The sequence below is a fragment of the Caenorhabditis remanei genome, chromosome III (assembly GCF_010183535.1).
Source record: "Caenorhabditis remanei strain PX506 chromosome III, whole genome shotgun sequence".
In the NCBI taxonomy this organism is placed as follows: Eukaryota; Metazoa; Nematoda; class Chromadorea; order Rhabditida; family Rhabditidae; genus Caenorhabditis; species Caenorhabditis remanei.
In genome coordinates, this window is record NC_071330.1 from 13,500,077 (window position 1) to 13,634,765 (window position 134,689).

At 38.3% G+C, this 134,689-nt stretch overlaps 17 protein-coding genes and 1 pseudogene across 18 annotated transcripts; 10 read left to right on the plus strand and 8 right to left on the minus strand.

Annotated features, from left to right (window-relative positions):
• Positions 1-2,933: 2,933 nt before the first annotated feature.
• Positions 2,934-3,320, minus strand: GCK72_011194 (uncharacterized protein; the record flags this gene model as incomplete). Its single annotated transcript, XM_003092690.2, has 1 exon — positions 2,934-3,320. The coding sequence occupies one exon, from the start codon at positions 3,318-3,320 to the stop codon at positions 2,934-2,936; it is 387 nt and encodes a 128-aa protein (XP_003092738.2).
• A 1,122-nt stretch (positions 3,321-4,442) lies between these two features.
• On the minus strand, positions 4,443-15,075 carry GCK72_011195 (uncharacterized protein; the record flags this gene model as incomplete). Its single annotated transcript, XM_053728280.1, has 12 exons — positions 4,443-4,589; positions 5,512-5,763; positions 6,642-6,863; positions 7,275-7,816; positions 8,199-8,363; positions 8,734-8,953; positions 9,004-9,074; positions 9,194-9,581; positions 12,036-12,296; positions 13,106-13,522; positions 14,631-14,924; positions 15,061-15,075. The coding sequence occupies 12 exons, from the start codon at positions 15,073-15,075 to the stop codon at positions 4,443-4,445; spliced, it is 2,994 nt and encodes a 997-aa protein (XP_053587857.1).
• Positions 15,076-22,314: 7,239 nt separating this feature from the next.
• GCK72_011196 (uncharacterized protein) lies at positions 22,315-23,036 on the plus strand (the record flags this gene model as incomplete). The annotated part of the gene is made up of 3 exons (XM_053728281.1): positions 22,315-22,446; positions 22,490-22,626; positions 22,703-23,036. 3 exons carry the CDS (start codon positions 22,315-22,317, stop codon positions 23,034-23,036), a joined length of 603 nt encoding a protein of 200 aa, XP_053587858.1.
• Positions 23,037-43,862: 20,826 nt separating this feature from the next.
• Positions 43,863-58,154, plus strand: GCK72_011197 (annotated as a pseudogene). The gene is made up of 10 exons: positions 43,863-43,881; positions 46,581-46,885; positions 48,310-48,378; positions 50,800-51,305; positions 52,262-52,323; positions 52,381-52,460; positions 53,926-54,581; positions 55,165-55,261; positions 55,752-56,558; positions 57,903-58,154. Coding segments are annotated over exons 1-10 (2,853 nt in total).
• A 1,553-nt stretch (positions 58,155-59,707) lies between these two features.
• On the minus strand, positions 59,708-61,734 carry GCK72_011198 (uncharacterized protein; the record flags this gene model as incomplete). Its single annotated transcript, XM_053728282.1, has 5 exons — positions 59,708-59,807; positions 60,208-60,299; positions 60,674-60,900; positions 60,948-61,008; positions 61,636-61,734. The coding sequence occupies 5 exons, from the start codon at positions 61,732-61,734 to the stop codon at positions 59,708-59,710; spliced, it is 579 nt and encodes a 192-aa protein (XP_053587859.1).
• Positions 60,197-62,696, plus strand: GCK72_011199 (uncharacterized protein; the record flags this gene model as incomplete). Its single annotated transcript, XM_053728283.1, has 3 exons — positions 60,197-60,332; positions 61,527-61,615; positions 62,319-62,696. 3 exons carry the CDS (start codon positions 60,197-60,199, stop codon positions 62,694-62,696), a joined length of 603 nt encoding a protein of 200 aa, XP_053587860.1.
• A 5,153-nt stretch (positions 62,697-67,849) lies between these two features.
• Positions 67,850-70,351, minus strand: GCK72_011200 (uncharacterized protein; the record flags this gene model as incomplete). Its single annotated transcript, XM_053728284.1, has 3 exons — positions 67,850-68,227; positions 68,931-69,019; positions 70,216-70,351. 3 exons carry the CDS (start codon positions 70,349-70,351, stop codon positions 67,850-67,852), a joined length of 603 nt encoding a protein of 200 aa, XP_053587861.1.
• Positions 69,555-70,256, plus strand: GCK72_011201 (uncharacterized protein; the record flags this gene model as incomplete). Its single annotated transcript, XM_053728285.1, has 3 exons — positions 69,555-69,600; positions 69,644-69,870; positions 70,197-70,256. The coding sequence occupies 3 exons, from the start codon at positions 69,555-69,557 to the stop codon at positions 70,254-70,256; spliced, it is 333 nt and encodes a 110-aa protein (XP_053587862.1).
• Positions 70,352-71,261: 910 nt separating the features above from the next.
• On the minus strand, positions 71,262-71,585 carry GCK72_011202 (uncharacterized protein; the record flags this gene model as incomplete). Its single annotated transcript, XM_003094050.2, has 1 exon — positions 71,262-71,585. The coding sequence occupies one exon, from the start codon at positions 71,583-71,585 to the stop codon at positions 71,262-71,264; it is 324 nt and encodes a 107-aa protein (XP_003094098.2).
• Positions 71,586-73,187: 1,602 nt separating this feature from the next.
• On the plus strand, positions 73,188-77,106 carry GCK72_011203 (uncharacterized protein; the record flags this gene model as incomplete). Its single annotated transcript, XM_003094047.2, has 7 exons — positions 73,188-73,199; positions 73,248-73,444; positions 73,855-73,897; positions 75,645-75,936; positions 76,635-76,729; positions 76,777-76,929; positions 76,978-77,106. The coding sequence occupies 7 exons, from the start codon at positions 73,188-73,190 to the stop codon at positions 77,104-77,106; spliced, it is 921 nt and encodes a 306-aa protein (XP_003094095.2).
• Positions 77,107-78,487: 1,381 nt separating this feature from the next.
• GCK72_011204 (uncharacterized protein) lies at positions 78,488-78,883 on the minus strand (the record flags this gene model as incomplete). The annotated part of the gene is made up of 3 exons (XM_003094064.2): positions 78,488-78,598; positions 78,648-78,790; positions 78,838-78,883. The coding sequence occupies 3 exons, from the start codon at positions 78,881-78,883 to the stop codon at positions 78,488-78,490; spliced, it is 300 nt and encodes a 99-aa protein (XP_003094112.2).
• A 1,681-nt stretch (positions 78,884-80,564) lies between these two features.
• Positions 80,565-81,286, plus strand: GCK72_011205 (uncharacterized protein; the record flags this gene model as incomplete). Its single annotated transcript, XM_053728286.1, has 2 exons — positions 80,565-80,638; positions 81,031-81,286. The coding sequence occupies 2 exons, from the start codon at positions 80,565-80,567 to the stop codon at positions 81,284-81,286; spliced, it is 330 nt and encodes a 109-aa protein (XP_053587863.1).
• Positions 81,287-81,493: 207 nt separating this feature from the next.
• Positions 81,494-81,772, plus strand: GCK72_011206 (uncharacterized protein; the record flags this gene model as incomplete). Its single annotated transcript, XM_003094065.2, has 1 exon — positions 81,494-81,772. The coding sequence occupies one exon, from the start codon at positions 81,494-81,496 to the stop codon at positions 81,770-81,772; it is 279 nt and encodes a 92-aa protein (XP_003094113.2).
• A 6,761-nt stretch (positions 81,773-88,533) lies between these two features.
• GCK72_011207 (uncharacterized protein) lies at positions 88,534-89,849 on the plus strand (the record flags this gene model as incomplete). Its single annotated transcript, XM_053728287.1, has 3 exons — positions 88,534-88,610; positions 88,660-89,527; positions 89,610-89,849. The coding sequence occupies 3 exons, from the start codon at positions 88,534-88,536 to the stop codon at positions 89,847-89,849; spliced, it is 1,185 nt and encodes a 394-aa protein (XP_053587864.1).
• Positions 89,850-98,301: 8,452 nt separating this feature from the next.
• GCK72_011208 (uncharacterized protein) lies at positions 98,302-101,070 on the plus strand (the record flags this gene model as incomplete). The annotated part of the gene is made up of 3 exons (XM_053728288.1): positions 98,302-98,432; positions 100,020-100,106; positions 100,959-101,070. 3 exons carry the CDS (start codon positions 98,302-98,304, stop codon positions 101,068-101,070), a joined length of 330 nt encoding a protein of 109 aa, XP_053587865.1.
• Positions 101,071-102,352: 1,282 nt separating this feature from the next.
• GCK72_011209 (uncharacterized protein) lies at positions 102,353-108,448 on the minus strand (the record flags this gene model as incomplete). The annotated part of the gene is made up of 8 exons (XM_053728289.1): positions 102,353-102,438; positions 102,702-102,791; positions 103,889-104,353; positions 105,186-105,494; positions 105,924-106,001; positions 106,243-106,435; positions 107,953-108,119; positions 108,205-108,448. 8 exons carry the CDS (start codon positions 108,446-108,448, stop codon positions 102,353-102,355), a joined length of 1,632 nt encoding a protein of 543 aa, XP_053587866.1.
• A 10,855-nt stretch (positions 108,449-119,303) lies between these two features.
• Positions 119,304-120,908, minus strand: GCK72_011210 (uncharacterized protein; the record flags this gene model as incomplete). Its single annotated transcript, XM_053728290.1, has 3 exons — positions 119,304-119,474; positions 119,530-119,709; positions 120,750-120,908. The coding sequence occupies 3 exons, from the start codon at positions 120,906-120,908 to the stop codon at positions 119,304-119,306; spliced, it is 510 nt and encodes a 169-aa protein (XP_053587867.1).
• An 11,602-nt stretch (positions 120,909-132,510) lies between these two features.
• Positions 132,511-133,837, plus strand: GCK72_011211 (uncharacterized protein; the record flags this gene model as incomplete). The annotated part of the gene is made up of 3 exons (XM_053728291.1): positions 132,511-132,655; positions 133,621-133,704; positions 133,755-133,837. 3 exons carry the CDS (start codon positions 132,511-132,513, stop codon positions 133,835-133,837), a joined length of 312 nt encoding a protein of 103 aa, XP_053587868.1.
• Positions 133,838-134,689: the final 852 nt, after the last annotated feature.

Here is a 134,689-nt window from a genome sequence, read left to right on the forward strand (position 1 = left end):
CTGTCGGCTGTAAACATGAGCAGAGGTATGGAGCAGAGTTGCATGGAAGTGAAATTTTCTTATCCGGAAGTCGGAAGTTGGAAGTCGGAAGTGAAAAAACGCCCGCAAGTCGGAAGTCGGAAGTCGGAATTAGATTTTATCGCAAATATTCAAAAACTCCAAGAGAAAAGATTATAAAATTGGCAGAAATCAGTGGGAAATTAGGTTTTGGATGAAGAAAAGCCAATTTTCTCTCCTTTTCGACCATTTCTTCAAGTATTTCTGCGAAATATACTTTTCAGAAATTCCACAGTTACGGAATGACGGAAGTCGGAAGTAAAATTCCTTATCCGGAAGTCGGAAGTCGGAAGTGATTTTTCTTATCCGGAAGTCGGAAGTCGGAAGTCGGAAGTCGGAATGATAAAAATTCCCGGAGTCGGAAGTCGGAAGTCGGAATTCCATGCAACTCTGGTATGGAGACAGGCGGCACGTTTCATGTTGTTGCGCAACCCCTACGGGTCTCGTTAGAGAGTGAAAAAGAAAAGTACCAATTACAAAAATAGAGTGGAAAGAGCTTCAAGAAGATGAACTAATATACAAACTACATGAAGATACTGATTTTGATCTAAAATATTCTGATTACTAGCATCCTGAGCGGTATCTTGAGAGAAAACTGACTTGGCCTACTGCTATTCGGTTGATTGACCCTTCCTTTCTTCTTCCGTTTGACATATTCTTTTAGGCAACGAAATTGCTATCTATATGTACAAAATGTCAAACCAATGTCACTCACTGCTACACCAAATCGAAAATCGAGAAAAACGTTGGGCCTAAAACTCTAATCACACTCATTCATGAACAGAAATCTACAGTAGCGAGCATAAATGAGTACAAATTGATACTTGCATGTGTAACTCTACTGGAACGTGTCCGTTTCGCATAAACTTCAAGACATATTTTTTTGTACATGTTTCGACTGATTTGAAGCTATTTTTGATGAGTTATGAAGATTTTTCACGAGGGCACTACTTTTGACTTCTGGAGCTCTGGCACGATACTCAGGAGCTGAAAAACCACTCAGCGGGAAAGTTTGGAAGGACGCCGGAAGGTTTATGGATGAAACGGGATATCGGAGTGTCGTTGCCTCATTTTCAAAAGTTGCTTTTACAACTTTGCCCTTCGAGAATCAACAAGAGCCATACAAAAGACATATTATTTTAATGACTGATAAACATATTCAGTATGTCAGAAAATAAAGATTTCATGTTTTCTTGTGTTTATTTCTTGCTCTGCATCCTACAATATGATGAAGAAAGTTGTAAAAGCAACTTGAATTTTTGAAAATGAGGCAACGACACTCCGATATCCCCTTCCATCCATAAACCTTCCAGCGTCCTTTCAAACTTTCCCGTTGAGAAAATGAGAAAGTAACAAATTTTCAAAACTTTTCGGTTCTGGAAAAAAATTCTGGAAAAAAATGAAGTTGCTACAAATCCGTCGATTTTGACCCAATTCGCATAAAACTGAAATTTTAAAATTCAGCGTTTCGAGACGCTTCGAATGAGTATAAACCTGCCTAGGTTCTGAGCAAATCGGGTCTCGCCACGAAAACTATCGTAGCCCAAAAAAAGACTACGGTAGTTTTCGTGGTGAGACCCGATTTCTTAAAAATATGCCCATGATTATACTTTTCTGAAAGCTCTTTACGTGCTGATTCTGAATATCGCATTTATAGTTTTAGTGTTCAGAATCTGGCGCGCCTAGAACGCATTTTTCATGACTATACTTTTCTGAAAGCTCTCGACAAGGAGAATTCGATGCAACTAGTTTCGTGACCGAGTTTTGGGTTTCTAGGCCATTTTTTGGGTAACAAGTTCCTCATTCATTAAGCAAAAGCGAAAAAAGCAGAATAATTATTAAGAAATCTCAGAAAAGTATAACTACAGTACCGCGGGGTACTGTAGTTTCGACCCAAACAGAGTCATGATTATACTTTTCTGAAAGCTCATGGCAAAACGGTCATGATTATGCAAATAAAATTTCAGGTAGATCAAATTGAAGCGGTGAAAAATGAGGTAGAAGTTCGGAAAGTTGGAATTTTGGAATCTCAGACGCGGGTCTCGTGAAGAACATTGCGACGGAACGGATAGCAGACGGCGGCGTGAAGGTCGACCAAATAGATTGAGATGCTGGTGTTGTAGAACAGATGGATAATCCAGGTGGTCTGAAAAAAGTGGTCTTGGGTTACTGTATGCGCCTTTAAACAACAAAAAATCCAGAAATACCTTATAAACCATGAATGGAGACATCATCTCGGTGGCCATGATAGTGGAGATAATGATGAAAAAAACGTATTCGATAGGCTTACGGTAGGAGATACGGTAGACACGGTATCCCGGAAAAATGAGGAGACGGATGAGGAAGAACGTGCAAAAGTGCGGAATGAGGTAGACGATGTAGCCGTTCTAAAAAAAAATGCAATTTTCGAGAGCTGGGTAAGAAAATCGAGGGAAATTGTGTGATTTTTTGGATTCAGCGTAAAATTTGGGGTCTGGATGACTTTTTTGGGGGATTCTAGTCTGAAAATGAGATTTGAGGGGTACTGTAGTGCGGTGTTTGCGGACAAAACACCAGATTTGACGACAATTGTTTAAATTTAGCTGAAAATAGGCGATTTGGGATAATCAAGCACGGAAAATCTGAATCTCAGCTTATAGTTAGAATTAAGCGAAAAAAAATGTTCAGAAAATTTTGAAAATAATTTAAGATTTTCCAAATTTCTTGACTTTCAACTCTATTTTTCTCCATTTTACCGTAGTCTTTTTATAATTTTATTAACATATTCAGAATCTACGCAAAATTCTGATTCTAACAGTTTTTGTCCGGAGTTTCTAGCGTTAATTTGAAATTTCCGGGTTACTGTACCGCGGGGTTTGCGGACAAAACACCATATCCTACGACACATCTCCAAAATGCTTCAAAATAAGTACACTGGGGTAATCGACCATGCTGAATCCGATTCTGACATTTATACTCGCCTCAAAACAAAAATTCATCCACCAAATCGAAACTTGCTCCAAGATTGCACAAAGTATCAATCCAACGACACCCCAAGCATAGAACATACGGTGTTTCGCCTCCGACATCTGAGATCTCTCCTCAGCGTAGAAATCGTCGTCCCACACCTTTTTAAGGAAAGAGAAAACCAGAAAGAGCCATATAGACATCGCATGAATGAAAAGTGAGAATTGAGAGGTCTTCTGGTGCTCAGGGGTCACAATGAACAAGATGAAAAATCCGGAGATAAGGACGGTAGTGGTCCCGAACACCAAGCTGAGCATGGTGGCTGAAAAATTTCAAAAAAAATTGGAAAAAAAACAATAACTTCTGAAAACGCGTCCCAGGCACGCCCGATTCAAAATTCTGAAACTAAAAATGCGATATTCAGAATCAGCTCGCCGAGACGCTTCGAAAAAGTATAATCATGACCACAATCCAAGCAAATCGGGTCTCACCACGAAATCTACCGTAGTCATGCGCCTTTAAATTTGGTTACTGTAGTTTTCGTGGTGGGACCCAACTTGCTCAGAACCTAGGCATGATTATGCTTTTCTGAAAGCTCTCGACTAGAAGAATTCGATGGGATGGGTGAAAAACCATGAAAACGGTAAAATATGAAAAACGCGTCCAAGGCACGCCCGATTCAAAATTCTGAAACTAAAAATGCGATATTCAGAATCAGCTCGTCGAGACGCTTCGGAAAAGTATAATCATGCCAGGGTTAAATGCAAGTTGGGTCTCACCACGAAAACTACAGTAACCCAACCCAGACTACGGTAGTTTTCGTGGTGAGACCCGATTTGCTTAGAACCGAGGCATGATTATACTTATTAGAAGCGTCTCGACACGCTGAATCTGATGCGATAAGTTTCATGCCCGAGAATTGGGTTTCTAGGCCATGAGAGCTTAAAATGTGAGTTTTAGGTCGAAAATTTTAAAAATTTACGGAAAAAAATGCTTCCCCCTACCGTATACCCTAAAAAGGAAGTAAAATCGGAAGAAAAAACGTCAAATTCGCAACATTGTGCGCCCCCATATTTATATCAGCTCACACGCTACCTAAGCTCCGCCCACTTCTCGACCTGTCACCTATTTTGTGTCTGCGTCTCTCGACTCACCTATACTATTTCCCAATTTCTAATTACCGCCCATCTTACGTCCGAAACATAAAGTAATGATATATTATTCATAAATATTGGTATGTCAATTTTTGTCGTTGCTGAATTTTTAATGATAATGAAAAAATTTTGTCAAGAAAAATGTTGCGTTTTTGTGAATTTTTGGGATAGATAGAGGAAAATTAGTAGAATGGGAGAAAATGAAGAATATAAATATACAGAACTGAAATAAAAATAGAGAGATCAAAAGGGGCGTGGCTTATAGAAAAAATCACAAAAAATAAATTAAGGCGATTCCTGAATGTCTCGTTTCCAGCTCATCACAATTTTCGATGCTTCTCGGAGGCCTGACAGATAGGCGCCGGCCATCGTTTGGGGCTCCGCGGCGATCGTGTGCTCACCGGCGAAATAGATACGGTCGTCGATTGTTTCCTGGAAAAAAATTAAAAATTTCAGATTTTTCAGAAGAAAATTGCTTCACAATCGGTTTTTTTTACTCAAAAAATGGAAAAATTTCAGAATTTTTTGTAAAAATGCTCAAAAATTCAAATCCGGGTTCGGAATTTTGCAATTCTGGTTTTTTTGAATACATGTTTGATTCAAGATTCAAAATTGTTCCTTTGTCTGTCTGTCTCTTTTCCAGCGTGTCCGGATGTCCGAAGTTGAAATTTTAAAATTTTAAGGTAAAAAAAGGAAAATTAATTTCGAAATTCGAGATTTTTGAAGTGAATCGTTCAGTTTTGGCGGCCCAAAAACTACAATTCGCCTCCTCGTGGCCTAGGAATCCAAAATCTCGGTCATGAAATATATCCCATCAGATTCAGAGTGTCGAGACGCTTCGAATGAGTATAATCATGGCTAGGTTCTGAGCAAATCGGGTCTCACCACGAAAACTACAGTAACCCAACAAAGACTACGGTAGTTTTCGTGGTGAGACCCAACTTGCTCAGAATATAGGCATGATTATACTTTTCTGAAGCGTCTTGATATGCTGATTCTGAATATCGAATTTTTATTTGCAGAATTTTGAATCTGGCGCGCTTGGGACGCGTTTTTCAGATTTTACCGTTTTTCATGGTTTTTCACTCATCCCATCGAATTCTCCTAGTCGAAAGACTACGGTAGTTTTCGTGGCGAGACCCAATTTGTTCAGAATTTATGCATGATTATACTCATTCGAAGCGTCTCGACGCGCTGAATCAGATGAGATAAATTTCAAGGCCGGGAATTGGGTTTCTAGGCTACAAAAGCTCAAAATGTGAGTTTTAGGCCGCAAATTATGAGAATTGGCGCGCCTAGGACGCGTTTTCTCAGTTTTTATCGATTTCAACGGGCTTTCCACCTAATTTCTCACCTTCAACTTATTATAAACGCCATCTCCGCTGGATCCAAACGGTACATACGTATAAGACATTCCAATGTACGGATCCGCTCCCCAATGTGATACCATTTGACCAATCGGGTTGATTATAGCCTTCGGGAACATCTTTCGGAGAGTTTCAACGAATTTTTCGGCGACTTCTTCGTCGGAGAGCTCATTGACGAGATTCACGTGCTCGGCGGTCACATAGGACATCAGGACAAAAACTTCATTGCCGGTGGCGTCCTGGAAATTGGAAATTTTGATGAGAAAATATTTCAAAATTGCGATTTTCAGCTAAACATCTCTTAGAATTACTATTTCTCCTGAAAATTCTTGAATTTTCGGCCTTAAACTCACATTTTGAGCTCTCGTGGCCTAGAAACCCAATTCTCGGCCATGAAATTCATCTTATCAAATTCAGCGTGCCAAGGCGCTTCGAATGAGTATAATCATGCCCATATTCTGATCAAGTTGGGTCTCACCACGAAAACTACCGTAGTCTTTGTTCGGTTACTGTAGTTTTCGTGGTGCGACCCGATTTGCTCGGAACCTTGGCATGATTATACTTTTCTGAAAGCTCGCGACAAGCTGATTCTGAAAATCGCAGTTTCATATTCAGAATTCTAAATCTGGCGCGTTTAGGACGCGTTTTCATATGTTTCACCCAAACAGTCATAACATTGAAAGCTCTCAAAAAAACTCGGGTGAAAAACGGTAACTTCTGAGAAACGCGTCCCAGGCGCGCCAGATTCAAAATTCTGGAAATAAAAATACGATATTCAGAATCAACGTGTCAAGACGCTTCAGAAAAGTATAATCATGCCTATGTTTGAAGCAAATCGGGTCTCACCACGAAAACTACCGTACTCTTTGTTGGGTTACTGTAGTTTTCGTGGTGAGACCCGATTTGCTTGGAATGTAGGCATGATTATACTCATTCAAAGCGTCTCGACACTCTGAATCTGATGGGATATATTTCATGGCCGAGAATCAGGTTTCTAGGCCACGAGGAGGCGAATTGTACATTTCGGCCGTCAAAACTGAACAAAACTGGAAAAATGCTCGTTTTCACTTCAAATATCTCGATTTTTTTAAGCGTTTTCTCGCCTAAAATCACTAACTTTTCCTGAAAAATCGTAATAAATATTGAAAAGACTCCGATCGGACTTCGAATCCGGCACCTTGCCGAAATACTGTGCTTTGATTCCATCATCCGCATCTACAGTACTCCAGAATCGACGGTCGAATTTCACGGCCATTTTCTCGATTAGTCCCGCCCCCAAATCGTCGATCGCTTTACGTTTTTCGTCGGGAAGAGGCGGATTGAAGAGTTGCGGGTTTTTCTGGAATAAAATAGGATTCTTGTGCTTAAAAATCGGGAAAAAATGGTTGGAAAACGGGTATTTCTGATCAAAACGAATCTCATTTGTGAGTTTCGCGTCCTAGGCGCGCCAGATTCGATGTTCTGAAAATAAAAATTCGATATTTAGAATCAGCTCGTCGAGACGCTTCAGAAAAGTATAATCATGCCTAGGTTCTGAGCAAGTTGGGTCTCGCCACGAAAACTACAGTAATCAAACAAAGACTACGGTAGTTTTCGTGGTGGGACCCAATTTGAATCAAGCCTAGGCATGATTATACTTTTCTGAACCGTCTCGACGAGCTGAATCTAAATATTGCATTTGTATGTTCAGAATATCGAATCTGGCGCGCCTAGGACGCGTTTTCAGTCATTTTCAGCGTCCCTCGCTCACCTTCAACACAGCCAAGGACGTCGTCACCACAACTTTATCGAAAGTCTCGGTTTCTCCCGTCTCGAACACCAATTTCACTCGTTTCTCCTCACTTTTCCAATCGATTTGTTTGATTGGAGAGTTGAGACGTATATCCAAACCACGCGCCAAATATTCAATGATCGTTTGAGCGCCGTCGAGAATCACCGCGTGTTCGCCGGCGAAATTTCCGAATTTCTCATTGTGATCGTACTCTTTTGCGGAGAGATTCTCGACCGCCGTTCCGCATGAGAATTCGAGATTTCCGAGGTGAAAATCGAGAAGTTTCTCGAATTCTGGAGTGTAGAGATGATCGAGATCGGCGGCTGAGAGCAGGCCGGAGCTCATTTTTGAGAACATTTCTGTAAGAACGAACACAATTTTAGGATCGGAGTTACAGTAGTCTCTAGGATCGGAGATACAGTAGTCTGTAGGATCCAAACTACAGTAGTCTCCAGGATCGGAGTTACAGTAGTCCTTAGAATCAAAGATACAGTAGTCTCTAGGATCGGAGATAAAGTAGTCTTTAGGATCGGAGATTTATGGATCTACCCACGAAGAAAACTTGCCTACCCACGAACGCAAAATAATGCATTTTTATGGCACAAAAATGCAAAAAATGCATTAAATTGCATTCGTGAATAGAATTAAATTGCATTAAATGGTACAAGTGTTCTTCGTGGGTAGATCCATTAAGATCCAAACTACAGTACTCGTAGGATCCTAACTACAGTAGTCTCTAGGATCGGAGATACAGTAGTCTCTAGGATTCAAACTACAGTAGTCTCTAGGATCCTAGCTACAGTTATCTCCAGGATCCAAGCTACCGTAATTTCTAGTATCGGAGTTACAGTAGTCTCTAGGATCGGAGATACAGTAGTCTCCAGTCTCCAGGATCCTAGCTACCGTAATCTCCAGGATCGGAGTTACAGTAGTCTCTAGGATCTAGGATCGAAGATACAGTAGTTTCTAGGATCGGAGTTACAGTAATCCTCAGGATCGGAGTTACAGAAGTCTCCAGGATCCTAGCTTCAGTACTCCTGGGATCGGAGAAACAGTAGTCTCTAGGATCTAGGATCGAAGATACAGTAGTCTCTACGATCTAGGATCCTATCTCTAGGATCGGAGATACAGTAGTCTCTAGGATCGGAGATACAGTAATCTCTAGGATCGGAGATACAGAAGTCTCTAGGATCAGAGTCTCTAGGAACGGAGTTACAGTAGTCAATCTTTAATAGTAATCCTCAGGATCTAGGATCCTAGCTACAGTAATCTCTAAGATCGGAGATACAGTAGCCTCTAGGATTGAAAGTCTCTGGGATCGGAGTTACAGTAGTCTCTAGGATCCAGGATCCTAGCTACAGTATTCTCTAGGATCGGAGTTACAGTACTCTCTAGGATCGGGGATACAGTAGTCTCTAGGATCCAGGATCCAAGCTACCGTAATCTCTAGGATCGGAGATACAGTAGTCTGAAGGATCGGAGTCTCTAGGATCGGAGTTACAGTAGTCTCTAGGATCGGAGATACAGTAGTCTGTAGGATCCAAGCTACCGTAATCTCTAGGATCAGAGTTACAGTAGTCTCTAGGATCAGAGATACAGTAGTCTCCAGTCTCCAGGATCCAAGCTACCATAATTTCTAGGATCGGAGATACAGTAGTCTGTAGGATCGGAGTTACAGTAGTCTTTAGGTCTCCAGGATCTTAGCTACAGTAATCTCTATGATCGGAGATACCGTAATCTCCAGGATCGGAGTCTCTAGGATCGGAGTTACAGTAGTCTCTAGGATTAAACTCAAATTCAGGATCCAAACTACAGTACTCCTAGGATCAAGTTTAACCTTTTTAACCTGATTTTCAACGGATTTCAGCCTAATTTTCACCCATTTTCTCCCTAATTACCCTCCAAAGTGACATCAGGAAAATTGCGATCCGATTGATACTTATTCCTAATCGCATCCAATACATTATTATAATGTAAATCCACTTGATCATCCAATTCCTTGTGTTCCAAAGTGAAACACCGCCCGGTTTCATCGATTAACGGACAGAAAAACGTCGAATTTCTGTATCGAATTCCGATTTGTTCACAGAGTAAAGTGATGGGATTATTGATATTTCCAACAATGATCTGAGCTCCTTTTCCAACTGGCACACCCAGTGTTCTGTCATCATTCATTCGGCCACCGTGACGATCTTTCGCCTCGAATAAAACGGCGTTTACACCGAGATGTTGGAGGTGACGAGCCGTTGAGATACCTGAGATTCCGGCTCCGATTATTGCCACTTTCTGAAAAAATTGAGGATTTTTTGAGGGAGAGATTTGCATATTTGCACCTTTTGAAAAAAATTGTTATTTTCTAGCGGTTTTCCGTCATTTTTCTGTCAAACTTCTCTAATTTTCAGATTTTCTAACCTTGATCAGCGCGTAACTCCCTTCAAAATGAATATTATGAGTTGAAAAATATACCAAAATGTAGATCTCGGTGAGCTCTATGGTTATGACCTACTTCGTGTCAGATGACTGACCGGTATCGTGTCGCTTTTCAGTCGCGTCCCAGGCGCGCCAGATTCGAGATTCTGGTTTCAAACTCACATTTTGAGCATTTGTGGCCTATAAACCCAGTTCTAGGCCAAGAAATTCATCTCATTAGAATCAGAGTGCCAAGGCGCTTCGAATGAGTATAATCATGCCCATATTCTGAGCAAGTTGGGTCTCACCACGAAAACTACCGTAGTCTTTGTTGGGTCACTGTAGTTTTCGTGGTGAGACCCGATTTGCTCGGAACCTTGGCATGATTATACTCATTCGAAGCGTCTCGAAACGCTGAATCTGATGGGATATATTTCATGGCCGAGATTTCGGAATCCTAGGCCACGAGGAGGCGAATTGTAGATATCGGACCGCACAGTGTTTTCAGGGTTCCGAGGCGTTTAAAACCAGGTCAGGTAATTGATTTCTACCATAAGACTGCGTTAGAAAAGAATTTCCAAGTTTTTTCATCCGAAAGAGTTCACTTTTTGAACAAAAAACCATCTGAAATCCCAATTTTTCCTGAAAATTTCTTTCAAACTTTTTGCCCGAAAATTGAGTGTTCAGTGACTGAAGACGATAGAAACTTACAGTTTTTTCATCTGGAACCTGTGCATTAGTTCACAAAGCAATGTATTTATATCAAATTTGTATTTTCGGTCGGGAAAACGCTCAATATCTGACTAAATTATCATTTTGAGCTACAAAATCTTGTAAGATACATGAAAAATCACGATTTTTAGTTCAAAAAACGACATTTCACGATTCCCAACCGGACTTGGAATCTAAAATGTGTGTATTTCCAAATCGTTGAAAAAATTTAACTCTCCCTTCAGAAAAGTGAGCAGGTCTCGGACACCCTTTCCTCGAAGATTTGAAAAGAAGAATTTTCAAAAATCTAAAAATCATAGAATTCTCGGTATGTTATTTTGAACACTGTTCCTAAAAAAACAGTGGCCTACATTCGGAGAAAAGTGGACCAAGCCTAGATAATATCTCTCATTCATCCTTTTTTTTCGCCGAAAATCAACAAAAAAAGTTCGCAGAAACCAGGTCATGTACCCTTCTGTACTACCTTTCTATTTAACGTAGAAGCTCCGCCCCTTTTGGTATAAAAGTCCAATTTTCCAATGGATTCGTATAATTGTAACCTTCGTCAGACAACCTTTCGGAATGGTCGTCAAATATTATTTCTATATGATTTTTTAAGAATTTTATGTTTTTTTCTGTTATTTTTTATTTGGACTGGAGGATTTCCGATTTTGGTCCAAAATTTTTGAAGAGGATTTTGATTTTTGGTGATGACCCAGTATTCATGGTATGTTCTAGAAAATCTCTTGAAAATCTTACATTTTTTTTCCATTTACAGTCGATGATAAAAGTGGAAATCTTGTTTGGAACAGTGTACACACAAAACGGAAAAATTTCGCTAGTATTTTGTATTTATGGAAAATCATTTTTTATTAATAAAAATGTAATATATTGATTCTTTTTTTCACGGGAACAATGCACTGACTATTTTTGCCCTTTTGGGGATTTTTGAGTTGAAAAATCAAAAAAAAAACTGGGGAAAATGGTTGGAAAACGAGTATTTCTGATCAAAACGGATGCCATTTGTGAGTTTTAGGCCAAAAATTGAAGATAAACAGAAAACGCGTGCTAGGCGCGCCAGATTCGATATTCTGAAAATAAAAATGCGATATTTAGAATCCGCTCGTCGAGACGGTTCAGAAAAGTATAATCATGTCTATATTCTGAACAAATTGGGTCCCACCGCGAAAACTACCGTAGTCTTTGTTTGATTACTGTAGTTTTCGTGGTGAGACCCGATTTGCTTAGAACCTATGCATGATTATACTTTTCTGAAGCATCTCGACGAGCTGATTCTGAATATCGCATCCGTATGTTCGGAATATCGAATCTGGCGCGCCTAGGACGCATTTTCTGTTTTTCTTCAATTTTTGGCCCAAAACTCACAAATGACATCCGTTTTGATCAGAAATACTCGTTTTTCAATCATTTCTTCTCTAATTTTTTGATTTTTTAACGATACCGGTCCGTCATCTGGCACGGAGTAGGTCAGAGACATTGAGAACGCTGAGATCTACATTTTGGTATATTTTTCAACTCATAAAACTCATTTTGAAGCGAGCTACGCTCTGATCAAGGTTGACAAGTATATTATATGAATATATACATATCAAAACTCACCGGCACATTCCCGTTTAACGGATCGATTCGAAAATCGAATGCCCCATAATTGACGATTCCTTTAATTGTCAAGAATTCGAGAATCGGTTGAATCAAGTGTTCAATGAAGAATATCCGTGCGTGTCCTCTGACAATAATCTGTGATTCGACCATCTTCTGAGTCACTTCGACGAATGGATGTTTCAGCCACATTGCGATGATTGTGTTACGTACTTGAAGGTAGTAAATGGAGATTGGATCGTCCGCGAATTTTGGGAACGCCTGGAATGGAAATTAGGCATGAATTTGTCCACTTTTGAATCGAAATGACTAATTTTCAACACATTTTGTTCCCGGATTTTTAACACTTTTGGACACACATTTTCATATCGTTCAAACCTGAGAAATCACAATTCTTTAAAAAATATATATCCCATCAGATTCAGCTCGTCGAGACGCTTCGAATGAGTATAATCATGACCACATTCTGAGCAAATCGGGTCTCACCACGAAAGCTACCGTACTTCTGATCCTGGGTTACGGTAGTTTTCGTGGTGAGACCCGAATTGCTCAGAATATAGGCATGATTATACTTTTCTGAACCGTCTCGACGAGCTCATTCTAAATATTGCATCCGTATGTTCAGAAAATCAAATCTGGCGCGCCAAGGACGCTTTTTCAGTCATTTTCAACGTTCCCCGCTGAAAATGACTGAAAAGCTTTCTTAGCTTTGAGCCATATTGAAAACCCAAAAACTGTTAAAAATCCAGTAAAATCTGTTGAAAATTTAGAGTCGTTCGGACTGGAAAAAGCTGAAACTCAAATTTTCAGCCAGAAAATTGAAGTCCCAATTGGAAAGCTCAAAAACGCGTCCAAGGCGCGCCCGATTTTGGATTTTCATCATTTTCCGTCTCAAAACGCGTCCAAAGCGCGCCAGATTTTGGATTTTTATCATTTTCCGTCTTAAAACGCGTCCAAAGCGCCCTAGATTCCGGAGTTTTATCATTTTCCGTCTTAAAAACGCGTCCAAAGCGCGCCGGATGGTTTTCTGCTAAAAATAATCGAATTTCAGCCAAAAAAAAAACGCTCACAAATTTCTCATCAGTTTCCATGAATTCGGGATGTACAATATTCGCAATAACATCTGTAAACGGCACATAAAACATGTTCATAATCTTCTTCGTATCTCGAAACGCCACGCCCCCATCATCAATAAGCTCCGCCCCCTCCTGACACGTGGCGTCCATTCCAGTGGTCCGTGTGACATAGTGATCTACGAGTAGATCATAAGAAATGTTATTTTGAAGAAGTGGAGGTTGTCCGAATTCATTGAAACACCATCCAGAATCACGACGGACTCGACGGACGTCTTCTGATTCCACGGTGGTGTCACAGTCATTTTCGCATTGAAAATTGACGAAATCGTGGGGTTTAAAGGTTTCAGACGACTGGAATTCCGAGTATTTCCCACATGATTGACACTTTTTGTAGTAGGGGAGGAAGCAACTCTGAAATTATGATATGGAATTTTAAAAAACCTTTTTTGAGCTAAAAACTGCCAAATTTTGCTCCAAATCGAGAGACGTAGAGAAGCTAGAGTTCCTCGTTGTCTGCGTCTCACCCGAACTTCTAGCGACAATATCTCAAAAGGGGCGGAGCTATCAAAAAGTTAACAACTAAGAAAATGCGCAAAATTTTATGTTGATCATTTTTGTAGTTGACCACTTTTTTCTAGCTCCGCCCACTTTTGAGTTATAGCGATTTGAAGTTGGGGAGAGACACATAGAAGATAGAGAGTCTCGTTGTCTGCGTCTCCAGATTTGTTTTCGGATGAAAACTTTTGAAAATTTCTCCTAAAATTGTCAAAAATTAGGTAACAAAAATCGGATTTATCGATTTTTCCAGGATTTTTTTTTAATTTTGTACTCAATATTTTTTACTCATTTTTTCAGCATTTGTTCCATGCTAAACCCATCAAAAACACATTTTCTACCTATATTAGCAAAAACGAAAAAGTTTTCACTTATGCGGAATTGCTCATTCCTCACGTTTTAGTCAATTTTCAGCTTTTTACAGTCATTTTGAACTGATTTTGAGTCATTTTCAGCGATTTTCAGCGGTTTCAACCAAAATTTCGCCTTTTTTTCGGCCGATTTCTAGCCGTTTTAGACAGACGTTTAGGGATGTTTTCATTTGGAGCAATTTTCACTCATTTTACGGCTGTTTGAGACCTATTTTTACCGATTTCAGGTGAATTTAGTGAGGAAAAAATGAATTTTGATGAGAAAATCAGCGAAAATCCTGTTATTTTGCTAAAATAGCGAAAACAAAAAGGAAAAAAAGTTTCGTCACCGGCCGGAATCGAACCCGGGACCCGTTGAGTGTAGCGCAACCATGTAACCCACTGCGCCACCGTGGTAAAAACGGCGGCGAGAGGTTAAGGGCGTTGATAAAAGGGGTGAAATCGTCAATGAGGAAAGTGCGCCCTATGGAGAAAAAGTGAAATTTCTGGGATTTTTAAGCGATTTGCAGTTGAAAACATCAATTTTAGGTGACTTTTGAGCAATTTTTCCCATTTTTGAGCTCATTTTCACCCTACTCACTCTAAAAACTCACATTAATATATCGTTTCGCGAATTGTTCATTCCTCACGTATGTCTGTCCATCAATAGCCTTCTGTTTCCAAATCAAAAAGTCAGGTTCGTAGTCCCGCCCACGAAAAGTCGTCGAGAAACACGATGAGCAACAAGCCTCAGTCTTACTGAGTCGATGACCGTAACTCGCCGAAATCTTACAATTTCCCAGTTGAAGAACACAATTTTCTTGGATTTCTGAGTTGGATTTTCGGATTTTTTTCGCTTCTTTTAGCACTTCTGTGGCGATGGCGCAGGCACGTTTTATTCGAGATTTCTGGAAAAATCGATAAGTTTTGAGTCAAAATACACAATTTTTGACGAAAATGTAAGTAAAATCGGTAAAAAATTAGATTTTTTTTCGGATAACCGTCGGAATTTTCGTACTTTTTACGGTGATTTTCACCTAAAACCTTGGAAAATCGCATTCTCTGACATGTAGACGCCCGGAAAAAACTTTTTTCGGCTCAAAATTTTTCACAAAGTATGAATTTTCAATAAAAACTGCAATTTTATTTTTTTTAAATAGTCAAAATACACATTTTTCTGTTCAAAATCGTTAAATTTTTGACGAAAATCTAAGAATAATCGACTCTTTTGCGTTCTCGGTGTATGTCTGAATGTCCGGATGTCCGTCTGTAAATCTCTCCGGGTGTCCGGATGTCCATATGATTTTCAGATGGTTTTTGAGAAAGTTTGAACGATAAAAATGGGATTTTTTCTATAAATTTTGACTTTTTTTCTCCTTTTTTGCCAAAATTTATAGAAAAAAACCCTTTTTTATCATAATTTTTCACAATTATCCGTTCAAATTTTCTCAAAAATTATGTGAAAACCATATGGACATCCGGACATCCGGACAGAGATTTACAGACGGACATCTCGACAATCAGACATACACCGAGAACGCAAAAGAGCCGATTTTTCTTAGATTTTCGTCAAAATTTGGATATTTTTGGCATGAAAAGTAACTAAAAACGTCTTTCCTGCGGTTTATAGTGTTATTTTGACTCAAAAACTGCGATTTTCATGCTAAAAATCGATTAAAACGGTGTTTTTTAACTAAAAATCTTGAAAAATCGCATTCTCTGTCATGTAGACGCCCGGAAAAACCTTTTTTCGGGTCAGAATTTTGCACAAAGTATGAATTTTCAATAAAAACTGCAATTTTATTTTTTTTAAATAGTCAAAATACACATTTTTCTGTTCAAAATCGTTAAATTTTTGACGAAAATCTAACAAAAATCGGTTCTTTTCCGTTCTCGGTGTATATCCGGATGTCCGGATGTCCATATGATTTTCAGATAGTTTTTGAGAAAGTTTGAACGGATAATTGTGAAAAATTATGATAAAAAATGGTTTTTTTTCTATAAATTTTGACCGTTTCTCTTTTTTTGCCAAAATTTATAGAAAAAAACCTTTTTTATCATAATTTTTCACAATTATCCGATCAAATTTTCTGAAAAATTATCTGAAAACCATATGGACATCCGGACAGAGATTTACAGACGGATATCCGGACATCTGGACATTCAGACATTCACCGAGAACGCAAAAGAGTCGATTTTTCTTAGATTTTCGTCAAAAATTTAGGGATTCTGAACAGAAAAATGAGTATTTTGACTATTTTTTGTAAAATTGCAGTTTTTATTGAAATTCATACTTTGTGTAAAATTCTGACTCGAAAAAAGGTTTTTCGGGCGTCTACTTGGCAGAGAATGCGATTTTCCAAGGTTTTCAGTTAAAAATCACCGTTTTAAAAGATTTTTAGCATGAAAATCGCAATTTTTGAGTAAAAACTACACTAAAAACGACTAAAATCGAGCCAAATCGAAATTCCAGACGGAGATTTTAGAATTTGTCGAGGAAGGTGTCGAACATACAGTTTTTCAGATAATTTATCTAATTTTTCCTAATTTTTTCCAATTTTTCCATTGATTTTTCACAATTTCTAGCGAAAATCCACACCTTGACTGGTTTCTCTTCATCTTCTTCACTCTCACTCCCGTCTTCTTCCATTTTAACGTCTTCTTCATCTTTTATTTCTACTTTCTTCTTCGTTTCCATCTCGAATTTCTGCTTTTGTTCTGAAAATTTGAATTTCGGCGATTTTTACCGATTTTCTACGTTTTTTGCAAAGAAATACTGCATTTTTGACATAACAATTGGTTTTTTAACAAGATTTTTGTGAATTTCAGCAGTTTTACAGCGGAAAAACACAGAAATCGTCGAAAAAATGGATGAAAATGGAGATTTTAGCAATTGGCGGCGTGAGTGCAGTGGAGCGCGCTTGCATTGATGGAAGGGAAAAGTGGCGGGAAATTTGAATTTGAGTTTTTTCGATGGTTAGTAGATTTCTAGATTTTTAATTTCAGCTGGTTTAAAACAGTTTTTCGGGATGAAAAAAACACTATAAAATAGAAAAGATAGAATAAGTTTGATTTTTGCATCAAAACCGAAAAACCACTTAAAATTACTGTTTTAGCTATTTCGTGTATTCTGTCTTAAGAAAAAACTGAATAAGAAGAAAATTATATTTTTAATTTATTGATTTGTTCAAATTATTATATCAAAAAGAAAAACCTTACAAAAAATTACCTTGTATCAAAAAAATGGGAGAGTGAGATGTTTTGTACATAGAAAAAAAGCGAGAAATCATAAAAGGTCAAAAAAAGATCAAAATGGTAGATCAAAATATAAATTAAGTAGGAGCAAGGGTAATTATTAATTAAATAATAATTAAAAAATCACAACGAAACAGCAAAGGGTAGATCAATTTCAGATAGGAATTATGTACAACGAGAAACACATTTTATGGGATTTTTATTACTTTAAAAGTTTTTTGTTTGGGTTTTTTGGGATTTTCGGTGGGAAAAAAACAACGAAATTAGGATTTTTAGATAGAAAACATGCGATTTCAATTGAAAATCATCAGAAAACCCGTTATTTTGCTAAAATAGCAAAAGCAAAAAAGGAAAAAAGAGTTTGGTCACCGGCCGGAATCGAACCCGGGACCCGTTGAGTGAGGTGCACCCGTGTAACCCACTGCGCCACCGTGGTAGAAGCGACGGCGAGAGGTTAAGGGCGTTGATAAGATGGGGTGAAAATGGTGTATGAGGAACATGCGGAAAGTGCGCCCCATTGAGAAAAAGTGAAATTTTGGGGAATTTTTTGAATTTTTGAGTTTTTTGTGGATTTAGTGGTTTTTAAGTGTGAAAATTGTGATTAAAAGAGAAAAGTTACCCGAAAATACCAAAAAAGTGATGAAAATTGGTTTTTTGTGAGAAAATGTATGCAGAACCCGTGAGAAAGTAACAAAAATGCGGGGAATTTGTGTTTTTTTCCAAATTTTTAGGGAAAAAGGGGTTTTTTGGTGTGAAAAATCGGGTTTTCGTGGCAAAAATTAGGTAAAAATGAGTGTTTTAGGGGTGAAGTTTGAGAAAATCGGTATACAAAGAGGAAACTGGGAATCTGAGGTTTTTGTGAAATTTTTGAGTTTTTAATGATTTTTATGGAAAAGAGGGGTTTTGGGGTGTTTTTGGTGTGAAAAATCGGGGTTTTGGGGTAAAAATTAGGTAAAAATAAAGGTTTTAGGGGGGAAAAATGAAGAAAAAGGGGAAATTTTCAGAATTTTCTATCTGCGTCGTTTGGATGGTAAAGCTCTGCCAACACTCAGCTCCTCGACGCCTTCATCAATTGGCTCCGCCTCCTCATCGTCCTCCTCCTCATCATCATAGAATTCGTCGTCGTCGTCATCGTCATCAGCAATCTTCTTCTTCTTTCTTATCGTAATCGGCTCATCACCTTCCTCATCAAATTCTTGATACGAGTGACGAGTACTCGTCGACATCTCGCTTTGCTCTCGTTGATCCTCCGAGGAGCTCTCTGTGCCACCTTGCTCTCTCATTTGCTGACGCTCTCTTTGCTCCTGCTCGACGAGTTCCAGATAGGTGTACACGGTGACTTGACGTTCGACACTTGCCGACATACGCATCAGACGAGGGCACTCGTTTTCCGCGTTTTCTTCCTCTTCGGAGTCGACGCCAAAATCTGCGAGAGCCAGGTTGCCGAGTGGACGTTTTCCTGGAAATAGAATATAGATAGAGGGAGACATCTGGACAGACAGACAGACAGACAGACAGACAGACAGACAGACAGACAGACAGACAGACAGACAGACAGACAGACAGACAGACAGACAGACAGACAGACAGACAGACAGACAGACAGACAGACAGACAGACAGACAGACAGACAGACAGACAGACAGACAGACAGACAGACAGACAGACAGACAGACAGACAGACAGACAGACAGACAGACAGACAGACAGACAGACGACAGACAGACAGACAGACAGACAGACAGACAGACAGACAGACAGACAGACAGACAGACAGACAGACAGACAGACAGACAGACAGACAGACAGACAGACAGACAGACAGACAGACAGACTAATGTTAGGGCAGTCTATAGGGTTTGAGGTTTTTCCGCTTCGATTGAATATTTGGTTTTTTTGTCTTTTGGACATCCTGGCAGACCATCCTACAGACTGACAAAAACAAAATCTTCAAAAATCCGTTTGGTACGGACATCTGGACCTCTCAGACACACCGACAGGCATAAATTCTCAAAACTTCTAGAAAAACATCCGGACACCCCGGATATACATGCGGACATCTGGATGAACGAAGAATCCGAAATACTCGAATTCGTGAAGGTTCTGTGAAGGTTTTTGTCTGTCTGTGTGTCCGGGATGTCTGGATGTCCAGATGCTTTTGGACATCCTGACACACCGACAGACAATTTTCCAAACTACTAAAGTTTGGATATCCAAGCATTCAAGAGGACATCGGGACAAACAGACAGACAGGCAGACGTCAAAATTGAGTGATTTTTAAATTTTGAGTCAAAAACTAGACTTTTTCGAAAACAAAATTCAAAAAAAAGTCAAATTTTGATTCAAAGCCGGTCAAAAAAAACGGGCCGTGACAAGTCTCAAACCCCACTAATGCGTGCTAGTGGACATCTGGACACTTCTACACACACAGACACACAGACAGACTCTAAACTTACGTCTTGGTTTTGGCGGTGGCATCGACGAAGCCGGCGACGCCGTCGGTGTCGGTTCGATGCGAACAACCCTCTCAAACGACTCTCTCATTCGTCTCTCAATTTCCAACTCCTCATCTTGTTTCGCCTTTCGGACTCCACTAATTCCAACCTCCAGTTTCTTAATATTCTTCTTGAATCCATTCTCCACACTATCCGGATTGATAACAACGTTATGAGTGCATCCGTTGACTTTGTAGATTCCGATGAGACGATTGCCAACCTCGAACATTTGATTGCGAAGGGAAATTATGATGAATTGAGCGTTTCGAGTTCTCTCCGAGTTTTTAATGTAACTGGCGATCAGGCGAACATTATTGAGATCCAACGCCGCGTCAATCTCATCCATGACATAAAGGGGCGTGGCACGGAAATGGTGCATGGCGAAAACAAAGCATAGAGAAGCGAGTGTCTTCTCCCCTCCCGATAGGTTTTCTATCAATTTCCAACTCTTTTTCGCTGGTCGCACACTAAACTTGACTCCGCCTTCGAACGGATCTGTTGACTTGCCCTCCTCCACGAATTTCAACGAGGCATCTCCACCATTAGTGATCATTTGATAGAGCATTTGAGTTGTTGTACCCAAGAACACTAGGGCTTCGTTGAATTCTGACAGACGTGCGTGTTTTAGGGAATTCAATTTCTTCCTGTGAGCTCTTAGACTCGCATTTGAGGCGTTCGACGCGTTGACCTCGTTGAGCTGGAGGGAATAGAGCATACAGTATTGAGTGATTCCTTTCTCGTCACACGACTGACGGATTCGTTCGGCATGCCGCTCGAGATGTTCCATGTTGTGTTGGATTTCACATACCCTCTTTTCAATGCTAGTCGGATCGCCACTGAATTTCTCGTAGCGCGTTTTGAAATCGAGCAATCGATTGGTGACTTCTGTGGGGAGAATGATATACTGCTCATCGAGACGATCATGCATATCCGGGTCGTTTTCATGAACGTAGTTTGCCACTGGATCCAAAGTTTCCGGTGTCATCCAACTGTCCTCGATGCGTTCTTGCTCATCCACTAGCTTCGCTACATGGTCCTCGAGGTCATCGTACACTTTTTGACTTGCTTGTTGCGTATACTCGGCGATACGGTGATCGCCTGTGACCCTTTTGTAGTTCTCGAGGTACACATTGTATTCCTCTTCGATGGCGACGAGGGTGATTTGGGAGCAGCGAGCTGCGTCCTGCAATTTATCAAAAAATGTGAAAAATCTTTGAAATCACTTTTCTGTAACTTTATCAGTTTTGACCCACGCTCTACAAAATTTACATTTTCAGATTCAACTCGTCGAGAGCTTTCAGAAAAGTATAAACAAGCCCAGGTTCTGAACATTTTGGGTCCCACCACGAAAACTACAGTAACCCTGACTACGGTAGTTTTCGTGGCGGGACCCAAACTGCTCAGAACCTGGGCTTGTTTATACTTTTCTGAAAGCTGAGAATGAGCTGATTTTGAATATAAATTTCAGATCATTTAAGCTAAAAGCCGCTGAGTTACGATAGAAAATGTCGAAAAAAGATGTTCAAATTCGTCAAAAACAGGATTTTCACACATTTCGAACAAAACAATTTTTATGGAAATTTATTGAGGATGTTTTGAGTATTTAGAGCTAAAAATCACAAAAATAGGTTAAAAACTCGAAAAGTTACAGATTTTCGAAAAAAATACTGAAATTTACATTCGACATTTTCTATCGTAACTCAGCGAGTTTTTGTTTAAACGATCTGAAATTTATATTTTCAGATTTAGCTCATCAAGACGGTTCAGAAAAATATAATCATGCCTAGGTTTGAAGCAATTTGGGTCTCGACGCGAAAACTACAGTAACCCGATATCGGGGTACTGTAGTTTTCGTGGCAAGACTCAAGTTGTTTTAAATCTGGGCTTGCTTATACTTTTCTGAAAGCTCTCAACGAGCTGAATCAGAATATAACAACTATGTCTCAAAAAATTGCTATATGTAATTCTGAGAAACTGGTCAAATTCCCTAAAAACAAGAGTTTTTCAAGCAGCCCAGATTTTCATATATTTTGAACAAGATTTTCAAATTCATCTTGTTGAGACGCTTCAAAAAAGTATAAACAAGCCCAGGTTCTGACAGGTTCGGGTCTCCCCACGAAAACTACAGTAACCTGAGATCGGGGATACTGTAGTTTTCGTGGCGAGACCCAACATACTCTAAACCATGGCTTGTTTATACTTTTCTGAAAGCTCTCAACGAGCTAAATTCAAAAATGATAACGATTTCTCATGAAAATGTTCTAGTTTCGAAAAATTGGTCAAGACACGTACCCAAAGTTCTTCAATTCTCTTCATCATCGCAATCAAATCCTCCGGCGGCCGATCCCTCTCAGCTGTCATCAACCTCTTCGACTCGTCAACTCTCAGGCTCACCAACTCGTCAACCTCTTCCAACTCCATCGTCTTCGCCTCCAACTGTACCGGATTATTGTCAGCCATCGACTGCTCTCTGGCCATAGCCTCTTCCAATCCTCGAATTCTAGAAGCTAGTTGATCCCTCTTATCCTTCTCCTTATCGACGAGCTCAATGAACATTCTCTCGATTTTCGCCGTCGATCTATTGACGATCATCTTCGCCTGCTCCATCGCCTTCTTCTGTTGCACCATCTTCTGTTGGAGTGCTGCTAATTCTCGTCTTTTCGCCTCCATGTCCTCTTTGGTAACCTCATGGACACTTGCCAATGCAATACGCTTAGTAAGAGTGTCGACTTCCGATTGGAGTGCTGGCAACTTTTCATTCAACTCTTCAATGGAATCGTCTAGTTGACGGATTTTTGGCTCCAAACGTTTCACAATTGGAGCACTCTTATGGATTGTGGCCTCCAACTGCTGGATTTTGGTTAGACCAGTTTCCAGATCCCTTTTTAAAGAATCACTTTGAGTTCTCAACTTTTGAATATAATTCCTTTTTTCAGCATTACTAGAAGCCGACCCTTCTGTCGTATTCATCTTATTTGTACTCGGTTTTCCACCGCCTGTCAACGAGCCGTCACGGTTCAACAGGGATCCTTCCAAAGTGCAATAACGGTACTTGCCGACGTACTTGTTCGAAAGACGTTGCGCTTCTTCCAGATTTTTCACGACGAGAATGTTGCCGAGCTGGAAGTAGAACGCGCGGCGGATGTCCAGATTGTCACATTGGATTTGGTCGGCGAGACGTTCCGCTGGGCTGGAAATTATAGAAATTATAGAAAGGAAGTTAATTCGACTATGCTGAATCACAAAAATCAGAAAAATTCTATAAGTTGAGAAAATAATTTTCGAGAGAACTGTACTGAAAGCTTTCTACACCTTCAAAGCACAATTTCGTCTTGCGCCCAGCTTCCAGTGCACTGATCTCAAAAATTAACCAAACAACTTTAAAAAAGTTTGTGATTTTCTGAATCAGCAGTGTTGAATTAGTATATTAGCCAATTTTCAGCATTTTTGACATGTGAATTCTCGAGAAATCTGACATTAAAGCATTCTTGCGCCTTTAAAGTCAGATTTCTCGAGAATTAACAAGTCAAAAATGCTGAAACTTGGCTGAAATATTAATGTAACTATGCTGATTCAGAAAATAACAAAATTCCTGCAGATTGATGTAAGAGTTTTTTGAGATAACTGCACTGGAACCTGACTACAGTGTGTCCAAGAGAAAATTAACAACCTGCGCCTTTAAAGTCAAATTTTTCAAGTGATCAGGAGTCAAAACAGCTGAAAATCGGCTGAAATACTGATTCGACTATGCTGATTCAGAAAATCACAAAACGCTTATATGTTGAGAAAATAGTTTTTGAGATAATTGTACTAGAACAGTACTGGAACTGCCTGCACCTTTAAAGCATACTTGCAAACCGGGTAACTCGCTGAAAACTCAATATTATGAGCTGGAAAATATACCAAATTGTGGTTTTCAGCGAATTCTATATCTTTGGCCTACTTTGGGCCGGATGGCTATTAGATTATGTTCCGCGGACCGGAGAAAAGAGCCAAAAAAGCCAAAAATTGCCAAAAAAAGTCATTTAAGCCCTTTAAAGTCAGAATTCTCGAGAATTCATAAATGAAAAATGCTGAAAATTGGCTGAGATATTAATGTAACTATGCTGACTCAAAAAATCAAAAAATTTCCTTAGCTTGACTACTTTTTCTTCAAGATAGAAGGCTTAGAAGTTGAAGACATGAAAAAAAGCTGCCTAGCAGGATTTTAAAGTCAGATTTCTCAAAACTTTACCGATCAAAAAAGCTGAAAATTGGTCGAAATACTGATTCGACTATGCTGAATCAGAAAATAACAAATTTTTTACAAGTTGACGGCTTAATTATTGAGATAATTGCCCTGGAAACAAAACTTACTACTTATGCTTGGGTTCGTTGATGTGCTTATAACATTCCGGTGTCATAAAATCCAGCTGGAAGAACGTCGACCTCAACAATTTGTGATCGTTGCTCAGATTGACTCCGAGTTTCGCGTCCTCAGCGGTTTTTAACGACATGGTAATCAAGACATGCGCCGAAGTTGGTCGAAATCGTTGCGTCGTACTTTTTAGGGATTCGAGCCAAGTCTCCCTGGAATTTTAATTTAATTACTTAATTGTAATTAAAAATAATTAATAAAAGAAAGAAACTCACCAATCGTCCAACGAATCCGGGGAACTTTCCTTCGTCTTTCAACTTTTGAAGAGCTGCTGTCGACGCGTGTTGATAGACACTCGACTTCTTATCCGCGTGATTAAACTCCTCCAATTCAACTTCCATTTGTGCGTACCTTGTCAGTTGTAGATCACGATTTTGTTCGCAAACAACTAGTTGTTGTTGAGCCGCGTCCAACTTCTTCTTGGCTGCATCGTATTCTGGTCGGATTTTGGCGACTTCTCTAGAAAATGGAAGCGATGCGTTTTTGAAATATGGTATTATAAAATTTGAACTCAGCTCGTCGAGAGCTTTCAGAAAAGTATAATCATGCCTAGGTTTAGAGAAAGTTGGGTCTCACCGCGAAAACTACAGTAACCCGGAGTACTGTAGTTTTCGTGGTGGGACCCGCCTTGCACCAAATTAGGCTTGTTTATACTTTTCTGAAAGCTCGCATCACACTGAATTGGAATCTAACAACGATTTATTATAAAAAAGCTATAGTTCTGAAAAACTGGTCAAATTCAGTAATTTTTCGGTCACCTGATGCAGATGAACTATTTTCCATCAAAAATTAGGAATATTCTGAGTGTTTCAAGATAAAAATCACAAAAATCGGTTGAAAACTCGAAAAGTTACAGATTTTCGAAAACTTACGAAAATTACATTTCGACATTTTCTATCGTAACCCAGCGAGTTTTTGTCTAAATGATCTAAAATTTATATTTTCAGATTCAGCTAATCGAGACGCTTCAGAAAAGTATAATCATGCCTAGGTTTGAAGCAATTTGGGTCTCGACGCGAAAACTACCGTAGTCTTTGTTGGGTTACTGTAGTTTTCGTGGTGGGACCCAAACTGCTCAGAACCTGGGCATGATTATACTTTTCTGAAAGCTCTCGATGAGCTGAATCTGAATATCATGTCGAAAACTCATTCTATTCGAAAAAAAAAGAAAACTCACGCCTGCTCCCTCTCCAATTGTGTCACCATGTTGTTTCTCTTCTCAACCAACTCGTCCAACTTCTTCTTCCCCTCACCATCATGCAACCGCATACTCTTCAACTCATCCTCCAGTATGCTAACCTCCGCCGTCGTGTTCATCAGAGCAGTATTGCAATCACTATACTCTTTCTCCGCTTTTTCACATTTCATCTTTTCCGGCTTTGATTTCTCCTCAGCTCTCTCCAAATTTCTCGTCATTTCCGACATGACAAGATCCTTCTGCCCAATGAGTTCATCCAGCTCCGTCCGCATATTACCCAAAAGTTTCCGGGCTTTCTCCGGTATCCCTTTAAGCTCTTCATGCTCCCTTCTGACCTTATCCTGTTGCTCGAAAAGCCGATTCAATTCGACATTACACGCTTTTATCAACGCCTGTCTCTCGACATAACTCTCTTCCAAATGCACAAATGTCTGCTGTAAATCGATTCGCTCTGTCGTCTGATCTTGCACGATTTGTCTCGCCGCATTCACTTCCAAACTTTTTACATCCGCCTCTTTTTTCGTCTCCATCAATTTTTCCTTCTGCACATCCAACTCTGCTTCTCGAGCTTTCAACGCTTCTTCGGCGTCGGCGAGCAGTTCTTTGTGTTGATGTTGCTCGATCTTGTTGATGAAACCTCTCTCTGAATTCAGATGGTTTTTTGTGTTGATATACTCGATCGCGTTGTCTAATGCGGTTACGAATCGACTTCGCAAATCGTCGTGTCGGCGGCATCTGGAAGAATTTTTGATGAGGATTTATTTTATAAAGTTGTAAATTGTCTGGTTGGTTTCTACTCGTCGAGAGCTTTCAGAAAAGTATAAACATGCCTATGTTCTGACATGTTTGGGTCCCGTCGCGAAAACTACAGTAACCCTGACTACGGTAGTTTTCGTGGTGAGACCCAACTTGCACCAAACCATGGCTTGTTTATACTTTTCTGAAAGCTGAGAATGAGCTAAATCTGAAAATGTTAATTTCAAATCATTTAAACAAAAACTCGCTCAGTTACGATAAAAAATGTCGAATGAAGTTTTTTTTTTTTTGTAATTTTTCGAAAATCTGTAACATTCTCTATCGTAACTCAGCAAGTTTTTGTTTTAATTATTTCAAATTAACATATTCAGATTCAGCTCATTCTCAGCTTTCAGAAAAGTATAAACAAGCCATGGTTTGGTGAAAAGTGGGTCTCACCACGAAAACTACCGTAGTCAGGGTTACTGTGGTTTTCGCGGCAAGACCCAAAGTTGTCAGAACATAGGCTTGTTTATAATTTTTTGAACGCTTTCGACGAGCTCTATCCACCTATACAACTCTTATTCACTGAAAACATCTCAGCAAAGAAAAACGAAAAAAAACGTACGCTGCTGTATACTGTGAACTCTTGTATTCGAGCATAGCCACCCGATGAATGAGTTTCTTGATTGGAACCACGTATCGATTTGTGCCAACAATGTCTTCAATATATTCCAGCATTCCCTCTTCATTCTGATTTTTCGACGTCGGCTTCATCTGAGCGATCGCCTCGACTTCTCCCTGCAGAATCAGGAATCGATTGTGTGATGTGTCGATTCCACAACTCCGTAGCAACTCTTGAATTCGTTTTTGTGGCACGACGTCTCCGTTTAAAAAGTATTGCGATTTCTCGTCACGTTGTACTGAACGCGCGATGATGAATGACTTGTTGGGCGCCACAAAGTATTGCTCCTCGTTCTGGAAAATAATTTTGGTTTGTTTTTGGCTTGTTAAAAATACTATATTTGAAATCTGCTCGTTTTCAGCATTCAGAAAAGTATAATCATGGCTATATTCTAAACAAGTTGGGTCCCGGCACGAAAACTACAGTAACCCTGAGATCGGGGGTACTGTAGTTTTCGTGGTGGGACCCGACTTGCACCAAATTAGGCTTGTTTATACTTTTCTAAAAGCTGGCAACAAGCTGAATTCGAATATAACAACGATTTTTCACAAAAACGCTTTAGTTCTGAAAAATTGGTAAAATTCTTGTAAAACAGGATTTTCACACATTTTAAACAAGATTTCCAAATTCAGCGTGACAAGAACTTTTAGAAAAGTATAATCATGGCCATATTTGAAACAAGTTGGGTCCCACCACAAAAACTACCGTAGTGGGGTTACTGTAGCTTTCGCGGCGGGACCCAATTCGCTTAAACCTAGGCATGATTATACTTTTCTGACAGCTGAAAACGAGCTGATTTCAATTATAATGTTTTCAAAACACTAGGGCTCCATCTGAAAAAGTAAACTCACAATATCCTGAACCTGCTGGAAGTGTATCTCCACAAGCGCTGATTTGCATTCATCTGACGAGTGAATGAGTGCCGACAGCTTTTTGGTACGGATTTTTTGGGCCTGGAAATAATGTAATTTTGAGGGATTTTCGAGTTTTTAAGCTCAAAATTAAGGAAAATTCTCGAAGTTTCTGGAAAAACTGAAAAAAAAACTTACCCTAAACCCAAAAACAAACAAGATCGCATCAATGACATTGGACTTTCCACTACCATTTGGGCCCAAAATCATTGTCAAATTCTTGTGAAACGGTCCGATTTGATGGCGTCCTCTGTATGACTTGAAGTTGTCCACATAGATATCCTTAATGATCATTCTTCTATCATCCGCACCGCCCATCAAATCCTCATATTTTGGTGGGACATAGACATTCAACAGATCCTCATTCTCATCAAAATCTTTGGCTTCTGTCTGCAAACGATACGCTTCTTCGGCGTTTTGCAGTGGGACCACGTCATCGTGGATGTTCAATCTCTTCATTAGACGTTTACGATGCTCCGCATCGAGTTTAATAACTGGTCCGGACGTCGGGATCATTTCATCGTCCGCCGGATCCTCGATTGGCACTGCGAGCGGTTTCCCTTGATGCTCTGGATCGTCAACGGCGCGGCGTTTAGATGAAGATTGCGAGACCATGATGGATGTATCAAGCGGTTTACTGTAATAATAATGAATTAGTGAGTTTTTCGAGCCTACATGATTTTCACACAAAACTATTTTCTTAGAAAATCAGAAATGTTCGGAGTATTTCAAGCTAAAAATCACAAAAATCGGTTAAAATCTCGAAAAGTTACAGATTTTCGAAAAATTACGAAAATTACATTCGACATTTTCTATCGTAACTCAGCGAGTTTTTGTTTAAATGATCTAAAATTTATATTTTCAGATTTAGCTCATCAAGACGGTTCAGAAAAGCATAAACAAGCCTATGTTCCGAGTAAGTTGGGTCTCGCCGCGAAAACTACAGTACCTCGATCTTAGGTTACTGTAGTTTTCGTGGTGGGACCCAACTTGCTCAGAATATGGGCATGTTTATACTTTTCTGAAAGCTGAGAGTGAGTTGATTTTGAAAATATAAATTTTAGATCATTTAAGACAAAACTCGTTGATTTACGGTAGAAAATGTAAATGTAGTTTTTGGTAATTTTTCGAAAATTTGTAACTTTTTGCGTTTTTAACCGATTTTTATCATTTTTAGCCTGGTCGGGAAATAATCCCAATTCAACGGGTTTTCAGAGTTAAATTTTGAATTTTTCGAAGAATTTAGGGCCGGAAAAGTGAGTTTTTGGGGGTTTTTAGGTGGAAAATGAACCTGGCGAAGGTAAGAAAATTATTTTGAGGTCAAAATTAATGATTTTCAATATTTGCAGGGTCGAAATTTGCTGAACATCACGTTTTTTGCATCGAAAAATCTATTTTTGGAGTGGAAATTGAGAACTTTCACGAGCCCAGTTTGCATAAAACTGGCGATTTGACCGTTTTTTTCATTTTAAAATTCGGCTTTATGGGCAAAAAGAGATTTCCAGGGGAAATGGGATTTTTGACATGAAAATGATTTAAAAAAGAGCAATTTTCAAGGCAAACGGGGACAAATAGTATGGGAAAGTTAAATGGTTTCGAAACGTCCCAGATCCCTTTATAAAATTATTTTAGAAAAGATCAGGAATGGTAAAGAGAATGATAGGTAATGATAAAGAGTGATGAAGAGAATGATAAAAAGAATGATAGAGAATGGTAAATAGAATGGTAAAAAAAAAGAAAATAGAGAAAGAAATTACTAAATTCGGCTGGAAATTGAATGAAATGAGCCAAAATTTGAGTGAAAGCAGTCTCGAAATTGAGAAAATGAGTTGAAAAAACCGTAAAGAAAAAGTTAAAAATTACAAAAATAGGGAGGAGCATGATAAAGAAAAATAAAAAATGGTAAAAAGAATGGTAATGTCTTCTCGTGGCGACACACTAGCCAAGACACATACATTCAAACGAAGAAGGCGAAGAAGAGACAGCAAGGGGGTGTTTGGGTGCGTGCGTGCGCGTCGCGGCACCGATCTAATAGTGTGGGGGTCAGAGAGACGCAGACGACTAGGGGGCGGAGAGATAGTGTGGGGAATGGAGGGGGAACGGGAAGCGGGGGTGAGAGAGGAAAATGTTGCGAACGAAGCGAATGGTGGTTGGAGGGGCACAAATGTAGTGTTGAAGGATGGGGGGATGAGGGGAGAGAGAAGAGAGAGAGCGAGACGGGTAGAGAGTGGTCAGAAGGGGAATGGGGAGGAGAGATGGATGAAGATGAGGATATAGATGAGGTGACGCTATGGCTGAAGAAGACTGAAAATCGGTCTGGAAATATGAGAACTTTGAAGGAAAGCCTGGGAGAGCTATGGCTGAAAGTGTGGGACATAGAACTAACGAACTGGAGCAGAAGGCTGAAATTGGAAGGTAAGTATGAAATCGGTTAATGATATCAAAAAATATCAAAACGTCAAAGAAGTCATGTACAGTACCGGACAAAAACCTATCAATTTTTGCCGTTTTCAGTTAAAATTGCCCAACTTTGAGGTTGTGTCATGATAATTCTGATTGACCCATCAAATATATGGCTAATAAAATATAAATAAAATAGAGATCAAAAGTACAGCTTCATTTTTGTTGTTGACAACTTTTTTGTACGGACACTCCCTAGAGAGTTATGGTCATTTTAAGACGGCAGTTCAAAAATCGCGCTATTTTGCAATGAAAATGGTCTACGTTGTCCATAAGTAACTCTCTATGAAGGGTCCGTACAAAAAAGTTGTCAACTACAAAAATGAAGCTTTACTTTTGATCTCTATGATTTATTAGTAATGTACTTGATAGGTCAATCAGAATTACCATGACACACCCTCAAAGTTGGGCAATTTCAACTAAAGATGGAAAAAATTGATAGCTTTTTGTCCAGAGCTTTCAAAAAGTGACACTTTTAGTTAGTGTAACTCTTCAGGTCAAATATTGGGCAGAATCTGAAAAAGACGAGGGAAGCTTGAAGGTAATGTGTTGAGTTGAGAAATTGAGATATTGGCTGAAAATCGATGAGCCAGAAGAAAAGGAAAATCGGACGAAATTTGTTCAAAAACACGATGGAAATTAAGCGAAATCTGTAAAAAATAATGAGCCAAGTGGTGCCGGTCTATCTCGGTTCCCATTGGAAATATCAAAAAGTTGTCAACTGATAAAATATAGCTTAATAGTCATAGAAAATTTCTTCAGTTGAACAGATTTTCATATCATTAAAGACAGCCAAGATAGAATGCTCCAAACTCTTGGTAGAAGTCGCTAAGAGCTGACACAGAAAGTTGCAATTGGAAGCTAGGTCCGACAGTAATGATGAAAATGAAAAAGTAGTGAAAATGGAGAAAAAATGAGCAGAATTAGATAAAAAACAAGGAAAGATGACCAAATTTAGGCAAAAACTGAGCAAAAACAAAAAAAAATTAGTCGAAAAATGACAAGTGGCTTGAAATTTAGTGCGAAAAATGGATTAAAAAAAAGGAGAATAACAAAAATCTACTGGAAATTGAATGAAATGATACCGAATTTAAGGAAAAACAGTCTAAAAATAGAGAAAATAGCAAGAATTCAAGTGAAATTAGCTAAATTTTTGTGAAAATTAGTAGAAAAATGAAAAATCTGTTGAAATTTTTGAGAGAAATTTGCTAAAAATAGGGTGAACATAAGCAAGAATTATTGAAACCTAAAGGAAATTCGAAGAAATAACCAAAATTCGGTTGAAATCAGACAAGAAATTGAGGAAATTAGATAAAAAGATTAAGAAAATGGGAAGAATTGGCTGAAAATCAACTAAAAATCGAATGGAAGAACCGAAAAATGAAAAAAATGGCAAATTTCAATTAAATATGTCTAGAAATTGAGATATTTGGCTTAAAATTGAGTTTAATTGACTGAATTTTGGAAGAAAACAAAGAAAATTGCATGAAAATCTGCAGAAAATTGGATATATCGAGTGGAATCGGTCAAAATTAGCAGAAAAATGAGTCAATCAGCATCTTAAATGGGAGACAATAGCAACAAATTAAGAGGAATTAGCTAAAAAATAGTGTAAAATGACTAAAATCGGAAAAGAAACTGGCAGCTTTTTGATAGAAATTGCTGAAATTCGAGCTGGACCCTACACTCAATCCTAATCTCAAGACCTGCCCCATTAACTAATGAGTACGCCTTCTTTTTCTTCTTGTCCAACGTATTTTTGCGGTCATCTTTCCCCATATGAAGGCATGTGTGTGTTTATTTGCATTATGTAGTAGAGTAGCCTTATGAGAAAAAAAAACGAAGAAGAAGAAGGGGGAGAGAAGGAGCATACGTACATAGCAATATGATGACCCAATGACACCCCTAGAGTCTCGTTCTGTGACAGGACGATGGTTGGTTAGATATAAATGGGTGCACAGTGAGGGCTGCCTGTTTTCAGACTGAAGGCAAGAAGGGCATGGTTGGGAAGGTCTAGTCTAGCGTAGCCTAAGATACCTTAGCCTCATTCAGCCAGGCCTAAGTTTGATGGCTCATAACTCGGGCAGCGTGACCCTTTCGCAATTTTTCTTGCAGATTTGGAATCCTCAGCGTCGTGTACTTCCCTTGTACGCTATCCTCGCCTAATTGTACGATAGCCTAACCTGTGTTCACCAAATCAAGTTATAGAGCTCATGCTACAGTACGAAAGTGTCTTGACCTAGCGTGACTAACTGATATTGAAAGTATCTCTGAGCCACTGCTATGGGCGCGGGTCGCCTCATCACGACGCCGTCATAAATGAATCAATGAGAGCCCCCGAGCCCCGAGCCCACGGCGCCCGTTGTGAGGGTGTGTGTGTGTATGAGCAACGTCGTCTTCTTCTTCTTCTTCTTCTTCTTCTTCTTGTCTCGCTCTTCTCCAAGGCAACACTGAACTGACAACAGGAGAAGACGAGTATCGCTTTGTGTGTATGTGCATCGCAACGGCTAGTTGGATAGCCAATCGATTGGAGTGGTGGAGAGAGAGAGGAGGAATGGTGTACTTTGTACCCCATGGGGGTATAAGGGTATAAGGACAACGTGAAGACATGGAGAGAGGCTCGTTGATGATTGGCTAAGATATGAGATGACGTAGATAGATAGACGGATGGTTTGCTAGAGAAGTGTTTGAGGGAGTTGGGTAGGGGGAGCTCAGAGAGACCGGGTAGATGGGCTATGGTGTCAAATAGCTGCTAGAATAGCTGTAAGACACGGTGCTTACAGATTGGAAGCATGTGGGGCGGTCTAGCGATTGTCGGGCAGTTGACTCAAGGGGATTTGAAAGTATAATTGGCCATGGTCTTGTTTCTGAGAGCCTGACCTGACAGTCTCATGGATATACCAACTATACCAACCGGGCTACAGTACCGCTCAAAAGTATATTAAGTTTTGCCTTTTTTAGTTGAAAATGTCCAACTTTGAGAGTGTGTCATAGTGAAACTAACTGTCCCACAAAATAACTTATTTTGGGATCAAACATACCAAGAATAAAACTCCATTTTTGTAGTTGACAATTTTTTTGTACGGACACTCCCTAGCAAGTTGCATATCGTCTAAGTAATTTCTCCTTCAATACGACTCTTTTCAGTGCAAAATAGTGCGATTTTTGAGCTGTCGTCTTCAAATTACCATACCTCTCTAAGGAGTGTCCGTACAAAAAAGTTGTCAACTACAAAAATGAAGCTCTATGTTCGATCTGTATGATCCATTAAAAATCTACTTGATGGGACAATAAGTATTAACATGACACACTCTCAAACTTGGAACTTTTCAACCATAGTTGTCAAGGCCCGGACAAATTGGCGCGAAAGTCAAATTTTTTTTGAAATTTTTTGAAATTTTTTGAATTTTTTCGCGAAAAAGTCAAATTTTCGACTATCATCTAGAATTAGAAGAAATTCTGAAAAATAGTCAAAAATGGCCACATTTTCGATGAAAAATTGAAAAAAATTGGAAAAAAGGTAATTTTTTGAAGCCGGGCCTTGACAACTATGTTTTCAACTGAAAAAAACCAAAACTTAATATACTTTTGAGCGGTACTGTAAATGCAATACCCGTACTGAATAGGCGGATGGTCTGGTAGGGATATGTAGAGGTTACACGAGAGATGAGTTTGCTAGGGGAGCTCAGATGGATCGGATAGTCAGGCTAGCTATGGGCTAGGTCTGCTCAGATGAGAATTCAAAAAAAAGCAGACTGTCTCAAAAACAACCGGCGCCAGACACCCTGGTGCCAGCCGCCTCATCTCCCATAGCTAATAGCACATATACATCGTGCCAGTCACTCCAAACTCCGATATTCAAAAAGACTGTCGAAAATAACAAATAACACATTTTAATAACATGTTATACACCCAATTCCTTCTCATATTCAAAAATAAGAGATTGGAAAACAACTCAATTATGAGATCTCTCTTTGTCCCGCCCAACAATATTTTGCGTTACGCCGCTTCTTGAGCCATCTGCTGTATATCCATAGGGATAGGTATATCGGAAGGTTCAAAAAGAGCAATTAGAGAGACGCTTATTAATTGGAAGAGTGGAAAACAGATAGGTGTAATTATGTAGACGAGATGGGAAGGAAAAGATAGGGTAATTAAAAGATTCAAAATCTGATAGTGAGAATGTGAAACATAGGTGGGACCAGGGCTGCAATTTTATATAAAAGTTTCCAGCCATCTTCAGGCGGTCTTCTAGAGGGCCCACCAGAAGATAAATCACTGGGGAACTGAAGACACTGAATCTGTACTTGAATTTTGTATAAAAGTACAGTGCGCGTCATAAAGATAGGACACCCCCCTAAATTTTGACGTTTTGAAAAATCCTGAATAGTTATCAAAAATCGGTGCGTGCAGTTCGATTTAGCGACCCTAAAAACCCTGGGAGACAACTGATTGTTTAGATTGAGCAACTTTGAGCAGCTCTGTGCTCAAAAGTCACTTTTGAGGCCGCGTCATAAAGATAGGACACCCCCTATTTCAAAGTTGAAAATATTAATTTTCAAGGTTTGATTTGTTATTCCGGATACAGAAATATTGGAAATTTATTGGTGTTTCCATATAATTCAATAGTAATAATTTTTTTTTGAAAACATTCAAAATAGGACTAATTAAAGCACTTTAAACAATTTCCTATTGAAAAATTCCGCATTTTTTAGGCAAAAGGGTCGAAAAGTACTGCTTTTTGGGGGTGTCCTATCTTTGTGACGCGGCCTCAAAAGTGACTTTTGAGCACAGAGCTGCTCAAAGTTGCCCAATCCAAACAATCAGACGTCTCCCTGGGTTTTTAGGGTCGCTGAATCGAACTGCACTCACCGATTCTCGATAACTATTCAAGATTTTTCAAAACGTCAAATTTTAGAGGGTGTCCTATCTTTATGACGCGCACTGTATACTTCGTTGAATCGAGGTGAATTATTTCTAGACGAAGGAGGGAAAGCCAAAGGTAATGATGTCAAATCATAGGAAGTTTGTATCTATACTTGACGTCCTCAAGGCGACTTGGCACAGCTAGAAATTGTCCGAACTGGTCGAATGCTGGTTAGTTGTAAAGATCTCGTCAAGAGCTACATTTCTGTAGTTGACAACTTTTTGATAGCGCTCTTTCCTCTGGAGTTACAGCAAGCAAACTCTAGTGAATGGGACGCCCTTTTTCAACCCACTGTAACTTTCCAGGGAGAGCGCGCACCAGAAAACGGCCAATTACAAAAATGTAGCTCTAGACTTGCTCTATCTAACCATACCAATTTTTTTAGGAATGCGCTATTTTAAAGGGTAGTATCGGGGTTTCAAAGTATGCAATTTTTGAGTTGAAGTTTCAAAGCTCAAGCCTTCCTTCACCATCGTCATACGCCGTGTTTTCCTTACTTTTTTATGGTTTCTTGTCATATACACTCCCAATTGTTCCCATATTTATCTAATTTTAAATAGTTTTGAATTTTTCGCATTCCCCCGTCTCACTTTTGCACACGCTCCCCACTCTTTCTTCTCTTCTCGCTCCCCCGCCGCCAACCTCCACTTTCCTCTATGCCATCCACACCCCTATTTTCTTGTCGGTGAGATGGCCGAGCGGTCCAAGGCGCTGGTTTAAGGCACCAGTCCCTTCGGGGGCGTGGGTTCGAATCCCACTCTCATCAGCTTACTTTTTTTGTTTTTTGTGATTATTAGAATTTAAGTTTTCTGATATTTTAATGATTTCGGATCCTATGAATATTCGTTTTGCGCCTTCTGTGACGTCTTATGATTTCTCCGTTACGTTTTCTGACTTCTTTGTGGTTTTCTGATATTTTTGAGAATTTTAAATTGAATTTTGAATTTCTAACACTCAATTCTCTCAATTTTTGTTAATTCCTGCCTTATTTTCACTTATTTTCTCTTATTTTCATCGAAAAAATCGCGAATAATCCATTTTTCAACTTTTTACTACAGTAATCTTAAAGGCGCACGTCCCAATTTCTTGTCCTGCGTCCCACCACGAATACAGTTTCTCATTTCTTTTTTCACCGCGATTTTTAAATTTTAATTGCCTATTTTTCGGTTTTTCGGCTAATTTTTCACCGATTTTCTTGATTTTTTCACTTATTTTAATCAATTATTTTGCAGAAAAACAAAATTATGAATGAAATACCTTCGATTCTTCATTTGCACCTCGATACTCGACAGATGCGAATGCGTAAGTTCAAAAAAAAATGACAAATGATGGAAAATTTGTGAAACTCTCAAATTTACTGCAAAAATCGGCGTTTTTTCAGTGAAAAATGTGCTAAAAATAGCAAGAATTTGTGAAAAAATCGATTTTGGATGATTTTTTCCTCATTTTTTTGCTTTCTGTGGATGAATTTCTGTGAATTGTGTCAAATAATCAGTTATTAATCTGAAAAATCTGATTTCTCTCCGTGGAATCACTATTTCCATCAAAGTATGCCTTTTTCTGAAAAAACTGAAATTTTCGTTGCAAAAAGTGCAATTTTTTAAGTTTAAGTGCTCAATAAACGTTTTTGTTTCTTTTTTTTTTCATAAAAATGCTAATTTTTTCACCAATTTAGAATTCTACTCCTCATAGTTCATCATACTCAATTTGTATTGTTTTTCATCCTCATCTCCCAGAATTTTTCACCTTTTTTCAATATTTTTAACTAAAAAATGACAATAATTGCCGAAAAACTCACTTTTCAGACACTTCTCGAAATGTTTTTTGTTGAATTTTCTGATTTTTCCGGTATGAAGCTTTAAAAATATATTTTCGCAGAGCCCTGATCTGAGAGCGGCTCAAAACAGTAGGGGAACTGTTTAGATAATCTCTTTGAGCCTATTTTAGCGGTATTTTCTCATATTTATAGTGAAAAATTGACAAAAATTATGGTTTTTCGGGTCAAAATTGCGGAAGAATTGGATTTTTAGTTCAAAAATCACTGATACTGCGATTTTTACCCCCCAAAAGTGTCAATTTTGAATGAAAAATCGGCTAAAAATGCCGTTTTTTGGGTGAAAATCGTGAAAAAAAATCACATTTTTTGCTCGAAACTCAACAAGTCTTTTTCAACTGCAGAATGTCCTTTTTACCGAAAATTCTGCTAAAAAAGCTTGAAACACCTATTTCAGCATTGCTTTGCTCTTTTTTGCGCTTGAAGAGTCGAGTTTTTGCAGTGCTGAAATTATTGCTCATCCCTAATTTTCCAGCATCGATACTTGCAAACCAAAATACTTTTTTCCCTACAGAATGTGCTCAAATTGGCGAAAAAATGTGATTTTTTGATTTTTCATTCCTTATTTTCATTCTGTCTCATGTTTCCGTTCCTAATTCCTCTCGTTGGACGATTTTAGATGCAAAAATAGCAATTTTCGTCATATTTTAGGCCTAAAAATGCGGAAATTTTGGATTTTTGATGTCCCAGATTGCTATGAATCATCTTTCGCAACGATTCTTCTGTCAAAAGTTCAAGTTACATAATCTTTAGACTATTTCGACATTTTTTTTTGTCAATTTTTGACTAAAAACGGCCATTTCCCTCCCAAAATCGCAGTTTTGGATTCCATAAGCCTTCTGGCTTCTGAATTTCAAAAAATTAGTTCAGAAAATGCTCAAAGAACGATTTTCGGACACATATTCAGATTTTGATTGAATGCTGAACTTACAGTGGCTATAGAGTCGGTTTACTGTCGAAAAAGCGTGATTTTTAGAGTTTTTGGAACGTTTTTCCACGAGATTCGTTCATTTTTAGCGATGTTTGCGCATCTAGGACTGATTCTGCTCATTTTGATAGTATTTTTTGCGGTTTTCGGACTATTTCTGATTCCGTCCGTTTTTCTTTTTTGCTTTTGATTGAATTCGAATTTCGAAAGTTTGAGTTGGAACCTAGCCTAGAGGCTCCGGATGCTCATTCCTAACAAATCGATACCGAAAAGCTCAAGTTTGGACGATTTTAGCTACCGAATTGTCGAATTTTAAGTTAAAAACTCCAATTTTCGGTCATTTTCATGCCAAAGACAGTTCCGCGCTCCCAACTAATGTATCGTTCATTCTCATATTTCGTGTCCGTTTTGTTCCCCTCGCTCCCCTCCGCCGTGACGGGAAACATTGACGAAAAGAGAGGGATTCATAACTTGGCTGGTGGCCAACATATACACACACTCCCCCCTTTTTCACTCCAATCGAACACACAGAGGTCGTCATTCTCGTTCTCTCTGCTGCACTCTCTCCATTTGACACACTCTCTCACTCTGCGCCTCACACGCCTCACCACAACGGTCATTCGATTCATCTCTCGTCGTCTCGTCTCGTCATCTCCACACTCTCTCCGTACTCGTGTACTCTCTCTTCGACGCCTCTCCGAGGGGTCCCGTCCAACACGCCGTTCGTTTTCTTCCGGCACCCCCGAGAGCTTACTTGGGAAGTCACTTGGCGAAGTTTTTACTACTTTTTGAATGGAGATTTTGGCTTGAGAATCATCAAAAATCGGAGTTTTTGTCATAAAATTCGGCGGAAGTTGCTCTAAAATCGTCTAAACTAGAGATTTTTGGTATCGATTTGCTTTGAACGGAGCTTCTGCACCGAAAATTGCAGTTTTCGGCCTTAAATTTTGACGGAAGTTGCTCTGGAATCGCCCAAATTTGAGGTTTTTGGTATCGATTTGCTTAGAATGAGCTCCCGAGAGCCTCTAGAGGTTTTTAGCACTGAAAAAGCTGAAAATTTCGCCCTGGACTATCTGAAATGAGGTTAGACGCTTTTGGGAGCTTCCAGGCCCTTTAGAAGTTGAAAATCCATATTTCAGAAGCTAAAATTTTTGGTTTTTGATGTCTCTGATGTCAAAAGTTCTAATCTAGACACTTTTTTGTCGATTTTTCACTAAAAAACGCTCATTTTCCCTCCCGGAATTGCAGTTTTAGAGAATTTTTGGATTCCAGAAGGTTTCTGGCCTCTGAATTTTAGAAAAGAACGATTTTTGGTCTCAAGAGATGTTTAAAATGAGATTTTGAGCTCCAGGAGCACCTGAAACCATAAATTTCGAGTTTTCAGCTCTGAAATTGCTGGAAATCTCGAAATCACTGGTGAAGACTCATTTTCTACCGGTTTCAGTCATTTTCAGTCATTTTCAATGCATTTTTTGCTGAAAATCTGAAAATCCCTCTCCCTGATGTTTCAGATGAGTATTTCGTGAGATGACTCATCCCACAGGATAGATTTTGACAAAAAAACACGTCGTTATGTCAAAATTGTTACTTTTATCCGATGAAATACAACCGATGGGTCTAAATGGCTGGAATTCGACCAGAAAAGAGCCAAAAACTCGATTTACATGACAAAAGTGCATTGAATCGAGTTTTTTGGTTATTTTTTGGCCAATTTTCAGCCATTTATGCATCTACCCACGAAGAAAAAGTGTACCATTTAATGCATTTTTTAACACTTTAATTCTATTCACGAATGCAAATTAATGCATTAATCTGCTGTTTTGTACAGTAATCAGAAGCACTGAGAAAGTTGTCGGCGCAAAATATCGCAAGCTGAAAACTCAATGCGCCTTTAATTTTTTATGTGGATTTACGGGCAACCACACAAAAATTAAAGGCGCATTGAGTTTTCAGCTTGCGATATTTTGCGCCGACAACTTTCTCAGTGCTTCTGATTACTGTACAAAACAGCAGATTAATGCATTAATTTGCATTCGTGAATAGAATTAAAGTGTTAAAAAATGCATTAAATGGTACAATTTTTCTTCGTGGGTAGATGCATTATAACCCTGAAACTTATGTATCATCAGATTGGACTGTATTTCATCAGAAAAAAGTCATAATGACGTGATTTTTACAGTTTTTTCTGTGTATTCTGGAACCTTCTTTCCCCATTTTACAGTCAGATGATGATATTACTTGAACTGGTTTATGAAGTGATTCTCATAGCTTTTGGCGTCCAATAGTCTAGTGAACCCCCGACCATGTGATGACATTGTATCGAAAAGCGCAGAGATTTTCCCATTCTGTTTCCTTATTTGAACAGAGAGAAGTCACGCGTTTTTTGCAACGTTTTGGAAGCGTGCAAGTTTGGAGATCGATAATAGAGGCATCTGGAGTTAGATTATGCTTCTAAAACCGTCCAAACTTGAGGTTTTTAGTTGAAAACGACCAAAAATTGAGTTTTCAGCCTAAAATTTGACGGAAATTGCTACTTTTAGCATCTAAAATCGTCCAAACTTGAGGTTTTTGGTATCGATTTTGTTCAGTATGAGCTCCCGGAGCCTCTAGACGAAGAGTTGAGGTTTTTGGCACTGAAAAGGCTGAAAATCTCACATCGGAGCATCTGAAATGAGGTTAGACGCTTCTGGGAGCTTCCAGACCATTTAGAATTCAAAAATCCATATTTCAGAAGCGGAAATGTTTGGTTTTTGATGTCCCTGATGTCAAAAGTTCTAATCTAGACACTTTTTTGTCGATTTTCACTTAAAAACGCTCACTTTCCCTCCAGGAATTGCATTTTTAGAGCATTTTTGGATTCCAGAAGGTTTCTGACCTCTGAATTTCAGAAAATTAGTATTGAAAATGCTCAAAGAACGATTTTCGGACACATATTTAGATTTTGATTGAATTCTGAACTTCCGGTTCATTTTTTAGCGATTTTTGGGTGTTTTGGACTGATTTTTCTCATTTTGATAGTATTTTTGATGGATTCCGCCCCGTTTTCTGTCACTATCGTCTTGAAAACAGAAAAAACCATCCGGAATCAGATTATGCAAAATTTCGCAAGATTACTGTCAGTTAAGATAGATACTCGTGATTTTTAACAGTTTTTGTCGATTTTTTTTGTGATTTTTCGAGTTTTTTGTCAACTTTCAACCCATTTTCATTTCTCTCAATTCTCCGTCATTACATGCTGAGTATATACTGGATGTAGTCAACCGTAATGACCCGATTAAGTGTGTTTTGTAAAAGTTTCCGGCTTTTTTCTCAACTTTTTTGTGAGATCTCATCGGATTTTTTATGGTTTTAGCAATTTTCAGCGATTCAAATGAGGTCTGATAGTGATTTAAAGGGGTTTTCTTCATGTTTAGCCGTCCGTGTCTCTTTTCGTCTCAAAAATGCGCTAAAGACGCCCCAGATTCTATTTTCCCTGATTCTTGTACCGAAAACTCAATGGAGCGCCAGTTGATTCTCGTTTCATCAATTTTTATTGAAAACGCGCCAGAGGTACCCCAGCTACCGGTTTTCAATGTCTCTCTAAAACGCGCCAAAGGTGTCCCAGACTCCAATTTTATTCTTAAATCACAAATTTTCTCGATTTTTCATCTTAAAAACGCGCTAAAGACACCCCAGTTTTGGTTGATTTATAGAAAACGCGTCAATGAAGCGCCAGCCGGTTTGAGTTTCGTAATTTCTATTATTAACGATAAATCGCGCCAGAGGTACCCCAGTCACCAGTTTTTTTTTCATTATCTCTCCGAATACGCGCCAAAGGTGCCCCAGACTGCAATTTCATTCTTACTGTCGAAAAAATAAAGTTTCGACAAGGATTTCAAAAAAAAATTTCGCGGGCTGGAACAAGCAAGCGCATAAAGTTCTGGGCGGAGCTTAAATCTGCAAGCGGCGCGGTTCTTAATTTGAAAAAAACAACTGAAATTAGAAATGCGGCGATTGCAGTTTAAGCTCCGCCCAGAACTTTATGCGCTTGCGTGTTCCAGCCCGCGAAATTTTTTTTTGAAATCCTTGTCGAAACTTTATTTTTTCGACAGTATTTCTATCACTCTATCATCAAAATCTCAAAATTTCTCTATTTTTCTGCTATTTACACGGAAATTTTGTGAATTTTCATCTTAAAAACGCGCTGAAGACACCCCAGTTTCGGTTTTCATTGATTCATAGAAAACGCGCCAATGGAGCGCCAGCCGGTTCTCGTTTTGCCGATTTCAAGGCTGAGAAACGCGCCAAAGGTGTCCCAGACTCAAAAATCTCATTTTTCTCAATTTTTCTGTAATTTTGTGAATTTTCAGAAGAATCGACAGTCTCAAACCGATCTGAAATTCATTTTCAGCCATTTTTCATCTATTTTTGATCAATTTTGGCCTTAAAATCTCAAAAAAAAAAAACTCTAATCGCTGTCTTCATCCTAATCCCTCCTCCGTCCTCTTCTCCGTGGTTTTTGCAACGTCTCTCTCTTATTTTTTGCAGTTTTTTACACTTTTCGAAGTGACACTTCTCTTCTCTCGTTTCTCTGCGTCTCTCTCGTTCTCTCTCTCAATCCGTCATTCGGATAGAAGAAGCAGAAGAGAAAACTACTTCTCTTCTCTCTCTCTCTGAGATCAAGTTTTTCTCTCTTTTTCTTCTAAATGAATAGAGAAATGCATCTGGCAAGAAGCCAAGTCGATTCGATTGGTCTTCGATTTCGTCTTTTTGAGAGATCAGCTGATCCGTTTCCCGCTTAGAGATGGAAATTAGGTGGTATTAGATGGATTTTCAGTTGGATTTTCAAGTTTTTCAGCTGAAAATACTAAAAATCATGGTTTCAGATGCCAAAACCCGTTGAAAAAATTGTCACATCTACTAAAAATAGGTTTTCCTACAACGGAAACTTCACTATACTGATGCTGGGAACTAATACCGGAAATTAGGCAACGAAAAAGTCTCTTTCCATGGGAAAATGGGCTTTTACATTGCATAATTTCCGGTATTAGTTCCCAGCATCAGTATAGTGAAGTTTCCGTTGTAGGAAAACCTATTTTTAGTAGATGTGACAATTTTCATCAGGTTTTGCCATTTGGAACCGTGATTTTCAGGTTTTATTCGGCAAAAAAGAGCTCCTGGGACTCAATTTTTGAAATTTTTCAGCCACATGTCGGTTTTTTTTGTTGGAAAAAGAGCTTAACGTCTATGAAAGAAGCAATCAAATATATAGAATGACTCGTTGTTTCAGTTTTAAAGTTGATTGGATTAGATTTCAGCTTCCTAGAGTCAATGTCTGCCTTGTTTTCAACTCGGAATTTGATTTCTTAATCGAAAAACCGGATTATTGACGGTAATTAGTCGAAAAATAGTCATTTTCAGTTCAAAAATCCGTATTTAATCATCTGTAATGCTCATTTAGAACCTTTTGGCGTGCCTTGAACGCGTTTATATAGAGAAATCGGCTTGAATTCATGCCAAGACGTCGGAGATTCTTTTGACAACGATGGAAACGGTCTGGCGCACCTCTGACGCATTTTGAAAGTGAAAAATCTGTTTCCAGTGGAAAAACACGCCCCAGAGACTATTCTGAAACTGAAGTTTGCCAATTTTCTCGGTTTCATTCCGTTTCCCCCGAGTTTCAGACCGTTTACCTGCAGTTTTTATGCAGTAAACACGTCAGAGGCGCACCAGACTAAATTTTGGTTGGAAAAGTTCATCTGAAACACGTTTTTGAAAGAAAAATCAAGTCAGGGACGCTCAAGATGCGGTTTTCGATCTGAAAAGTGGAATCTGGCGCGCCTGAGACGCGTTTTTAGTCATGCAACAAATGAGGGGTGAATCTGACGCTTTTTCAAACCGGAACTCTGAATCTGAAGCGCCTTTTCTCGGCGGATAGTAGAATTTGGAGACGTAGGCTGGCGCGCCAGAGACGCGTAAATAATTTTTGTTTGAAATTCTCAGTTCCACCCGGAACCAAAAAATGCCATTCTCTGACCGATGTAATCGGCACGAAACCTCTCTTAATCCCCCCCATATACCTTATAACCACCTGGCCATCATCCACGGTGTCAAATCTCGATAATTGCGTCAGCGCAGCTATTGAGAGATAACCCCACCGAGGAGACAGATGTTCGTTGGCGGCTAATTTGTACTTTCTTCGCCGCCGTCTCGGACGGTTCGATATCTCTGCGTCTCCCTTTCTCTCTCGGTGTCGCCTTACTATCGGTTAGGCGGCCGAATGGCATACATTGCCAACCCGAAAGATAGAGAGAGAAAAAGAGAAAGAGACAATTACTGTTTGAGAAGATGAGAGAGGAAAAGAAATAACTGTTTCTGTCTCTCTGACGTCTTTCCCACACTTTTCTTGCTGCTCGTGTGCACTTTTGTATCTTGATTTTGCTCTTGAGAAGCAGTTTTTGAGGTCAGTTTTGTCGAGTTTTGCAGCAAAAACTGAAAATTGGAGCCTGAGCCCAATTTTTACGGTCTGTACTCAATATTGGAGGACTCAGCCTAATTTTTGAGGTCTGTACTCAATTTTAGAGATCTGAACCCAATTTTGGAGGTTTCAGCTCCATTTTTGAGGGTTGAGCCCAATTTTCAAGGCCTGAGCCCAATTTTAGAGGTCTGAGCCCAATTTTGGAAATCTGAGCCCAACTCCGCCTCGGAGAGCTACTTATGGTGCTCCGGAACCTATCTTTTGAGACGGAATTCGATTTCTTAGCTCCAAAGCTCGAAATTTGGATTCTGAGATCTTGAAAGAGCCCTTTTTTCGAGATTTTTGACCAGAAACTCATTTTTTCGGGTCCAGAGGCAGTATTGTGACTCGAGCTCAGGACTCTTGACTTGGGCTCCAGAATCTTCACTCGAGCTCCAAAATTAGCTTTTTGAACCATTTTTCGGGTTTAGAGGAACAGAATTTTGAGTTGAGCTCACGAGTTTGGAAATATTGAGTTATCAGTTTCATTTTGAGCTCAAAACCAAGATTTTTGCACAGAAATTGAAAAATTCTTCATTAGAGCTATTCTGGCGCCGTTTTCACTCTCAGAAATTCACAATCGTTCTGAGAGGTCGATATCTCCACTGCCAAGACACGAGTTTTGAGCTCAGAAGCTGAAATTAAATGCTGCTGGAAATGCTGAACCAAAAACTGCGACTTTTAATTCGTAAAAGTTTACAAATTCAGGATTTCCAGCAGCACAGCATTCAATTTCAGCTTCTGAGCTCAAAACTCGTGTCTTGGCAGTGGAGATATCGACCTCTCAGAAGGATTGTGAACTTGTCAGGGTGAAAATAGCGCCAGGAGAGCTGTAATGAAAACATTCTTCAATTTCTGAGCAAAAATCTTGGTTTTCAGCTCAAAATGAAGATATTTTAGAGTTAGAAGACCCGAATTCCTTAAAAATGGACTTTGAGCTCAATCAGTAAGCTCATAATCTTAAAATCACGAGTCTGGGCTGATTCTGAATCTTTCAAAGTCAAATTTGAACCGGAAATCACATTGTGACGTAGAGTTGCTACTAAACTTAGAGCCTGAAATTCTATTACCAGGTCCGATTTGGTGCTCCTTTTGAAGCTTTCCAACAGGACGTCACAATGTGATTTTTTGAAAGATTCATATCCAGTCGACCGGAAATTTCACTTTAAAAGATTACGAATTTTGAGCTCATCGATTGAGTTCAAAATGCATTTTAAAGGAATTTAGGCCAGAATTCCCTTCCAAAAAGCGTTCTGACCTGTCCAAGTCACTCATTTTATTATACCCGGAAGTACCCCTCCCTCACCTCCATTCCGTATGATCAATCAGTCACGTGCACTCCTTCTTTGCTCTCTCTTTTTTGTCTTTTTCGTACCTGCCAATCATTTTTCGATTCCAATATCGAGTTGATAGCGGTAGAAACAGGCGATAATGAAAACGAAATTGGCAGAGAGAGGGCATTACCTCGAAAAATGACAGAATCACCTGATCAAAATGGACATTTTGTTCCGAAAATTGCTCCGGGGAGCAGATTTTTCGCTTTCAAAGCGCGTCAAAGGTGCACCAGACTCATTTATTCTTCGATCGCGTTTTCAGAAGATTTCGGCTGGAATTCATGATATATATATATATATAAAACGCGTTCAAGACACGCCAGAGTGTTAATTTCTCTCTCAAAAACGCGCTAAAGACACCCCAGATCCGATTTTCACTAATTCTTGTGCAGAAAACGCGTCAATGGAGCGCCAGCCAGTTCTAGCTTCGTTACTTCTATTATTACCGATAAATCGCGCCCGCCAGAGGTACCCCAGTCATCAGTTTTTTTTTTCATTATCTCTCTGAAAACGCGCCAAAGGTGCCCCAGACTTCAATTTTAGTCTAATTTCTATCACTTTACCATCAAAAAGCTCGAAATTTCTCTATTTTTCTGTAATTTTCACTGAATTTTTGTGAATTTTCATCTCAAAAACGCGCCAAAGGCGCCCCAGACTTCAATTTTAGTCTTATTTCTATCACTTTACCATCAAAAATCTCGAAATTTCTCGATTTTTCTGTAATTTTCACTGAATTTTTGTGAATTTTCATCTCAAAAACACGCTAAAGACACCCCAGACTTCTCCTCCCACAGTTCTTTTATCACTTTACCATCAAAAAGTCTCAACATTTCTCGATTTTTCTGTAATTTTCACTGAAATTTTGTAAATTTTCAATACAATTTTGCAGAAGAATCAACAGTTCTTCAATCAAACACTGTACGCATCTCATCGACTCGAAAGTTGAGTTGTTCGTCCTTATCATCAACTACAACACCGACGAAACAACAGAATCAGAATCAGAATCAGAGATTCGTTGGCGGCGGATCAGCAGCATCAGGAATCCGAACATTATTCACAAATCACGGCGTGTCGTCACCGCATCCGTTGTCATCACCGTTGTCGCCACGAAAAAATATATTCAGAAGCAGCAAGATGTCTGTGACGGAACCTGCAGATTCTGGAAGTGGCCGACAGGCGCAGCAGACTCTGCAGGTAACAAAGAGAATGGAAATTAATGGAGACTAATTTCAGCCTAAAAATGTCCATTTTCTGAGCATTTTTGACCCAAAAATAGCCAATTTTGACTCATTTTAAACGGAGTTTGAGGTTTTTGTAAGATTTGGGCTCAAAAAAAAGAGGAAGTTTGATGATTTATGAAAGGAGATTTGAATGGAAATATGTAAAATCACTTATATTCCGATTTTTTCGCATTTCAAACTCAAAATGTTGCTCAATATGTACCAAAATCAGTTTTCAACTATGGAAAAGCTGAATTTCCGCTATTTTTTAATGGGAAAAAGATTTTTCTTGGTTATTTTCACCGAAATTACGATTCAGTATAGAAAACCCGATTTTTATGAGAAAATTCCCGTTTTCAATCATTTTCAGCCCAGAAAAGGCTAATTTTGGCTTAAATTAGTCTCGAATCTCATTTTTCAAATTCTAGTTTAAAACCGGAATTTCAGACAATTTCAGCTCGAAAATTGTGAATTCTAACGGTTTTCAGCATAGAAATGCATATTTTTCGATTTTCGACTAAAATTACTCATTTCTGGATGAAAATTCGCAAATTTCGACCTTTTTCAGCCAAAAAATTCTATTTTTAGGTCAGAAATGCCCAGAAAAAGGTAATAATCAGATTTGAGACTAATTTAAGCCAAAAACATCATTTTTCAGAGCATTTTTGACCCAAAAATAGCATTTTTGGAGCTGAAAACGATTGAAACTGGAATTTTCTCTTAGAAATTGCTGAAAATCGAAAAAAACCAAGAAATATCTTTTTCCTATTCAAAATAGCGGAAATTCAGCTTTTCCATGGTTGGAAACTGATTTTGGTACATATTTGAGCAACATTTTGAGTTGAAAATGCGAAAAATCGGATTTTTCAGTAATTTCTCTATATAAAACGCGTCCAAGGCACGCCAGAGTGTCATTTATCGTATAGAAAAATCGGATTTTTGGCCTAAAATTTAACTTTTTGATTTGGAAATGCTATTTTCTAGTGAATAATCATTTTTTGCGACTAAAAAAAATTGAATTTCGATGATACAAATCGGATTTTCTCGAAAAAATCGAAAAACGTGTGTTGAAACCGTCTTAAATTTCGTTTTTACGACCATTTTTGTGAAAAATCTGAAATTTATTGGAAATTTCCATGAAAAATCCTCAATTTTCCACGTTTTTTCTTTAAATTTCCCTCCGAAAATCATCATTTTTCGCCGTGAGAAATTCATCCCGTATTGCCCCAATTATTCAAAAAAAAATTCCAACTCTTTCACGTTTTCTTTAAAAAATTACGAAAAAATTACGTAAAAATTGAAAAAAAAACGGAAAAATCGATTATTCTCTAAATTTGCTCTCTGTGAATTCGCAGCAATATCGCACAGATCGAATAAATAATGTTTTTGTCGTTGAAGGTGTGTGATTCAACAATTCAACCATTCACCGAAGGAGTCTCATGGGCACAATTGATGGAAGAGGAGGAGGTGAGTAATTTAGGCGAAAATTGGGTTAAAATTGGAGAAAAATGGTCAAAAAATATGCAAAAAAATGAACGAAATTCATTGAAAATGATCAAAAATTGGTGAAAATTGCTCCAGAAACGCGCCAACGGAACCCCAGCTGAAAAAAACGCGTCTCTGGCGCCCCAGCCTTAGGAAACTACGTCGCCAGAGCTGTGCGGAAGTAAAATTTTCAAAAAAGGAAGAAGGAAGAAGGAAGAAGGAATAACATTTTCAAAAAGGAAGAAGGAAGAAGGAAGAAGGAACGAAATTTTTCAAAAAGGAAGAAGGAAGAAGGAAGAAGGAAGTGAAAAAAGCCCGGAAGAAGGAAGAAGGAAGGAAGAAGGAAGTTGGGTTCCAAACCGGGAAATCGGAAGTTAATTTTGAAAATGACAAATTTGAGGAAACTTTTTTCTAGTCATCTCTGAAAACGAATTTTGGCGTTGTTTTGCATACAAAATTCCATTAAAAATCACCAAAACTCCGCTGATATTCAGTCGAAAATTACAAAATTTTTGTGAACTTTTAACACGGAAGTCGAACAATTTCAACGGAAGAAGGAAGAAGGAAGAAGGAATAAAATTTCAAAAAAGGAAGAAGGAAGAAGGAAGAAGGAAGTGAAAAAATGCCCGGAAGAAGGAAGAAGGAAGAAGGAAGAAGGAATTCCGCACAGCTCTGTACGTCGCGTTTTTTTTGGATCGGGAATTGGTTTTTTTCAAAATTCTGTTCAAATAGATAAAAAAGAGAAATTATAAAAACCAAAAAAAAACTTGGTGACCGGAATTGAACCAAAAACTGGTTGTGCATTGAGCATCTCTGCTACCACCTACACCACACTGCCGGTATTTTTGACACTTCCGAAAGGTAATGCCTTGTCAGTTGTCCAAACTTTGACCTCGTTTTCTAGAATACCAGATCTCGAGGGCAAAAACTGAATATATATTTGGAATCAGCGTTTTCTCAGCTTTCCAATGATATAGGTCACGACCCATAACTCCAGACCGAGTCGAGGGCCTTCCCTAGTTAGGAAACTAGGTCGCCAAATTCTGCTTTCCACCGATAAAACCAAACAAGAAAAAACGTCTCAGGCGCGCCAGCCGCTAATTTTCATTTGAAAAATTGGGAGAAAATTGCATGAAAATGGCCCAAAAATAGGCAAAAAAATGAACGAAATTCATTGAAAATGATCAAAAAATGGTGAAAATTGCTCCAGAAACGCGCCAACGGAACCCCAGACACAAAAAACGCGTCTCGGGCGCGCTTCAGAATCAGATTACCGGTTTGAAAAGTTATTTTTTTCAATGAAAACGCGTCTCCGGCGCGCCAGAGGCCCCCCAGATTTATTGCATGGCTAAAAACGCGTCTCAGGCGCGCCAGATTCCACGTTTCAGATCGAAAACCCATTTTGAGCATCCCAGACGCGATTTTTCTATTAAAAACAAACGCGCCTCAGACGCGCCAGACGCTCATTTTCGTTTGAAACCCGCCGTGGAAATTTGGGAGAAAATTGGAGAAAAATGCATGAAAATGGTCCAAAAATACGCAAAAAATGACCGAAATTCGAGGAAAATGAAGAGAAAACTGGTGAAAATTGGTCTAGAAACGCGTCAACGGAACCCCAGCCGAAAAAAAAGAAGAAAAACGCGTCTCCGATGCACCAGCCGGAGAATTGTACTTTCCACCAATAAAAGGCGCTCCATATTCAGATTTTTTGTTTGAAAAAGCGTCTCAGGCGCGCCAGCCACTCATTTTCGGCGCCAGGGGCACCCCAGATTTGTTGTCTGACTCGAAACGCGTTCCAGGCGCGCCAGGTTCCTCTTTTCAGATCGAAAACCCATTTTGAGAGTCCCAGACTCGATTTTTCTATTAAAAATGTGTTTCAGTTGAGTTTTTTCAACCAAAACATGCGTCAGAGGCGCGCCAGGCTAATTGAATCAAAAAAAGTTAGTCAGGTGCGCCCCTGACACGAGTTTTAGCTGAAAAAACTCATCTGAGACACGTTTTTAATAGAAAAATCGAGTCTGGGACGCTCAAGATGCGGTTTTCGATCTGAAAAGTGGAATTTGGCGCGCGTGAGACGCGTTTTCAAACCGGAAATCTGTATTTGAGCGGCTTTTCTCGGTGGATAGTAGAATTTGGGAACTTAGGCTGGCGCGCCAGAGACGCGTTTTTCTTTTTTCGACTGGGGTTCCGTTGGCGCGCTTCTAGACCAATTTTCACCAATTTTAGATCGTTTTCTTCGAATTTCGGTTGTTTTTTGCAAATTTTTTATGGTTTTCATGAATTTCGGTCATTTTTTTTTCAGATTTTTAGACCATTTTCAAAAAATTTTGGTAATTTTTTGCATATTTTTACCCAATTTTCCCTCAAAATTCCCGAAAATTTCACTCTTTCTTTGTTTTCCAGTTCCAACTCATCGACAATGACGAACACGGCGACGACGACGTCGACGGTGCGAACCCATCGTCTCTCTCGCCGGAACGTCGTCATCAGATTCCCGACTCCGCCCCTTTCCGTGTCCAAGTGACGAATATCTCGTCGCAACACGTCGAAGAGGAGATTATTTACTATTTCGGTGGTGACAAATTGATTAAAACGATACATTTTCGAAAAGAGGGAGAAAAAGCTGAAATTGAATATTTCTCGAAAGAGGGATTGCTTCACGCACAGACACGAGACGAGAAGGAATTCAAGGGACGAATTCTGAAGGTGTTTGTACGTCAGAATAGAGAATCAGTTGGACGGGTGACGTCACGAGTGTCTGGAGACTACGCAAGACAATACGAGAGTGCTGATAGTCATTTCAGTGGAAGTGGACGGAATTATAGTCGACAAAACAATCGAAATCACTATAACAGTCAGAGTAGTCTGAATAGTGATCGACATTCGCAGAGTGGACGGTTTGAGAAGGGGTATGTGTTAGGGAAGCTCAAAATATCCAAAAATAGTGAAAATTAGGTGTTGATTTGTAGAAAATTTGTCAAATTTTGTGAAAATCGCTGAGTTTTGACTCGAAATCCGCGCTCAAATAAGATTTTCGGTTCAAAACGCGTCTCGGGCGCGCCAGATCGAGATTTTTAGTTCAAAACGCGTCCCAGGCGCGCCAGATCGAGATTTTTAGTTCAAAACCGCGTCCCAGGCGCGCCAGATCAAGATTTTTGGTTCAAAACGCGTCTAGGGTGCGCCAGATCAAGATTTTTGGTTCAAAACGCGTCCCAGGCGCGCCAGATCACGATTTTTGGTTCAAAACAACGCGCCGGAGGCACCTCAGATTAGTTTTTCGGCTAAAAAAACGCGTCTGAGGCGCGCCAGACTTTTGTTATCCATCAATGAGAGAGCGGCCAAGATACGTCAGATCCAGATTTTTGATTTAAAACGCGTACTAGGCACGCCAGCCTCAGATCTTGAGTCTCTGCCAAAATCGGTGAAAAAAAGACTCAAAATTGAGGTTTTTTGATGAAATTTCGAGCTAAAAACACTGCATGTTTGATACCCCTTCGTACTATCTATTTTAATGCAGAAACGACTGAAAAATTCCAAATTTTCTCATTTTGGTCTCAAAATTCGTTTCTGACTGTCATTTCAAGGTGTTAGCGTTGAAAAATTGTGGTTTCACCTTTATTTCTCTTTTAAAACCCCGCTTTCTCGACTTTTCCTTTAAAAACTCAATGGTTTTCTGGCGAAAAAACGCGTCTCAGGCGCACCAGACAAACTTTTTCCTAAAAACAAGTTAACGGCGCCGCCCACACGAAAACCTCAGCCGAAAAATGGCGTGTTTGGTGCTCCAAATCACGATTTTCAGCTCAAAAAGCGTCTCAGGCGCGCCAGCCACTTTTTTTAAAACATAAAACTGTTTTTATTTTTCCAGCAACCGAAACAATCACTATGGCACAATGCCGGCTGGCGGATATCATGATCGTCGTGGAGGAGGTAAGTCCCGCCCCCTTTTCAGTCATAATATCTAAACGAATCTGAAAGAATTTGAAGGAAATCGAAATGGTGGGTACAACAACGACTCCTCACGCTACAACAACAACGACAATAATCGCAGTTTCAGAGCGCCCAGAGTGAGTTGTTTTGGTCTAAAATAAGGTTTTTATTAAAAAATTTTGGAATTTTTGTGATACTGAAGCTGAAAATTCCCATTTTCTCTCAAAATTCGAAAGAAAATAGTCAATTTTCATAATTTTTTGGTGAAAAAAAGCGGGAAAAGTGTTCAAAACCACCACATTTTATAATAGGTGGCCTAGAAACACGAATAGTTTGAAAACTGGTTCAAAACGCGTCCAGGGTGCGCCAGATCGAGATTTTTGGTTCAAAACGCGTCTAGGGTGCGCCAGGTCAAGATTTTTGGTTCTAAACGCGTCTCGGGCGCGCCAGATCAAGATTTTTGGTTCAAAAAACGCCTCAGGCGCGCCAGATCAAGATTTTTGGTTCGAAACGCGTCTAGGGTGCGCCAGATCAAGATTTTTGGTTCAAAACGCGTCCAGGGTGCGCCAGATCAAGAATTTTAGTTCAAAACGCGTAAAGGGTGCGCCAGATCGAGATTTTTGGTTCAAAACGCGTCCAGGGTGCGCCAGATCAAGAATTTTAGTTCAAAACGCGTAAAGGGTGCGCCAGATCGAGATTTTTGGTTCAAAACGCGTCCCAGGCGCGCCAGACACTGTTATCTAACCTATTTTTGTCTATTCTACACAGTCTCCCAGACTCCGAGTAAGAACTGCAAGGAAATTTTTGATCTACCCTCATGAAACGAAAAATTTGAGAAATTAGCAGGTCTAAAACGTTATTACTTTAATTTTTAGCGTAAAGCTCAATGTCAGAAGTAAGAAAATTTCAGTTTTAGAATTATTCTGAGAGCATTATCCAACCATTCAATCCAAAAAATTATGGTTTCAGATATTATTTCGAGTCGAAACGGCAATTTTTCATTTTGATTTCGGAAAAATCTACGGGATTTGTTCATTTCTCAAAATTATCCAACGAATGATTGCTCAAAACGCGCTCCGGAGATTTTTACACATTTCTGTAGGACGGTTTTCCAATTTGCTCATTAGTTTTCGAGAAAATAACAAAAAACTGAAAGAAATTCGGAATTTGATCGATTTCTCAAAAACTAATGAGCAAATTGGAAAACCGTCCTACAGAAATGTGTAAAAATCTCCGGAGCGCGTTTTGAGCAATCATTCGTTGGATAATTTTGAGAAATGAACAAATCCCGTAGATTTTTCCGAAATCAAAATGAAAAATTGCCGTTTCGACTCGAAATAATATCTGAAACCATAATTTTTTGGATTGAATGGTTGGATAATGCTCTCAGAATAATTCTAAAACTGAAATTTTCTTACTTCTGACATTGAGCTTTACGCTAAAAATTAAAGTAATAACGTTTTAGACCTGCTAATTTCTCAAATTTTTCGTTTCACGAGGGTAGATCAAAAATTTCCTTGCAGTTCTTACTCGGAGTCTGGGAGACTGTGTTCTAATTAATAATTATCTGCCATCTCATCTCACTTTTCCTCCTTATTTCAGAATCCAAACTACGAGCGTCAACACAGTGGGCCGAATTACAACAGATACAACGACAATGAGAACAATCACGGTGGTGGTCCACTCCAACGATCGGGCAGTTATCAACACAATTCGACGTCGAACGACTGCCGCTACAGTACCGCCCAATATCAGTCGCAACCGCCGGCGTCAATCAGTGCTCGCTCTCGTACCGAATCTCACAACACGTACAACGACAATGGATTCTCACGCACATCTTCTAGAATGTCGGTGGCGACGACGACGAATCAGGAAGACCATCCGACGACGGTGAAAAAGCCGACGACGAATCCGTTCGGAGACGCGAAACCCGTCGACACACAGGCACGTCTTCTGGAGCTCGAGAAGCGACACGCGGAGAAGTCGAAGTCGACGACGACGACGTCGAATTCAGATGAGAATTCTGGTGGAGATCATGAGAATACGGCGCCTCCCACCGCCGCCGCCGCCGCCCCGATTTCCGATAGTCAAATGACGCGTAGCTCGACGTCTAGCCATAAATCGTATCATGGAGCATATCAGGGACACCATCACAAACCGTATTCTGGAGGGGTGAAAGCAGCCGGAGCACCAGCTCCTCAACAAACGACACATCATCAGACGACGTATGAGCAAGGAGCACCGCCCGGATCGGTTGTGTTAGTTTTTTTTTGTTGCTTTGAAATCTTGAGAAAATTTGGTTTAAAATATGCAAAAAAAGCCGAAATTCGATGAAAATGATCAGAAATTGGTGAAAATTGGTCTGGAAACTTTAGAAATTCCGGAAATGTATTCACGCGCCAACGGAACGCCAGCGACTCTATTTTTGAGTGAACGCCGCGACTCAGGCGCGCCAGGTTATACTTATAACGGACTTCGCGACTCGAAACAGCGCCAGATTGGTTTTCTGCCTAAAAACGCGACTCAGGTGACCCAGAGCAAAAATTTTTGGTTCAAAACGCGCCTCAGGCGCGCCAGACTGACTTTTCCCAAAAAAAAAAAGCGAAAAATCAGGTTTCTGGTGCTTTAGATCAAGATTTTTAGTTCAAAACGCGCTTCAGTCGTTGCGCCAGATCGAGATTTTTGGAATTTTAGCGCGTCTGAGGCGCGCCAGACACTCATTTTCAGTAGAAAAACGCGCCAGAGGCACCCCAGATTTGTTTGCTGGCTAAAAAACGCGTCTAAGGCGCGCCAGACAATCGTTCACTACTAAAAGTCCCCTAATTCTCTTCTCATTTTCAGAATCAAGAAGCGTGAATCGATTGACGTCGAAAAGATGAAAGACGCTGACGAGGTGCCACCAGTGGATCCGATACAGTATCCCACGGCCGATAATAAGGTATTTTTTGAAACAAAATCTGAAATTTTTGACATTTTTTGACTGAAAATCTGAAATTTTTGACATTTTTTTATCGGAAAATGTTGATTTGGGATATTTTTTGACTTAAAATCTGAAATTTTGGAGGTTTTTGACCGAAAATCTGAAAATTTGGACATTTTTTTACTGAAAAATGTGGATTCTAGACATTTTTAGTTTAAAAATTCAAAATTTTGGGCATTTTTTGACCGAAAATCTGAAAATTTGGACATTTTTTTATTGGAAAATGTTGATTTAGGACTTTTTTTGAGCTAAAATCAAATGTTTGACGTTTTCTGACAGAAATATATCGAATTTAGACATTTTTTAACTGAAAATCTAAAATTTTGGGCATTTTTTGACCGAAAATCTGAAAATTTGGACATTTTTTAACTGAAAATCTGAAAATCTGGACATTTTTTTGACTGAAAAATGTTGATTTCTCACTTCTCTAACAGTTTCAAAGTTCCAGAAGATGTCAACGGCTTCTGAATCGGCTCAATCCGAGATGAACAAGTCGACGTCATCTGAACTCCCGCCACCACATCCATCGTCATCTGGAACGTCATCACGTGGCGGTGGTGGTCGTGGAAAGCATCGTGCCACGATGAGCACGTATACGGCACGTGGCGGACATCATCATCATCATCATCAACTTCAGAAGTCGGCGACGATGGGACAAATCGAGAAGACGTCGTCATCTGGAGCCGCAGAAGCATCTGGAGACACTGGAGATGTCGTCACGAAGACGAGTCATCATCAGCAGAAGCGTCGCTATCAGGATCGTAAAGAAGCAGCGAATCGGCGATCGTCAATTTCTGGAGAATCTGAATCGGCGAAAACGGAGAAATCGACGACGACGTCGGCTCCATCGTCGCATCGTGGAGCTCTCCGTGGTGGGCGTGGCGGCGGAGCAACGAGGGGCGTGGCTCGAGGAGGAAAAGCGCGGCTCGATTACAATGGGAGTCACAGCTACAATCGGAAAGAAGAAGACGTGACGACGACGACGACGGAGCAGAAGAAGGCTGACGAGAATCAGCAGAAGACGTCGGCGGCGGCGGTGGTGAAAGTGACGTCATCATCAGCGACGAAGACGACGCCCGTCGAAGGCGGCCAAACGGTGAGAGTGCGGGATTGTTGGGGTAACTGGAAGGTGTTGGCACGCGGTGCGAAACCGAGCGTCGTCAAAGACACGCCCACTATTTATACCATTACTAACTCGCGAGGTGTGAAGGCGTTGACTTGTTCGCTGGAATGCTATCAACAGAATCAGCAACAGGTTAGTTTTTTGATCTACGGACGAATCATCGCTGTCGTTTTGTGGTGACTTTATTATTGCATGAGAGATGGAGGAGAAGAGAGCTGAAAGGATGCATGCAGAGGAGATTTTTGGCTGAAAATTGACTGAAAATCCGCCCAGATTCGATCCATTTGCATGTAGAATGAGGGATTTGGGACATCTGGATGTGGATTCACAGACGGACATCTGGACAGACAGGACTTGAAAATTGATGAAAACTGTGTCAAAAAAGACGGGAAATACAGATTTTTGAGCATTTTTTGACTGAATTTTTGAGATTTTCAGAAAATTGGCTTAAAACTGTCAAAAAGTAGTGAAAATTCAATTTCTTGCATGCAGAATGAGAAAAATGGGGACATCTGGATTCGCGGACAGACAGAAAGACAGACGGACCCATGGACATCTGGACAAACCGACACTCTCAGCACTCCAAAACTGGCTGAAATTGTGAAAAACGATAATGTTTAACTGATTTGTCGAGATTTTCAGATGTTTTTTCCCTCTGATTTTCTGAAAATCGACAATTTTCGAAGATTATCGTTATTTTTTGAGCGATTTTTGTGCTGAAATTTGAGCGTTTTTGAAGATTTTTGAGTGAAAAAATCCGATTTTTAGGGGTTTTTGAGCATTTTTGATGAAATTTTCGAGATTTTCAGACACTTTTCCGTCAGAAACCTCAGAATTCTATCTTTAAACTGTCTGAAATTTCTAAAAACGATAATTTTCGAAGATTTTTGTTCATTTTTGAACCATTTTCATTGCCTTGCTGAAAATTTCAGCTCAATTTCACATCTGAATTCGAAAAAAATCTGGAAATTTCCGACATTCGGACAAACAGACACTCCCGACATACCAGAAAGTTAGTTTCAGCCAAAACTGGCGGAAATTAGCTGAAAATGAGGCGAAAACTGTAGAAATGAGGACATCCGGACATTCGGACTCACCCGATGCACAGACAGATATGTTTAGTGGACATCCGGATATATGGATACACAGATATCTACAGTATCCCTTGGAATCAATTTTTGACGAGTCGGACATCTGGACACACTCTGACGAACAGATGGAAAAAATTTGTATTAAATTTCGGATTTTTTGAGGTTTTCTGGACATTTTGTGTGTCCGGATGTCCACTTTTTGAGTTTTTTAACCACTAATCTGTTATAAGCGATGTCTGTCCGGATGTCCGGACGTCCAGATGTCCACCCACCCATCACACTCTATCGCACCCCCGCACACCACCATGTCCATCGTCCCCAAGTGCTATATGTTTATATATATATAATTTTCTGAAATTTTTAATCTAAAATTTCTCTTTTTCAGCTCCAAGAGGCGAAACGTGCCGCGGAAGCGGCGAAACGAGCTGAGGCAGCAGCTGCCGCGGCGGCTCCGCCCCCTTCTGCCACCACGTCATCTGAAGCCGCCAAAGGGGGGGACGACGACTCATCGCAGCAACAGACGCCGTCGACACCGAAAAAGAATAAGAAGGATAAGAAAAAGGAGAAGAAGAAGGAGGCGAAACAGACGCCGTTGGGAGCCAACAAGTTTGCCGCTCTTTTGAATGTTGAGAATTGAGCATTTTAGGCCACGCCCACTTTTTGATTTTTTTGACCCATTTTTTGTGCCTGAAAACTGCTTTTTTACCCCCTTTGACTCCGCCCCCTGTGTCCATATTTCCTTCCTCCTATTATCATTTTTTGTTTCTTTTCTAGTCCCCACCCCCCTCCTTCTCCTCATTTTCAACTGTTCTTCTACCTCTTTGACCCCCGTTTTGGACGATTTTAAACTGGAAAAATTGGATTTTTGCTCGTTTTTGAGATTTTAAGATGTTTTTGCTTTGAAAAAACTGTCTGAAATGTTGAAAATCGACAATTTTGGAAGGTTTTTGAGCTGAAATTGGGGATTTTTGATGGAATTTTTGAGATTTTCAGACACTTTTTCTTCACTAGACTTCACTAGACTTGTTCCTTAAAAACATCAAAATTCCATCTCTAAACTGTCTGAAATTTTGAAAAAAGACAATTTTTGAAGAATTTTGAGCGGAAAAATGGGATTTTTCAGCTGAAATTGGTGTTTTTTGAGATTTTCAGACGCGTTTTGTCTTTAAAAACTCAAAATTCCCTCGTTTTAGCTGAAATTTTGAAAATTTCAGTAATTTTTGAACGGACAAATTCTGAAAAATGCTCAAAAATCTGAATTTTTTGACCGATTTTTCTGATATTTCCAGCCTCTAAAAATGTCTGAAAATCACCCAAAATTCCGCCTCCACTTCTCCAATATAGGAATCGATAATTTCAAGTGCAATTCCTCTATTTTTCTCTAATCCTCTTCTCTCTATTCTCATTTCTCTCTGAAAATTCTGAAAATTCCATTTGTCCCCCATATTCTCAGGTCTCTCTGAAATTTATCGATTTTTCCCCCATTTTTTGTATTCAGAATCCCCTCTTAGGCTCCGCCCACTTTCATGTGGCTCCGCCCCCTATTTACCATTTTGGCCTTATTTATGCTATGCGAGTATTCCCCCCATTCTCCTCATTTTCACTCTTTAAAAATTCATCATTCACAACTTCAAATACATGAAATATCGTCACACATGAACCACGCCCCCTTTTCTATAAGCTCCGCCCCCCCCCCACCCCGTTTTTCTGATATTTCCTCCCAGATAATGTTTTAGCCCCCGTTTCCCCCTAAAAAGTCTTCTATGCAGACTTTTTTGGATTTAATTTTTTCGAATTATTTATTATTATTATTATGATTATGGTATGGTATGAATGTGACGATGCTCTTTTTCGTTGCTCTTTTTCTGATTTTTGGGTGTCTCAGTAGGAAAAAAATGTTCACACTTTTCATTCTCTTCGTGTGGCATCTGGAGTTGCAATAACTATAGTAACCAAGTTTAAAGGCGCATATCGAAAAGTATATCAATTCGAAGATTCGAATTCGTAAGAAACAAGTAAGAAGACAGGGTTACTTTTTAAACAATATTTATTTGAAATTTATAAAAAGAATACAGAAACATTTAAATTACATATTTTCCTCCATTGTTGTTCTCCAGTGTATAATGCTCTTCAGCTCCAATAGCGGCAGTGAGCATTCGTCATATTGATGCTGATCGGCTTTGAGGTCCTTTAAGATGTTTGATCATTCTCCTCATTCATTTCGGAGCAGTACGCGGAAGGATCCATTGCTCCTTGATGACGTTCCGAACATCGGATCGTCGGTACTCTCCTGGAAAGAATGGTTTGGTTTCATACTTGCAAACTGGGCCGAAACGGGCCGCCGCGTAAACTCGCGTCAAAATGAATATTATGAGCTGAAAAATATACCAAAATGTAGATCTCGACGAGTTCTATATCCATGACCTACTACGGGCCGAATGGCTATTTGTTAATGTGCCGCGGGCCGGACTAGAATAGATGTTTGACCATTTTGGCGCTTTTTGGCACTTTTTCCCTGCCCGCGGCACATTAACGGATAGCCAACCGGCCCGTAGTAGGTCACGGACATAGCCCTCGCTGAGATCTACATTCTGGTATATTTTTCAGCTCATAATATTCATTTTGAAGCGAGTTACGGCCCGGTTGACAAGTATGATTGGTTTTAATTCGAAAATTAATATGCTTCTTACCTTCTGGATTTCCAAGAATGGTGCCATCGCTTCATCTGGATCTGATGTTCCTTTCGGCACTGTGGTGTACATAAGTCTCCAAGTTTATTCCTCTGGATATTTCGATAAAGAGTACTTGGAGTATTGTGAGTCGGTTATCTTCTGAAAATGAATATTTTAGAATAACTTTTTGAAAAAGAAAAAATTGTCTCTCATACCCATCGAACTTGTGTAAGTTTCCAAGAACATCAAGCGGAGTCCATTAGCTTTTGGAGGAAGTGGATCCGAGTAGACATCCAACTTGAAATACAAATCTTCTTGTGGTGATCGGTGCGTGTGCCCAGCTTGAGATCCATCTTACAGATTTCCATGAGCGAAACATCTTCTTCTTCTTTTGAAAATCGACTACCTTTCATTGTCTTTCATTTTGAGAAGTCCATTTGCTTGTGGTGATCGGTGCATGTTCCCAGTTTTAGATCCATCTTACAGACATCCATAAGTGAATCGATGATCTGGCGGTGTCCTTCAATCTGGTATGTGTGCTGAAATCTTCTTTGTCATTGGTATCCTGGTAGTACTTGCGTGTCGTCAACCTGTAGATCGGGTATCCGGATATCGGCATCTGTGGATATCGTCGAAGAGCTTCAAAATCCTTTTTCACTTCTTCCTGGCAACTTGTCCCTCCAAACGGATTCCGATACGGCCGCAAACAATCTGAAAAATGAAAACTGTGTCAATTTTTCAGCATTTTTCCAACAAACCTGAATACCGCTGTTTCTGATCTTGCGGCGGTGTTGTTATCCATCCTTTGAAGAACACTTTCTAAATTCCGACAAAAAATACATTTCAGGGTCTTAAAATTGATGAAAACTACCTTGAAACATAACAATAAAATAAATAAATACTAGAACTCCAGAAAAATCATAAAAATTAGGGTAGAACTGCAAACCGGACGCCGCTCACATAAAATACATAGAAATGATGATGTTTCTATTTCATCCCCCGATGTTCACCATGCCACATGGAATATCACAATAGAGCGCATTTGCATTTTATGACACATCATTTTATTATTCCATAGGAACACAGGGAGACTGTTTTTTGATGTGTCATTTTTAATTGTTTGCGGAGAAGGAAAAGTGTTGTTCGGTGATTTGGACGAAAAGTTGTTGGTGTCTTACCACGAAAACTACAGTAACCCAAACAGTTTAAAGGCGCATACCGTGCAATGATGTCATGAGTATACATTTCGAAAAGCTCTCAACTCACTGAACCCAAACATACGAGTTTCAGAACGTTCCTATCGGATTTGCGACAATTGAAATTTTCTTGAATTTCAGACTCCGCCCCCGAAACATGCGACATATCAGACTCACGTATTGTTTGTAGAGGTTCCTCTAGCGGAGACATCTGGATAGACATAAGTACAGTAAGACCCGGAAAACTGACACTTTTAAGATTTCCCTTGACTCCGCCCACTTGGGTTACTGTAGTATTCGTCGCTATGCCATGAAGCTCACATGGAATCACAGTAGAGCGCATTTGCATTCTGATGAGGGATTCTAACTCTCAATGTCTGCGTCTCTAGACGCACTTTCTTCCCCACTACATTTGTTATTTTCTCACCATTTGATCTACACCCGCGGCCGCCAACTCTCTTTTCCCTCCCGGACCAGTATAAAAGGCCGAGCGGAAGTTCATTCCGGGCAGATATTCTTGATCCCACCTTCTTTCATTTTCCTTTCTTTTTACTTACTTTTGTTTCCCCTTTCTAGAAAATGGGCGGAGCTACAATTGCAATATCGCCGCACGGTTTTTTAGATGCCAAAAATGTGCTGATTTCTAAAAGTGTAGGCGACACTGTATATTTGTGTAGAAACTATGCTGAAATTCGTCGATTCCAATTGAAACTCCGCCCATTTTCCCTGAATTTATTTACGCGGGAGGTTCAAGGTGTCACAATGCAACTGCGCTCTACGGAGACATGGTTTACCCGCCAAACGCAGTGTGTCCACCATCTGTCCATTTATCATTGTGTGATGGTCACTTCTATTGCTTCTCTTGTCTCTTCTCTCCTTTCCTATTCACTCCCTTCTAGCTATTGATTTTTCCACAAAAATTTAATTTTCCAGAAACTACCGTACTACTACTACTACTACTACTACTACCTGTCCGTACCAATGTCTTCTTCTTCGTTCACCGCCGCGTCTTCACAAGAATTCGAAATGGACAAATCCAAGAATCTCAAAGAGAAATTGGAGAGAACGAAGCTGGAAAACGTGACACTTCAACGAGAAATGGATATGCTGGAATTTGTGAAAAATGAGATTCTCAATGATTTTATGAAATCTGAGGAGAAGGGGAAGACCATCGACTCGAAGATATCTGAATTGGAAGCAACGAATAGGGGTGCTGAGCAATTGATCAAGGTGAATGGGGATGAGTTGAGGAGACTTCGTGCAGCACTCGAGAAGAAGACCAAGATTAACATTGAGAACGCGTTTGAATGATTATTTATCATTTTTCAATCAATAAATCCATTTCTCTCATTTCTTTGTTTCTAAATTTTCAGGCGCATTTTTCCATTTTTCAGACTCCACCCCCAAAAAACAGAAGTATAGGGAAAACAGGTCAGAATCCGTTCAAAAATACTAAAAAATCGAAGTTTTGGGTGATTTTCAGACATTTTTGAGACTGGAAATATCAGAAAATCGGTCAAAAAACTAAGAAAATGCAGAGAATTTTTCCAGAATTTTTCGGTTAAAAACTAGTGGGACTTTCAAGTTGTTGAATTCAGAAGTGAGACTGAGCTGAAATTTTCAGAAAGTCAGTGAAAATGGTCCAAAATTGACCTAAAATCTTCGAAAACTGTAGTTTTTTTCAGAATTTCAAACAGTTCAGAGATGGAATTTTGATGGTTTTTAAGGGAAAATCGTCTAAAAATCTTGAAAATTCAATCAAAAATGCTCAAAAATCCAATTTTCCGTTCAAAAATCTATGCAAAAATCGTCCAATGGTGAGAGAAGTGCGGGTGGAGACGCAGACATTAAAAGAACCGCGAAATCCCCATCAGAATGCAAATGCGCTCTACTGTGATTCCATGTGAGCTTCATCGCATAGCGACGAAAACTACAGTAACCCAGGTGGGCGGAGTCAAAGGAAATCTCAAAAATGTCAGTTTTTCAGGTCTTACTGTACTTCTGTCTGTCCAGATGTCTGATTTTGAGAAAACGGGCTTCTGAGAGATTCATTTTTCATACATTCTTGAGGCGCATTCCAATTTTGCAGTTTGCTGCTAAAATGTTCTACATTTTTTTGTAAATCCGGCCAAAAATGAGAGGTACACCATAAGCTCCTCACACAGATGAGGTTCTAGGGAATAAAGGTTCGTGGAAAATGGGCGGAGTCTGTTTTGCAACATCGCCGCGCAGTTTTTTCGGGGCGTTAGTTAGCATGAAATGCGTTTTTTGCCGACATCTTAGAGGCTGAAATAAATATACCAAAATTCCTCTGCCTGTAAAAATTTAATTTGGGAAGAAACTGCGCGGCGACTTTGCAAAACAGACTCCGCCCATTTTCCACTGAATCAGCGGGTCCTCAAGGTGTCACAAGTCGAATGCAACTGCGCTCTATTGAGCACTGTTTACCCGCTTGCGTCTCCGCGTCCACCATCTGTCCATCGCTTGATGAGATTCGAGGGAGAATACGAATAGAGTCATATTCCCCCTGAGATAGCCTTCTGGTTGGTTGTCGACAAATATGCATTCTGATTTTTATTGAATTCTTGTTTTATTTCTTTATTGTTTTTTATTATTCTGGTCATTTCCGATGCTGTTAATAAATAAACAGGTGAGAGTTATACAGTGGAAACTGTGAATTATCGATTAACTGCGTTTCGTTAATAATCAATTACATCAAAATAAAAAATGAAAAAATGTTGCACGCCAGAAACATCCAAGAAATCGCGGTGACTGTCTTACTAATTAGTTAGTTCAACCAAATGCAAAGGTCTAGAAGATTAGAGAAATGAAGTTAAATGCACTAAAAACCTTTTTTCAGTGCCCCGAGTGACAATTATCTTGACCACATCTTGGATAGCGACGAAGAGGAGAAGAATGAGCCATACCTGTATGTTTTTTTCTTGGGATTAGAAATATTTAATGATTTTCAAACAAGAAAATGAATAAGTTAAAGCATAGAAAACCAAATCACTTTCAGCCCCCACCATCTCAAGACTTATCGTCTGCTTCCGAGACTCGTGCCGCGCCTGATGTCAATTGTCTTACTTCTGCATTGGAAACAGTCAACCATCAGAAGCTTCGCCAGAACTGAAACCAGTTGATGAATTAACTATGGAGCAAGAAATAACGCGTCTCAGTGATTCGGTAAGTATAGAGTTTTTGGGATTATTTACTTTTGGTTACGTCTATCAGCTTCCGATGAAAATGATGAACGTTCAAGCTCATAGTGATCAAATACTTTAACATCTTGAGAAAATATAATTATTTAATGAAAATTAGCTCAAAACCCCTAAAACATATTAAAACTTGTTAATCTGGCGTGCCTGTGACGCTTCCTCCTCTCCCTTTCCTTCTCGTTGCCCCTTCTTTTTTCTACCCCCTCTACGACCTGTTTTCTCGTCCTCCCATGTGGTCTAGTGGTTAGGATTCGTGGTTTTCACCCACGCGGCCCGGGTTCGATTCCCGGCATGGGAAGTTTTTTTTTTCTTTATTGTATTGAAGTATTATGAGCTTCTAGGTGACTTTTAGAGTAGGGAAATTATCCAGTAGCATTGCACAATTAGTTAGTGTTATGTCTTCTGGTGGCGGGAGAAGGGACTTATAAAACCATTTATTACATGGTGAGAATCAACAACTAAGAGTTCTCTTCATCTTATATAGGCAGATCTTCTTGCCACGTGTGACCTCAGGGTTAGACGTTCACTAGGCTAGGCCATTGCTAGTTCACGCCACAACACCTCCCTTTCTTTAATGAAAGTCCATTTGTCTACTGTCTTGAATACTTCGATTCTTCCACGACAGCCGCTGCCTAGACTCCACAGCTTTTCTTCATCGGGACCCATGTCCTCATCATTGCTTCGATCCTCTGATCTTCGGCCAACGATCTTCAGCACGATGGCATTTCCTTATGCATCTGACAGCTTCCACACGAAATCTACCATTCGAAATCGTTGAACGAGTACCTCGATCCATCTTCACTCGGCGCTGCTGCTGGTTCTTCTACTTCTACTTCTACTGCTACTACGGTTTCTTCCTTCTGGGCGATCCGATGATCCCGAGCTCTTCGCTCTCCTACCCTTCTTACCGCTTCTCTTTTTTAACGATGTTGTCCATCGGGATCTCTTTGCCTCTTCCTTCTCCAAGGCGCACCAGCCAACGGTCCCGTCCGACATGCCAAGCCCCCGGGCGTCGGTTCGTTGTTCAGATCCTGATCGCCAATTGTTATATCGCTAGGTGACGGGAGAAGGGACTTATAAAACCATTTATTACATGGTGAGAATCAACAACTAAGAGTTCTCTTCATCTTATATAGGCAGATCTTCTTGCCACGTGTGACCTCAGGGTTAGACGTTCACTAGGCTAGGCCATTGCTAGTTCACGCCACAACAGTTAGCTAACTATAAGAAAAGTTTAAAACACTTGAAATATCTGAAAAAAATTTTTTGAGGAAGGCGTCCGGCTGGAAATCCGCTCTTCAATGATGACGAGATTCTCCTAATCGACCATTGGAACTTTTTTGATAAAGAATTGGATGGCCCCCCTCGAAACGAAGATAAATCGATGGAAGAACATGTATTGATTTGATGGATTTATTACTTATTAATTATTACTGATTATTATTGATTCACCTGATAACGATATTTAATAAAAATAAAAAATATTCTAAATCAATGAAAATATCGTTCGGTCCTCTTTCCAGATTCCCTGTGCTTTCGGTTACTGTAGTTATCGTCGTGAGACCCTCACTCATTCTTTTCTGAAAGTCCCACTCACTGAAATCTAAAAAAACGACAATTTTTGCTCAGATTTTTGAACGGAAATCGGATTTTTTTTGGTGAAATTGCGATTTTTGAGCATTTTTGACTTAATTTTCGAGATTTTCAGACGATTTTTAGACGATTTTCCCTTAAAAATCATCAAAATTCTATCTCTAAACTGTCTGAAATTCTGAAAAACGACAATTTTCGAAGATTTTCGTTCATTTTTGAACCGTTTTCACTAACTTTCTACAAATTTAAGCTCAGTATCACTTCTGAAATCAAAAATTTTGAAATTCCCACTAATCTTTGAACCGAAAAACTCTGGAAAAACGCTCAAAAATATCCTTTTTCATTGTTTTTTGTTTCAAAAATATCTCCATTTTCTCTAATTTGGACAAGTTTTGGAGATTCTTGAAAATTGTTGATTGAATTTTCAACATTTTCAAACGTTTTTTGTTTTAAAAATCTCAAAACCCCCCACTAATTTTCACTAATTTTTGAATCGAAAAACTTTGGAAAAATAGTGAAAAATCTGCATTTTCGGATATTTCCAGCTCTTTTGTCTCAATAACCTCAAAATTCCATCGTTTTTAGCAGAAATTTAGAAAATTTCAGTAATTTTTGAACCGACAAATTCTGAAAAATGCTCAAAATCTGCATTTTTTGACCGATTTTCTGATATTTCCAGTCTCAAAAATGTCTGAATATCACCCAAAACTTCGATTTTTTAGTATTTTTGAACGGATTCTGACCTGTTTTCCCTATACTTCTGTTTTTTGGGGGTGGAGTCTGAAAAATGGAAAAATGCGCCTGAAAATTTAGAAACAAAGAAATGAGAGAAATTACAAAATTTACAAAAAAATGTAGAACATTTTAGCAGCAAACTGCAAAATTGGAATGCGCCTCAAGAATGTATGAAAAATGAATCTCTCAGAAGCCCGTTTTCTCAAAATCAGACATCTGGACAGACAGAAGTACAGTAAGACCTGAAAAACTGACATTTTTGAGATTTCCTTTGACTCCGCCCACCTGGGTTACTGTAGTTTTCGTCGCTATGCGATGAAGCTCACATGGAATCACAGTAGAGCGCATTTGCATTCTGATGGGGATTTCGCGGTTCTTTTAATGTCTGCGTCTCCACCCGCACTTCTCTCACCATTGGACGATTTTTGCATAGATTTTTGAACGGAAAATTGGATTTTTGAGCATTTTTGATTGAATTTTCAAGATTTTTAGACGATTTTCCCTTAAAAACCATCAAAATTCCATCTCTGAACTGTTTGAAATTCTGAAAAAAACTACAGTTTTCGAAGATTTTAGGTCAATTTTGGACCATTTTCACTGACTTTCTGAAAATTTCAGCTCAGTCTCACTTCTGAATTCAACAACTTGAAAGTCCCACTAGTTTTTAACCGAAAAATTCTGGAAAAATTCTCTGCATTTTCTTAGTTTTTTGACCGATTTTCTGATATTTCCAGTCTCAAAAATGTCTGAAAATCACCCAAAACTTCGATTTTTTAGTATTTTTGAACGGATTCTGACCTGTTTTCCCTATACTTCTGTTTTTTGGGGGTGGAGTCTGAAAAATGGAAAAATGCGCCTGAAAATTTAGAAACAAAGAAATGAGAGAAATGGATTTATTGATTGAAAAATGATAAATAATCATTCAAACGCGTTCTCAATGTTAATCTTGGTCTTCTTCTCGAGTGCTGCACGAAGTCTCCTCAACTCATCTCCATTCACCTTGATCAATTGCTCAGCACCCCTATTCGTTGCTTCCAATTCAGATATCTTCGAGTCGATGGTCTTCCCCTTCTCCTCAGATTTCATAAAATCATTGAGAATCTCATTTTTCACAAATTCCAGCATATCCATTTCTCGTTGAAGTGTCACGTTTTCCAGCTTCGTTCTCTCCAATTTCTCTTTGAGATTCTTGGATTTGTCCATTTCGAATTCTTGTGAAGACGCGGCGGTGAACGAAGAAGAAGACATTGGTACGGACAGGTAGTAGTAGTAGTAGTAGTAGTAGTACGGTAGTTTCTGGAAAATTAAATTTTTGTGGAAAAATCAATAGCTAGAAGGGAGTGAATAGGAAAGGAGAGAAGAGACAAGAGAAGCAATAGAAGTGACCATCACACAATGATAAATGGACAGATGGTGGACACACTGCGTTTGGCGGGTAAACCATGTCTCCGTAGAGCGCAGTTGCATTGTGACACCTTGAACCTCCCGCGTAAATAAATTCAGGGAAAATGGGCGGAGTTTCAATTGGAATCGACGAATTTCAGCATAGTTTCTACACAAATATACAGTGTCGCCTACACTTTTAGAAATCAGCACATTTTTGGCATCTAAAAAACCGTGCGGCGATATTGCAATTGTAGCTCCGCCCATTTTCTAGAAAGGGGAAACAAAAGTAAGTAAAAAGAAAGGAAAATGAAAGAAGGTGGGATCAAGAATATCTGCCCGGAATGAACTTCCGCTCGGCCTTTTATACTGGTCCGGGAGGGAAAAGAGAGTTGGCGGCCGCGGGTGTAGATCAAATGGTGAGAAAATAACAAATGTAGTGGGGAAGAAAGTGCGTCTAGAGACGCAGACATTGAGAGTTAGAATCCCTCATCAGAATGCAAATGCGCTCTACTGTGATTCCATGTGAGCTTCATGGCATAGCGACGAATACTACAGTAACCCAAGTGGGCGGAGTCAAGGGAAATCTTAAAAGTGTCAGTTTTCCGCGTCTTACTGTACTTATGTCTATCCAGATGTCTCCGCTAGAGGAACCTCTACAAACAATACGTGAGTCTGATATGTCGCATGTTTCGGGGGCGGAGTCTGAAATTCAAGAAAATTTCAATTGTCGCAAATCCGATAGGAACGTTCTGAAACTCGTATGTTTGGGTTCAGTGAGTTGAGAGCTTTTCGAAATGTATACTCATGACATCATTGCACGGTATGCGCCTTTAAACTGTTTGGGTTACTGTAGTTTTCGTGGTAAGACACCAACAACTTTTCGTCCAAATCACCGAACAACACTTTTCCTTCTCCGCAAACAATTAAAAATGACACATCAAAAAACAGTCTCCCTGTGTTCCTCTGGAATAATAAAATGATGTGTCATAAAATGCAAATGCGCTCTATTGTGATTCCATGTGGCATGGAGAACATCGGGGGATGAAATAGAAACATCATCATTTCTATGTATTTTATGTGAGCGGCGTCCGGTTTTGGCTGTTCTACCCTAATTTTTATGATTTATCTGGAATTCTAGTATTTATTTATTTTATTGTTATGTTTCAAGGTAGTTTTCATCAATTTTAAGACCCTGAAATGTATTTTTCTTTGGAATTTAGAAAGTGTTCTTCAAAGGATGGATAACAACACCGCCGCAAGATCAGAAACAGCGATTCAGGTTTGTTGGAAAAATGCTGAAAAATTGACACAGTTTTCATTTTTCAGATTGTTTGCGGCCGTATCGGAATCCGTTTGGAGGGACAAGTTGCCAGGAAGAAGTGAAAAAGGATTTTGAAGCTCTTCGACGATATCCACAGATGCCGATATCCGGATACCCGATCTACAGGTTGACGACACGCAAGTACTACCAGGATACCAATGACAAAGAAGATTTCAGCACACATACCAGATTGAAGGACACCGCCAGATCATCGATTCACTTATGGATGTCTGTAAGATGGATCTAAAACTGGGAACATGCACCGATCACCACAAGCAAATGGACTTCTCAAAATGAAAGACAATGGAAGGTCGTCGATTTTCAAAAGAAGAAGAAGATGTTTCACTCATGGAAATCTGTAAGATGGATCTCAAGCTGGGCACACGCACCGATCATCACAAGAAGATTTGTATTTCAAGTTGGATGTCTACTCGGATCCACTTCCTCCAAAAGCTAATGACACTCCACTTGATGTTCTTGGAAACTTACACAAGTTCGATGGGTATGAGAGACAATTTTTTCTTTTTCAAAAAGTTATTCTAAAATATTCATTTTCAGAAGATAACCGGTGACTCACAATACTCCATGTACTCTCTATCGAAATATCCAGAGGAATAAACTTGGAGACTTATGTACACCACAGTGCCCAAAGGAACATCAGATCCAGATGAAGCGGTGCCACCATTCTTGGAAATCCAGAAGGTAAGAAGCATATCAATTTTCGAATTAAAACCAATCATACTTGCAAACCGGGCCGTAACTCGCTAAAAACTCAATCTTATAGGCTGAAAAATATACCAAAATGTAGATCTCAACGAGTTCTATCTTCGTGACCTACTACGGGCCGGATGGCTATTCGTTAATGTGCCGCGGGCAGGGAAAAAGTGCCAAAAAGCGCCAAAATGGTCAAACATCTATTCTAGTCCGGCCCGCGGCACATTAACGAATAGCCATCCGGCCCGTAGTAGGTCACGAAGATAGAACTCGTTGAGATCTACATTTTGGTATATTTTTCAGCTCATAATATTCATTTTGACGCGAGTTTACGCGGCGGCCCGTTTCGGCCCAGTTTGCAAGTATGAAACCAAACCATTCTTTCCAGGAGATTACCGACGATCCCATGTTCGGAACGTCATCAACTGCTCCGAAATGAATGAGGAGAATGGTCAAACATCTTGAAGGACCTCAAAGCCGATCAGCATCAATATGACGGAGTCGATACCATGCTCACTGCCGCTATTGGAGCTGAAGAGCATTATACACTGGAGAACAACAATGGAAGAAAATATGTAATTTAAATGGTTCTGTATTCTTTTTATAAATTTCAAATAAATATTGTTTAAAAAGTAACCGCTTCGCTTCGCTTCGCTTAGTTTCACATCTGAACCCAAAATCTGAAATTGCCACTAATCTTTGAATCGAAAAACTTTGGAAAAATAGAATGTCTGAAAATCACTCAAAACTTCGATTTTCCCCATTTTTAGTATTTTTAAACGGACTCTGACATGTTTTTCCTATACTTCTGTTTTTGGCGCGGAGTCTGAAAAATGGAAAAATGTGGTTGAGAATTTCGAAACAAAGAAATGATCGAAATGGATTTATTGATTGAAAAATGATAAATAATCATTCAAACGCGTTCTCAATGTTGGTCTTCTTCTCGAGTGCTGAACGAAGTCTCCTCAACTCATCTCCATTCACCTTGATCAATTGCTCAGCACCCCTATTCGTTGCTTCCAATTCAGATATCTTCGAGTCGATGGTCTTCCCCTTCTCCTCAGATTTCATAAAATCATTGAGAATCTCATTTTTCACAAATTCCAGCATATCCATTTCTCGTTGAAGTGTCACGTTTTCCAGCTTCGTTCTCTCCAATTTCTCTTTGAGATTCTTGGATTTGTCCATTTCGAATTCTTGTGAAGACGCGGCGGTGAACGAAGAAGAAGACATTGGTACGGACAGGTAGTAGTAGTAGTAGTACGGTAGTTTCTGGAAAATTACTATTTTTTGGAAAATCGATAGCTAGAAGGAGGGGGACGGGGGAGAGAGAAATGGGGACAATAGAGACAATAGAAGTGACCGTCACACAATGATAAATGGTCAGATGGTGGACGCTGCGTTTGGCGGGTAAACAATGTCTCCGTAGAGCGCACTTGCATTTTACGGGGGACACCTTGAGACCCCACGTAAAAAATTCTTGGAAAAATGGGCGGAGTTTCAATTGGAATGGACGAATTTCAGCATAGTTTCTTCACAAATGTGAAATCAGCACATTTTTGGCATCTAAAAAACCGTGCGGCGATATTGCAATTGAAGCTCCGCCTATTTTCTAGAAGGGGAAACAAAAATAAGTAAAAAGAGAGGAAAATGAAACAAGGTGGGATCAATGAGCTTCCGCTCAACCTTATATATAAGGGGGAAGGTCATAGGCGGCCGCGGGTGTAGATCAAAGGGTGGGAGGTCAAATGGTGGTGTTAAGGAAGTGCGTCTAGAGACCCAGACATTAAAAGTGAAATCCCCATCAGAATGCAAATGCGCTCTACTGTGATGCCATGTGAGCTTCATGGCATAGCGACAAATACTACAGTAACCCAAGTGGGCGGAGTCAAGGGAAATCTCAAAATTGTCAGTTTTCGGGTCTTACTGTACTTTTGTCTGTCCAGATGTCTGGGAGTTTATGAGATTTTTTCCTTTTTCATATATTTTGGAGGCTCCTCCCAATTTTGCAGTTTGCCGCAAGTTTTTTCTTAATAAGAAAAAGTTTTTTTTTTTCGAATTTTCTATATTTTTGTAGTAGAATTTTCATAAAAGTCTTAAAAAATGGGCAAAACATCTTAAAAATGGGCAAAACTACTTGAAAATAGTAAACTACCAGAATGTAGTCCTTAAAATTTTGTACAATTTTTGAAGTTTTGGAGAGACGCAGACAACGAGAGCGTCTGGCTGTCTGCGCTCTCACTCCCTACTTTAAAGCAATGTATCTCAAAAGTGGGCGGTGCTAGAAAAAAGTTGTCAATTGAGAAAATGTTCAAAATTTCAAGGGCTAAATTTTTGTAGTTGACAATTTTTTTAAAACTATAAAGAGTAAAGAGTTATGTGTGTTTAAAAGTGAGAGAGTAGTTTTTACTGGAAATAGACTGGAAAATACTGAAAAGAAAAGAGTTTCTAAGGTTAAAAAAATGGAAGAAATCGTGATTTTTATGTTCAAAATTGCTTAAATCAACAAATTCGTGCACAAATAATAACATTTTCAAAAATCCTCAAAAAAAGAACTACTAAAAACAGACTCCGCCTATTTTCCACTGAATTATCAGGGTCTCAAGGTGTCACTAGTCGAATTCAACTGCGCTCTACGGACACCGTTTCCCCGCCTGCGTCTCTGCGTCCACCATCTGTCCACAGCTCGACGAGATTTGGGGAGAATACGAATAGAGTCATATTCCCCTTGAGATAACCTTCTGGTTGGTTGTCGACAACTAAATTCCTTCTGATTTTTATTGAGTTCTTCCTTTATTTGTTTTCTATTATTCTGGTGGTTTCCGGTGCTGTGGAATGAGTAAACAGGTAAGAGTTATATAGTGGAAACTGTGGATTATCGATTAATTGCTTCAGATCATGACAAAGTATTGGAGAGCAATCCATCAACAGTACAAAGGACACATCCCATTCGAAATGGCTCTGAAGACGTTGATGGAGCAAGAGTACGACTTCTGCCGAGCACTGGATTCTATCGAGAAATGTCTCCTTGTCCTGCCACAACGAATGAAGGCAATCACCCGAGGACAAGCGATATTAAGATTATGTTTCATGTAAGATTATCAATCTTCCAGGCCTTCCAGCCTTTTCCTTCAAAAATGTTAAATTTCCAAGGGATTTTCGCTCATTTTTCCAAAAAATGCCATTTTTCTTTCCTGAAAATGCTCTTAAAACCAACTGAAAACTAAAAATTCTGCTTCACCTCGTTCTCTGCTTTCAGAAAAGTACCCACAAGACTAGATTTGAACGAAATCCCACCACGAAAACTACAGTATCCCAGACTACGGTACTTTTCGTGTCGAGACCCAATCTGCACCAAACCTAGTCACGATTATACTTTTCTGAAAGCTCTCGACGCGCTGATTCTGAATATCATCCTGACAATTGATAATTGTCCTCTACAATAAAGTTTCCACCCGAGAATCGAAATGTTAAGCCACGCTATTATAAAGCAATTTTGCAGGTTTAATTACGAATTCGATCCAAGAAGAATGGTGCAACTGTTGGTATGAATGAAGTGAAGGAATTCATTGTTTTGGAGACTTTGGAAGTACGCAGAGTTGGAAGGACCGGAGACAAATTTGCCGGAGTACCTACCAATAATAGATCCCAGCAGTTTTCCTTTAAAAAGACTTTGTACAGTTGAATGTTGAATACCTGAGACCCTTCTTTCGAATTTATATTATTTGTTGCTTCCAAATGAACGTTTTTCTACTAAAAAATGTGTTTGTATTTCATTTTCTTTCAGGTCAACTAGCTCCGTGGCCTAGAAATCCAAAATTTGGTTAAACTAGTCCGCGTATTTTTGGATTCAGTGATTTTTATTTTTATTTTGAATAAAATTCATTTCCAACGTGACCTGTGGAAAAATAATTAGTTTTTATGAGAAGAAAAAAGAAGACAACGGTTATTTCTGACTATTTCGGAAAAACAATTTTGAGAAAACGCCAAAGATCTTTTTTCAAGTGAGTTACTGTAGGCACGGTTTCGCCACAATTACCGTAAAAACTGTAATAGAAGCACCCCTTTATTTGAGGCGCCCCTCTAATAGAGACGCCCCCTTAATAGGTTTCGATTATTTTTTCTGGTTTTCAGTTATTCTTTTTCAAAGTTCGTGAAAAAACACAACTAAAACCCAACTTTTTCGTTCAAAGTTCTGCAAATTTAGGAATTTTTGTGTAATTTTGTCCAAGAAAGTGTTAGTTTGGTTGAAAATTGATCACTTAAAAGTTGAAAAAATAATCGAACGAACAGGTTGAAAAATAGAGGCGCACCCTCTATTAGAAGCGCCCCTGTAATAGAGGCGCATCTGCAAACAAAGGTTGAAAAATAGAGGCGCATGCGCTTCTATTACAGTTTTTACGGTAGATATTAGGTCAATTAACCAAAACTTTTTTGTTGAAAAATCAAGATTTTCTAGTGAAAAATTTAAAAACTCCAGATTTATAGGTTAGTTGACATGTAGAACTTTAAAAAAACAAGCAAATAAAGCTTCCTAAAGTTTCGACCACTACGGGGATCGAACCGCCGACCTTTTGAGCGATAGGAATCGTTACCTTAACCACTCGACCAGAACCAAAATTTCTCGAAAAATCTCGATTTTTGAGTGTGAAAAACTCAAAAATTCTTAATTTCGGGGTTATTTGGCTGGTGTAATGGTATCATTGATTGTCCTACTTGGTACAATTTTAATGGATCGTACAAATCAGAAGTAAAAATTTCATTTTTGTAGTTGATATCTCTTTTGTACGGACACTCCCTAGCAAGTTATGTACCCACCAATTTCAGTGCAAGATTGTGCGATTTTCTACGGTTACGCTTTGGCTTTTGACTTCTGCGTGCCAAATAACCCCGAAATTCAGAATTTTCGAGATTTTCTCACCCAAAAATCGCGATTTTTGAAAAATTCTGGTTCTGACCGAGTGGTTAAGGTAACTTTCCTCCTCGCTCAAAAGGTCGGGGGTTCGATCCCCGTGGTGGTCAAAACTTTTGGAATCTTTTTTTCTTATTTTTTCAAGTTCTACAAGCCAACTAACCTATAAATCTGCAGTTTTTGTGTTTTTTCACCCTAAAATCGTGAATTTTCAAAAAATATTGGTTATGATAACGTTCGACCGACTATAATTTTCTAGGGAGTGTCTGTAGAAAAAAGTTGTAAACTACGAAAATGTAGCTCTATTTTCAATCTGTATGATCCATTGGTTCATATGATATCTTGGGATTTTGTTTACCTTTCAAATACAAGTTTTACAGCTCCCAAAAATGGCATATGTAGAAAGTCACTATCTCGAACTCGAGCCATGCTTCATTGATAACGTCGATGCTGAGCAAGTTGTCGACATTCGACCCGATGACTCACTTCAAAAAGCTGTAATGCCTAAATCGGATTACTGTGGATTTGAAGGAGACGACGAGATTCCACCAGTCTATCGAGCTCAATTACGTGCAGTCCAGAAAACAAAGACTGCTGAAAACGCGGTGGCAAAATCATCGTACATTTATGGAATCGACGAGAAAGAGAAGTCGATGAGCAAAGAGAAAATAAGTAGGTGCAGAAGTGTAGATCAAGAGCCTCATTTTTGTAGTTCGCTTCCATTTTGGCTGAAAATCTGAAAACTCAATATTTTTCTGAAAAACAATTACTGATATCATACTCAGTTCGTCAAGAGCTTTTAGAAAAGTATAAACAAGCCTATATTCTGAAAATTTTTTAAATTCTGGGTTAGCGACGCAGAGTGCCTGACGAAAACTACCGTAACTCGGTCGGATTGCAACGAAACTGCAAGAAAACACTGTGAGCTCATCAAGAGCTTTCAGAAAAGTATAAACAAGACCATTTTCTGAGCAAGTTGGGTCCCACCACGAAAACTACAGTAACCCAATTTAAAGGCCCATACCGTAGCTTTCGTGGTGGGACCCAAATGTCACCGAATATAGGATTGTTTATATTTTTCTGAAAGCTCTCGACTAGCTGAAACTAGTTTTGCCACTTTCAATTTTCTGAGACTTCACCTGAAAAAGTTACACCCCGAAATGGTAATTTTCGTGGTGGGACCCAACTTGCTCAGAACATAGGCGTGTTTATACTTTTCTAAAAGCTCACAGCGTGCTGATTCTAAAAAACTAGATTTCTTGTCATTTGGATCAAAACGCATTGATTTACGGTAATTTTAGTGAAAAGCAGACTTGCAACGGGCCGGAAAATTTAAAATGGTTGCACCAAATTTTTACTTCTAATTTCAGGTTCAAATGACGCTGCTCAATCTGTTGAATACTACGTTCCAGGATTCTCTCCACCACCACAAAACGATGAAGTTCAAAAAAGACTTGATTTCTCTGTAAGCGTGTGTGGGGTTACTGTATTCATATTGTGTGTGTGTTGCAGCTTCCAAAGATTCAAGCGGTTGAAGCAACTGAACATGTATTCGATATCAAGGGAAAACATGAAGAATTTCCGAAAAAGAGCGAAATGGAAAGTCAGATCTCGTATACTTCATCTGATATCACTTCATCAATTGCCTCGTGTCTTACAGCTACGGTATTTTTGAAAAAAAAGTAATTAAAAAAATAAAAGAAAGTCTTTCAGCTTGGACCCACTTATGGAGATCTCAACAACCATTCGCCAGGGCGTTTCGATAAATACAAGGGCCTGAGTGCATTCCAGCCAGTTACCAATTGTATTCAATCTCAATATGTATCGGAGGAACTCAACTAGAAACAAGATCCATTTTTCACAGATATGATGAAAGTAAATGATTTATGACAGGAATTCAAGAAGTTTCTATAAAACGATTTACAAAACCAAAATCTCAAAAATGACAAAAATGTTCAAAAATAGAGAATTTTTAGTAATTTTGCATCAGTTTTTGGGGTTTTATCACATTCTAAACCATAATAAAGCATGCAAAAAAAAGTTTGGCGGTAGGTGGAATCGAACCCTGGTCGTTAGATTCGTAGGAGGTGTCTACCTGAACCACTCGGCCAGGAGTCTTAAAATTGACGAAAATTGTCGAAAATGATAATTTTTCGGGAATTTTTTGTGATATTCCTGTGTTTTAAAATATTTCAAACTTGAATAGATTGTGCAAAAAAATGTTTGGTGCTAGGTGGAATTGAACCCTCGCTGTCAGATTCATAAGGGTTGTCTACTTGAACTACTCGGCCACCACTATAGGTATTTTGGAAATAACCAATTTTGATGGTTTTTTGTGGGTTTTTGAAGGTTTCAAGATGAATTCAAGCAATTTTCACGTTTTTCACTCCGCGCAACTCCGCCTTCCGTTTTCCGCTCGATTCTGATCTGATGCCCAAGACTCTTTGACAGCTGTAATATCATTCATTTGTATCACGCGATTTATCACCAAACAACACTTATCCTCCGCCCGAAGTACACGGACGACTATAAGTACATTCATAGTTGTCGCGGTGGGACCAAGCTGACTCAAGACCAATCTTGCACCTTTAAACTGGATTACTGTAGTTTTCGTGGTGACACTCCGGTTTCTTTTCATCCACATGGCGTCATGGGGTTACTGTAGCTCTCATGAATCTACTTTTTGAAGAAATGTAACCTTTTCTAAACGTTTTCCAAATTCATCCACATCCCGAGTTTGACTGGGCTACTGTAGTTCTCCAACAAAAAGTATAAAACGAAACTGTGGTAGTTTTCGGGATACTGTAGTGACTGGGCTGCTGTAGAAAAGTATGATCATGATTACATTGTACCGTATGCGCCTTTAAATTGGGTTACTGTAGTTTTCGTGGTGAGACTCGAATAACTTCTTTTCATCCACATCGAGTATCACCGAATGACACTTTTTCTCCGCAAACAAATAAAAATCGCACATCAAAAAACAGTGCCCTCTCTCAATTCCCCCTCACTATCTCCCCGTGTTCCTATGGAATAATAAAATGAGGTCTCATAAAATGCAAATGCGCTCTAGTGTGATATTCCATGTGGCATCATTCTTCATAGTTTGCGAAAACTACAGTAACCCAGTTGTTAAATGCGCATATCTGAAAAGTCAAAGTATATCAATTCGAAGATTCGAATTCATGATTTTTCATCAAAATAAGTAGTGTTAATTTCACAATATTTATTTGATAACTATACAGAAAAAAAATTCGGTGGATTGATCCATTTCATACCAGATATAGCGGATCTTTCGATGAGTGAAGAAACGAATGGAGTCCACTTTAACTGATTCCTAAATAAAAAAAATGATATCAATGCTGAAAAAATCTATGAAAAATTACCTGTAATATGGAACATCCAGACAGAATCATCGAGATGTCGATGCACTGGATTTTTGAGCACATCTTCATATTTTCATCTTTCGTCACAACCACTGCTTCGAACTTCGATGCATTGAGACGAGTGAGTGCAGGTCTCGACCAATCTGTAAATTTTCAGTTTTAAAAACAGTTTTCAGTTAGATTGATTTACTTGTCAGCAGCCATGCAAATGGTTCAACAAGTATCCGCCATGTCATCCACCAGAATCGCCACGTTTCCTTCGACTGATCCGACAAGAGTCATTTTCTCAACTTCATTCGCTCGTTTACGCTCCTAAATTCCGACAAAAAATGCATTTCAAGGCTTTAAAATTGATGAAAATTACCTTGAAACATAACAATAAAATAAATAAATATACTAGAACTCCAGAAAAATCATAAAAATTGGGGTAGAACAGGCAATACCGGACGCCGCTCACATAAAATACATAGAAATGATGATGATTCTATTTCATCCACCCGATGTTCTCCATGCCACATGGAATATCACAATAGAGCGCATTTGCATTTTATGACACTTCGTTTTATTATTCCAGAGGAACACAGGGAGATAGTGCGGGGGAATTGAGAGAGAACCGTTTTTTGATGTTTATTTGTTTGCGGAGAAGGAAACGTGTTGTTCGGTGATACTCGATGTGGATGAAAAAGATTCGAGTCTCACCACGAAAACTACAGTAACCCAGTTTAAAGGCGTATACCGTACAATGTAATCATGATTATACTTTTCTACAGTAGCCCAGTCGCTACAGTATCCCAAAAACTACTACAGTTTTGTTTTGTACTTTTTGTTGGAAAACTACAGTAGTCAAGTCAAACTCGGGATGTGGATGAAATACAGTAACTCTATAGATGGTGCCCTGTGGGGAATTTGGAGAATCTAGAAACTACAGTAACCCAGATTGAAGGCGAAACTATAAATGACGTAGTCTGTTTTAGTGTATATGTATACTCTCAAATAATAATGGTAAGGCATTTAAATTATAATTAGTTTATTTAAGTAAAACAATCATCTCCATCAGAATTCAAGCATTCCAGTGAAGGTTTCTCTTGGAGTGTACTGGTAGTTGAGGTTTATCCGCATTGACAGCCACCTCATTATTAAGTACCGGATCCGTATCATTCCGGATATTAACTTTGAGACTACGCAATGGGATGCTTTCTTGGTCCAGAATGGGCATAAAAGCGTTGAGTGTGTCACCTGCATGTTCGAGTGGTGGGGATTGACATAGAATCCGGTTGGAACCTGGTTTTTCAGCCACCACAATGTTGTTGGCTGGATCAGTGCTCTCTGCTACTCGATGTTCTCCATACGATTCCAGAGGAGCAACTCCATACCGTCGTCCTCCTTCAATCCAAGATCGATGAGTCTCCACATGGCAGTCTTTTGGCGCTCGAATTCTTCAATCGCCTGGAGGGTGCCAAAGAATTCGCCGGTGATTTCCGCTTGCAGTACAACGATTTGGTGGATTCTGTCTTGATTGTTCATTCCGTGGCTGTGGATGATCCTTCCAATTTGATCGTTTGCTTTTGCGTCTCTGCGGTTTATAGCGTCTCTGACCACAATCATCTCATTCGCAATCAGTACCATTTCCCAATGAGGATGTTGTTCTCCTGCATAGTTTTCGTCGTGTGCTTTTGATGACCCAGTCAGTTGGAAAATTGCATTTGTTCAAAAAAAAGCAATAGAAGGGTTATTGATCCTGTTGAGTGCAAAAGACCTGACAGCCTGAACATTTATTTGTTAAATTACAGCTTCGATTTTTATCCAACTCTTCCCTTTTACAGCACCAACATCATAGGAAAAATATAAACAAGAATTCAATAAAAATCAGAAGGCATATTTGTAGACAACCAACCAGAAGGCTATATCAAGGGGCATATGACTCTATTCGTATTCTCCCCAAATCTCGTCGAGCTGTGGACAGATGGTGGAAGCAGAGATGCACAGCGCGGGTATACAATGTCCGTAGAGCAAAGTTGCATTCTACGTGTAACACCTTCATTCCCACGGAACCCTACGAAAATAATCCAAGGGATTACTGACGCTTAAGCAACGGCTAAATCCACAATGAGAGGATTTATATGCGCTCCTCTGACGTCGTTTACCCGCCAAACGCAGTGTCCACCATCTGTCCACAGCTCGACGAGATTTGGGGAGAATACGAATAGAGTCATATTCCCGCTGAGATAGCCTTTTGGTTGGTTGTCGACAAATATGCATTCTGATTTTTATTGAATTCTTGTTTATATTGCTATTATTTTGGTGATTCGCGGTGTTAATGGATAAGTAAAAAAGGTAAGAGTTATAAAGTGAGGAACTGTCAATTATCGATTAATTGCTTCAGAACCCAAAGCTGCTGCAACTCTGTCATTTTGGTGTATTTCGTGCGCCAGCACAACCGAGACAATTTCAATCGATTGGTGGATGCAATCTATCACACTCGCAACAGTCAACTACGGATATGGCGTATGTTTTTGGATTTGGATCCCCAGGCTGCAATGCGTGTTCTTCTACACCAAGATGACATCATTGCCACATTCAAAGAACGAGATGTTGTTCAAGTAAGCCAGTGTTACAGTTCATACGATCAAAGAAGATAGAAGAAAAGGCTTATCCTGTACTGCGAAGACTGCTGCCCTCACAACTGACAACAAGGTTGTATACATTTAACCTTGATTGATTGAAGTGGAACACTCGGCTGTAACAACGGATTTTCGTTTCATCACAAACTATATCTGGCAAGATGAGCACGAAATTGGAAAGAAACCAATCAAACAAGAAACGTCACAAAAATCGAAGAAGGAGGTATGCCGACATATGAAGCCAGACAACTGATTTTCACTGCCGGAGATATTTATGCTGGAGTCAAGGATTCGTCATTTCCCATGATGCTCGCGATGTCATTTGGTGCTAGTATAAGATCACTTCAATATCAACAAGAAATCCTGAGATCGATGACGTTAGGTTCCAAAGATGGCTCGAGAACAATCAATGGTATTGGCACTACCGGAGAATATCTGTTCAACAACACCGTTAGCATTGTCACATTCATGAAAGAGGGAGCTGAGAAGATACAGAATAAATAAGAATACATTTCAATAAACCATTTTTGTAATTCCCTTGATTTCATTGTAGTTTAACAGAATAACTTCGCGATCGAGTTGAAATCATCTTGTTCACAGTGCGTCTCAAACCTGGATTACTGTAGGTCTTGCGACACGGGACAAGAGGTATGTAGATCTGCAGAAGATGAGGAGAGTAAATCTGAAGAATCTGCTAAAGATTTTTGATGATAACGAGAAACTTGATAGAACCTTGCAATGGATTCGATTTGAAACTGATATCGATTGGCTTCAAAACGCTGTTATAATTAAATCACGATTGATTACTGTAACTTTTCACCCTAATATCATTTTTAACTGACTCCGAACTGTTCTCTCGCATTACTATTTCAGCTTTTTTTTTTGTCAAAAACGTAGTTTGTCATAGAAATTCAGGCTTTTCTCCGTTTTTTACTTAAAATTTTGATGAATTCGGTATAAAACACTAATGAAGTCAAACAAATTCAAAAGACAGTTGGGTATCGAGGTCGGGCGAATTCGTTGACAAAAAATAGAGGTGCACCCTCTATTTGAATTGCCCCTCTAATAGAGTTGCACTCCGACGGACCCGTTGAACAATAGAGTTGCATGCACCTCAAATACAGTTTTTACGGTATGTCGACTTTTTTGAGATTTTTCGGCCCGGCCTGTTGCAAGTCTGCTATATAGTTGCAATTCCCGAATTCTCATTTTCACTTACATATATAAAACATGTAGTCTGGCGCGCCTTCGTCGCGTTTGGACGGTTAGGAAGGAAAAGAAGCAAAGGCCACTGAAGAGTTGTATCTCTCTTTCTCTCTCGTTCTCTTCTCATTCGCTGTGTAAGCCTGTGCCGGGGCTCAGTCCGATAGCACCATTCATTACATACACACTGAGACCCCCTAGTGGAATCGGCTGTTTGGCCAGTCTTTGAGATATTTATGACAGTGACGAGGACAGCTAGCAGAAGATAGGGAAAGGTCACCAACAGAGACACGCAGACACCACCAACCCCAACTACCCAGATTTCTCCATCAGTATGTATTGAGATAGCCTACTGAATGGCTCGTCGACCAATCTTCTTTCTATTTTTATTGAATTTTAGTATTTATTGCATTTATTTGAAGTTTTTCGATGTTTCGGAGGATTTTGAAGGTAAGAAATGGAATCTTCATAGATCAATAAAATCAATAAAATTCACCTAATTCGCCTTGTGAACACATTTTGAGAGAAACGCAAAGACACTCTGACTTTGAAGAGGTGTATCTCGAAAAGGGGCGGTGTTTGAAAAAAGCTTCTAACCATAGTTGTCAAGGCCCGGGCAAATTGGCGCGAAAGTCAAATTTTCAAATGTTTTCAAATTTTTTGAATTTTTTTGAATTTTTTTGAATTTTTTCGCGAAAAAGTCTAATTTTCGACTATCAGTCAGAATTAGAAGAAATTCTGAAAAATAGTCAAAAATGGTCACATTTCCGATGAAAAATTGAAAAAATTTCGAAAAAAAAATTGGAAAAAAGGGTCATTTTTTGATGCCGGGCCTTGAAAATTTTCTACCGGCCCGGCCCGGGCCTTCGGGCCTTGCCGGGTTTTGACAACTATGCTTCTAACTAATAAAAGTAGACAATTTTAAGGCTACAAAATAACTTCAGAGAAATAATAATAGAAAATAGTTGCAAGATATAAAGAGTTTACTTTCGAAAGCCACATTCTAGCGACACTGCGCCACGGACCCAGGAAACGGAGGAAGAGCCGATTCCAGACGAAATGAAGGCACTCAAGAAAGGTGAGGAATAAAATATTTGGTTTTTGAAATAACCTTTTGAAGGTTTCTCAAAAAAAATTCAGTTAAAAAAACTAAAAATAAATCGTATTATTTAAGAAGAAAAAATAATTTTTCATTTTTCCAAAAATATGATGTTGCACTAACTAAATCAGATATAGACTGTGAAATCCCAGAATATTCAGAATACATAGGATGTTATAATTGTAACCAAGGTGCTACTCAGACTATAAAATGTAAATCTAAGGAAGATACACACGCCAAACTTAGTTGCAATAACACAGATTTTATTGATGTAATAACCTGCAGCAAAGAAGGCGTAATAAATGAGATTCATAGGAAGTTCTCAGTTACTAACCCAGTAGACACTTGTATAGTCAAATGTGGAAGAAAGAATAAAGTCTTTAGAGTAGAAGGTAAACAAATCTTTGTGCATGAGGAAGAACTAATCACTCACATTAACAAAGTTTTAGGTAGTGAAGCGAAGATAACAGATATCCCTTTGTTCCACTACAGACATAGGAAACATAGGAGATATAATCACTAAAGGAATAATAACCATAATTTTAGTCATATTAGGATTCCTAACAACAGCAGGAATAATATACTTTTGCATAATACCCAGGATAACTCGGTGTTGTTTACCCATTTAATCAAACTAAATTATTACAGAATATGAACCATCATCACTGCAATCACTGCGGATGCAACCAGTATACACCTTACCCCGTAGCATACCACACCAATATAACCACCAGTACCCCCCCCCCCCCACACCACCTTATTTTGTACCCAACCCATATCAGATCCCACCACAGCATAATTATCAGAATAATATTATCAGAATAAGTCTCCACAGTACAATAGAGAATCTCCAAACCCCCCCCACAGAATATTAGACATAGAACTCCACCACGTACCCCAACCCCACCCCCACCACCGCGGAATCCATCACTACCCACGCGGAACCCAACCCCATCCCCACCACCGCCACGCTTTAGAGATAGGGGATGTAACATTTGTAGAGGCAATCACATAGCAAGGGACTGTTATGAGTTCGAACCCCAGGAGAGATTAAGAATAGTTCAAAACCAAAATAGATGCGTAATCTGTTTGAATCGAAAGAACCATAGTATACAAGCATGTAGATTTTGGAACGATGGAAATAAGTATTTATGCAAAAGGTGTCCAGAAAACGCAAGCCCGCACAGTAGAAATCTATGCGTACGCCCGGCCCAGAATAGAGTAGTGACCAATGAACGCCGAAGAATAATTGACAATGTACGACGACAAGCAGAAGAGGAGAAACAAGAAGATGAGGATGAAGAAAAATCTGAGGACGAAGAAGAATACGAGGATGAGGAGGAGAAGGAAAAGCTAAAAATAACAAAACATCAGTCATTACCCAATCTAATCTTTTAGAAATATCTTGTATCAGTATAACCCAAACCTCTATTATTTTTTAACCAGTATATGTTTTGTGACCTCTATTAATTTATTTTGACCAGTATATGCTTTATGTTCATTCAAATAAATCAGTATAAGAATAACCAAACGACCATCATTAATACATAACATCAAGAATAACCAAGACATCAAGCATAATCCGATTGATGGGCCATTCACAGAGTGCAGCATGATGTGAAGTATCTCGTTCTCCCGGCTTCAGGCAAAAAGAGCATGGGTGGCCTTCTTTCTTACATCTTCGATTGTGGTGTTTGTTTAGACAAATTCGGCAACGATGCTGGGCATCGATCATGGCTCTTCGTAAAGTTGGAGAAGGATATGTTCCACATTCGTTCGACATGTGTCGACAGTGACAAAACACACATAAGATGGGGCAGTTGAAGTGCCTGTTCACGTCAGGATTTTCCTCACTAATATCGGTCGATTCTGATTTCGTTCTCTGGAACGTCTTCTTTCTTCTTCTCTCGATTCCGAACGTTCTCTTCTCTCTGGTTCTCTCGATCTTGAGTGGTGTTGTCTTTCTCGATCAGGCAAGACATCGGACGTTATATAATATGAAGTTAATTTCAAATACCATAAACCAGACTTGTCAAAAATCGAGTCGGCCCGGTTTTTTTTAAAGTATTTCGAAAATTTAGAGTAAAAGTGCTTAAATCGTCATATTCACATTTTTATTAAATTTTGAATTTTTTGTAGAAAACTGTACTTTTTTTCAAGACAGTCCGGCACGTGACACCTTAAACCAAAACCGCAGGAATATAATAATAGTCAGAATTCAATAAAAATAAGAAGAAAGTTGTTTGACGGCAATTCAGTAAGCTGTCGGAGAGTCAGAATGACGAAAAAAATCGCTTTGATAATATTTCTTCACTAGACACAGACTGTCAGAGAGGTCACTTGACTCGTAACAGAAGCTGACCGCAAGGAGAACGGTGACTCAGAAGTTGGCCGTACCTCGCCCCTTCTCTCTTTTATTCACTTTTTTGTGATGTAGCAATTCTGACTGTAAACATACCGGTATTTACAAAAAAAAATACTCCAGAATTTTTGCCGGATTATTAAAAAACATACAGTTTCAAAAGCTTCAAAATCACCAAATGGAATAATATTTGGTCCAACAACTACAACGCTTCGGAAAAATAGAACTAGCAATATTTTAATCTTGTTTTGTCAAAAAACGAGTCAGTCAACTTTTTCTCCTATTTACCGTAAATACTGTATTATAACGGCACCTGTAATAGAACGACACCTGTATTATAACGGCATCCCATTTATACTCAGAATTCATGAATGTGATTATCCCGGTGTCTTTTTTGGTTCTGATTAGAAGCAGCGTGATTAGTAACTTCTTGATCAGCCGATAGAACTTTCAAAAAAAGTTTTCGCGGTAAATTTTAATAAGTTTCTGAAACCACAAAATTTCTCTGGGAGCCGGTTGAAAAAGATAACGGCATGCCGTTATAATGCAGTATTTACGGTAATACACTGCCCGACATAAATATAGAGCCACTTGTGATTATCGACTATCTCACAAAAATGATGATACTTCAAGAAGTTTTCAAAACGGCAAAAATATACATTTATTAGCTTAAAAATGTTGCATGCAAAACATTTTAACTCTGCCTCTTTGTTTTAGAAAAAATCGAAAAAATGTGAAAAATGGCTTCAATCTATCCGACATAAGTATAGAGCCACTTACAAAAAGTGTCAAAAATGAGAAAATCACAAGCTAAAAACATTGAATTCGGAATCTTCGTCGAAAGTTGAGTTGGTTAGAGATATTTTTCCAACATTTTCAGTTAAAAAAATTTGAGAAAAATGAGAATTTCTGCAAATTTTCAAGCCTCTCCATTTTCCGTTTGTTTTGTGCAAATAAGTTCTATCTAGCATCTGATTTGTGTCTATATTAAGTGTGTAACTCATGAATTAAGGTTTAGTATAGTTTTTGTGAACATTTGAATCTTTTTGAACAACATAGGTTGTTTCAAATCAGAAAAGTAGGGAATTTTTTGAAATTTTGCATGCATTTACATCGAAATTTATGGTATTTTCCATATTAACTATTTTTTTTTGCTTTTCCAACACAGAACTGGTCTTGTTCTCTTGTTTATTACCATTTTTCCTGAATTAACTTTATTGCAAATCAGGAAAAATAGGAGAAACATGAATTTTTAGATCAAAAAAAGTTGAAGCAAAATCATCAGGTTATTCAAAATGTGTTCAATGAGCAATTATGACAATAATTCAGCATATATTAGTGTTATCATCATAAATTTGTTGCATTTTCAAAATTTCTTTGTACGCACGATACTTTTCAACGGAGTTAAAAAATTTACCTTTTACGATACAATTGAAAATTCATGTTTCTCTTATTTTTCCTGATTTACAATAGAGCTAATTAAGAAAAAAATGGTAACAAACAAGACAACAAGACCAGTTCTGTGTATAACAAACAAAAAAAATTAGCTAGAATGAAAAATATCTAAAATTCCTGAGTAAATGCCTGCAAATTTTCAAAAAATTTCCAAATCTTCTGATTTGAGATGACCCAAGTTGTTCAAAAGGATGAAAATATTTACAGAAGCTGTATTAACTCCTAATTCATGAGTATTACATTTAATTCAAACAAAAATCAGATGCTGGATAGAACTTATTTGGACAAAACAAGCGGAAAACGAAGAGGCTTGAAAATTTCCAGATATTCTCATTTTTCTCAAAAATTTTTAACAGAAATTGCTGGAGAAAGGAATCAAATTAGCTAAATTTTGGACGAAGATTCCAAATTTGATATTTTTAGCTCGTGATTTTCTCATTTTTGACACTTTTTGTGAGTGGCTCTATACTTATGTCGGATAGATTGAAGCCATTTTTCACATTTTTTCGATTTTTCCAAAAACAAAGAGGAAGAGTTAAAATGTTTTGCATGCAACATTTTTAAGCTAATAAATGTATATTTTAGCCGTTTCGAAAACTTCTTGAAGTATCATCATTTTTGTGAGATAGTCGATAATCACAAGTGGCTCTATATTTATGTCGGGCAGTGTAGTAAGAAATAAAGAGTCAGGAGAAGTCTGCATGGTCATGCATCTGTAGTTTTCTAATTTCCAAATCAGCGTCCATACTGTAAATTAGGAAGTATTCTTCTGAATAGTGTCTTCCGTTTCTTGCTGTCTTCAACTGGATTCAGTTATTCCTTTTTTATAAATTTTAGTGCATACCTTCAGAAGTTAATTGCCTTGCATTCAATTTTTCGACTCCCATTCATTAAACTTCATTCACAATTTCAATCTAACGTAACCGTAGCTGATTCCTTCAGATTGAGTGATTCATGGTTTCAAAACATCTTGTTTCGAGATGTCTAATTTTGAAACGTCCCAGAGCCATAAATGAGCACGTGGAACTGTTAAGTTTGTCACGAAAACATTTTAACATTTCGTGACCTTTCACGTGTTTTAATTCCAGCATTTTTTGAAATCGAAACACCAGTTTCAATTATTTCCCATAAATACGAAAAACCACAATGACAGATGTTACCTTACTGGATATGCCGGATCTGGTGATGGATAAAATTCTTAAGAAGCTGAAAATCGCGTATATGTAAGATCCCGAAGCGGCTGCCTGAAATTCTTCACATATTTTATTTCAGTATGAGACTCCGAAAAGTGTGTCATGCCCTTCGTGACTACATTGACACCAAACCAGAGTATACCATACGTCAAATTAAAATTGAAGTCCATCCTTCCCAAATTCATACCCGCCTGAAATTCCATTCAAAAACGGAAATCACTTTAATCTATCAAAAACAGGGGAATGATTGTTTGTACCGTGTTTCAAATGGATTGCCCGTCAAATACTATTTGTTGAAGAACAAGTATTTTATGGATGTATTCTTTGGTGATATTGTCGATGCGGTCAAAAATCAGAATGTTCCATTGCACCGTCTTGACATTTATGGTACTTATATTGAATGTCTTTTACCTTTTGATTTCGAGCCCCACGTGATTGAAGTAAAACCAAACGATTCTGAAACCAGTTGGACATGCTCTATTCTGGAATTTATTGGAGGTCTTTGCAAGTCAAATTCCAGTCAAAATCCAGTCAATTCTTCTGATTTTGATTCTGATCCTGATGCGCCATGTCCTCTGAAACCAATTGCCGCTGAATTCTACACCACCTTTACTAGAATTCTGAAGTTGAGAGACCGCCCGATTCAAATTGAAGAACTGATTATTACAATTATCAACAAATCAGACTTTCTAAATATGGTTCCATACATTGATATAAAGAATCTGGGACGACTCGATATCTCAAAAATGAACTATAAGAACCTAATCTACAATAAAGTCAGAATGTATTTCGATGAACTTGCTGAATTGGATGGTTGGGAAGGCATTCGAAGTCTGAATTTGAATAGTTTATACATGACTTTGCCGTTTGAACGGTTCTTTCACATGACGGGTGTCTACTTTCCACGTGAGAATGTTACCATCGAGGAAATCCTGTACTTGAAGGAGGTAAGCCGTTTCTATATCTTTCATATTCCAGAACCGCTCAAAACATTTTCATGAGCGGGGCAACCTCCTACACCAATTCCAGGTCATGCTAACCACTCCACACATTTCATACTTCAATTTTCAATATTGGACCATGGAAGACGCGGATCGTGTATACTCTACACTTGGAGTGTTTTGGGCTGGTATTGAGGAGAAATGTTGGTATTATCGAGTTCCGGATACTGATGAAGTCTTAGGTCTCTCTATCGACATATTTCACATTGTCTCGTTTTCAAGAATGAGTGCTTCAGAAGTTCCTGAAGGGGTTGTTGTGATGAATTGATTGAATAAATGTGTCGAATTGATGAACACTTGTTTTATATCAGTTTTAAAAGTGCTTCGGGATGTTTTGAATCCATAGAATTTCGAAACTAAAAAAATATCGAAAAATTGATGGTTGCAGTGACCAAATAATATACACTGACCAGAATAGTTACAGTGACCAACACCTTATTTCACGTTTAGAATGTCTTGTTTGTGCGAAAAAGTACCGTATGGATTTCTTAAATTTATCTCTTCAATAATAATATGTAGTTTGAACTTCAGATTTGACACCTTTCATACGAACGACAAACATTTCCATAGCTGATTTTTTAGTAAAGGTGAAGACCAGGTTTATAATAATAATAGGTTTATTTCGGAATTAAGGTTTAAAATATCGAGATATACCGTAAAAACTGTATTAGAGAGACATGTCGCTCTATTTTTTTTTCAACCGCCTCTCAGAAAAATTTGGTGGTTTCAGAAACTCTTCGCACTCCCTTGAATTTCGGTGTTTTGGCTAGAGGAATCGCCATCTTGTCAAGTTGTAAGTCTATTATTTTAGATTTGTTCCTCGCTCTTTCCGCGTTTTCGATGCCGTTTGGTTCGGGATCCTGTTTCTTCGCTTTGCATCGTTTCTGATGAGCTTTTAGATCCAGTAATGATTCCCGACGTAATGATTCTTTTAAAGAGCTTCTAGGATTCTCTCGATCTGATCATCGTATTTCTTGTCTCTAATGTTGTTTTCTCTCTCAAAAATAATGAGTTCGTTTACCGCGTATCCGTCGAGACAATCCAGCTCCTCCTTCGTTGGTTCTCTGTCTTTGACCGTCGCATCGAATCCTTTTTCCAGCAATTCCATGTAGGTCTTGAGCCTATCCATGGTCTTCTGCAGCTTCTTTGCTTCACTGGCAATGTCCTTAGCGTGAGCTTTTAGAGCGTCATTTGGGAGGGCCTTGTATGCCTCAATCGAGCGTGCTGCGTCTTCCGCAAGTTGCGTCACTAGTGTGGCCGTCTTCGTTACTTGGGTTTTTGCAGCTGATAGCATCGTTCCTCTTAATTCGGTCGATGCACCATAAATTAAAATATTCCTTTGGTAGTCCTTGGGAATTCGTCGTTCTTCTTCAGCAAACATTGCGTAAGTTGCTGCTTTTTCCAACGCTTTTATTCCTTCTTGCATCGATAGTACTTCGTTATTCAGCGAATTTCGCTTCATCGATGTTGACGTTAATCTTGATTTCAACATTTTGCTGATCGGTAAGTAATTCGGTTGCAATTGTGCGAGTGAATAAGACTCGACTGACCGTGCTGCATTCTCCGAAAGTTGCGTCGACGTCGAAGAAGTCTTTGTGACTTGTGGTTATATCTGAAATATGTGTTTTAGTTTTTATAATTGGTATCAATAGTTTAATTGAATCGGATTTCGGTATTAGCCTTCAAAAAAATTGACCCCTCGTCTACGAGAGAATGGATATTCCAGTAACATCTAATGTCAAAAACAAGACGATGAACGTTTTACATATAATATATAATTCATTTCAAATGCTATAATTTATAATTCTAATTCTAATTATACCATTTATAATTCATAAACAATAACATACTTGTCACTGGCCGGGCCGTGCCGATTTCCACATTTCTACCGGCCCGGCCCGGACCGGCCCGGGTGAGAAGCGACTTTTTCCCGAAAGACATGTTTTTTAGCAGAAATGTTTGAAAAAGTAGTTTTTGGGGCATTGTATGCAAAAATTCGATTGAATTTACGAATTTAATGAGTTCTATAGCGAATTTAGTGATAAAAAAGCACTTGAAAATTATTTTTGGGGTGTGAAAATTCAAAAACAATTTCCACCAGGGCCGGCCGTGAAATGACAGGTATGAACAATAATTTAGTTTTAAAAGTTCAAATTCTCACCTTCTAGTCCAAAACTGCAGAAATACAATAATAGTCAGAATTCAATAAAAATAGGAGAGTTTATTGTTTGACGGCTATTCAGTAAGCTGTCGGAAAGTCAAAATGGGGAGAACTGCTTAGAATTGTTATTTCTTCACGAGACACAGACTGTCAGAGAGGTCACTTGACTCGTAGCAGAAGCTGACCGCAAGGAGAACGGTGACTCAGAAGATGGCCGTCCCTTTTCTCTCTTTTATTCACTTTTTTGTGATGTTTCCCGGCTCAAAAGGAGCCTAGATGGAAGAGTTTTCCCACGCGAATTTTTTCCACCGTGTAGTCCTCTCGGACAAAATTATTTCATTTTATTTCTCGATTTTTCGTTTTCTTGCTTTTTTCAACAAAATTTCGTGTTTCTTCTTCTTTTTTACGATATAAATTGGAAACTATTTTGGCCGAGAGGACTACACGGGGGCAAAAATTCAGTTTTTTGAACCGGATGTTTGTTGCACAGTTGAACTATTTCTATTCATACGAATTTCTAGTTCCGAACCACTATTTTTCAAAATTAAAACTGATTCAATAGAAGCCGTCGCTCCCGTGGATGGATTTCAATGGAACAACTCAGCGGGAGGTCAACAATATAATAGGGCCCCGGGTTTTTCAGGAAAATGCAGAGTTATTAGAATGTGAGGATTACAACTAGTTGAAATCAAAACATTTCCAAAAAAGCAAAGAGACAGCTTACTGAATGACCGTCAAACAACTATCTTCTTATTTTCATTGAATTCTTATTATATTGTTGCAGTCTCGGAGACAAGCGGTTGTGAAGGTAAGAATTGAAGTTTTTGTTGGCTAAATTGTTAAGGCAAAAACAGTAATCTCGTTTTCTTTTGCGGTTGTTTCAAAACCTGATAATATCCAATTGTTTTCAGCACGTTGAGTCCCAGGCTACCTATGCAAACGCGCTCTGAAAAAGACATGGTCCGCAATACGTGGCGGTGAACATTAGAATCTATTTTCCTACAGAAAATTTTAGGATACGTGAATATATTTTCATTTCCACGTAGTTTCTCGTTAGAGCGTGTTCGCATAGGTAGCCTAGGACTCAACGTGTTTCAGTCGGTTCCAATGTTGAAGGGATTCTCCAGCTTGTGTCTGATCTTCGTGATAACATACATTTCGAGCCTTTGGATAACAACTTCAGATATTGTTGACCCACTGTGAATGAATTTCACATAGTTGCCAAGGCCCGGCTTCAAAAAATGATCTTTTTTTCAATTTTTTTTTTGAAATTTTTTAAATTTCTCATCGAAAATGTGTCTAATTCTCTTGATTTTCAGAGTTTCTTCTAATTCTGAGTGATAGGCAAAAAGTTGACTTTTTCGCGAAGAAATTTCAAAAATTCGAAAACAATTCAAAATTCTTTGGATTTTTGACTTTAGCGCCAATTTTCCGGGCCTTCGGACCGTAAATATAGTTGTCAAGGCCCGGGCCTTGACTTGGAAAATTGGACTTTTATACCAAAAGTGGCGGAGCTTTTAGGTCAAATAGGAAGGTAGTACAGAAGGGTACACTTCCTGATTTCCGCGAACTTTTTTTTGGTTTTCGGCGAAAAAAAGAGATGGATGAGAGATATTAACTAGGTGTGGTCAACTTTTCTCCGAATCTAGGCCATTTTTTTGGTTAAAAACGGTTTTCAAAATAACATATCGAGAATTCTATGATTTTTGAAAAGATACATAGAGCGTCTATGAAAAACCTCGAACTTTTTGAACTTTTTCGTGAAAAAGTCAAATTTTCGACTGTCATTCAGAATTAGCAAAAAAATTCTGAAAAGTCATTTCACATTTTCGATGAAAAACTGAAAAAATGTCATCAAAAATTGTTTCATTTTTTAAATCCGGGTTTGCAAGTATGGAAATACTAGATTTTCCAGCATTTACACATTCAACTAATTTCTAATTGTATCTTGACATTTTATTATTTTAAACTAGTCAAAAAACCCATTTTTCTCCCGATTTGTTCGCTTTTTACGTTATTTTCTTGCAGAAATCAGTAATTTTAAGATTTTTCGTACCGATTTCCTTTGTTTCTCTGCTCTTTTCATTCCAAGAAAACCCTATCTTTATACTTTTTAGCCAGAAAATCGTGAAAGAGCCAATTTTCGTAGCGAAAAACGTATACTCGACCTAAATATAAGTTTTAGTAAGAGTCGCTTTCAAAAACCGAGATTTTTCACTTTTTCAGGTCAAAAATTATGGAAAAAGCTGAAAATATCGCGGTTGGTCGGAATTGGACTCAAAATTCTTCTCCTCTTGTTGCTTTCTGGTGATATCAACTCGGAATGTCTTCTGGAGCACCACCACGTCATCTGAATGCTTCGGCTGTGGTTACCAACGCGATTTCGGAAAATTGATTGAAAATTGACATTTTTCGTTAAAAACACTAAAAATCAGAGCTAAAATAATTTGTGAACGTAAAAAAGGATTGTTTCAACATATATTACTCTTATTCTCAGGGATTTCTAGCTCATTTTTATCATAGTTGTCAAGGCCCGGGCCTTGTCGGCGAAATCAGGGCCCGGGCAAATTGGCGCGAAAGTCAAATTTTCAAATTTTTTCAAATTTTTTGAATTTTTTCTCGAAAAAGTCAAATTTTCGATTATCAGTCAGAATTAGAAGAAATTCTGAAAAATAGTCAAAAATGGTCACATTTCCGATGAAAAATTGAAAAAATTTCGAAAAAAAAATTGGAAAAAAGGGTAATTTTTTGAAGCCGGGCCTTGAAAATTTTCTACCGGCCCGGGCCTTGACAACTATGATTTTTATGAAATTATGTTTTCTTGCATCTTCGATGCGTTGAGAGCCGACGATGATGAAGAAATTCTGAAATTTTAAATTTTTCCGTTTCTTCCAAAATTTTATTCATTTTGATAAAAATTTAAATCTAAAATGCCATTTTCGTTTATTTCCCTTCGAATTCTCGTAGAAATTTGATCTATCAGACGCCATGTTGCGTTTTCGTTGCGTCGAAAGCTGACGGAATTCTGAAAATAACTAGCGGAGAAGAATTTGGAGTTCAATGACGACTAACCGCATTTCCTGGGTGTTGAAATCGTTCATTCCGTCGCTTCTTTTAGAATCCGAAAGTTGAAAAATCGGTAACAGGGGTGTGCGGACAGGAAAATTTCGGAATTTCGGACACTAAAAAATGTCCGAGTTTCAAAATTTCGGAATTTCGGAATCTCGGAATTGTCCGAATTTCAAATTTTCGGACTTTCGGAATGTCGGAATATTCCGAATTTCGGATTTTCGGAATTTCGGAATTTCGGAATTGTCCGAATTTCGGATTTTCGGACTTTCGGAATGTCGGAATATTCCGATTTTCGGACTTTCGGAATTTTTTTTCAACAGATTGTCCCATTTATCCATATCGAATGCTGAAAACCGTTTTTTTGTTTATAAAAACACTGCGAAAAGACGAAAATTAAAAAAAAAACCGCCTGAAAACTGCGGAAAAAATCTGTTCGAGACCCGTCATGAAAAGTGCGCATGCGCCTTTAATACAGTACTTTCTCTTCCATTCCGAATTTTTTTCGGAACGTTCCGATCGGAATTCCATTCCGAAAATTTTTTTTTCGGAATATTCCGATCGGAATTTCATTCCGAATTTTTTTTTCGGAATATTCCGATCGGAATTTCATTCCGAATTTTTTTTTCGGAATATTCCGATCGGAATTCCGTTCCGAAAAAGGGCCGATTTTCGGAATTTTTCGGAATTCCGAATTCCGTTCCGCACACCCCTGATCGGTAAGAAAGAAGTGTTTTTAAATACTACTTATCGCGCTAAATCTGTTCAATTTCAAGCGGAAATTTAACAAATTTCTGATAATTTTTCCGCTAAATTAGTATATAAAAACGGCAAAATAGCACGAATTCGCTGAATTTGATAAGAGCAGGTCACGGTCTTCGAAACTTCCAATTCGCAGAAAATCTGACCCAAGTCCAAAAGAGCGCAGTTGCATCACACCAAAAATTTCCAAAAAAAATTTCGCGAATTTTTGTACTGAAAACACGGTTTTTTGAAGTTTTCTCAGAGTGTGGATTTTTTTCTCGAAAAACTCTATGAAAAAGTGATAGACCGGATCAATATCTATCATTTAAACACAAAACCAGAAAAATATATTATGTCTCAGTGCTTCTGCTCCTCGCGACGCTGTTTTTCATAAAATTAGGTTTTTCTACTGAACCAAAGAGTTTCTAGGATAATTTTCGCTCATTAAATTGTGAATAGGTGTGTCTTTGTGCCAGCAAACTTTAAAAAATATGAAAAACGTGTATGGATCATGAGATAAAGCCTATTTTGCTGAAAATCACAAAAAGAGGAGTATCAATTTCCGTTCATGACATAATTTCATGTTTTTGAGCTCAATGTGTAGCTTTTTGGACGCTCTATCCATTTTTCATCGCACATTTATGAAACAATTTTTTTAATTCGAGAACGGCTGATAATAAGGTTTTCAGTGCTAAAAATTCGCTTCCCGCCGAATGTTTAGATCAAAAACTTTGTTCACGCGTTTTGCGTCAGTATGAGTTTGTTTGCCTAGATTGGAGGTTTCGAAGACCGTGCAGGTGTTTTAGCGCTGCTTAACAGCGCTAAAATTAAATGATAAACTGCACGCGGCGTAATTTCGGAGTGTCGTTTTTAGCGCTGCTAAACAGCGCTAAAATCTTCAGCGTTGTTTAGTGCGTCTCTTGCGTTTCTTCGTGATTTTGAGCTCGTTTTTCAGAGTTTAGGAGAATAAAAAATGTCAAAATCGTGAATTTTCAGCTATAAGTAGCAAAATATTGTCTTAAAATAGTGTTTGAGTTCGTGGAAACCAATAATATTCGAACTTGTCTGTAATTTCTCGATTTTCAAAATTTTTGTCTTAAAAAGAAGTGCAAGACATGCAATTTTCATCTGAAACAAAGATTTAGAAGTTAAAATTACAGGTTTTCTGACGAATTCTCAACTTTTCAACAATTTTAAGCATGCGTTGCGTCGCAACTGTTTCTCCTCAATTTTCCCATAAAATCACTGAAAAATACTAATTTTCCAACTTTCAGATATTAAAAAAAGCGACCGAATGAGCTATGTCAACTCCAGGAGATCAGCGGTTAGTCGGAATTGAACTCAAAATTCTTCTCCGCTAGTTATTTTCAGATTTCCGTCGCTATTATCAGCTTTCGACGCAACGAAAAAGCCACAACAAAGACGTCGGTGTCTGGTAGATCACATTTCTACGAGATTTCGAAAGAAGTAAAATGAAAATGATATTTTATATTTGAAGTTTTGTCAAAATGATTGAAATTTTCGAAGAAACTGAAAAACATTGATGAAATGGTGGTAATATAGAGAGACAAAATTCTGAAAAATGTTTTTTTGGGGTAAAACCGAGTTATTCTTCAAAAGCAAGATAAATTTCAGCAAATCGTGTGAGGATCGTTGGAAAGAAAGCTCCACAGTAGCGCTGAAGCCTAGTTTTCGCTATCTCGCCTAAAAATCAAGAGTTTTTGCTGAAAATATGCATTTTTCTAGTCGAAACCAGTTATTTTTAATTGAATTTTAACTTTTTTTAAAACATATTCCACACGTTTTGAAGTCTCCGTTGCTCGAGAAACAGCACTGAATATTTTAGCGCTGCTGAACAGCGCTAAAAACGGGTACGACACTCCAAAATTACGGCTTAGCGTGCAGTTTATCACTAAATTTTAGCGCTGTTAAGCAGCGCTAATCTGTCATTCACTGTTAACAGTTTGGTTGTTTTTGCAGTTTTTCTCTCGTTTCCTTCCGATTTTTTATGAAATTTAAATGAAAATAAAATGAAAGCTTTAACACTAAAGGCATTCAAAAATTCTAGATTTTTGTCATAAAATTTGAAAATCTGAGCTCAGCACTTTCTAGCATCTAAAACCTCTCTTTTTTCTTTTTTCCAGAAGTCTAAAGAAGAAGCGGTATCATCTCCAGGATCAGAAAAAAAATAAGAAAAAAAAATTCCAGAAAAGGTCTGAAAAACGTTTTTCGGAGCCAAAAATCTTGAGTTTGTATGGAAACTGTAAATATTTCAAGGACAGACCTCCAGAAACCAGTTTTTATACAAAATTGGAAAAAATTTCAGGAAAAATCGAAAAATCAGTATTTTTGTTTCTTAGATTCTGAAAATTTCAGCACATTTTCAAAATTAAAAAAAGTTTTATTTTGAAAACTACGAAAATTTTACATCTAAAAATCCAGTCCACCCCCCACATTTCCAAATACAAATACATAACTTCATCACCATCAACAACACAATAACCATCTCTTCCCCCCACCGCCGCCGAATCCCGACTCCGCCCACTTAATCGTCCCTTCCGAAACTAACGAAATAACCGGATATCTGGTAGAGAGAGAGAGAGTCGATCAACTGAAACGACGAATTCACTTTTTACGCAATACGGGCGGTGTGTTGTGTCATCATTTTCCTATTTTTGGTGGTGTCTCTCCTCTCTTTATCCCCTTCCCTCCCCCCACTCTATAATACTTTCCTATAGATCAAAATATGCTGAAAGTCGTTGTCCTTCTTCTTATCCTCAGCTTCCATGGATCCGTTGTGTACAGTACCCCTTCCGTATGGTCATGTCCATTCATAAGTCCCATGATGCCAATGGGATTGGGACAGGTTGGAGAGGAGTGAGTATGGGGGTAGAATATTATGAAATTTGGGGAGAATTCATAGATTCTGAGAGTTTTTCACAGATTTTTAGCTGAAAGTTAGGGGAAAAATGTTTGAAATTTTTTCGCGAAAAAGTAAAAATTTTTTTGCATTTCGGGTTTTAGAGATTTTATGGGTTTCATTTCGGTTTTGTTCAAAATTTATACCGTACACCGGTTTCCCAAAATCAAAAATATCCGAAATTCAAAATTCAAATTTTCGACTATCATTCAGAATTAGAAGAAATTCTGAAAAATCATCAAAAATGTTCTCATTTTTGATGAAAAATTGAAAAATTCGTTTTTTTTTTGAACCCGGGCCTTCTCGAAAATCTCGAAAAACCGCAAATTTTGCTCCAAAACAGTGCTGGAACTTTTTGTTTTTTGTTTTTGGTTTTTTTTGTTGTCAGTCTACTTTTTGTTTTTTGTTTTTGGTTTTTTTTGTTGTCAGTCTAATAATGCTGATAAATGAAAGCAGTTGAAAAAACTACGAATAATAGCGAAACGGAGGGGGAAGAACTTTCCCGTGGCCTAGAAACCCAAAAACAAAAAGTTCGGCCAGCATTGCTTTGGACCATTTTCGGGCTAAAAATTCGCGGTTTTGGGAGTTACTTGAGTATTATCATAGGGATGTCCATATTTTTCTACACATTTTCAGAAAATATTTTCAAATACCCGAAATTCTGTGTCGAGTCGAAACCAAATCATTTTGTAACCGAACTATGGAAATTTGAGATTTTTTTTCCGTTTACTGTCGAAGTTCGTCAATTTTTCAAAATACCCGCGGAACGAAAAATAGCAATTACAGATGTTTTTTTAGTTGAAGAGAATTTATGGTTTACTCTGTTGGTTCTCAATACACCAGACATCTGTAACACAACAACAGGCAATTAAATTTCATTTTTTTTGAAAGGGATATAAATTTGTGTAGTTTTATTATGAATTCATCTTTATCTGTGCATGAGAAGACCGCGCCGCACACACGCGGCGGCCACGCCCATTTTTTGCGACAGTGTTCATAAATGGAACGCAGCGTTAAAATGTGAGTGGGCGTGGTCGCCACGTGTGTGCGGCGCGGTCTTCTCATGCACAGATAAAATTGAATTCATAATATGACTCAAAGTTGAAATCTTTCGATCAAAACTTGGTGTTTGAAATTCGAAATTTTTTTGAACTAAATTTTCTGAAAATTTTTCGATTTTTTTTCGAAAAATGTCGATTTTTTGATTATACTTTAGAAATACAACAAATGCATCAAAAATCGGATTTTTTAATGTAAAATGTATTTAAAAATTTTAAAAATTTGGTTAAATATAGGTTTTTTTTTGAATCCGGGAACCGAAATTTGACAAGTTCTTCTTTTTCAACTAAAAAATTCATAGTAATTCAGAGTTATTACTCTTACGCCCCTCCCGCATTGAACTTAGCGGCTGCCCACCGACCCAGAACGGGATAGCTATTTCATGTTTTATAATAACACTTCGAATTGCGTAACCAAAATGAACATGACATACATATAACCAAAAAAAATTTTTTTTTAATTCCAGAAAAAATAAACTTTTTCAGCTGTCCAACCGACTCGTTCATCCACTACTACTCCTGCTGTGACGATAACCCATTCCAGTGTTGCTTCCATTTTGAGACATGGGCGATGTAAGTGTTTCAGATTTCAGATAATTGAAAAAAAACAACATATTTTCACATTTTACAAATTTTCTCGAAAAAAAGTTTTCGAATTAAAAAATCACAAACTACTAAAATTATCGTAACTTGGTCAGTTTTGAGACGATTCTTTAAAATATTCATTTCCAGATTCAGCATGACGAGAGCTTTCATAAAAGTATGATCATGCCCTAGTAGGGTCTCACCACGAAAACTACAGTAACCCAATATTCCGTAAATCGTGGCGGGACCCAAATCACCCCAAACCTAGACATGACTATACTTTTTTGAAAGCTCACATTGTGCTGAAAACGACAATATTATTGGTTTCTGCAAAAATGTAAAAAAATATGAAAAATTTCAAAACATCAACATCATGATGCAATACTAATCCTATTATGAGTCACACTTGGTTAGGTAGCGGGTGGATGGATTTGATCAAGTGTCGGATTCTCACTTTTATTTCAAAAAAATTGTTTTTCGCCTTGAAAAATAGGCCAGGAGTACTGTAGTTATAATACAGCTGGCGCACCGTTGACGCGTTTCATCCGGACACACAGAGACACACAGACAGATAGGCGGAACCCAAAAACTTGAGCTGTTTTTGCAATTTTTAAAGTTTTTAAAAAAATTTGAGATAATAGGACATCCGGACACGCAAACAGACAGACAGACAGGCATACAGACAGACAGACAGACAGACAAAACCTCCCAATTTTTGGGATTCGAGACATCCGGACAAACTGACACACAGACTAATATCTAGAAAGTCGAAATTTTAAAATATGAAAATTTGGACATCTGGACAAACTTATGCTACAGACAGGCATATTGATTTTTCAGAGTGATCTTCGGAATCGTCGGAATCGTTGTGATAGTGGGCAGTCTATTTGTTGCTGGGAAACTTCTGATGGCACCGACTTTTAATAAGAATCCGCAGAATGGAAGAGTGTAAATTTGTGAGAATTATGTATTTATTGTATGAAACAGTCTTGATATGATCTTTTTTTAAACTTAATAAAACAGTTATTGGAAAAAGAAATATATATGTTTTAAAAAAATTTTTCGTTACTGGCCCTGAAAATTCTGCGCATTTTTAGTTAAGAAACATTTGAAAATGACAAAAACTAACAAAGTTACAGATTTTCGAAACTTTTTGAAAATTTCAAATGTTAAGAATCTACTGTAATTAGATTGGTTTTTCGTCAAGCGTCATGAACTAGACATTTTTGAATTCAGCTCGTCAAGGGCTTTCCGAAAAGTATAATCTTGACCATATTCGGTAACAGTTCGGCCACGAAAACTACAGTACCCCAATTTAAATACACATATCGTAACCCAAGCTACTCAAAGTCTGCCATCTGTAGTTTTCGTGATTTCTGCAGTGTTTGTCGAGCAATTTCCGATAAACCACAGCCAAAAACCACTCAAATTAGAAAAATTACAGATTTTCGAAACTTTTCGAAATCTCAAGAAAACCTAGAAATCATCTTAACTCGGTCAAATTTGAGCTGATCTCATTGAAAGTTAGATATTCAAAATCAGCATGTTGAGAGCTTTCAGAAAACTATAATAATGCCTAGGTTTGGTGCAAGTTGGGTTCCACCACGAAAACTACAGTATGCGGCTTTAAACTGGGATACTGTAGTTTTCGTGGTGGGACCCAATTTCAACAAAATATAGGCATGATTATACTTTTCTGAAAGCTCTCGACTAGCTGAGTTTAACTGGCTAAATTTCATAAAAACTTTTCGTCAATCGAGTGAGTTACGGTAGTTTTAAAAACTTTGTGATTTTCGAAAAGTTTCGAAAATCTGTAACTTTGTTAGTTTTTAATATTTCTGGTCGTTTTTTGGCTTAAAATGTGTGGAACTTTTTGATTGTTCTGAGAAAAATAAAATCATCTTCTTTTCCGATTCATTTTCATTCCTTGCAGACCAAAAACTCGTTCAGATATGTAATAATTTTTATTCAAATATGAACTCGGGAGAAAATATGACCGTATTCCAAGGGAGAAAATACAAGTTTCGTCAGGATAAGAATGAAGAAAATTGAGAAGACGTCACGAATGACACGTGACTGGAGCAGAAAAACTTTGATTCGAGAATTGAAAAAAAAATTGAGAAAAAAAATTTCACAGACAAAAAGAAAAAGCACCGGATATGAGTGTACACCCGTAGTGATTGTGGGCAGGGTTCAAATTCTAATATTCAAGATTTCAGAGAGTTTTCAGATTTTTAGAAATGTCGTTTCATATGAAGAGACAAATGATCACTTCGTGAGAATGCGCGGGAACATTGGTTGCATTTGAATGGGCGGTCTCCTGGAAATAAAAAAATTGGTAAAAGGGTTACTGTATTCAGATTCACGAGATCGAGAGCTTTCATAAAAGTATAATCATGCCCCGATTCGGCGCAAGTTGGGTCCCGCCACGAAAACTACAGTAACCCAGATTACGGTACTTTTCGTGGCGGGACCCAATTTGTACCAAACCTAGGCATGATTATATTTTTCTGAAAGCTGAAAACACGCTGAATCCAAAAATCATACTTATTTCCCCAAAAACTAAAAATTTCAATCCCTTACCTGTATGTTTTCTGTAGTGCCTTGTCAGCTCATCGGATCTGGCGAATCGCCAGTCACATCCCGGCCAACTGCACTCGTATGGCTTTTCGCCTGAAATATTGAAAAATTAGGAATTGACATATAGGGGAGAATGTCTGTCTGTGTGTCACAGGGGGTCGGATGTCCGGATGTTTCAAAATTTCAAAAAAATTGTTGAAAATTCCGAAAAAAAAACGTGATTTCGTGGGTTTATAGCCTAGAGGTTCATGTCTGTCCGGATGTCCAAATTTTTAGATTTTGAAATTTCGACTGTCCAAATATCGGTCTGTGTGTCTGTTTTCCCAAAAATTCAAAAAATCACGTTCCTAGGGTTTGGAATGTCTCGAATCGCAAAAATTGAAACATTTGTCTGTCTGTGTGTTGGAAATGTCCGGATGTCCTACTGTTACGAGGAATCTTTAGAATTTGCGAAAAAAAAACAATTTTTTGCGGTTTTCGCCGGTGCTCCAGTTGCTCAAGTTATTGGGTTCCTGTCTGTCTGTCGGTGTGTCCGGATGTCCGGATGTCCGCATTTTCAAGTATCTAAGTTTCCGACCTCTCTGTCTGTGTGTCTCATGTGTCTGGATGTCCGGATGTCGCGAAAATCAGAAAATTTGCAAATACCAAAACTCGATGGTTTCGAAACATTGAAATGCCGAATTTTTGCTATTTTTTCTGTCAGTGTGTCCGTTTGTCCGGATGTCTCAAATCGAAAAATGGAAACATTTCTCTGTCTGTCTGTTTGTCTGTGTGCCCAGATGTCCGGATGCCCTACAATTTCAAAATACAAAAAAAAACTTCTGATATTGCAAAAAAAAAAAGATTTTTGCGTTTTTTGGTTCCACCTATATGTCTGTCTGTCTGTCGGTGTGTCAGTTTGTCCCAAAGTCACAAACTTGAAAATTCGTTCGTCAGTCTATCTGCATGTCGGTTTATCCAGATGTCCAAATATCTGTGTGTCAGTTTGTTCGGATGTCTCAAATCGCAAGAATGGGAACATTTCTTTGTCTGTCTGTTTGTCTGTCTGTCCGGATGTCCGCATTTTCAAGTATCTGAATTTCCGAATGTCGATTTCTCTCAAACTTTCAATTTTTCCGGTCAGTCAACCCGATTTAACCCGATTTAGTCTGTCTGTCTATCTGTATGTGTATCCAGATGTCCACACTCACCAGTATGAGTCCTAAAATGTGCTTTCAAATGACTGCTCTTCGTATAGACTTTCCCACAACTCGGATGTGTACAATGATGTAATCTCTTCATCGAATTCATCTCCGAATCGTTATACGATGAGCTCGGACTGGGCTCACAATTCGAGTTGGTCTCATCCAAATCCACGTGGAGATTCGACGAAGAGCTCCGTCTCATTTCGAGATCTCCCTGGGCCTCCGCGATGTGTTGTTGCAATTCACCCATCGTTTTCCGCACGGCGTCCAATTGCTCCTGTATCTTCGACGGGTCACCGGAGATTGAGGCGAGGCAGGCGTTTGTCGTGAGCTCCTCCAACATTTTACGCTGGTATTCAAGTGGGTCAAAGTTGTGGTGATAGACGAACGAGTTGGCGGAGGAGGAGATGGAACTCGGAAGGTCTGATGTTGAGGACACACTTCCTTCCACGTTGATTGTGAGAGGGTCGTCTGGAAAAAACTATATTTACAAAAAATTCTGATTATTCCGCGTGTTTTAAGCCAAATTTTTTTGAAAATCGCCAAAAAATAAGAAAGTTACAGATTTTCGAAACTGTTCGAAAACCATCGAATAATTTAAACTATTATAACTCACTCATTTCTGCTCCAGTTTTTATGAAACTTAGACAGGTAGACTCAGCGCGCCGAGACGCTTCAGAAAAGTATAAACAAGCCTATATTCGGTGACAGTTAGGTCTCACCACGAAAACTACCGTAGTCTGGTATCATACTGTAGTTTTCGTGGTGGGACCCAATTGTAACCAAATATAGGTTTGTTTATATTTTTCTGAAGCGTCTCAACGCGCTGAATACAATTCTGACATTAGTTTCTGATGAAAACCGTTGAATTTCAAATTTTTAGAAACCACTTCAAAATTTGAGAACCGAAAACATAATGAAACTTGTCAAAATTATTTTTCACAAAATCTTCAAAAAATTCCACACATTTTAATCTGAAAATGAGCAAAAAATGTTAAAAACTAACCGAGTTACAGATTTTCGAAACTTTTCGAAAACTTGGAAACGCATAATTCAGTGTAACTCACTTATTTATAACCCAGTTTTTCAAAAGTTGAAAGAATTGAACTCAGCTCGCTGAGAGCATCCAGAAAAATGTAATCATGCCCCTATTTGTTAAAAGTTGGGTCCCACCACGAAAACTACAGTAACCCAACACGTTTTCGTGGTGGGACCCGATTGTCACCGAATATAGGCATGATTATACTTTTCTGAAAGCTCACAGCGCGCTGATTCTGAAAATAACATTTTCATCAGTGCTAACCTCTCAAATCAAAGCCTCTCGCCGATTTCTTAACCAATGGACTTGTTGGACTATCCATATCAGCGTCCTCCACAATAATACTCTCATGATCATCGTTCGCCTGATGTCCAGAATCCCCGGAACTCGACGAAGCATTGTCGAAATTGGAATTCGATTGGATCAACTTAATTGGCACATTTCTGACAACATTTAGACGGTCGAAATCTCTTGAAGTGGATGGTTCTTCTCTCAGAATGTCGTTGACATAATGCCCATTTGCACCACGTCGAATATCCAGTGTGGCGGGTCGGCGGACCGGTGCGAATGCGCCTGAATTTATTTATTACAAAAAGTTCAGATTATTCCGCGTATTTCAAACTAAAAATCAAGGAAATCGGTTGGAAACTAAGAAAGTTATAGATTTTCGAAACATTTCAAAAATCATCGAAAAATTGAAACTACTGTAACTCACTAGTTTGTAGTTCAATTTTTATAAAACTTAGACAGTCAGACTCACCTAGTTGAGAGCTTTCAGAAAAGTATGAACATGCTTTGGTTTGATGAAAGTTGGGTCTAACCACGAAAACTACAGTAACCCAGACCAAGACTACGGTAGTTTTCGTGGTGGGACCCAACTGTCACCGAATATAGACTTGTTTATACTTTTCTGAAAGCTCTTGTTCAGCTGAGTCTGGTTATGCCACTTCTAAATTTCTGAGATTTCACCTGAAAAAGTTAAACCCCGAAATGTCAACTCACTCTTCATATTCATATCTTGAAACGCGGCGCCGAGGGCGGTGGTGGGTGTGTTGAATCCGGAAAGTGACATTAGTGATTCTGCAAATTTTCATGTGTTTTTAAGGTTTTTCTGTTGATAAAAATGATAAGGTTACGGTATTTTGGTAACTTCCCTTTAGGCGTGTTCACTGATAAAAAAAATGGGGAAAGTCCTCTTAACTATGAGTTATGGCGGAACTAATTTCAAACTTTTTTTGTTGCAATGAGCGTGTCGAGACCCTCACAGGGTTACTGTTGTGATGACATGATCCTGTTCCGCAGAATCCCTCAAAAAACTCACTCTCACTCTCCGCAAAAAAGTCATTTCGATATTGTTCCAGACGGTCATTCATAGAAGACGTCGATGGTTGGAAGAGACTTTGTGTCGAGTCAAATGCAGTATTACGGTAGGGAGTGAACGCCGAGAACTCGGCATGTCTATCGAATACGGACGATGAACTCGAGGTGGCTGTTCCGCTGTCTTCTTCGAATCTCTGTAATTGTTTTTGTGGTTTTTTATATTTTTCTATTTTTTCATAAGATAGCTCAAGTTATTTCCTATCAAATGCAGCAAAAATTACATGATTATGTTGAAAATGAAGAAAGTTACAGATTTTCGAAACTTTTCGAAACATTTCAAAAATTTTAAACTACCGTAACTCACTCATTTTTCAGTCACATTTTATGAAACTTACAGAAACAGCTTTGTTATGTCGAGACCTTTAATATGATTATAATCATGCCTATTTTCGGTGATAGTTGGGTCTCACCGCGAAAACTACCGTAGACTCTGTCTGAGTTACTGTAGTTTTCGCTGTGGGACCCAATTTGCTCAGAATATAGGCATGATTATACTTTTCTGAAAGCTCTCAACGAGGTTATTCTGATTATTTTAATTATTTTAAAATTGGATTACGAATAAGTGAGTTACACGAAATTTTGTGATTTCTAGTTTTCGAAAAGTTGGAAATTTTGTGAAAAATAGTTTTGACTAGATTCAAATTATTGTTTTCAAATTTCACACAATTTCTACCGTACCCCCTTGTCCTTTAACCCATAAGTCCCCCCTTTTCATTTCAATTTCTTATCTCTTTTCCCCCATATTTGGGTGTGGTTACTGTCCGTTTCTTGATGGCGGCCGCCCGTTTCGCAAGAAAAAATCAAAGAGAGAGAGAGAGAGAGAAAAAGAGAAAAGAACATTTGGGCGTTGTCTCTCCGCCGTCTTCAAATACACAAAACGAGAGAGTGATTGATAAGAGAGACGCAGAGAAAGAGGGGGGACCGGATCGGCGCGCCTCTCTTCTTCTAACGCCTTCTGATTAATCGATTCGGCGGTTTTGTGGTTTTGGGGAATGAGAAAAAAGAAAAGAAGAAGGAAAGAGGAGAAATAATAGAGTTAAAAGTTTTCAAAATTTTCCAAAATTTTTTCCTTAAAAGTTTATGATTTAGGGACCGGTGCGAAGGCGTCTGCAGAATTTATAAAGTTTAATCAATTTCGACTAAAAATTCAGAGTGTTTTGCGTGTTTTAAACTAAAAATCGAAAAAATCGGTAAAAAACTAAGAAAGTTACAGATTTTCGAAAATTTTCGAAAATTCTCGAAAAATTTAAACTACCGTAACTCATTCATTGGAGATTCAAATTTTACGAAAGTTAAACAGTCAGATTCAGCGCGCCCAGAGCTTTCAGAAAAGTATAAACAAGCCTATATTCTGAGCGAGTTAGGTCCCACCACGAAAACTACAGTACCCCCCAGTTTAAAGGCGCATGCTGTGTTTCGGGTTTTCGTGGCGAGACTCAACTAGCTCAGGATATAGGCATGATTATACTTTTCTGAAAGCTAAAAACGCGCTGATTACAAATATCGTATTGAAAAAATTAAGAAATTTGAAATTTTCAGATTTTCAGAAAATAAAATTTTTTAAAAGTTTTTTTTTCAAAAGTTATACGTGTTTATACTTTTCTGAACCGTTTTGAGATGGTGATTTCAAATATCTTATCCAAATTCTCACCATTTTCCTCCTTAACGTGTTGGCCTTCAACCTCTCATACGTGTTGTTACTTTTCGAAAGTTCTCGAAGCGACTCATAAACTTGCGATCCGAATTGATTGAAACTTCTCGTCGCTTCGTGTATCCTCTGGTTAGCATCATCATTTTCAGAAGCAGATGAGGACGCGGCTGGAAAAAAGAAAAAATATATTGTAGATCAAAAAAAAAGTGTTTTAATCGAAACCTCGTGCTCCGTGTGCTCCTGGAAACATACCTGATTGTATGAAAGAGGGCGATAGGTAAACATGAGAGTCTGCTCGTGCCGATGGGTCAATTGAGAGTAATGGTTTGTTTGGAATGTGTACGAGACGTTCACGTGATGTGACGGTTGGGAGGGTGGTCACACCTCCAGATGACGTCATTGTTGATGACGTGGCATTGAATTGGAGTGTACTTGATGAGGACGAGGAAGAGGAGGATGTGCTGGTTTTAGGCCCAGAGCCTTCCGGCCCAAACATCTGGAAAAATTTGTTTTGAAAAAAATATTTACAAAAAAATAATAGGAAGAACGTGAAGAGAAGAAAGGTTTTAAACACGCGCCAAAGATGCGCCAGATATCAAAAAAAAAAAAATGCAAGTTACAAGTTACAAGTAAACAAAGACAATAAGGCAAACGCTCATAAGGCGCGCCAGACACCGTTTTTGGGAAAAATTTCTGGCGAAAAATCGGTTCTGGAAAGCTTAGGTTTCTCAACAAAAAAAATATTAAGAAAAATAGAAATTATGGGATAAATTATGGGATTTTCCCACGGAAAATAACTTGAGAATGACATTTTCGAATTTTTCTCGTTGAAAGCTTTCAGAAAAGTATAATCATGCCTTGGTTTGGTGCAAATTGGATCTTAGCACGAAAACTACCGTATTTTTTTGGGAGGAGGGGTACTGTTGTTTTCGTGGTGGGACCCGACTTGTTCAGAATATGAGCATGATTATACTTTTCTAAAAGCTGGGAGCGACCTGAATTCGGAAATCAAGTTTTCGAAATGAAACTTTTCGAGAATAAGGGAAAATTCCTAATAAACATGATTTTCTCCGAAAAACTGAAGAAGTTTCTCGAAAGTTTCAAAATCATATAGATTTTTAATGTGATATTCAAAATCTTGGCATTTTCAGCTTTCAGAAAAGTATAATCATGCCTAGCTTCTGAGCACACGACTACTGTACGCACTTTTAAATTTTGGGGTACTGTAGTTTTCGTGGTGGGACCCAACTTGCACCAAACCTAGGCATGATTATACTTTTCTGAAAGCTCTCGACGATTTGTGTCTGACTTTTTGAGTTTCATAAAAATTGAACCTCAAATGAGTGAGTTACAGTAGTTTAAATTATTCGGGATTTTTCGAAAAGTTTCGAAAATCTGTAACTTTCTTAGTTTTCCACCGATTTTCATGATTTTTAGCTCATTATGCACGGAATGATCTAAACTTTTTGGGAAAAATTATTTCAAAGTGCTGGGAGCGAGTTTAATCTGAATATAAAAGGTTCGAAGTCACAAAAACTACAATTTTAGTGAAAATTTCCATTTTCAAAAATTTCATAAACTTCCCCCCATCAGTCTAAAAAAGGGCGTTGGTACATACACACACAAGAACAGAAAAAATGTGGTGTGAGGAGGGAAATGATAAAACAGCAGAAAATGAAAAAGAAAACTTGATAAGGGGAAAAAGAAAAGACAAAATGAGAATGAGAGAGAGTGGAGAGACGCAGAGAAGTCAGAGAGAGTGAGAGAGTGTGGATGGGTAGAGAGACGGAGAGAAAGAGAGAGAGAAAGTGATTGTCAGCTGAGAACGGGAACAGTAAGAAGGGGAATTGGGAGGAATTGGAGATTTTGATAGGCAGGAGAGAGAAAAAGATCATGTGATATATATATATGTATACAGATATAATAGAAGTTGTAAAATTTGGAATAAAAATCTTGGAAATCGAAAATTTTGTCGGAAAAATAGTCGGAATCCCGGTATTCCTGATTCCCGGTCCGCTGGTACCGAGAAGAAAATATAGTGGAGAAAAAACGAAAAACGCGTTGGAGGCGCGCCAGACACGAGAAAATATTGTTGACGAAACTTAAGGCCGCAGATAGATAAAACAACAATTTTTTTTTGAGTTTTATAAAAATCAAAATTGAAAAAAATTTTGTTCTTTGCTAAGACACACGGATGGACGAATTTTCAGCGGTTTAAAAAAAAGGACAAACAGACGCACGGACAGATTGATTTTTGACACAAATTCAGTAAAAAAGCGGACATCCCGATAAACAGACACACAGGAGGACAGATTTTGAAAAAAATCGAGAAAGTCTAATTTTCCATTTCAGACAGTTTTTGAAACGCATTTCTCTACTCTTAGCAATTTTTGAAATTTTCCGAAAATTCAATATTTTTTTCTCAAAATATAAATTTTTCTGAAAATTCCCAAAAAGCCAGTTTTACAGTCTAATATTAAAATTTTCACATTCTCCTCGTTTCCAGCTTTCAGAAAAGTATAATAATGCCCCGGTTTGATGCAAGTCGGGTCCCACCACGAAAACTACAGTAACCCCGATTACGGTAGTTTTCGTGGTGAGACTCAACTCGTTCAGAATATGGGCATCATTATACTTTTCTGAAAGCTCTCAACGAGGAGAATGTGAATATGAAAAGAAAAAAGAGTGAAAGTTGAATAGCAACTAATAACTTCCGCCCACACATACGTGAAACTACGCACTTCAGACACTGTGTAGCCGCCATACTGCTGTAATGAATGACACATTTCAGTTCCTACTTTTCACTTTTTCTTCTTCTTTTCTTTCTCCCTCTTAACTGTCACATCGTATTTAACAAACTGTTTTCTAGTATCTACGCCTATCGTGTCTGTTGAAGCCTTCTCAATAAAAAAAATTTGAAAGAAGTATTGACTTTTCGGACGGTGTCTTTGTTAAGGGAGGTACACCCAGAAATGGTTGAAATGAACCGAATCGAAATGAGTTTAGAGACGGAGGTGTTCGGAGAGAGGATTTTGAAAACGAAAAAAAAACGCGTCGACGGTACGCCAGGGGTAGGTACGAGATAAAAAGAGAAGTGGGCGACTGGCGTAGCTACGAGAAAACGCGCCGACAGCACGCCAGAGGTACAAAAATCATTTTTTATATAAAATGAGTCATAGTCCAGTAGTAGTCCAATAAAATTATCAAAAGAGAGTGATGTTTCTATTCTAGACAAAGAAGATACTTGATGATCATAATAATCAGTCAGGTGATTTAAGGACATCAATTGGGCGGTGGGGGGGCTAAAAATAGAAAAAAGATTTGATATATGGGAACTATGATACGGAGTGGCATGGGACGGGGGATAGTCGAGAAGGACACCGGGATAAACATAATTACAGACAGGCAGTAGTCAAGAAATTTAGAGAATCAGAGGAAATGCCTCAAAATCAGTAAAAATTTCGAAAATTTGGACTTCCGGGTGGCGAATGAAGACATCCGGACAAACAGACTTGACTACAAAAAGAAGAAAAAAGAAGCAAATGCTCAAAAAGATTACGAATCGCAGGAAAATTGCACATGAAATTGTGCAAATTGGTAAAAAATTGTCAAAACTGCCCAAAATGATTTAGGGACATCTGGACATCCGGACACACAGACAGACAAAAACCAGAAAACTTGAGCTGTGAACCGGCAAAAAACCCCAAAAAATCGTTTTTTTTTTTTTTGAAATTTCTAAAAAATTTTCGTATATTGAAACAGTAAGATATCCGGACATTTCAGACACACAGAGAGACATCCGGACACACAGACAGACACACAGACAAACAGAATGTTTCAATTTCTGAGATTCGAGACATCCCGAACCCTAGAAACGTCTTTTATTTTATTTTTCGGGACAAACAGACACACAGATTGATATTTGGACAGTCGAAAATTTAAAATCTAAAAATTTGGACATCTGGACATCTAGACAAACGGACACACAAACAGACGGGATAACAAAAAAGCGACAGTTCCCAATTTTCAGATTTTCAGATTGGAACCCGAAACGGCAATCGTATTTTGACACAGTAGGACATCCAGACATTTCAGACACAAAGACAGACATCTGGACATTTGGACACACAGATAGACCGGAAAAATGATAGAAATTTTGGGATTTAACACCTACGAAAGGCGAAAAATCTCGTTTTTGAGACATCCGGACACACAGACTCACAGACAGACATTAAAGAAGTTTTTTCAACAGTGTCCAATGAAAAAAAGTGGGGTAAAAAGAAGTGGAGACGCACAAGAAGAAATCATCATCTTCATTTTCATCAGAAAAAGGAAAAAAGGGGAAGAAGAGAGAAGAGAGAGAGAGAGAGAACAGGGTGTGGCGCTGAGAGGGGGGGGGGATTGTGTCCTCCTCCCGCGTCGTCTTCCCGCCGAAAAGGGGGCGGAGTCACCCGTCGCCCCCCGACCATACAAATAGAAAACATACACAGAACACGAGAGGGGGAAAGGGGGGGGGGACGGGAACAAGAAGAAGAAGATTTTTTAATGATGATGATGTTGATGCGGTTTGCGTCTTCTGGAGACACGACGTCGGGTGGAATGAAGAAAAATGACTGCGGTTTTGAGATAAGAGGGTGTGGTGGTAGGAGATGGGGGGAGGACACCTGTCTCAGTGGTTTTGCAGAACCAAAAAAAAGTGATGAGAGACGCAGAGAAACAAGAGCGTCTGGTTGTCTAGTGTCTCACACTAGCTGCCGAGGTACCTAAGATTCGGAGACTGATATCTCGAAAGTGGGCGGAGCTAGCAAAAAGTTTTCAACTACAAAAATGTAGAGAATTTTAAGGAAATTGTTTTAATAGTTGACAGTTTTTAAATTGGAGGAAAGGATTTTGAGATTTTTTGATTTGAAAAAAAAACTACTGAGTTCTATCTTTAAAGGCGCATATCTCAAAAGTAGGCGGGGGTTAGCAAGAAGATGTCAATTAAGAAACTGTAGAGAATTTTAAGGAAAACATTTTAATAATAAACATTTTAAAATATAATTTAAGTTTTTTGAAATATGACAGTTTTTTGGAAGGAAGTTGATACGATAATACGAGTCCAAGGATTTTGAAAACCGGAAACAGCCGAAAACTAGCGTAACATTTGCAATTCTCTATTAGAAACAATTTTAAAGCTTTAGTTTTATGTTTTTTGTCTTTTTTTGGTACTTTTGAAAATTTCCGAAATTTCAGATATTTTCTCAAAATTTACATTTTTCTGAAATTTTTCAAAAAATCCGTTTACCAGTCCTAAAATTAGCATTTTCACAATCTCCTCGTCAAGAGCTTTCATAAAAGTATAAACAAGCCTATGTTCTGAGCGATTTGGGTCCCACCGCGAAAACTACAGTAACCCCGACCGGTAGTTTTCGTGGCGAGACCCAACTCGCTCAGATTATAGGCTTGTTTATAATTTTCTGAAAGCTCTTGACAAGGTGAAATTGAATATAAGGATTAAAATTCGGAAAAATGAACTAGCAAAGTTTTTTTTGTTGAATAAATGTGACTGTTAAAATAGAAATGAGGTGGTTTTTAAGCTAATTCTATTCCAATTTTATAAAAAATTTTGAAATTTTTTGTGAACTTCTCCTCATCCTTAGGTAACTTATCATCCACCACTTCCCTTTCTGTCCTAACAGTTCAAACAACAGGAATTTCTGTCATGAATGAGGCAAGAAAAAATTCAAAACTGATTACCTGCTTATCGTTTAAAACAGTGGTTTATAGGTGTGTGTAGTGGAAAGAGAGAGGACATTTTATTGGTTTCTTTTTCTTCTTTTTCTCTAGAATTTTATGACACCGTCAGTCGATAGGGGAAGCATTTGGGGGAGGAAGTATTTTGGGTGTGACACGTTGTGCCTGGCAGAATTATTTCATTTTTCAGAGAAACCGGGGGGTATACTGTAGTGCTCTTTTATGGGAGTGGCTTTGGCGCGCAGACTAGAAAATATGATAATTTTTGCAAAATATGAGGAAATGAGTTTTGCAAAAAACATTTCAAGTGGGAGGGGGGGGGGACGCTTATGAACTACGGTATGCGCCTTTAAACTGGGATACTATAGTTTTCGTGGTGGGACCCAACCTATGGGATGATTACACTTTTTTGAAAGCCCGCGACTAGTTGAGTCTGACTGTCCAAGTTTCATAAAAATTGAACCCCAAATGAGTGAGCAGAAGTTTAAAAAAATTTTTGTTTTTCGAAAAATTTCGAAAAGTGTAACTTTGGCAATTTTTAGTATTTCTGGTTGTTTTTAAGCTGAAAAATGTAAAATCATTTGTATTTTCCGGAAAAATAAAAATATTTGCTTTCTTTCAATTTCAAACTGGTTCTGATGCACTGGAAGTTTTGACACTGCCAAAAACTAAAAAAAAAAGTGTATTTCTGTTTGATTTTGTCACTAAATTGGTCTCAGACTATTTTTGACAAAAACTCAACCGATTCTGGTCAATTTCCGACAAAAACCAGCTCAAAAAATTGAAAACTGACCGAGTTACATATTTTCGAAAATTTTTCGAAAAATCAGATTTTCTCTTATCGATGATATCTTGTTTGATTTTGTTATAACAAAACTGAATCTAACATTTTCAGATTCTACTCATCGAGAGCTTTTAGAAAAGTATAATCATGCCTATATTCGGTTCGAGTTGGGTCTCGCCACGAAAACTACAGTAACCCTGACCCGTTTTCGTGGCGAGACCCAACTTGCTCAGAATATAGGCTTGTTTATACTTTTTTGAAAGCTCTCGATGAGCTGAATTCAATTATGATACCTAGAATCGGGGAATAGAAAATCCCGAGAAAATTGATCCGAAATTTTAGTTTTGAAAATTGATCAAACTACAAAAACTCAAAAGTTTCGGTTTATTACTCGTTACTTGCAAATATTGAAAAATTGACATATGGAATTTAATTTTTTTTCTCAAATATAATTCCAAGAACAGACCAAACTGATAAGAACCAAGTGTGCTGATGTCAAAAATTAAGAAAAAGGTCAGCAGAAAAAAAATTGCGAAATTGGAATGTTGAGTAGATTCTCTCTTATCTTTCGTGGTCTCTGTCACACAGTTTGTAGTGATAAGAGCACGACAAACAGATGGAAAGGGAGGGAGGGGAGTCTATTATTTGTTTCTCTTTTTTTTGTTGCTCATTGTGTTCTTTTTCTTGGAAAAACGGGTGAACATGAGTGTGGAGTGAGCAAAAACTAATGGACGTGGGGGTTTAAACCAAAAATTTCTTTTTTGAAATTTCAGCGAGTGGTAACATTTTCAGGTGCAGTCTCAGAAATTCGAAAGTAACATAGCTAGACTCAGCGCATCGAGAGCTTTCAGAAAAGTATAATCATGCCTAGGTTTGGTACAAGTTGGGTCCCACCACGAAAACTACAGTAACCCCTGGCCCGTTTTCGTGGTGAGACCCAATTTGCACCAAACCTAGGCATGATTATACTTTTCTGAAAGCTCTCGACAAGGAGAATGTGAAATTTTTAATTTCGTAGATGTTGGAAAAACAGAATAAGTTTGGAAGACTTTGAGTTTTCAAAAATTTCAAAGTTTTTCAAAAATCTCAAAGTTTGTTAATTTTTATCAGATCGGGCTGATTTTTGGGTCGGAATAACTGAAAAAGTTCGCAAGTGGACAGTAATGTACAGTAATCCACAGAATTTCGGTGTGAGACCCAAAATGTTTCAACCAAAAGTTAGCCACTATTATACTCATATGAAAGGTCTTGAAAAGTTGAATCCATAAATCTAACTTTCACAAATTTTGATATCAATTCGACTGAGATACGGTTGTTTCGAATTTCGAAAATTTCGAAAAGTTTCGAAAATCTATAACTCCCTTAATTTTCAACATTTTTAGCTGGTTTTTGGCTTAAAATGTGCGGAAAGAGTAGGAGATTTTTGGAAAATTAATTTCAGCCCTAATCGGTCTCACCACGAAAAAATTTAAAAAAGAGAACAAAGCGAACATGATAGGGTGTAACTATCCAATCAGGGTCATTTAAGAAGACGACCTTGTCTAGATAATTATTGTAATGATTCAAAAAATGGGCGTGGCCTCTCCGGCCGTAATTAAGCCGAATGATCTTTGAAAAACTGTTAACAAAAATATCAATAAAATGGGTATCCGGTTTGTTTTTTTTTTCTCATTTTTTCCTACTAAAGTGACAAAAATCTGTGTCAAAATCGTATAAGTCAGGACTGTTGGTTGGCTGGGTGATTTATCACCCAGCAGACACTGATTACCGTTAATTTTCCATTATATCGGAATCAAGGAGAGGAGTGATAAATTGATGGATGACATTTAGAGATTTATGACACTTTTTTGATTTGGGATGGGATGGGCGCGTGATTTGGAAGTAAGAAAAAAGGAGTGGGGGAACAGGATTGATTTTTCAAAGAGAGATTGTTTTTTGACAAAAAGTTCAAATCATTCTGCGTGTTTTAAGCTAAAAATCAAAAAAATCGGTTGAAAACAAAGAAAGTTACAGATTTTCGAAACTTTTAGAAAGACTTTTTTCGAGAAAAGTTTAAACTACTGTAACTCGTTCATTTGAGGTTACATTTTTATGAAACTTAGACAATCAGACACAGTTAATTGAGAGCTTTCAGAAAAGTATAAACAAGCCTATATTCTGAGCAAGTTGGGTCCCTCCACGAAAACTACCGTAATCTGGGATACTGTAGTTTTCGTGACGAGACCCAACTCGCCCAGAATATGATGATTATACTTTTCCGAAAGCTGGGAACGAGGAAATTGTGAAAATGTTCATTTTAAGTTTGTGAAACTGACTTTTTCAAAGTTTTCTGAAAAATGTATCCAATCGGAATTGAAAAACGACGATGAAAACGGTTCAACATTTTTCCAAAACTTTCGAAAATTCATCACTTTTCTTACCGATGATATCTTGCTTGATTTTGTTTCAACAAAGCTGAATATAACATTTTCAAACTCTACTCATCGAGAGCTTTCAGAAAAGTATAATCATGCCTGTATTCTGGGCGAGTTGGATCTCGCCACGAAAACTACAGTAACCCCGACAGGTAGTTTTCGTGGCAAGACCCAACTCGCCCAGAATACAGGCATGATTATACTTCTCTGAAAGCTCTCGATGAGTAGAGTCTGAAAATATTAAATTCATATGACTTGAGCTACCTCGAATTTTTCGAAAAGTTTCGAAAATCTGTAAATTTGTGAATTCTGAACGGATTCGACTGGCTTTAGGCTTAAAATGTGCGGAATATTCGGGAATGTTTATGAAAAATATATTTGATCTCCACCCACAATAATATCACCTACATACAGTAAGTAACCTATGTTCTCTGGAAAAAAAACCAAAAGTCATAGGCGGCTGAGTAGGTCAAAACAGAAAAGAGACAACGCCCATGTTCTCCTTCCCCCTTCTAAATCTTTCCCGTTCTTCCCATCCGATCCATTATGATAAATGAATTGTGATAACCCTCTCTGCGTCTCTCATCTCTCTCTCCCCCCTCCATCAACCACACCCATCTCTCCTACAGTACGCCCGTTCGGCCATTACCTACAGTAATTTTTTTTCGCGATGTTTGTATACTGAAGGGCGACGTCTTCTAAAATGAAGAAGATGATCGACGATCACCGCGGGAAGTTTTCGGGGAATTCCAAGTGCGGAAGGAACTTTTTTGGGTGGGGTCTCTTGTTGGTCAGGTGAGAGAAGGGGGGACCGAGAATAAAAGTGATATGAAAATAGAAATGATATGTTCGATTGGTTACGTTATAGCTGATCACTTTTTTATTTGGGGGAACGAAGTGGTGATGATCAGAATAACAATTACATTTTGCGGTAGGAAGAGGGAAGAGTGGGACTGAGATTTTTTGTAGGTCAAAATCTTTTTAAAGATGATTTTTTGATTTTTCACTAAAAGTTCAGATTATGCCGCTTGTTTTATGCTAAAAATCAAGAAAAATGGTTTTAAACTAAGAAAGTTACAGATTTTCGAAACTTTTCGAAAAACCTCGAAAAATTCAAACTACTGTAACTCACTAATTTCGGCTTCAGTTTTTTGAAACTTCCACAGTTTGATTCACCTTGTCAAGAGCTTTCAGAAAAGTATAATCATGCCTAGGTTTGGTGCAAGTTGGGTCCCGCCACGAAAAGTACCGTAGTCCGTGCTTTGGTTACTGTAGTTTTCGTGGTGGGACTCAACTTTCTCTAAACCATGGCTTGTTTATACTTTTCTGAATGCTCTCGACAAGCTGATTTTGAAAATGTCAAATTCATTTGTCTTGAGCAAAAACGGAAAAAAATACATCATTGGGTACAAAAATTCGCTTGTTTTTGGCGCACTTTTGACGCCTAACCCCCTATCCTGAGTTTTGTCCAAAAATGTCTCTGGTCCTCCATTCAATCATTAAAAATAGTGATCAGAGAGCGAATTAAGCGTCTAAAAGGGAGAGAGAAAAAGAGAAAACGTGTTCTAATCACCACGGGAGAAATAGTGTGGTGATCAGAAGAGAGTCGAGAGAAAAATGGACACCGCCCATGTTCGGGTTGTGGTCGTTTCCGGTGATGGAATTGATGGAAAAGGGATTAGAGATGAAAGTTAACGGGTTGCTGCTGGGGATATGGTCTGCAGAAGGATAGAGAAGCCAGGGTGTCTAGTTTCTTTTTTTATAATAAAACATCATATGGATCTTTGGAATATTGTATAGTGATCAGCTATGCAATAGTGATCTACCGGAGATCAGGATCATTCGCTATACTCAATTATCGGTTTGCGAACACTTGTCAGTGGGTGTCATCTAATTTGTACCAAATGGTCTCGAAGCGATAAACTTGATTTTGCTGTCTTTTTCTCAGTTTTTGCTCAGGACACACGAATTCAATATTTTTGGAATCAGCTCATTGAGAGCTTTCAGAAAAGTATAATCATGCCTATATTCTGAGCGAGTCGGGTCTCACCACGAAAGCTACCATAATCTGGGATACTGTAGTTTAGTTTTCGTGGTGGGACCCAACTTGCACCAAACAATGGCATGTTTATACTTTTCTGAAAGCTCTCGGCGAGCTGAATCTTTATTTTTGTGTTTTATCAAAATTGAAGAATGAATATATGAGTTACAATAGTTTTACCCATTTTCAAAACTTTTTGAGTCGCTGTGACTTTGCCTATTTTTTATTAATACGGCTGTTTTGAGATTAAAATGCTTCATATCCGTTTGGATAGTCCCAAAAACCAAAAATTTCTATTTCAATTGCTCTGAAATGCGCTTAATCTCTGCGTAGATCAAAATCAAAAACTTTCTCTTTTTTTCAAAAAAAATAATAATCAAACAATAAAAGAATCTCCTAAAAACAAATGATTTTCTTGTGGTTTCGCCGTATTATTTCTCATTTGAACCGACGTTTTGACTCTAATTTGATTGCAGGATAACACATGGATATCGATGATATAAATGGAGATGGACACGCTGCACGAGAGATGCACCAGTAGATCATACTGAAAAAATCGATAATTATTATATGAAGGAGTTTGTCTGGATATCCGGACTTACCCAATTCCCGATAAAATTGGCCATTGTATACGTGGTAATTACTGCGAACATCATTATGAACACCAAGAATTCCTTCCACTGCCGATATTTGATATTACAAGAACACGCTCCTTCCAAAATGAATATTACGAAAAATAACATCGTTAAGACGTCGGAAATGCATAATAAGGAGAGTCCGATCTGGAAAAATTAGGTTGTAAGATTTTTGAAATAACCAGAATTGGTTTTTCACAAAAAGTTCAGATTATTTATCGTGTTTTAAGCTAAAAATCAAGGAAATCGGTTAAAAACTAAGATAGTTACGGATTTTCGAAACTTTTCAAAAAACGCCAAAAAATTAAAACAACTCTAACTCGCTCATTTGAGGTTTAATTTTTATGAAACTTAGAAAGTTAGACTCGGCTAGACGAGAGCTTTCAGAATAGTATAATCATGCCTAGGTTTGGTGGTAATTGGGTCCCACCACGAAAACTACAGTAAGACGCAGACTACGGTAGTTTTCGTGGCGGGACCCAACTTGACCCAAATTAGGCTTGTTTATACTTTTCTGAAAGCTCTTGGCACTCTGAATTGTAATTTTTTAATGTTATCAATTCTGAGGCATCATTAAGTGAGGTACGACAAGATTCAGGATTTCAAGTATTTTCGAATAATTCGAAAATCTGTAAATTTGTCCACTTTCGCCGATTTAGTTTGATCTTTAATGCAAAATGCGCAGAATTTTTTTTTTAATTTTTCAGGAAAAATAGTCGTGACTAATGAAGATTAGGTGATTAAGATTAGGATTAGGCTCTAGGCTTTATAGAATTTTTTTCTCCAAAAAATTAAAAATCTAATTTTCAAACAAAAAAACTCTGTGCATGGAATTCAGAGTAACGGGAGCTTCCAGAAAAGTATAGTCATGTCATAGCTAAAAAAAACTACCGTAATCTGGGTTACTGTAGTTTTTGTGGTGGGACCCTACCTATGGCATGATTATACTTTTCTAAAAGCTCTCGTCACCCTGAATCTTAATAACTAAATTAAAGAGCCCAAAATTCTGAACCCACCATAAAACTCTTCCTCATATAACACCACGCGAATCGCTGTGCAATTGTGCAGAAGAACACAGAAAACACTCCGATTTTTAGACGATTTTTGTAGATCATCACATTTTTTGCCGGTTTTTTCATAATAAAATATCTGTAGATCAAACAAATCGATCCGAATAATAAAAGTACCAGAAATGGGAAATAGCTGGGAACATCGAGATCTTCTGACAGGTAGTAGAATGAGGACGATGGCCGTTTTGGATATTTCAATGGATTTGGATTTCTGCCGAAGAGTATGATAGTGACGGATGAGGAGAACATAGTGAAGATGGAGGACAGGAGAATCATGATTTGGACTCTGGAAGAGATCTGAAAAACAGAAAAATTGGAAAGAAACGGACACGGATTCAGTTAAAAAGAGAAAAACAACAGCTTTCAGAAAAGTATGATCATGCCCAGGTTTGGTGCAAGTCTGCAAATGCATTTTTCACGAAAACTGCTGATTATTTCGCGTGTTTTAAGCTACAAATCAAGGAAATCGGTGGGAAACTAGGAAAGTTACAGATTTTCGAAACTTTTCGAAAACCTCGAAACATTTAAACTACTGTAACTCACTCATTTGAGGTTCACTTTTTATGAAACTTAGACAGTCAGACTCAGCTTGTCAAGAGCTTTCAGAAAAGTATAATCATGGCCAGGTTTGGTGCGAGTCGGGTCTCACCACGAAACTACGGTATGCGCCTTTAAATGAGAAAGGAGTACTGTAGTTTTCGTGGTGAGACCCGATTTAGAGCAAACCTGGGAATGATCATACTTTTCTGAAAGCCGGGAACGAGGAGAATGTGAAAATTTAGATGTACAAGTGAAAATTAGGTTTTTGAGAAAAAATATGAAAATTTTCAGAAATTTCTTTTTCAGCTCCAGCAAGATATAGAAAATGTTGCAAAAAAATAATAATTGAAATTGATAATCTAATCCCGTCTCTCTCCCATTTATTTCAAAAATAGCCTAATCCCTCAATATCAATTTCCGGATTCTACTGCAAAATTCTTCTTTTTTTAGAATTCCAATCTAATTTTTCTTTGCTTTAAAATTCTGAACAAAAGCTCAAAGTCAAAAAATTCAAAAAATCAAACTCCAATTCACATTTCGAATTTTTTGTTCCGATGAAAGCAAAAATATGTACGAATAATCCGGAAATTTGATAGGGGATTAGTGTTCTAGAGTCATCTGATCGGTCACTTTTTGCAACATTCGTATTTTTTTAAAGAGTGAAAAAAATGAATAGAAAAAAGAAAGAAGAAGTTATGCATGACTGAATTTAAGTACGTCAGAGGAGTCTCCCGATATGAGAACGGCAAGAACTCGGCTCGTGCTCTTTAAAAAAATGTAGTCACGACTATTCCGCTTATTTTAAGCCAAAAACCAGCAAAAGCTTTCAAACCTCACAAAGTTACAGATTTTCGAAAAGTTTTACAATATTCTACAACCTCAAAAACTCTCATAAATCACATTTTTTGCGTCTATGTGATATGAATCTTAAAATTTTAGATTCAGCCTAACAAGGGGTTTCAGAAAAATATAAGCATGCCTGGGTTCGCTTCAGATCTTGTCGATACTACGATTTGCGTCGTTAAAACTAGGTTACAGTAGTTGTAGGTTTTAATTAAATGTTTTATACTTATCTTGATGGGGGTGGAGGTTCCAACAATACAAGATGATAGAAGAAGATAGATGATGACTACAGAGGTGAACCATCAAAGAGCGGTGAGATGAAAAGAGTGGGACTAAATGAGTACACTAATCTAGAAAAATGACAAAAACTGTGTTAAAAGATATTTAAAATTAAAAAAATGTGGATGACTTTTCATAAACTTTAGTGACGATATTCTAAATTCTATAGATTTATTCATCGTTTATCAAAGGATTTTAGCTCAACACCAATGGGAATTTTTCACCTCGACTAAAAATTCTGAAAGAAGAAGGTTCCTGTGAATGGACATCCACATTAAAGGCCCACAAGTTGTGAGAAAATTTGAGAAAACGAGAAGAATTGAGCAAAAATCTTGTCCGAGAGGACTACACTGCCGAGTGGAAAAACTCTTCCACCAAGGCTCAGGACAACGGGAAAATGAATTTCCGAAATTCTGTAAGTCTAACTATTTTTGTCCGATTCGGTTGGTTTTAGATTCAAATTGAAGCTAATTTGAATAGTTAATGCTGAAAAATACAACAGTCATGGGTTGATGACCATAACTACAGTAACCCAGGCGTAAAGGCGTGCAGGTTGTAATACTGTGAGATGCTTATTGAAATGAGAAAGATAATTTATACATTATTCGAAAATCTGCAAATTTGATTTTTTTTAAATAGAGTTTGGTCAAAACTACAGTATCCAAACCTTAAAGATATAAAAAAGGCTCAAAAGACGCAGGATGTTATTGTCGAAACAAACTTTCTTGACATTCGGTGTTTGCGGACCTAAGTTCCCGCGCTCAAAATAAGCCACGCCCCCTTTCCCTTGTCTCGGCTATATATTCAGAAAAGACCGGGGAGCTCGACTAATATCATAGCCGAGACAATGGAAAGGGGGCGTGGCTTATTTTGAGCGCGGGAACTTAGGTCCGCAAACACCGAATGTCAAGAAAGTTTGTTTTGACAATACTTTTCTTGTTGATTTAGGCGGTTACAAAGTTTTTAGATATATGTCTTTCTCAAAGTTGAGCCATTTTCGAAATTCTGTAACTTTGTCTATTTTTGTCTGTCTGACCTAATTTTTGTTTTATAATAAAGTTAGTTACTCGGACTAGTCATGAAACATATAACCTTCGCAATAATTTGAAAACCTTCTTTTTCACATTTTTAGGTCAAAAACCCCTCACTCAAAGGACGTTCTTTTAATTAGGGCACTTAATTAAAATTTTATTTTTTATCGAGCACCATGAAATCTCAAACCTAATACGAAGCTATTAACTAATGGAACATGCAAAATAACATTAATAATATTTTCTATCTCCAAATCCTCCCAAAAGGGATTAGATGAGTGCCAACGGATAACATTTTCAAAAAAAGAGGAGGAAATCGATGAACGGCTAAGCCTTTCATGTCTCACGGACATGTGCCATATCTATATGTCTCTCTCTCTCTATAAAAAGTATGCGAGGTGCATAATAGAGTATGAGAAGACATGGGGACTGCTGACGGACGGCAGTGGACGGACGGCGGAGCAAAAAAAGAAGAAACATGTGAAAGTGACAAGGGATGAGAGGGGGAGGGACAGGAAATTATATTCTGTGCTCTTTTCTCTTTTCGTTGTGCAAGAAAAAGGAAATTGAATTGGGGATTAGTTTTTCATATGATACACTCTAAACAGGTCAGGCGAGATCGGAACTCAGATGAAAATGGAAAATCAAAAAATCACCCTGCGAACTATTGTCGCTACCGTAATCTGCAAACCTAGTAGAAACCAGAGTTGCATGGAATTCCGGCTTCCGACTTTTTAATTGAATTTTAACTTTTTTTTCATGGACCTATTTACAAGGTCGCAAAAAAATCAAACAACTATTTTTTGCTAGTAGTAAAAAATAGTTTTTTGCTTTTTTTGCTACCTTGTGAATAGGTTCATCATATTCCACACGTTTTGAAGTATCAGTTGCTCGAAAAACTGCGCTGAAGATTTTAGCGCTGCTTGACAGCGCTGAAGACTTTAGCGCTGCTTAACAGCGCTGAAGATCTTAGCGCTGCTTCACAGGGCCATAGAATGTCCATATGAAGCAACTGCGCTCCAAAAAAATTAGCGTAAAATTAGCGCGAAATTGAAAAAATTTATCCAAAAAAAATTTTTTGTGTATTAAAAATTTGTATTTTTCTCCTTTTTAGTGAATTCGATATTTTTTGTGCGAAGTTTTCTCGAAAATAGCGAGAAAAATGGAAGAAAAGTCAGCTTCATTCGAAAAATTTCACTCCCTATCGTTCGTCTTACTGTGCCCACGTTATAAGTCCCGCATGCGGGCGGCATTATGCTGATCGGCGACTCGCTTGGCAATCTGCCAAGTCGTGTGCAAACGCGCTTCACTGAGCTTCCGGTTTCGCGGGAAAGTTATTTGAATTCATATGGACGAAATTTGACCCTGTGTGCTTAACAGCGCTAAAAACTGGTACGACACTCCAAAATTACGGCTGAGCGTGCAGTTTATCACTAAATTTTAGCGCTGTTAAGCAGCGCTAATTAGCCATTCACAGCGAAGAGTTTTGGTCTTTTTGCAGTTTTTTTTTTGCGTTTGTTCCTGATTTTTTGATGAAATCTAAATAAAAATATCCAAAATGAAAGCTTTGACACTGAATGCATTGAAACAACCAGATTTTTGTCATAAAATTTGGAAATCTGTCATGGAATTTACGAAAAGTACATTTCGCAGAAATACATTGAAAACTGGTCTAGAAGGGCAGAAAACAGGCTTTTCTTTAGCAAAAAACTAATTTTTCACTGATTTTCGCGGATTTTAAGATTTCTTTCTTGGAGTTTTTGTATATTTGCGAAAAAATCTAATTCCGACTTCCGGATAAGAAGTTTTCACTTCCATGCAACTCTGGTAGAAACCTCTATAACTTTTGATCTAAAAACTTCCACCAACAGAAAATTCAATAGATTTTTTTTTTTGAAAATTCACAAAATTTCAAGATCATACGTTTTCGAAAGCGCTTGTGACGTACTCTGAAATCAGATGTTCCTGATGAAGTCAACCGGAATTTCGATTAGTGACGAGAAACCGGTCAAGCATGGAATTCGATTTGCAGGTTTTTTTCTGTTTGCGAACGTTCTGCAAAAACTTAACGCGCTAAGTATTCCGGAGACATAATTTTCAAAATTTGAAAAAATTGACTTCAAAGTTTGCTTTGTATAATTTTGGAGCAATTTTGGAGATCACTAGAAGATTTCATAATCAAAACTTCTCGATATGAGACCATTTTTCGAATAAATTCCTGAATATTCCGCCAACAAATACGATGAGCCGAAGGAGTCGATAAAAATCTGAAAATAACTAACGGAGAAGAATTTTGAGCTCAGTTCCGACTAACCGCTGATCATGGAGATGGAATCGTCGTTTCGCCTCTATTTTTGACATCTGGAAAAAATATTGAAGCAAAAAGCGAGTGAAATTGGAAGAAAAGGGAGTTTTTCGTTGTTAAACAGTGCTGATCACAGCTTTTCAAGTTTTATGCCGAAAATCTCGATTTTTAAAGCATTCATTCTTGATTTTGAATATTTTCATTTAGATTTCATCAAAAAATCGGAAGAAAATGCGAAAAAAAACTGTAAAATCACTCAAATTTTTCCCTGAGAATGGCTGATTAGCGCTGCTTAACAGCGCTAAAATTAAGTGATAAACTGCACGCTCACACGTACATTCAGCCTTAACCTATGCAAACGCGCTTTGTTGAGACTACATTTTGGTAATATTATTTGACGCCTAAATTTCAATTTTTTGATATTTTTTGTTTTGTCAAAAAATTGGCCTTTTTCGATTATATTTCTCCTTAAAACTATTTCTTTACAAAGTTTTTCAGTTTATAAACAAAAAAGTTTAGGTAAGCGATTTTTCTCAACAGAGCGCGTTTGCATAGGTTAAGGCTGAATGTACGTGCGCTCATCCGTAATTTTGGAGTGTCGTACCAGTTTTTAGCGCTGTTAAACAGCGCTAAAATCTTCAGCGCTGTTTTTCGAGCAACTGACACTTCAAAACGTGAGGAATATGTTTAAAAAAAGTTAAAATTCAATTAAAAATAACTGGTTTCGACTAGAAAAATGCATATTTTCAGCAAAAACTCTTGATTTTTAGGCGAGATAGCGAAAAAATAGCGAAAACTAGGCTTCAGCGCTACTGTGGAGCTTTCTTTCCAACGATCCTCACACGATTTGCTGAAATTTCTCTTGCTTTTGAAGAATAACTCGGTTTTACCCCAAAAAAACATTTTTCAGAATTTTGTTTCTCTATATTACCAACATTTCATCAATATTTTTCAGTTTCTTCGAAAATTTTAATCATTTTGATAAAATTTCGAAGATAAAATACCATTTCAATTTGTTTTCCTTCGAAATCTCTTAAAAATGTGATATATCAGACGGCGACGTTTCTGTTGTGGCTTTTTCGTTGCGTCGAAAACTGATGAGCGACGGAATTCTGAAAATAACAGGCGGAGAAGAATTTGGAGTTCAATTCCGACTAACCGCATCTCCTGGAGTTGAAATCGTTCTTTCCGTCGCTTTTTGTAATATCTGAATGTTGAAAAATCTGAATTTCTCAGTGATTTTATGGGAAAATTAAAGAGAAAGCGGTTTTTTTGCTTTCTACTGACCAGCGTCGACGCAACGCATGCTTGAAAATTAAGAAAAGGTGTGAATTCATTAGAAAAATAGTAATTTCAGTTTAAAAAACTTTGTTTCAGATGAAAATAGCATGTCTTGCACTTTTTTTTAAAACAAAAACTTTGAAAAATTGAGAAATGGTCGGAAAATTCGAATAGTATTGGTATTCATGAACTCATACTCTATTTGAAGACAATATTGAAGACAATTACGATTTTGACATTTTTCATTCTCCTAAACTCTGAAAAACGAGCTCAAAATCACGAAGAAACGCAAGAGACGCACAGCACCCTATCACTCCAAAATCTACTTTTAATGCGTCAGCGAGACGGGAAAAGCGCCAGAAGTCTACTGTGCGCATAACGCGATAAAAATGTTTTGAAAATGTTTTCATCGGAAAAAACCAACTTTTCGGAGATTAAAAATAAGTTTAGGGGAATTTTCGTAATTTTATTGCTATAAAACACCAAAACTTCACTGAATTCGGTAGAAAACGGCTGATTTAGTCATTTTTGTAACTTTTGTAAAACTTTTTTGCTATGCGCCTTTAAGTCTACAGTAAGAATTTGCACTGCTAAAGCGTCAGCAATGCCTTGGGTCATTTGGATGCGTAAGGACCAGTGAGACGCACTAAACAGCGCTGAAGATTTTAGCGCTGCTTAACAGCGCTAAAAACGACACTCCGAAATTACGCCGCGTGCAGTTTATCATTTAATTTTAGCGCTGTTAAGCAGCGCTAAAACACCTGCTCTTATCAAATTCAGCGAATTCGTGCTGTTTTTGCCGTTTTTTCACTCGTTTTTAGTTTCAAAAGCATAAAATAATTGAAATATACTAATTTAGCGGAAAAATCATCAGAAATTTGTTGGTTTCCCGCTTGAAATTGAACAAAGTTAGGGCGATTAGCAGTATTTAAAAACAATTATTTCTTTCCCATTTTTCAACTTTCATATTCTAGAAGAAGCGGCAGAATAAACTATGTCAACTCCAGGAGATGCGGTTAGTCGACATTGAACTCCAAATTCTTCTCCGCTAGTTATTTTCAGAATTCCGTCAGCTTTCGACGCAACGAAAACGCAACATGGCGTCTGACAGATCAAATTTCTACGAGAATTCGAAGAAAAATAAACGAAAATGGCATTTTATCTTTGAAACTTTATCAAAATAGTTGAAATTTTCGAAAAAAAAAAACGGAAAAATACGAATTTTCAGAATTTCTTCATCCTCTTCTCAACGCATCGAGGGTATCCCAGCAAGAAATTTGTCATTATTTGGAAAAAATGAGCTTGAAATCCCTGAGAGTATAAATAATTTACGTTAAAACAATCCTTTTTTACGTTCAATAATTATTTTAGCTCTGATTTTTAGTGTTTTAACGAAAAATCTCAATTTTTCATCGATTTCTTCCGATCATCGACGACTAGCCGGCATCCATTACGTTAGTAAACACATCCGAAGCATTTAGATGTCGTGGTGCTGCTCCAGAAGACGTGCCGAGTTGATATCGCCTGAAAACAACTTGCGGAGAAGAAGTTTGACTCAAAAAAATATTCGAGCCGATTCCGACTAAGATTTCCAGTTGATATTGATTGCTCTGACTCTCCGTCCATTTCCACAGTCTCCCCCGCTTCCGGTAAAGCAAGGTGCGGTGTTGCGCTTTCCGCGTGTTTTTGTTTGCGCACTTGCCGATTTTTGTTGACGCATTTCGCATTTTCGGCGCGAATTCAAATTTTAGACACCATTTTTTGGCTTGAATTGCAGTTTTTTGGAAAATTAAAGTTTCTGCGACAATTTTTCCAAGAACAATTCGCTAACTTTTTTAAGTTAGTGTTTTTCGAGTCTATTAAGCACAAAAAGTTGGATTTTTATTCAGCGTAGGAGTAGTTCTATACTTTTGAAGTTTCATGAATTTCACTGTGAAAACTGTTGTATCTTTTTATTTACTCCACCAAAATTAAAGTTTTTACACTTTTTGAACGTCTTTCAGTCTAAGGAATGTCTTTCTAACAAAAACAATCCGTGAAATGTAACAGAACAAAAGATCGAAAAAGGCTAAAATTTTCGAAAAATCGTCCGAATTTGCGCCAGCTACTTGATTGACGCGTCTTTTTCCGGCATTGCTTGGCGTATTGGAAGCGGGGGAGACTGTGCATTTCTTGTGACCTGAAAATGTGAAAAACTTCGGTTTTCTGAAAGCAATTTTACTAAAACTTAGTCGAGTCTACATTTTTCGCTTCGAAAAATGTTTTTTTTTCACGAAAATTTTCGTTTCCGGCGGCCTTAAACACGTTTTTCTGGCAAAAAGTATACAAAAAAGTGTTTTCGGTGTGAGAAGAGCAGAGAAACAAAGGAAATTGGTATGAAAAAGCATAAAATTACAGACTTCTGCAGGAAAACAACGGGAACGTCGGGAGAGAAAGGGGGCGGAGCGATAGTTTTTTGTCGAAGCTCTTTCCAGTGAAATATGAGCACCTGAAGTTGCTCATATCTCGTTAGGATGAGTCGGCGCAAAAAAGTTGTCGACAACAAAAATGGACATCTACATGTGTACTATAACATACCATGAGTACATCGAATTTGGTTGGCTAGTGGAATCATAGCTGACCTTCAATGTTGGTCCGTGTACCAGACGAAAGTATTCCAAAAATCATAAAAAATTTTCGATATGTTATTTTGAACACCGTTTAAAAAAAGTGTGACCTAAATTCGGAAAAAAGTGGATTAAACCTAGATAAAAGAAGAATTTGAACTATCTTTCTCATCCATCTCTTTTTTTCGCCGAAAACCATCAAAAAAAGTTCGCGGGAACCAGGACATGTACCCTTCTGTACTACCTTCCTATTTGACCTATAGAAGCTCCGCCCCTTTTGATATAAAAGTCAAGTTTTTCAATGGATTGGTATAATTGTAACCTTCGTCAGACAACCTTCCGGAATGGTCGTCAAGTATTATTTCTATCTGATTTTTTGAGAATTTTAGTATTTTTTTCTGTTATTTTTTTATTTGGACTGGAGACTTTCGATTTTGGAGAGGATTTTGATTTTTGGCGATGAACCGGTATTTATGGTCTGTTTTAGAAATATCGAAAAAATTAAATTTTCCATTTACAGTCGATGATGAAAGTGGAAATTGCCCTTGAGGAGCACAAAAACATTTAATTTTTTTTGGATTAGTAGATTCTCAGTTGAGAGATACCCACAGACGGACCATTACTTGTTTTAATAAAGAATTTGATTTACTGATTCTGTTTTTGCTATTCACAGGAACAGGGCACCAGAGTGCATGGAATTCCGATTTCCGGATAAGGAATTTTGACTTCCATGCAACTCTGCAGGTCACCAAAGACAATAAGGTAACTTTAAAAGCTCGTCATGTCAGTAGTCAGTCTTACTTGTGATATGCTATATTAGCACAGCACGCGTCTTACAACTACGCTCTGCCGAAACCCAAGAAAATTGTGTGCGAAATTGAGAGACTCAAAGAAAAATATATATTTTTCAAGTGGATTTCGGTCGAGCGCAGTAGTAAAAACCGTGCTGTGCTAATAGTACAAGTCTGGATCTCCATTTTTGTAGTTGACCGCGTTTTTGTGCAAGCTCGCTCTAGTGAGATCTAGCCAAGTTGATTGACCTACCTTACTTTATTAACCAGAAAGAGCTAGCTAATGAAAAGAGATAGGTCAACCAACTTGGCTACTTCGTATCTCACTAGGGCGAGCTTGCACAAAAAAGTGGTCAACTACAAAAATGAAGATCCAGATCTGTACTATAGCATATCAGATGCCGGTTGATCGTGGGTCATAGGTGGAATCGGGAAAAACCGTCAATATGAGCCGGTTTTCAGATTTTCCAGAAATGAGTAACCAAATTTTATCAATTTTTGAGAAGTTTAGTAACATCAGAGAGCGGGGCAAAGTTTAGAAAAACTAGAACCAATTTGTACTGCTCATTACGTTATATATCTCGAAAAAACCAGATACAACACTCTTCAAAACTTCGGACATTCTCAAATTTGGGAAAACTTGGAACCTGGAACAGTCTGATTAGAGGACGGTTTATTGAATGGGAATCAATACGGTTTTCGCGCTAACCGAAGTTGCGAATCTCAACTTATTCATTATCAAGGCTCTCTATTACAAGATCTGGAAAGCCACAAAGCCAACTTTGCCATCTATATAGACTTCTGCAAAGCGTTTGACAAAGTACCGCACAACAAATTATTGACCAAACTCGAAGGATATGGTGTTCAAGGAAACCTTCTTCGTTGGTTATCTACGTTTCTGACTAATCGTATTCAGGTAATTTCTCTAAATGGAAGTTATTCGAAACCTATGGATGTAATTAGAGGAGTACCACAAGGCTCTGTCCTTGGTCCTCTTCTCTTCCTCCTATACATACATCAACGATATTAGTGACAACGTGGAATCCAATATATTAATGTTCGCGGATGATCTAAAACTCTTCTCTCCGCATGCCAATTTATTGCAGAATGATTTAGCTATTATATCCGATTGGTGCTCCCAGTGGCAAATGACAGTCGCACCAAACAAATGTGAAGTTATTGCCTTCAGACTCTCGACACGCAACCTTAAAAGCAAATCTTCCCCGGATTTCCATATTTCGGGTTTGAAACTCCCTTTTGTCAGGCATATTCGAGATCTGGGAATATTCTTTTCGGACGACCTTTCATTTACACATCATGTCAATATAATTCTAAGGAGATCTCAATTCAGAGTGAATATGCTTTTCAATATTCTCAAGAATTCGACTATGGAAGTGTTTATTAGATGTTATACTATATATTCGACCTATCCTGGAGTATGGATGTACCATATTCTCGCCTTATCTCAAACTTCACATTCGGAAGATTGAATCTATTCAGAAGTCATTTGTTTATCGAATTTTCAAAAAGTTTGGAATAGAATATAAATCCTATTTCAATGCTCTGGATATATGTGGACTGGACTCTCTGGAGCTCAGAAGATTAGTTTTCGATTTAGTATTCATATATAAATCAATTATCAGCAGAGAGATCTATTGTGCAAATGCCTTATTTACAATTATTCCGTCTGTTAAATCTCTAAGAAGACACCCATTTTATTTGCGTTGTAATATAAAAAATAGTAACAAATCCAGCTCCCAGTTCTTGTCCAACCGTACTTTAAACTGTTGGAATTCTCTACCCGTTTCTTCTTTCCCGGTTAAATCCTCCTCCCGTTCTTTTAAAACTAACTTGAAACATGTTGATTTGTCTAAGTACCTAACTCTTTCTCCCCTCAACTATTAATGTTTCTACTTGTCTCCCCCTCCCTCTCTCGCTTTTGACCTATTCACGAGGTAGCAAAAAAAGGGAAAAACTATTTTTCTTTTCTTACTACTTCCGAAAAGAAAAATAGTTGTTTACCTTCCTAATTTTGCGTCCTCCAGAATCGGTCCATCAAATAATTCTTTATCTTTTTGTAATCCACTTCGGTTGTATCAGTGGCTCCTTGCCCTTCATATCGAATTAATTAAATTTGCTGAGAGGAGGCACCTGTCCTTCTTCTCTTTTGTTTGATTAGTCATGTTTTTACAAACGGATCGTATGGAAGCGCTCGAAACTTTAATTCGAGATGCAACACAAGCATTTGCAACGTTCCAAAACGATATCAGTGGACGGCTCGCTGGACCGTCAATGGACAAGCTCGACTACCAAAGACCCTACCGCGACAACAAAATAGAAAGAATTCGTTGACATGTATGGTGATTACCATAAGGTGAAAACCAAAGCTCTGGAACAGATTGCTTCAAATGGATGTTCTGGATAGACATATAGCATTCCCCTCGCCCGCCGGACATCATCCCTTCCGTGTGATCAATCGGATATCTTGAGTGAACTTCCTTCACCACACATCACCACTAATGGTTATAAAATACTCGATTTTCCTCTGTATTATACATCTCCCACTTTCTTTCCCCTTCTCAATCTTAAGATTCAAAGTTGCAAGTTATTCTTTCGATTCTATATTACAAATTTATTACTTTATCACATTGTATTTAACTTATAGGTTTACCTTTTACCACATTTTTTCCTAATAATATGTCTTGAGGGCAAAAACTGAGTACATATTCGTAATCAGCGTCTTCTTAGCTTTCGAATAATACGTATAATCACGCTCCCCAGTCGTTTGATAGCTTCTCATAGCAAGTCCGGATCTTCCCAAAATCCTATGGTATGCGCCTTTAACCTAGGCTACTGTAGTTACGGTTTTTTGACAACCAGCTTTGCAACGGGTGCCACAGAACAACACTTTCCTCCGCAAACAATACATGAAACATCAAAAAACAGTGCCCTCTCTCAATTCTCCCCACTATCTCTCTGTGTTCCTCTGGAATAATAAAACGATGTGTCATAAAATGGAAATGCGCTCTATAGTGATATTCCATGTGGCATCGGAAATGAAATAGAAACATCATCATTTCTATGTATTTTGTGTGAGCGGCGTCTGGTTTGCAGTTCTACCCCAATTTATGATTTTTCTGAAATTCTAATATATTTATTTTATTTATTTGTAATGTTTTGTTGGTGGATTTTCCAGGTAATTTTATTGACTTTTATTTACAATAGATCTTAGATCGGATTTCAGATTATAATGTCGGATGCAAAACCATTAGTTTCTGAAAGTTATTAGATTTCATGCAGAAACATTTTCAGATAGTCTGGAGTCGGCAGGAACTGATGAGTCCGATCCACAGGACACGATCGAAGCAAGATTGATCTCCACACATCGTACAGCAAGTAAGCGCCAAGAATCCTAAACTGTTATAGTTAACTAATCTAAATTTCAGCTCAATACTGGCTTGCCCTCGTAGTGCTCAGTCTAAAGCTCACCGACAACGAGGAACTATTGCTGCTCTTCTCTCTCGGCTGAATACCTGCCTCGGAAAGCAACAAAAGCCATTGGAGTGCATGAGCGTTGCTCAATTGATGCTTCCTTCTTGAATGGCAAAATCTTCGTTTGCGGTGAGATTTTCGAAAGACAGAAATAGAATCTATGATACAGTATCGCTCAAAAGTGTATTAAGCTATGCCTTTTTCAGTTGAAAATGCCCAACTTGAGAGTGAAATAACTTTTTATGGGATCAAACAGAAAAAGAATAGAACTCCATTTTTGTAGCTGACAACTTGTTTTTACGGACACGGCATAGAGAGTAAAGGTAATTTTAAGTGGGCAGCTCAAAAATCGCACTATTTTGCACTGAAATGGGTCGATTTGAGGGAGAAATTACTTTGACAATGTGTAACTTGCTAGGGAGTGCTCATACAAGAAAGTTGTCAACTACAAAGATGGAGTTCTACTTTTGGTCTATACGATTCCATAAAACGTTATTTTGTGGGACAGATAGTTTTACTATGACACACTCTCAAAGTCGGGCATTTCCAACTGAAAAAAAGCAAAACTTAATACACTTTTGAGCGGAAAAAAACGGATAAGATTGATAGTTTTTCAATCAAATCAAAGTTATTTGAATAAACGAACTATTCGTTTGCAGGAGAATACAATCGCGGAGAGTGTCTGAGAAGTGTGGAGGAGTACGATGTGGAACAAGGAACGTGGCCTAAGAAAGAACGATTCGATTGCACCGTTCAAGGAGAAAAGGTGTATGCCGTTGCTTTTTGTAAATTAGAAAGATCCAAAAGCTTGGAAGGTTTACACTGCCGGAGAAGCACGACAAGCCAAAGATATCGACAATAAAACTTTGTTAAAATTTAGTTTGTTGTA